This window comes from Cynocephalus volans, chromosome 2 (genome assembly GCF_027409185.1).
Source record: "Cynocephalus volans isolate mCynVol1 chromosome 2, mCynVol1.pri, whole genome shotgun sequence".
Taxonomy (NCBI): domain Eukaryota; kingdom Metazoa; phylum Chordata; class Mammalia; order Dermoptera; family Cynocephalidae; genus Cynocephalus; species Cynocephalus volans.
In genome coordinates, this window is record NC_084461.1 from 208,629,495 (window position 1) to 208,766,590 (window position 137,096).

General features: G+C 56.2%; 5 protein-coding genes and 1 non-coding gene across 10 annotated transcripts; 4 read left to right on the plus strand and 2 right to left on the minus strand.

Annotated features, from left to right (window-relative positions):
• Window positions 1-612: 612 nt before the first annotated feature.
• DGCR8 (DGCR8 microprocessor complex subunit) lies at window positions 613-36,007 on the plus strand. The gene is made up of 14 exons (XM_063087092.1): window positions 613-755; window positions 5,263-6,263; window positions 6,735-6,894; window positions 8,163-8,305; window positions 8,470-8,752; window positions 9,969-10,166; window positions 10,427-10,528; window positions 11,315-11,413; window positions 13,332-13,414; window positions 29,805-29,905; window positions 30,225-30,331; window positions 31,360-31,487; window positions 33,008-33,121; window positions 34,131-36,007. Exons 2-14 carry the CDS (start codon window positions 5,544-5,546, stop codon window positions 34,212-34,214), a joined length of 2,322 nt encoding a protein of 773 aa, XP_062943162.1. The 5' UTR covers window positions 613-755; window positions 5,263-5,543; the 3' UTR covers window positions 34,215-36,007.
• Window positions 36,008-36,253: 246 nt separating this feature from the next.
• TRMT2A (tRNA methyltransferase 2 homolog A) lies at window positions 36,254-41,602 on the minus strand. 3 transcript variants are annotated; one of them, XR_010022640.1, is made up of 13 exons: window positions 41,305-41,602; window positions 40,534-41,090; window positions 40,169-40,277; window positions 39,728-39,909; window positions 39,398-39,512; window positions 39,189-39,304; window positions 39,001-39,112; window positions 37,984-38,106; window positions 37,721-37,796; window positions 37,323-37,439; window positions 37,137-37,233; window positions 36,625-37,040; window positions 36,254-36,324 (listed from the first exon to the last, which is right to left on the minus strand). XR_010022640.1 is itself a non-coding variant. In XM_063086949.1 (12 exons), the coding sequence occupies exons 1-12, from the start codon at window positions 41,326-41,328 to the stop codon at window positions 36,737-36,739; spliced, it is 1,932 nt and encodes a 643-aa protein (XP_062943019.1). In that variant the 5' UTR covers window positions 41,329-41,602; the 3' UTR covers window positions 36,543-36,736. The 3 variants fall into 3 exon arrangements, 2 of the variants coding, with proteins under 2 accessions (XP_062943019.1, XP_062943020.1); XM_063086949.1 differs by lacking the exon at window positions 36,254-36,324 and having other exon boundaries at window positions 36,543-37,040; XM_063086950.1 differs by lacking the exons at window positions 36,254-36,324; window positions 37,137-37,233 and having other exon boundaries at window positions 36,922-37,040.
• A 295-nt stretch (window positions 41,603-41,897) lies between these two features.
• On the plus strand, window positions 41,898-49,947 carry RANBP1 (RAN binding protein 1). Of its 2 annotated transcripts, none has more exons than XM_063086951.1 (6): window positions 41,898-42,051; window positions 43,408-43,544; window positions 45,387-45,544; window positions 47,919-48,047; window positions 48,997-49,062; window positions 49,721-49,947. In XM_063086951.1, exons 1-6 carry the CDS (start codon window positions 42,037-42,039, stop codon window positions 49,819-49,821), a joined length of 606 nt encoding a protein of 201 aa, XP_062943021.1. In that variant the 5' UTR covers window positions 41,898-42,036; the 3' UTR covers window positions 49,822-49,947. The 2 variants fall into 2 exon arrangements, with proteins under 2 accessions (XP_062943021.1, XP_062943022.1); XM_063086952.1 differs by having other exon boundaries at window positions 49,724-49,947.
• On the plus strand, window positions 49,096-49,221 carry LOC134371405 (small nucleolar RNA SNORA77). Its single transcript, XR_010022830.1, has one exon. It is a non-coding gene; the product is annotated as a small nucleolar RNA SNORA77 (small nucleolar RNA).
• Window positions 49,948-54,677: 4,730 nt separating the features above from the next.
• ZDHHC8 (zinc finger DHHC-type palmitoyltransferase 8) lies at window positions 54,678-69,850 on the plus strand. Of its 2 annotated transcripts, none has more exons than XM_063087370.1 (11): window positions 54,678-54,810; window positions 61,596-61,717; window positions 61,899-62,056; window positions 62,143-62,315; window positions 62,544-62,646; window positions 63,080-63,171; window positions 63,332-63,473; window positions 63,686-63,806; window positions 63,889-63,998; window positions 65,304-66,304; window positions 69,571-69,850. In XM_063087370.1, the coding sequence occupies exons 1-11, from the start codon at window positions 54,707-54,709 to the stop codon at window positions 69,779-69,781; spliced, it is 2,337 nt and encodes a 778-aa protein (XP_062943440.1). In that variant the 5' UTR covers window positions 54,678-54,706; the 3' UTR covers window positions 69,782-69,850. The 2 variants fall into 2 exon arrangements, with proteins under 2 accessions (XP_062943440.1, XP_062943441.1); XM_063087371.1 differs by lacking the exon at window positions 69,571-69,850 and adding an exon at window positions 67,766-69,026.
• A 1,063-nt stretch (window positions 69,851-70,913) lies between these two features.
• CCDC188 (coiled-coil domain containing 188) lies at window positions 70,914-73,548 on the minus strand. The gene is made up of 9 exons (XM_063088161.1): window positions 73,045-73,548; window positions 72,784-72,891; window positions 72,597-72,701; window positions 72,415-72,471; window positions 72,251-72,310; window positions 72,058-72,122; window positions 71,835-71,892; window positions 71,461-71,510; window positions 70,914-71,378 (listed from the first exon to the last, which is right to left on the minus strand). Exons 1-9 carry the CDS (start codon window positions 73,546-73,548, stop codon window positions 71,192-71,194), a joined length of 1,194 nt encoding a protein of 397 aa, XP_062944231.1. The 3' UTR covers window positions 70,914-71,191.
• Between the last annotated feature and the right edge of the window lie 63,548 nt (window positions 73,549-137,096).

A 137,096-nucleotide genomic window follows, 5' to 3' on the forward strand; every position in this document is an offset into this window, starting at 1 on the left:
TTTTTGTGACCGGTAAGGGGAACGCAACCCTTGGCTTGGTGTCTCCCGCACCGCGCTCAGCCAGTGAGCGCACCGGCCATCCCTATATAGGATCCGAACCCGCGGCGGGAGCGCCGCTGCGCTCCCAGCGCTGCACTCTCCCGAGTGAGCCACGGGGTCGGCCCTACTTGCCTTTTTTTTTTTTTTTAAATGACTTACAAAGGAATGCTTTTAATTGGAAACGAAGCAGCGCCTATGTCTGCACGGCCTCCTCCACGCTGTCTACCTCGGAAGGGGCCCGTTTGCGGTTCTGCTCCCGACGTCCCCCGCGCTCCCGTTCCCGGCGTCCCCCGCGCTTCCCGCGCTCCCATGTTCCCGGCATTCCCCGCGCGCCGCGTTCCCGGCGCTCCCCGCGCCGCCGCCCTCAGCTCAGCGAACTCCACCCGGGCCGCGACCGTTAGCGCGGCCGCGGCCTGCGCGCCTGGACCCGCCTGCGGGGCCGCGCTATTGGGCCTTGCGCCACGGCCGCGCGCGCCACGGGCTGCCGATTGGCGGCCTCCACAGCCCGCTCGGCAGCTCCCCCAATGCGGGGCGGCCGCGCGCCGGGATTGGCCGTGAGCCCCGAAGGCCCGCCCTCCGCTCGCCCGGCGCGGCAGGAGGGTCCCGCCGACCGGTGAGCCTGGATGGCCTTTCCAGATGGCGGTGGTGGCCGGGTGGTGAGCGTCTACCTGCTGTGGTCGGGCTGCGGGCGGCTCGGGCAGGCCGCGGCGCCGCAGGTAGGTGCGGGGCGCGAGGGGCGCCCCGCAGGCGGGCGGGCGGGCGCTGCGGCCTGCGCGAGGGCACGCCCTTCCTTCCCGCCTTCCTCCCTGGCCGAGGCCTGGGCCCGGGCCCGGGTGGGGGGCGCGAGGCGGGGTGGGCCACGCGGAGTCCCGGCCTTTGTGAGGCAACATGGCTGCGGGCAGCGGAGGGCGCTGGGCGGGGGCTCCGCCGGGGCCAGGGCCGAGGCCGGAGCTAGGGGGCGGGCCCGGGCCCAGGCGTCGCCGACGCTCGTCGCTGTCCGTCTGGATAAAGAGGCTCCTCGGCCGGTGGGCCCGAAGCCGTAACATCGCCTTCAGGCGGGAAAGGTGTGGACAGGGACAGTGCTCGCCCAGAACTCTGCCTACTTTAACACAGTCTGGGAAATCCGAGAAGTCTCCTAAGTCGTTTTCTCCACCAAATTTTTATGGATTGATTGTCACTTAGATAATCGGGATATGGTTTTATTGTAACAATGAGCATGGTAGAAATAAATGGAAGGTGGCAACCTGTTGACAGCGATACTTGTCAAGTCTCATCCGGTGGACTTGGGTTGCTCATGGTAGGAATTTGATTTGCAGTTTTGCATGCTCGCATGTGCTTGGTTACCTGATGCACGGCAGTCCAGTCTAGGGCTGTCCACTGTTCGAGGCCAACCACTAGGCGAGGACCCACTGTCTGCTGTCTATAGACTGGGCTCTCTCAGTCGTGGAGCGGCCGTTCCAGGCGGGCACTTATCAAAGGGAGTGAATGGTCAGTCGGGTGCCGAGTGCCGCCTGTAAGTACAGGATGTGAGGCCCCTTGGAGGTTGACAAAAGGAATGAATGAGGTCATTTTGCCACTGGGTTGGGCAGGAGGCTGCAGTGGGAGAGGCTTGACCGAAAGGCAGCAGCCGCAGCACTGGACCATCACAGCCTGCACTTCGATTCCAGCCCAGCAAGTGGACTTCAACGAAGGGTGCCCTCCAAGTGTGTTGGTTTTACTCTTCTGTCAGGGTTCCAGGGGAGTCTGCTGCTTGCTCACCAAGGCAAGGTTTGCTCCCATGTGTTCAATCAGCTGAAGCAGTAGTGAGGCCAAAGGGCGGGAGAGCCCCACTTTGAGCCATTATGGCTAGGTGGAGCACTTGCTAGGGGTTTTATAGTCTCACTTTGACCTTGGGGTGGGAATTCTTAGCTTCTCTTGTCATAGTTCCCTTCCATTGTTATCTCATCCAGTCTCCTGGTTTTAATGCTAGTTTTCCTTGACATCTTCCATGTCTCCATCTCCAACCCTGACCTCCTTTCTGCGCTCTAGCCTTGCATTTCTAGCTACCTTTTCCACATCTTCATGTGTTACTTTGATGCCAGGTAGCTGTGTCCAGACCAAACTCCAATCTCCACCCATGCCCAAACATTCCTCATTGCCTTTCTAAGGTCACCTTGATTTCTCTCTTACACCTTTGTGCAACCCTCAGGAAGCCCTTTCAGCGTACCTTCTATTTCCAGCAACGGACCATTTTTCAACACCTCTAACTTAATGTCTTGGTCCAAGATACCTGGTGAGCCTCTTAATTCTTCTCTTTGCTCTCATCCTTGATCCCCACCCCCATCTATCCACCTGTAGTTTTTCTGGACACAGTTATTCTTTTAAACTGTAAAGTGATAGAAAACCGAGGCTGTATGGACTCAAGCCAGCTTGCCTGGGTGGTAAAACAGCTCCAGTACTTCTAGCTGTGTGACCACGAGCAAGTTGTTTAACCTCTCTGTGCTTAACCTTTCTCTCACACTGCTTTGCTTAGACAGGGCCTGGCTGAGGGTTGACTGCCACTGTTCTCCTTGGATCAAGCAGTGTCACTTTTTGGACCCTCCATCCAATGGTCCGTCTCTCAAGATAAGAGCCAAAGTCCTGGCAGCAGCCTAGGAGGCCTAGCCTTGGCCCCGATTGCCCTCACTGACCTGGCCTAATGTCACTCCCCCTTGGCACACTGCTCTAGCTGGCCACACCACATTCCTGCCCCAGGACCTTTGCTTTTCCTCTTAGTATTGCCTGGAATGTTCCCTCCTCCCTCCCCTGTTATTCACCTGGCTCACTCTGCCTTCAGGTGGATGCTGGCTTGAGGCCTTCTCTGACCACCTTTCCCAAAGCTGCCGCCCCTTCCTCAACCCTTCACTTGTTTTGTTTTAGCTTGAGCACTTCTCAGCCTGTGACTCGGTACATGCTTTCTTAGTTGTTACTTGGCTGTCTCCCCTGCTAAAACGTGAGCTCTGTAGGGCAGGGGTTTTGTCTGTCTTGTGTCTGCAGCACCTAGAACGGTGTGTGCATGCCACTTGGAAGGTTTTCAGCAAACACTTGTTGAGTGAATAGAGAAAGTTTACAGAGGAAGAGTGAAAAGCACCCCCAAGCTCTGGGGCTGAGCAGGTTTCCTGCTCTCCCAAGAGTGTACACTCCCTTTCTGTGGCTCCTGGACCCTATGCCATGTGCCTCTTTAAGGCTACCCTTCAGCAGCTATTATCTTTGCCTTTCTATGCTGGCTGCTTTTTAGCCTTTAACATGATCCCTCCAATTCTATTTCACTTTTGCTTTTTCTGCCCCAGGATGGCGGATTGACTCAGTAGGGTCTCTGCAGACTTGCCAGGTTCTGAGATGTCTGGTCCTGGTCTTAATTGTGGTCTGTAGCACTGGGCATGCTGACCTGTTCTTCTCTGAAATGGTCTTTATTGGTTGCCAGGAGACTGGCACCCACTTGGTGTTCCTTGTTCCTGCCTGGCTGCGGCCTCCTTAGCGTTTACTGCACTTCTGTTTGCCATTCTCTGTGTGCTGTATTTCCTTGATCCTAAGCACCTTTGATGGACACGGCTTTGGGGAGGTATTGTGTTAAATTCCCATTGAATTCAGAAATGTCAGGACATCTTAGCATCTAGGAAATAGAGTGACAGTGCAGTGGCTCTTGCCCTTCCAGCTGCATCCAGGCTGTGGGGACCTTATCTCTTGTTCGTGGTAGTGCCTCCTTCAGAGTAGACCGTCAGTGAATATTTGTTAAGTGAATTAATTAAACTTAAGTCTCCAGTTTTTATGTTGTGTCCCTTTCATTATGTTGTGTCCCTTTCAAAGTACAACCACCATGCTCTGTCCCTTCACCATAAACTTCCTAAACGTGGTATTTGCTATCCCTTGTTCTTTTTGGGGTCTTCAGAGTATCGGTTTTGTCCATGCAACTGATCAAGCTATCACATGCAGGTGTGGGAGTGTGCATATCTGCCCTGGTGTGCACAGCATGTGCATGCATGTGTGTTTCTGTGCATGCATGTGTGTGTGTGTCTGTGTGTGCTTCTCCTGCTCTGATGGTCGCTCCTCCTCCTGTGGACCTCTGAGTTTTCTGGCTGCTCCCTTGGCCCTGCTTTCTCCACCTCATGTCATCTCTTTTTTTGTGCTGCCTCTGTAACGAAGCTTCCTAGAGTTGCATCCTTAACCCTCCCTCTCTGGGTGGCCACCCTCTTGTGGATTCAACAACTACCTCTTTCTTGATGCATTCTGGCCTTCTGTCTCTGGGCCAGTCATGGCTCCAGAGTTTTATGACACTGACATCTCCAGCCCTATTGTCAGGGCCTCTTTCAAACCTTTGTCCTCTGGCCTGGAGAAATCCCCACACATCAGGCATAGTCACCTGTGTCTGGCAGAGTTGTCAGTTTCCTTTCTCAAATAGGGACCTAATTGTGGCATTGAGAGTTGCTTCACTCTTGGTGGCTCCTTATTGCCCCTGTGATAGAGCCAGGTTTCAGGTGGCAGCCAGGACTCTGTGCCCTGGTTCCAGCTGTCTCCTATGGCTCCACCCTAAAACCCTGGCAGGTTCCCTTCCCCGCAGCCACCCACCCCTCTCCTCTACTGGGAACAGAACAATGCTGCCACCTCTGGTGACCTCAGCGTGCTGCATCACTGTCACTGTCCACGTGCCACATTGTGGGTCCAGGAGAGCCCTGGGGTCTCTGGGTAGCAGAGCACCTGGCCATACCTCTGAGGCCCCTAGTGCTGCAGAGTTGAGCTGAGGGTCTCATGCTCACCCTCTGACTGACCCAGCCCTTGCAGGTGAGTGGATTGATGTTGCTCTGATGGCCTGAGGAAGGCCATGCACTTTATGTGAGCTCTGTAAAGGGCATCTTACCACCGCATGCTTGCTTACCTGATAGAGTGAGTTAGCAGAATGCTGCGGTGAAGATCAGTGTAATTTTTTTTTTTAATCATTATTGAGCCTTAAGATTATATTGTTTTTGTGCTTTTGAAGTAAGAATTAAAGTGGACAGTTAATAAAATATTTAAGTTTGGACTTAAATTATGATTTAGGTTCTGAAGGAAAAAGCAAAGTTGGTTTGTTCTGATGCCTAAAAGGTTATCATAGGCAGTATTATTTTAAGCTCTTTACTATGCTGTTAATAACGCTTGACTCTTAACATGGTACCAGGGAAGCGGAAGGTTTCTGTCATTTCGTGACGATATTTTTAAATTTCTTTGCAGGTGGAAGAAGAAAGGTGCCACTTTGGCATGAAGACAGACTCCCTTAGTCGTCAGTCATTTAAGCTGAGTGCATTGTGATTTCCAATAATTGAGGCAGTGGTTCTAAAAGCTGTCTACATTAATGAAAAGAGCAATGTGGCCAGCTTGACTAAGCCGCCAGCGTGTGCAGTGCGGGCAGGACGGCACCTGGGTCTCGACGGACTTGTGCATGTTAGCTGTATAGATTTATGTAAGGTTTTTTAAAACTCTGGTCTTTTAAAATAGTCTTAACCGCTTTTAATATGGAGACATATGAGAGTCCCTCTCCTCTCCCGCGTGAGCCCGCAGGAGAAGTGATGATGGAGAACCGAGCTTGCCCTTTCCAAGCGCTGCCCCGTGAACAGTCTCCACCACCTCCCCTGCAAACGTCCAGTGATGCAGAGGTAATGGACGTTGGCTCTGGTGGTGATGGACAGTCCGAACCCCCTGCTGAGGACCCGTTCAACTTCTACGGAGCTTCTCTTCTCTCCAAAGGATCCTTCTCTAAGGGCCGCCTCCTCATAGACCCGAACTGTAGTGGCCACAGCCCACGCACCGCCCGGCACGCACCTGCGGTCCGGAAGTTCTCCCCTGACCTTAAGTTGCTTAAGGATGTAAAGATTAGCGTGAGCTTTACCGAGAGCTGCAGGAGTAAGGACAGGAAGGTGCTGTACACAGGAGTGGAGCGCGACGCTCGGGCAGAATGCGGTCTGCTCCTTAGTCCTGTCAGTGGAGACGTGCATGCTTGTCCTTTTGGCGGGAGTGTTGGTAATGGGGTAGGCATAGGGGGTGAGAGTGCTGATAAGAAGGATGAGGAGAATGAGCTGGATCAGGAAAAGAGAGTGGAGTATGCAGTGCTCGATGAGTTAGAAGATTTTACTGACAATTTGGAGCTAGATGAAGAAGGAGCAGGCGGGTTCACGGCTAAAGCAATCGTTCAAAGAGACAGAGTGGATGAAGAGGCCTTGAATTTCTCCTATGAGGTATGTTGGTGACCCCTCTTTTGGAAGGCTCTTAGTGAAACTCAGAAAGAGTTTTGGGGATTGCAGCATCTTTTGAAAGCAGGGAAATTAAAAAAAAAAACTAAAACAAAACCCCATATGAGGGGAAATAAGGTTAATGTGGAGAAGAGAAAGATGTAAGGAGTCTAAATTCTTAAAGTTTCTTAATGAAAAGTTTGGCCAACAGGTTGGCCTTGCACCCTTTATCCAACCTGTGTCGGCAGGTGCTGCTGAGAAGGCTCCTTGGTAGTGGGTGCACTGGACCAGGTGTGTTGGTTTCAGTTGTCAGTTTTATCCCATTTGTTTTTCAGATGATCATGCATCATAAAGGCATACCCAGAGCCCTCCTTGAGTGCCTCCTTTCTGTGTCCGTTCTCACTAATGCTGTTAGCTTGCCTGTGGTGCAGGAGTGTGGACGCTGGGATTATGGTATCTGAACAGTGTGTTTTGCAGGATGACTTTGACAACGATGTGGATGCTCTGCTGGAGGAAGGCCTTTGTGCTCCCAAAAAGAGGCGAATGGAGGAAAAATATGGAGGAGACAGTGACCATCCGTCTGACGGAGAGACAAGCGTGCAGCCAATGATGACCAAGATTAAAACAGTGCTCAAAAGTAAGTGGTGGGAAAATAAAATTAAAAAAAAAAAAAAAAAGTAAGTGGTGGGTTAGAGAGTATGAGTGTTTCCACAGCAGCAGAGTGGTTGCGTTTTTAACAAAAATGCTTTGGGAGCCCGCTGGTGCCGGGCAGTGGGCTGTGTAGAGGCTTGTGTTTGAGTACAGGACAGTCATGTCTGATGAAAGGTAAGCAGACAGGACACAGAGATGCACCCAGACATATGACCCAAGTACAGACCCAGGAGAGTGCTATGGAAACCATAGTGTGGCAGGTGTTCTGCAGAGGAATGAGAGGGGACTTTTGATGGGGTCAGGAGTGGACCCTTGAGGAAGGGACATTGGTCTGTGCCAGGAGACAATGCACCTGGGGGTGTGGAGGCTTAGGACAAAGGTTGGTGCTCAGTGAGGTAGCAGCTGATGACCATGGTCCAGGCTCTGATTCTATACTAGATGTTGTGGGAAGCCCCCAGAAGCAGGCATTGTTACCCAGCTATTGTTTAAAAGCATGGCTCCTAGACACAGCATGGTGTGTGTACTGCAGGTGGGCAGGGTGGAAGCCCCTTGGGTAGAGGTGGAGGTATTTCAGAGGTGCAGGCAGTGTGACTTGCACTTAGATTTGGAGATACAGGGGAGAACAGTCAGGAGGTACCCAGAGCTGTGCTTATGAGGCTCTGTTGATGCAGTGTGGGTGTGGGAAGCGTCGGGGTTGGCTTTTGTCTTTACTGGGTTGGAGGCACCTGTGAGCATCCTCATGGAGATGTTGGCTTGGTAGAGGGGCTGAAGAGATGCATGGGGATTCGGGCACACAGGTGAGACTGTGGGCTGAGGGCTAGGATGTAGAAGGCGGGCTGCCTGTAGAGCAAGGAAGGGGTTGGGAGTAGTGTTTTATAAGCTGCTGACTGTGTGGCTCAGTTGCAGTAAAGACTTGTCACCTGGTCACCAGGAATAGTGGCTGCCAGACATGCAGTATGTTAGCAAAGCTTTCCCAGCCCCTTGGGTGCTCTGACCATGGCCGAGCAGGCGGGAGAGGAATCTCGTGTCCAGGGCACTCGTGCTGATTTGACACATAAGTTCTCACCTTGCTGTCCTAGGCCTGGGGTACAGCAGTGAGTGAGGTGGACAGGAACTGAGAGTCTCTGGGAAGACCAGATGAACATAAAAGACCAGATATGCACAAACACGGAGCAGTTTCATGTGTGGGAAGTGCCATGGCGACAGTTCTAAGTCTTTTAAAGTGATTGCAGGATGTTCTCGTCTCCCATGTAGGTCGTGGCCGCCCACCTACGGAGCCGCTGCCCGACGGGTGGATCATGACATTCCATAACTCCGGAGTCCCCGTGTACCTACACAGAGAGTCTCGGGTGGTCACCTGGTCCAGGCCATACTTCTTGGGCACGGGAAGCATACGGGTAGGGGAGGCATCAGTCTTGAATTTAGGCTTATAAGTTCTAAGACTGAAACATGCACATCTGCACACGTTGCACTGTAGCCAAACAGAGGCTGGTGAAAGGCATCAGATTTTCAGAACTTCAGGTCATCCTTGTGACTCATGTTGCAATTTCACTATCCACAGAAACATGACCCTCCTCTGAGTAGCATCCCCTGTCTGCATTACAAGAAAATGAAGGACAATGAGGAACGGGAGCAAAGCAATGAGCTCACCTCTGGTGGGGAGGTGTCCCCTGTCAAGCCCCTGAGCCGATCTGCAGAACTGGAGTTCCCCCTGGAAGAGCCTGACTCCATGGGTGCTGACTCGGGGCCCCTGGATGAGAAGGACCCTCTTGGGGCTGAGGCAGCCCCTGGGGCCCTGGGGCAGGTGAAGGCCAAAGTCGAGGTGTGCAAAGATGAATCAGTTGGTAAGTTCCCCAAGGGAGCTTTCTTCCCTCCTCACTGCCTAGGACCCGTCTGCACGGGTGCTGCTGCATTCTACATCCTTCCTGGGTCTTGTTCATCCTTCCTAGTTCCTAGTTGTGTCTGAGTGTCTGCTCCCACATGGCTGGGAAGACCAGTCTCCCTGTCCTTGTGAGAATCTGCCTGGGCTCTGCAGGACCTACACAGCCTTTTTCTCTGGTTGCTTGTACACTCTTTCCTGACGTATTGCTGTTTTGGTAGGATATGCTCATGTGGTGGTGCTTTGATTTATCCTGATGAGCCTCAGAGTGCGCCTCTTTTGTCCGTGGACTCATTGTTGGGAAACTGCCACTATTCCATGGGCAGTTCCCTCTTCTTAAATCCCACAATTGCTTTTTGGGTACATCCTGGAGTTTACCATTCTCTTTTCTGTGTCTTTTAGCTTAGTTCTACTCATTCAAGTCTTAGCTCTCTCTTCACTGGTGGCAGACCTCTTTCAGTTCACCTGCTGAGTCACTTTCAAAGAGGACTTTCCATTTTCAGGATTTCTGCTTGCCTGGATGTTGCTGCCCAGCCTGTCTCATGGTTCTATTGAGTGTGAGGTGCCCTAGAAGAGCTGTGTGGGGTGGGAGCTGCTGCTGAGGAAGGGGAGGTGGCCTGGGAAGAGTCGTGACAAGTGTAAAGGCCCCAAGGCAGGGCGCTGCCTGGGTGTGTGTTACTGAGTACAGAGGCAGCAGGGGCAGCCAGAGGGAAGAGAGTGAGGTGGTCAGAGCAGTGCTGGGCAGCCAGGAGCACATGGAGCATAAACCGTTGTTGGCAGTCAGGAGAAAGGCCCGAAGGCCACCTGAGTTTTTTGTTTTGTTTTTGGCATAGCTGGCTGGTACAGGGATCTGGACACTTGACCTTGGTGTTATACGATTTTTTTTTTTAAGCTTTCTTTTTTCCTATTAACTTTTATATTGTTCTTGCCCCAAGTAAAGTAAGAGGACACCCCAGAAATTTGTCCATAAGGGACCTGCCGGTATAACTTGAGCTGGCAAAGTGAGGGGACCTGATTCTTTGCTTTCCTTGCCCTTTGAAAGGGACAGAAACGGAAAGGGTTGTCTTGTGGCCTGGGTCCATCTGATGGTCAGTCCATCGCTGTCCTGTGCACTGGGCTAAGGGAATATGTCTCCTACATTGGAATTTTAGTAATTGGGTTCTTTGGTAAATCTTGGGCAGATCTTGAGGAATTTCGGAACTACCTGGAGAAGCGTTTTGACTTTGAGCAAGTTACTGTGAAAAAATTTAGGACTTGGGCTGAGCGGCGGCAGTTCAACAGAGAAATGAAACGGAAACAGGCCGAGTCTGAGAGGCCCATCCTGCCGGCCAATCAGAAGCTCATCACTTTATCCGTGCAAGATGCCCCCACCAAGAAAGGTAAATTAGGCTGTACATTTTAAACATCAGCAGACTGGTTATGTTGTTATTTTTAATTTGATATGCTTAGAGCATATGTTTTGTGAGTGAGTTGCATTTTTTTTTAAAGCTTTCGTTTATCCTGTGAATGCAGAGGCCTGCCACATTCACTGTGGTGAGCCCCTAACTGATGACTCGGTAACACACATGGTGCCAGGCCTAGGAGTGCTATTTTGCGGCAGCTCCTCATGCTGCTGCTGAGACGGTCCTTCTTGTCACAGAGTTTGTCATTAACCCCAACGGGAAATCCGAGGTCTGCATCCTGCACGAGTACATGCAGCGCGTCCTCAAGGTCCGCCCCGTGTATAATTTCTTTGAGTGTGGTAAGTTTGACCGCTCCGCATTTCAGTCCTAGACTCAGACATACACATATCACTTTGGTCAGTGCTGGGGAGGTGGGAGCTGACTGTTAGCCCTGCTGTACTGGGACAGAAGTGAAGGGAAGGGCCAAGAGAAGCGTGTTGCAGATGGGGGTTCATTTTCACGGAGATGTGCCCTATCTGAGGGTGAATGGCTCTGCTTTCTCCTTCAAGTTTGTCAACCCCCCTACCTCCCACCTTGCCTTCCTCTTGTCCCATCTTGTCTGCCGTGCTGCCTCCTGATCCTGTTTCTTGCGGACAACCTTGTTGTGAGGAAGGCCTACCTGCTGTGCGCTGGGTCCTTTCCCTGGTCTCCCGGTGCCCCCAGGTAGATGAAGGGTCCTTAGGCCTACACTTTGTGCTAGCTCTGTCTTCCATGGGCACCCTCATCACACCTTGTGAGACCAGTTTATCTTCTCCTTGGAAGCCGAAGCCTAGGGGTCACTCATCTTTTAGGGTGTTGTTTCTTTGGCTCACTAGACCTTGTGCTTCCTCACCCCTAACAGTTCTGTGTCCGTCTTTCATAGACCTTGGTCCCTGTTGCAACCCTGTCTCCACACCTCAGGGAGCCCCCAGGTCTCTGTGGGCAGGCATGGACTGGCTCTCTGTAGGGGCAGCCCGACTGCACCTTGTCTGTTGGTGTGTGCAGACTGTGTGTCTGTTTGCATGCACATGCCCACATGCGTAAATGTGCGCATGCTTTTAATGTCTTGGCAAGTGTGTTTTAAAACAAGTAATTTTAATTTTAAGAGAACCCAAGTGAGCCTTTTGGTGCCTCGGTGACCATTGATGGTGTGACTTATGGATCTGGAACTGCAAGCAGCAAAAAACTTGCGAAGAATAAAGCTGGTAATGTGCTTGCTTGGGTGTCACAGAGACACATGCTGCCTGCCATGCCTTGTCCCTTGGTTAGGGAGGGGCTGAGCATTGGTGGCAGATTGGGGGGTGTGGGTGGGGCACATTCATTTTACTTATGTAATCATCTATTTTGATTTTTAAAAGTATGTGTTCATAGGAAAAAACTCAATCAGAAAGTAAAATGTCAGACTTAGGAAGTAGAAAGCCCGTCTCTGCCGAGCGACAGCTGGGCCCATGTCTCCCATCCTTGTCCTGGCTGCACACGGATTTGGAGTGTGCTCAGAGCTGACTGGGCATGTTGGGTGCACACTGTGGAGTGGGTTTGTTTTTAAACTGAACACAATGTGGGCGTGCTAGGAGAGAGAAGAGGTGGGCCAGCATGTTGTCAGCACTCTTCTTGAGTGATTATGACATTTGTGAGGACTATTTCCTTAGTCCTCAGACTCCATATTTTGGACTAACCACTCCTTGCACACATCGCAGCACATCTCTGGGAAAGCTTGTGTTTTCTCATTAGAACCCACTGCTCTTCTGGACCATGTCCTTGGTGTTCACTTTCATGGCCAGCACTGGTAGTAGGTGACATTCTTTCACAAAAGCCATTTGCCCCAGCAGCAGGCACCTCTTCTGAGGACTCTGGACCACATTGCAAGGTGGTATTGGGTGTACCCCAAGACCTTGCACCCATAGATTTATTGAGGTTTCTACCATACCACATTGTCTTCCAGAGAAAGTCTGCCCTTTACAAAACAGGAAGTGTGTCAGTTTTGTCACAGTCTCACTAGGTCTTAGGGGCAGTAAAAGTGATTTTTGCTCACGGGAACCAGAGTGTCCCTTGGTGTTGCTTTCTTTTGATGGGGAATGCTGAGGACGATTAGACACCTTTCTGCATTGTATTTACTCTCTGTCCCTTTCTCTGCAGGGCTGTCCTGGGCTCACATACTCTGCCTCATTCACCAGGAAGGCCTGCTGTTTGTTTTATTTTTTAAACTTTTTTGTGGCTGGCCTAGGCATTGGTGTTATCAGCACCATGCTCTAACCAACTGAGCTAACCAGCCAGCCCCTACTGTCCGTTTTAGAGAGGTCTGCCTAAAAGACTTTGTCAGCTCAACAAATGGGGAGGTTACTGAGGTTTTGAGCTGATAACCTGCAGTGTGGGGTGTAGAATGGAGGTGGAGATGTCCTGAAGTGTGGCCCTGCTGCTGTTCCCTCTGTGGACTCACCCGCTTTCTTCCCTGCGTGCTGGAATCCACTTCCTCTTCCCAGATTCCAGCTTTTCTCTAGACATGTTCACTGGGATGTCTTGCTGGCACTTAGAGCTCAGCAGGGTCAGACTGAGCCATCAGCCTACTGGCTGTTGTACGCATCTCTCCTCCAACACTAGTGGCAGTGGCAGCCCTGTTCAGATGGGTGCCTGTGCTCTCAGCCTTGAGCCATAACCCATGCTCTACCCAGTGGACGCTCCCTCTGGAGTGCCCATTGGATCTGAATGCTTCTCCCTGCCCTCAACAGCCACTGCTTCTGTCCCCTGGTCTGGATGCCTGTAACAGCCTGCTCTCAGGCCTCCTTACCACGTCCAAGTGCTGCTGAGCTGCTTTCTCACATACCACCAAAGCCATTCTTCTAAAGCGTAGCTCTAAGCTCCTCCCTTGCCTGCTGCCAGGACTTTAGGGTGGAATTGTATGCATGCAGTGTGGCTTCCTGCAGCCTGCCTTGCTGTCTCCTTTCCTCAGGATGTGCTTTTTCTTCCACCCTCTCCTGACTCTGCCTCTCAAGTGCTGCCACTCCCCAGGGCCCTAGCTCACCCCCTGAGCCATGGGGACAGACGGCAAGTCTGCCTTCCCCTTCACCCTGAGTCGGGGAAGAGGGCTGCACCCAAGCCTCACCCTCAGGCTTTTTCTTTTCTTAGCCCGAGCCACACTGGAAATCCTTATCCCTGACTTTGTTAAACAGACCTCTGAGGAGAAGCCCAAAGACAGCGAAGAACTTGAGGTGAGTGTCATGGGCCTGTTGGTGTGTGCAGGGGTTGTCCCCAGGCTGTTGCACCCTCTATGCCCTGTGCTGAGGATTTATTCATCCAGCCTCCAGGTTATTCTGCTTGTTTGTATTTCATAAAAGAGGAAATTGCTTGTCTTTGTACATGCAGGGGAAGAAATATCCTTTTTGTTGAGGGTTTTTGTCCCGTGTTTAGCGTTGTTGAGTGTGCACTATAAATGTAGATCTGTGGTGGGAATGAACCTTTGAGTCTACAAGATTTAGATTGTTCTTTGTATCAAGAACCATTTAAAACTAGCTCTAAACCTTTCGGGCTAAACCTGATTCTAGGGTTTCTTGAACGCTGAAGGGTGCATTCTTTTTTATAACAGCTTTATTGAGATAATTTACACAGCATAACATTCAACCTTTTAAACTATACAACTCCGTCGATATTTGTATATTTGGAGTAGTATAACCATCACAACTACCTAATTTTAGAATATTTTCATCGCCTTGAAAAGAAACCTCATACTCAGCGGTCACTCTCAGTTCTCCCCAGCCTCTGGCAACCACTAATCTGCTTTCTATTTCTATATATTTGCCAAGTCTGGACATTTCATATAAGTGGGATCATACAATACATGGTCCTTTGTGACTGGCTTCCTTCAGTTCATATGCTCTTAGCTGTGGGTTTTTATCAGATTGAGGAAGTTTCCTTCTATTCCTGGTTGGCTGAGAGTTTTTATCAGGAATGGATGTTGGATTTTATCAAATGCCTCTTCTGTTGAGGTGATCATATGGTTTTGTCTTTCATTTTACTAATATGATATGTTAACTAAAGATATGTTATATTGACTTTTGTTGACTCTTAAACCAACCTTGCATTCCTGGGTTAAATCCTACTTGGTTATGTCATATAGTGATTTTTATATGTTGCTGGGTTTGGTTTGCTAGTATTTTGTTAAGGATTTCTGCATCTGTATTAATAAGGGATATTGGTCTGTAGTTTTCTTTACTTGTGATGTCTTTGTCTAGTGTATCAGGGTAATACTGGCTTCATAAAATAAGTTGAAAAGTATTCCTTCCTCTTTTATTGTGTGTAATAGTTTTTGAAGTTTTGATATAAATTTTTCTAATGGTTGATAGAATTCACCCAGTGAAAACTTGGGCCTAGGCTTTTCTTTGTTTGGAGTTATTTAATTACCAATTCAATCATACTTGTTTTCTATTTCTTCTTGAGCCAGTTTTGGTATTTTGTGTCTTTCTAGGAATTTTTCCATTTGATCTAGGTTATCTAATTCATTAGCATATATTTGTTCATTGTGTTCCATAAGGTTGTGATGGTCCCTGCTTTTCTTCCTTGATTTTGGTAATTTGAGTATTCTTTGTTGTTTTTTCCCCCCTTGGTCAGTGTAGTTTTATCAGTGTTGTTGATCTTTTCAAAGATCCATCTTTTAGTTTTGTTGATTTTTTTTTTTTTTTTAATTCTCTATTTCATTTATTTTTATTCCAGTCTTTATTATTTCCTTTCTTCTGCCAGCTTTGGGTTTAGTTTGTTCTTTTTTTTTTTTTTCTAGTGTCTTCAGGTTAGTTTATTGATTTGAGATCTTTTTAAATATAGGGTTTATAGCTATAAATTTTCTTCTGTGTACTACTTTAGCTACATCCCATAAAAGTATTTTCTAGTTTTTCTTGTGATTTCTTCTTTGAACCATTGGTTATTTGAGGAGTGTGTTGCTTAATTTTCACACATTTCTGTAGTTCCCAAGTTTTCTTTATTGATTTCTAATTTAATTCCATTGTGGTTGGAAAACATAGATTGTATGATTTTAGTTCTTTTAAATTTATTGAGGCTTGTTTTAAGATAACATATGATCTATCCTGGAGAATGCTGCATGTGCATTTGAGGAGAATTTATGTATATTGTTATTGGGTGGAGTGTTCTAGATGTCTGTTAGGTCCAGTTGGTTTATGTTGTCTGTTGTTCTATTTTCTTGTTGATCTTCTGCCTAGTTATTCTATCTGTTATTGAGAGTGGGATATTGAAATCTCCCAACATTACTGTCAGATCATTTATTTGTCACTTCAATTATGTCAGTTTTTGCTGCATGAATTTTGGGGTTGTTGTCAGAAATGTATGTGTTTATAATAATGTCATCTTGATGGATGGATCCTTTTCTTATTATAAAATATCTTTCTTTATTTCCAGTAACAATTTTTGCCTTAGTCTCTTTTGATTACTATTTGCATGATATATCTTTCCATCCTTATGCTTTCAACCTATACGTATCTTTGAATGTAAAATGTCTCTTGTATACAACATATAGCTGGATATATTTTTTAATCCATTCTCTGCCTTTTGATTGGAGCGTTTAGTCAGTTTACATTTAACATAATTACTGATGAGGTAGAACTTATGTATGCCATTTTGCTATTTGTTTTCTATGTCTACTGTCTTTTTTGTTCTTTAATCACTTCATGACTGCCTTTTGTGTTAAATAGTACTTTCTAATGTGCCATTGTAATTCTCTTATTTCTTTTATTGTATATTTTTTGAGATATTTTCTTAGTGGTTACCCTGAGGAATTCCAATAACAACTTAAAACAGTCTAGTCAGATTAATAACTACTTTCAATTGCATACAGAAATTTTGCTCTTACATAGTTGTTTTCCTGTTTCCCCCTCTGCTGTCATTGTCACAAATTACATCTGTATATATTATGTGTCTATCAATATATATTTGTAATTATTGCTCTATGTAATTGTCTTTTAATTCAGGAGAAAAAGAGGAGTTACAAACAATACATTTATACTGTCTTTTATTTACTGATATGGTTACCTTTTATAGTGCTCTTAATTCTTTGTATGGATTCAAGTTACTGTGTGTATTAGTTCATTTCTGTTGCTTATAACAAAATATCTGGAACTAGGTAATTTGTTGCCTGTGAAATTTATTGCTTACAGTTTCGGAGGCTGGGAAGTCCAAAGTCCAGGGAGCACATCTGGTGAGGGTCTTCTTTGGTAGTGGCTTTACAGCAATGCTGGGGTCTCACACGGCAGAAAATGGTGTATCAGAGAGAGAGAACTTCTCATGTGCTCTTCTTTTAAAGCCCTCAGAACCACACCCATGACCACCATTAAACCATTAACTTAACCCTCTTCAAGGCCCCACCTTTCAATTACCATAATAGGATTTCTCACCCTCTTAACACTGTCGCAGTGGGGACCAAACCTTCAACAACTTAAGCTTGGGGGGACACAGTTCAGTATTTCTTGTGGTTCAGGTCTCCTGGCAGTGAATTCTCTTTTCAGTATTTCTTGTGGGTCAGGTCTACTGGCAGTGAATTCTCTTTTCAATATTTCTTGTGTGTCAGGTCTACTGGCAGTGAATTCTCTATTTTTATTTGGAATATTTTAATTTTTCCATTATTTTTGAAACATAGTTTTGTTTCAGAAATTCTTGCTTGACAGTCTTTTTCTTGTTAGTGGGAGTATGTTGTCCCACTGCCTTCTGGCAGCTATGGTTTTTGATGAGAAATTGGCTGTTGATCTTATTGAGGCATGCTTGTATGTGCTGAGTTGCTTCTCTTGCTGCTTTCAAGATTCTTTATCTTTGGCTTTCAACATATGTGTCTGGATGTACATTTCTTTGAGTTCATTCTAGAACTTCTTGGATGTGTAGATTAATGTTTTTCATCAAACTTGGGAAGTTTTGGCTAGTGTTTTCTCAAATATTCTTTTTGCCTTTTTATTACTCTCCTCTTTCTGGGTACTCTCATTAATGTAAATTGTTATACTTAATGGTATCCCACAGGTCTATGAGGCTCTATCCTTTTTTCTTCATTCTTTTTTCTTTCTGTTCCCCAGACTGGATAATCTCAATTGACCTATCTTCAAGTTGCTGATCTTTCTTCTGCCTGCTTGAATCTGCTGGTGAATCCCTCTAATGAATATTACATAATTTCTGTCTCTATTTGGTGAGACATTATTCTTATACTTCTCTTTAATTCTTTAGACATGTCTTTTAGTTCTCTGAGCATGCTTATTATGGGTGATTTAAAGTCTTTATCTGGCAAGTTCAGCTTCCTTGGCGATAGTTTGTATTAACTGCTTTTGCCCCATGTATGTATGGCCTGTCTGCACCTTCCTATTTCTTTATATGTCTCATAATCTTTTTACTGAGACCTGGATATTTAAAATAATATGTGGCAACTCTGGAAATTAGATTACCATCCCTCCCCAAAGTTTATGCTATTTGTTGTTGCTCTCTGTTTACTGACCGTATTAGTTTACTAGGGCTGCTATATCAAAGTATCACAAATTGGGTGGCTTGAACAGAAACTTATTGTCTCACAGTTCTGGAAGCTAGAAGTCCAAAATCTAGGTGTCAGAGGTTGGTTCCTTTTGAGGGCTGTGAGAGAAGGCCTTTGTCCTTGGTTTGGGGGTAGCTGTCTTTATGTTCATACCTTTCTCCCTGCATGTTTGTCTCCAAATTTCTCTTTTTTATAAGGGCACCAGTAATATTGGTTTAGGATCCACCCTAATGACCTCATTTTAACTTGATTATCTCTGTAAAGACCCTGTCTCCAAATACAGTCACATTCTGAGGTACTAGGGGTTAGGATACTTCAACATGTGAATTGTGGGGGGACATAATTCAACACATAATAGTGATTCTCCTGGATGAATTTTGTGAAGTCTGTATTCTTTGGCTACTGAATTCACAGTCCTGTTAGCTTAGTGGTCAGCTGATGATTAGACAGAGATTTCCTTCAATCCCTGAACCAGTAAGTCTCCCAGCCTTTGCAGGGGGGGCGTGTGTGCTTGTTGGGGCTCACCTGCATTGCTCCATGGTAAGTAGCTCTGCCTTAGCCTTTCCTTTCCACCTGCACAGAGACTCCAGGTTGACCATAGGGGAGAGATTAGGGCCTTCTCATGGTCTCTCCTGGGCATGTGCATGGCCATCTAGATGTCCCCTGTGGACATCTTATCCTCCACCTTTTTCTAAGGTTTTTGGCCAGCCTCTTGTTTGCCCAACTGGTATCACAGCCTCAGGCAACTGCAGTGTGAAACAGTTACCAATGATTATTTTTTATCAGTACCACTGGGGGACTGAGCTATTTTCACTGAGTGAGCTTTGAGATAGGTCAAATAAAGACAAGTCCTACCATGCTGCTTTTCCAGAGAGCTACCAGTAGGCCAAATACTAGGGTACTTCAAAAAGTTTACGGAAAGATTCATAGTATCTTTTAATTATATTTTTCCACAGACTTTTTGAAGTACCCTCATAGTGACAATTCTTGGGGGAGGGGAGGGCAGGGGGCAGTCTTGGGGACCCATTCTGCCTTCTTCAGTGGCTATCACAGGGCTGGGGAGAAGGGATGGGAATAGGGCAAGTTATTTTTTTAATTTTTTTAAATTTATTTAATTTATTTTATTTTTTTTATTTTTTGATTTTTTTTCTTAATTTTATTTTGTCGATATATAATGTGGTTGATTATTGTGGCCCATTATGGAAACCTCCCTCCCTCCTCCCTCTCCCCCCTCTCTCCCATCAATGTCCTTTCTGTTTGCTAGTCGTATCAACTTCAAGTAATTGTAGTTGTTATGTCTTCTTCCCCCCCCCCCAGTTTGTGTGTGTGTGTGTGTGTGTGTGTGTGTGTGTGTGTGTGAGAATTTATTTATTTATTTTTAGCTCCCACCAATAAGTGAGAACATGTGGTATTTCTCTTTCTGTGCCTGACTTCTTTCACTTAATATAATTCTCTCAAGGTCCATCCATGTTGTTGCAAATGGCAGTATTTCATTCGTTTTTATAGCTCAGTAGTATTCCATTGTGTAGATATACCACATTTTCCGTATCCACTCATCCGATGATGGACATTTGGGCTGGTTCCAACTCTTGGCTATTGTAAAGAGTGCTGCGATGAACATTGGGGAACAGGTATACCTTCGACTCGATGATTTCCATTCCTCTGGGTATATTCCCAGCAGTGGGATAGCTGGGTCATATGGCAGATCTATCTGCAATTGTTTGAGGAACCTCCATACCATTTTCCATAGAGGCTGCACCATTTTGCAGTCCCACCAACAATGTATGAGAGTTCCTTTTTCTCTGCAACCTCGCCAGCATTTATCGTTCAGAGTCTTTTGGATTTTAGCCATCCTAACTGGGGTGAGATGGTATCTCAGTGTAGTTTTTGATTTGCATTTCCCGGATGCTGAGTAATGTTGAGCATTTTTTCATATGTCTGTTGGCCATTTGTATATCTTCCTTAGAGAAATGCCTGCTTAGCTCTTTTGCCCATTTTTTAATTGGGTTGCTTGTTTTTTTCTTGTAAAGTTGTTTGAGTTCCTTGTATATTCTGGATATTAATCCTTTGTCAGATGTATATTTTGCAAATATTTTCTCAGGGCAAGTTAAAATACCACAAAGCTTGTTATTCTTACCAAGATTCAGCTGTTATTCTTGAATAAGTGATCCTCAGATCATTGAAAGCCTTTGTTTAATTTCTGGAGTTCTGAAAAAGTTAATTTTGACAACTTCTGTCAGCGTTGCTTTATGGAGGAGCAGATTTTGGAGGTCCTTATTCCGTCATTCCACAAGTGCTTCAGGGTACATATTTAAAAACTTTCCAATCTTGGGAACTGATACTATTATAAAATATGGCAAAATGTCCATAGTAGTATTAAAATACCCTCAAGTTTCTAAGTGTTTCTGTGCTTTATGTAACTTACTTTGTTGGGGACGGGCCACAGACAGATCACAGGCCACACTCAGAGTAGTCTCAAAGTACTGGCTTCTCTAGAAAAAGTCACATTTCAACTTTATTTCTGGATGACCCAACTGTAGGAAAGATGGCTCTCAGGGAGGCTTCCAAGGCACTTTGGAAAACCACTTGCCTAGACTGCCCCCTGCAGCCTGTTAAGATCCTGAGAATGGGTTGTTACAGAGGAGGGTGTGTGGGCTGTATAGATGTCACATCACCATCCTTCCTGCATGGTGGCCCTGCCTGTCCTTTGGTATGGGGTGGCAGAAATATGAATGAGTGACTGGGTTCTGGTGCTGGTAGACAGTCTGGCTGGGAGTCAGATTCTCAGCATGTACTGTGGGGTGAGGAAAGCATAAAGCTTTCCAGAAATCACATTGGAAAGGAGCCTGAGAAAGGAGGTTTCCCCAGGTGGAGAAAGGTGTGTGGGAGGGGTACCACGTGGATAGCTTCAACTGAGCTTGGAAATCCCCACTAAAAGATTTCCCTTGTGTGGGGTTTTGTCCTACAATAATCCTCCAATTCTCTGACACCAGCTGGGTGTATAACTATTTAGTTCTGACACTGTCTACCTTCAGTGAGTGTCCGATCTCACGGTAAAGAGCTCAGTCCCACAAGTTGCTAGCTGCAAATGGGCCCTGGCTACCCATACTTCTGCCCATGTGACTACAAATTTGGGGGCTCCCGCCAACCCCTCCTCAGGCTTGTTTTATTTGCTAGAACAACTTACAGAACTCCGGAAAGCATTTTACTTATGATGCTTATTTATTGTAAAGGACACAAAGGAACAGCCAGATGAAGAGGTATATAGGGTGAGCTCCTGAGCACAGGAGCCTCTGTTCCCGTGGCCTGGGGTATGGTACCCTCCCAGCTTGTGGATGCATTCACCGACCAGGAAGTTCTTCAGATCTCCTTCAAGAGATATTATGGAGTTACTGCAAAAAGTTCCTGGAAAAAATAGAATTAAAAAGATAATTTGAATGTTTCCATGAGCTGTATGAAGTACCTGGATAAGCCGATCTCCAGCCACCTCCCTCTCCCTGGAGGTTGGGGGTGGGGCAGAAGGTTCCCACCCACTTATTGCATGTTTGAGTGTTGTGGGGACCAGTCCCCATTCTGAATCTATCTAGGGATCCCACCCTGAGCCACCTCATTAGCATAAGCTTAGATGTGGGGTGATTGTGAATAACAAGACAATCAGGAAATCTTCAGAGTTTTAGGAACTCTGCGGGGAATTGGAGACAATGACCAGATCATGTTTTTTATTATACCACACCTTGATATAGGGATACCTTCTGTATGTGCCCAAGATGTTCTTGAGAAATTTTTTTACCCTTCAATCTTAATTGTATATATGCGTATCTGTGGTTTTCCCATTTTAAAATCTGTCAGATGACAAAATTGCTTTTCCTTGGATGGTGGTGGGGCAGCAGGGTGGTGATAAAAGCAGCATCTGCCTGACTGATGGGGGTGGTCCTCTCTTGCTCCTGAAAAGTTGCCCGGGATCTGGCAGTTTCTGTTTGTGGGACCCTGTGAGGCTCTCTAGCTTGGGGTGGTCCTCTCTTCCCTGGGACAGCCCCCTGGGGGGTGGTGAGATATCAGGGTGTGCTGGGTGGGACCTGGGGCTTTGGGATTTTGTTGAGGGTTTGTCCCTATGAGGTGTAGTGGCCACAGGACCCACTGGGAGGGCTCTGAGTCTCTGTACCACCTCAGGGAAGGAGAAGCGGGGTACAAAGTGTGTGAGTTGCCTGATTAAAAAGGAAGAAAAGATGAACAAAACTGGCACTATTTCCTTTTCACCAAACGTGGTGATCACTTAGTAATTTTTGGCTTTTAGGTAGCTGTGGGTAGGTTGGTTCATGGCTATTTGAGAATTTAGGCATTAGTGACCAGGTGTTTTGTAGTTTTTTTCAATTTATTTTTTAATTTACATAGAGTTAAATTCACTTTTTGGTACAGCTGTATAAGTTTTTTTTTTTTTTTTTTTTTAAAGATGACCGGTAAGGGGATCTTAACCCTTGACTTGGTGTTGTCAGCACCACGCTCAGCCAGTGAGCAACCGGCCATCCCTATATGGGATCCGAACCCGTGGCCTTGGTGTTATCAGCACCGCACTCTCCCGAGTGAGCCACGGGTCGGCCCCGACAGCTGTATAAGTTTTGAGAAGTCCATAGAGTCATGTAACCAATACTGTAATCAAGGTACAGATCATTTCCATCACACCCCTACATTCTCTCAGGCTGCCTGTTTGTAGTCAGAACTTCTCCCACTTGTTTCCCCTGGCAGGACTGAACTGTCCCTGTAGTTTTCAGCACACAGATCCTGTTCATTTATACTGAAGTATTTTATATGTTTGTGCTACTGTGAGTAGTACTTTAGTTTCAATTCTGATTGTTCATTGCCAGCATATAGAGATATAGTTTATTGGTTGTATATTGACCTTGGTACTGTGTCAAAGGACAAAATTGCAACGAATTTATTTATTTACTTGTGTGTGTGTGTGTGTGTGTGTGTGTGTGTGTGTGTGTGTGTGTGTGTGCGTGCGCGTGCGCGCGCGCGCGCACATGTGGGCCTGGCTGGTATGGGGATCCAAACCCTTGACCTTGATGTTATCAGTACCACGCTCTTCCAAGTGAGCTAACTGGCCAGCCCTACAACAAATTTAGTTAAAGATCTTAATTGGCTTTATTATGATTCTAGAATGGGGCAACATGTCATTCTATAATATAGAATAAGTGTTTCAATAAGCCAAACAGAAGAGATTAGTTTTATAGACAAGAAAGGCAGAAGAAAACAGAAATAAAACAAAAGTGGACTAATCATTTCAAAGTTACTTTCCTTGTAAGGTGGGTAGAGGGAGAGAAAACAATAGAAAAATAACTGATTATTTAACATCAGGTTATTTTAGGCTCTCTGAGGATGGAGCTAAGGTAAAATAGCCTCTGAACTGGAAAGGAACTTGGAGACTGGAAAACAAAAGCAGGCACCTCCATACAGTTTAACAGAGTGTATTAATGGGTGACTTATGTACAGGAAGGATTGGACGGACAGTGATCCAGATACTTGCACAGGTGCACTCTGCAACGTCTGGAGGATAGCTGGGGTTTATAAAGGCACTTGGGGACAAAAAGATAGAAGTGGCCCAAAAGGAAGCAGTTCTACAAGAAATGTACTGATGTGGTTAACCTCCAGATGTTCTATGACCAGTGAGCTTTTAACTTAAGAGTACCACTGGTTAACAGGAAAGCCATGGTCTTTATCTTAAGTTAGCCTAGCTTTTTAGTCATTTTCTTAACCAGGCTTGTCTTGCTTTAGGTTAATGGATAAATTTCTAATAAAGAGTTTATGAAGGGGGTCATAGAAAGGACAAGTAAAGCTAAAAGGGGCCGAAAGGTGGAGTTTGATATGGCTTACATTCCCATAAGGCTGTCTTTTTTGTGTAAGGATTAAAAGAGGGAACTTCATTATCATGCCTATTAAAGATTTAAATTGGCCTTTTTGGGAAATGGGTTCACTCTCTCCTGATTGCTCAGAAGGTCAGACCACAACTTAGGTTAGGTTTGGTGAAGTGGAACTTAGCAGAGGTTATTCCACCTTGATTTTTAGTCTGGTTTTTTGGGGCTAGTATAGGAACTTAATCCAAAACAGTAGCTGGCTATAATTTTGTTTAACATCTATCACTTCACTAAACTCATTTATTAGTAGTAGTTCTAGTAGTTTTTCTGTAGATTTCTTTGGATTTTCTACATACATAATCACGTTGACTATGATTAAAGATGGTTTGATTTTTGTCTTTCCAATCTGGATGCTTTTTATTTCATGTTCTTGCCTAACTGCCTTGGCTAGAATTTCCAGGACAGTGTTAAATAGAAGTGGTGAGAGTGGACATCTTATTCCTGATCTTAGGGGAAAGCATCCAGTCTCACCATTGAGTAAGATGTTAGATGTGGGTTTTTCATAATGCCCCTTATCAGGTTGAGAAAGGCCTCCTCTATTCTTGGTTTTTAAGTGTTTTTATCATGAAAGGGTGTTGGATTTTTATCAAATGCCCTTTCTGTATCTATTGACCTCATCATCTGGTTTTCTTTAATTTGTTAATGTAGTTAATTATGTTGATATCTCAAAAAATGCATTCTTGGGATAAGTCCTACTTGAGCATGGTACACACACACACTTTTTTTCTTTTTTCTTTTTTCTCTTTGGTGGCTGGCTGGTTCTGTTATGAGCACTCTCCCAAGTGAGCCACTGGCCAGCCCTATATTTCTTTATATGTGCTAATGATATCAATTTGCTAATATAGGCCTAATTTGTTTTATTGTGCTTCACTTTATTGCACTTTTTTGTAGATACTATATTTTTCACAAGTTGAATGTTATAGCAGCCCTGCATCAAGCAAGTCATAGGTGCCATTTTTCCAACAGCATATGTTTGCTTCATATCTCTGTGTCACATTTTGGTAATTCTCGCAATATTTCAAATTTTTTCATTATTTTTATATCTATTATGATGATCTGTAGTCAGCGAAGTGATCTTTGATGTTACTGTTGTTAATTGTTTTGGGGTGTCACTAGCCTAGCCCATAGAAGATGGTGAACTTAATTGATAGATGTTGTGTGTGTTCTGATTACTCCACTAACCGGTCCTTGTCCCCATCTCTATCCCTCTTCTCAGGCCTTCCTTTTCCCTGAGATAAAACAATTTTGAATCAGGCTAATTAATAATAATGCTGCGATGGCCTCTAAGTGTTCAGGTGAAATGAAGAGTCACAGGTCTCTCTCACTTGAATTCAAAAGCTAGAAATGATTAAGCTTAGTGAGGAAAGCATGCTGAAAGCCAAGATAGGCTGAAAACTAGCCCTCTTGCACCAAACAGCCAAGTTGTAAATGCAAAGGAAAAGTTCATGAAGGAAATTAAAAGTGCTACTCCAGTGAACACAAATGTTAAGAAAGCAAAAAGGCCTTACTGCTGGTAGGAAGAAAGTTTTAGTGGTCTGAATATATGCTCAAACCAGCCACAACATTTCCCTGAGTCAAAACTTAATCCAGAGCAACGCCCTAACTCTCTTCTATTCTGTGAAGGCTGAGAGAGATGAGGAAGCTACAGAAGAAAAGTGTGAAGCCAGCAGAAGCTGGTTCATGAGGTTAAGGAAAGAGGCCGTCTCCCTAACATACAAGCGCAAGGTGAAGCAGCAAGTGCAGATGTAGAAGCTGCAGCAAGTTGTACATGAGATCCCAGCTAAGGTCATTGATGAAAGTGGCTACATTAAACACCAGATTGTCAATGTACACGAAACAGCCTTCTGTTGGTGGGCTGCCATCTAGGGCTTCAGTAGCTAGAGAGAAATCAATGCCTGGATTCCAAGCTTCAAAGGACAGGCTGAGACTCTTGTTAGGGGCTAATGCAGCTGGTGACTTTTAGTTGAAGCCAGTACCCATTTACCATTCCAAAAATCCTAAGGCCCTTAAAAATTAAGCTAAAAATCTCGGCCTGTGCTCTATAAATGGAACAACAAAGCTTGGATGACAGCACATCTGTTTACAGCATGGTTTACTGAAATTTTTGTGTTTCTTTTGTGGTTTTTTTTGGTGGCTGGCCAGTGTAGGAATCTGAACCCTTGACCTTAGTGTTATTAACACTACAGTCTAACCAACTGAACTAACCAGCCAGCCCAATTTTTTTTAAAAATTTTATTTTGTCGATATACATTGTAGCTGATTACCAGCCAGCCCAATTTACTGAATATTTTAAGCCCACTGTTGAGACATACTGATCAGAAAAAAAGATTCATTTCACAATATTACTGTTCATTGACAATGTACCTGGTCACCCAAGAGCTCTGATGGAGATGTACAAGGAGATTAATGTTGTTTTCATGCCTTTTAACCATAATGTTTATTCTACAGCTCATGGATCAAGGAGTAATTTCAACTTTCTAGTATTATTTAGAAATACATTTTGTAAAGCTATAGCAAAGTAAATTGAAAACCTGGAAAGGATTCTCCATTCTAGATGTCATTAAGAACATTCATGATTCATGGGAGGAAGTCAAAATAGCATTAATAGGAGTTTGGAAGAAGTTGATTTCAACCATTGTGGATGACTTGTAGAGGTTCAAGACTTCAGTGGAGGAAGTAACTGCAGATGTGGTGGAAATAGCAAGAGAACTAGAATGAGAAGTGGAGCCTGAAGATGAGACTGAATTGCTGCAATCTCACCATAAAACTTGAACAGATGAATTACTTCTTATGGATGAGTAAAGAAATTGGTTTCTTGAGATGGAGTCTACTTCTGGTGAAGATACTGTGAACACTGTTGAAATGACAACATGGAATTTAGAATATTACATATACTTACTTAATAAAGCAGTGAAAGGATTTGAGAGAATTGACTCCAATTTTGAAAGAAGTTCTGCTGTGCTAACAAACAGCATCACATGCTACAGAGAAATCTTCTGTGAAAGGAAGTCAGTCGATGCAGCAAACTTCACTTGTTTTATTAAGAAATTGCCATAGCCATCCCAGCCTTCAGCAACCAGCACCTTGAGAGTCAGCAGCTATCAACATTGAGGCACGATCCTCCACCAGCAAAAAGATTTAAGACTCATTGAAGTCTCAGATGATCATTAGCATTTTTTAGCAATAGAGTAATTTTTAATTAAGGTATAGACATTGGTTTTTAGACATGCTGTTGCATGCTCAGTAGACTATAGTATAGTGTAAACATAACTTTTGTATGCACCGAGAAACCAAAAAAATTGTGACTCACCAATTGCAATATTTGCTTTACTGGGTGGTCTGGAACTGAACTCCGAGATATGCCGTATATTCTGTTTAGAACTTTTGCTTTTGTGTTCTTGAGAGATTAGTGTATAGGTTTTTTTTGTACTGTTTTTTTGCCTGGTGTTAATATCACAGGACCATTGGAGTCATAAAATAAGTTGAGATGTGTCCTTATTCTTGAGTTTTTGGAAGGTGCATAGAATCTGTGTCATTTCTTCCTTAAATGTTTGGTAGTCATCACCAGTGAAGCCATCTCGGCCTGGAGTTTTCCTAGTGGGAATGTTTTTAGCTACAGATTCAATTCGTTGAATAGATATAGGGGTATTCAGGCTATTCACATAGTTTGTGTTTTTCAAGGCATCAGTCCATTTTACTAGATAGTAATTTATGGATGTTTGGTCTTTTGTTGTGCTCCCTTGTGGTCCTTTAACGTCTGCTAGGCACTGATCACTCAGGTTTCTCTTGTGCTGTTTGTTAGAAGGAACAGTGACTTCAGCCATTTGTCTGCTCTCATGAGCTGGAGCCTCTATGCTTCCCTGGCAGGTTAACTGTCAGCAACGCGTGTGGCCTGCAGCAACTTGGTGCAGGTTGTCGTAGCATAGGTCTCTTGCTAGAGACTGTTTGATGTCTTTGTGCTTCTGAGCATGTGTTCTCCAGCCATGTGTGTGGTGGCCTAGGCTCTGCTTGGGAGGATCCTGGAGCTGCAGGGTATGCAGGTCGTTCTGCCTGCTCAACCCTGTCACCAGGCCCACAGCCCAGGTGCTGACCGCTGGTTAGAAAGCAGGTCCTGGGCCAACCCCATGGCGCACTTGGGAGTGTGCGGCGCTGGGAGCGCAGCAGTGCTCCCGCGCGGGTTCGGATCCTATATAAGGATGGCCGGTGTGCTCACTGGCTGAGCGCGGTGCGGCCGGTCACAAAAAGACAAAAAAAAAAAGAAAGCAGGTCCTTACAGGCCAAGAGAGCCAGACATTACTGATTGGCTGGCTGCCTTGCCTCCTTGAGGATGGTTCCAGGGCCTGACATCTTGGTGCATGACTTTCCCTGGAAACAGATCCACACTGATGCAGGGACTTGAGAACAGAGATATCTTATCGGGACCTTTTTGAAGACAATAGCCAAGCCATGCCAGGAGGATTTTCTGCTTGCCAGCCTTGGCAGTCCTCTTCAGAGACAGCACCTTTCTTCCTTCTTTCCTCCATGCAGTCAGCAGTGTCAACCTCCTTGCTGGAGCAGGGCGACGGCAGAGGAGCCTGCCGCACCACCTGGTCTACAGGGCCAGTCTTGTCATTGTGGCACAACTGTGAGACCCGCAAAGCAAGGTGTTTGAATGGTTTGATTCTAAACTTTCTTGTGTGCCCCAGGCCCTGGGTGTTTCTCACCCTTAGCTCCAGATCTCTTCTGTAGGAGAAATCTAGAACAGGGCTGGTGGGGGAAGCTCTGTGAGGGGTGTGGGCTCAGTGTGGACCCCCTCTGGCTGGAGGACCCCACTATGTCATGTCTGACATAGCTCTTCATTCATGTTTGCTTGTCAACTGGGAAAAGTTAATCTTTGCTCAGAATCTCAAGGGGACCCTGTTCTGGGTTGCATTATGTTCTCCAAAAGGATACATTGAAGTGTTAATCTCCAGTACCTCAGAATGTGACCTTATTTGAAAACAGGGTTGTTGCACATGTTATTAGTTAAATTAACATGAGGTCATAAGTGCAGTAGAATGGTTGGGACCCTAATCCCAATATAACTGGTATCCTTATAAGAAGAGGGGAGAAAGGCAGGGAAGAGGGAAGGTCATGTGAAGATGGGAGCAATACTGCCAGAAGCCAAGGGATGCCCAGGGCCTCCAGAGCTGGAAGAGGCAAGGAAGCGTCCTCTCTCCCCATGGCCTCCAGAGGGAGCATAGCCCTGCCCACACCTCCATAGTAGACTTCTGGCTTTCAGAGTTGTGGGAGAATAAACTTCTATTGTTTAAGGCTACCCAGTTTGTGGACTTTGTGACAGCAGCCCCAGAAGACTAACACAGCCTCACCAGAGAGGTGGGCTGTGCTCCAGAGTGGGCTGGACAGCATCTTCCATTCATCCAGGAGGAGTTCTCCCCTTCTGCCAAAGGCCATGTCAGGGGAAGGTGCGGCTGGGCACTTGCAGGCCACCTCCTGTGGGCTCTGTCCCTGTGGTCTGTGTGCCGCTCAGTCTCCTGCACCTGTGGCTGTCTCTTTCTGGCTGCAGCCTCCCTGTGCCTTGCTGTGCAGAATTACCCTTTTTCCCTTCGAGTGGTTCACTTGACTCCATTAACCCTTCTTGTCCTTTCTGTTCTTTGCTCAAAGTGATGGTTGCAGAGCCAGGATGCTGACACTGTTGGAAGCAAGCCTGGCCAGGCCATTCCTGAGCATATCTCGGTGGGGCTTCAGCCTGGGAGAGCTTGGCCTTTCACAAGTGCAGCTTTCCTGTCTGGCTTACCTTCTTTCTGCTGTAATCTCAATTATGATGATCATGAAGATTCTCCCTGAAGGAAGTTTATCTTTAGGTATCTGACAAGTTGTCCCTTGATGATCAGAATCAGATTCAGAAGAGGCGTCCCAGGCCAGCTGGCCATGCACCCAGAGTCCCCTTGGGCGCCAGGCTGTCCATTGTACCGTGCTCAGGGAGCAGGGCACGGGGCCATGGAGATGGGCCGCCAGACAGTAGGTGCAGAGCGTCTTCCACTTCTGGTGGGTTTCCAGCAGAGTTGTGGGGCTGTGATGTGTTCAGGAGAAGGAACAAGAAAAGATGCTAAGTGTCTGGGGGAAGCAAACAGCAGAGTCCTAGCTCTGAAAGGCTGGTGGGCCCAGTCAGGACTCATGAGCATCTGCTTTGTGTTGTAGTATTTTAACCACATCAGTATCGAGGACTCACGGGTCTACGAGCTGACCAGCAAGGCTGGGCTGTTGTCTCCATATCAGATCCTCCACGAGTGCCTTAAAAGGTAGGGTGGGAGGGCGCCTCCCTCATGCGTCAGGCTGTGGAAGCTCCTGTCTGGGCATCCCGCATCCTCACTGGTATCTGTCCCAAGGCAGAGGCATTGCCACTTTTCCCTGGGTACACAGAAGTCCCTCGGCCCAGGCTGTTGGTCAGAGCCCTGTGGGACCGAATTCCTTCCTCTTCAGCTGAGAAGCAGCTGGGGGAGATGGTTGGCCTTTTCCTCAGAGAGCCTTTCAAGGGCTTTTGCAAGCAGTCCTCCCCAGAAGCTGTCCTTTGCTCCTCCTCAGTTGACGCCATCTTGTTGTCTTTGTTTTCTCTTGAAGAAACCATGGAATGGGTGACACATCCATCAAGTTCGAAGTGGTTCCTGGTAAAAACCAGAAGAGTGAATACGTCATGGCGTGTGGCAAGCACACAGTGCGCGGGTGGTGTAAGGACCCTCCTCCCCTGCTTCCTGATGACTGCTGGGGATAACGCCCCTCAGTGTGGCCTCCTGCCTCTGTGCTTGGTCCCCAGCCATTGCCCAGCCGTGTGCATTGGACGCCACACATTCCACCTGAGGCAGGACTGGTGGCCGTCCTGCCTGCGCCTCCTCTATCTAACTCCCATTCCTCTAGCCACTGCTGTCTTGATCCTGCCGACCCCTGTGGCCGGAGGAGGGGCCGGTTTCCCAGAGCAGCAGGCAGAGCCTCCTGCCACCTGCCCCTCTGCATTTTGGACTTTGTGGGCACCACCTGTGCTCTTTTGTATCTGAAGTAATCACTTTTTATTTTTTATTGTTTTCTTTTATCATGTTATTTAAGTGGTTTGAAATAACCACTTTTTAAAATCTAACTTTATTTTAAAAAGAAAACTTCGTGTAACTATTGTAAACACAACGTACAATTGACCCTGAGAAATCACAGAACCACATTTAGACCTGGGTATGCCCAAGTGCCTCCAGGCTTTCTCTGCAGCCCCAAAGGCATCCTTGCAGTGCTCCTGAGTAGGCTAGGCAGGCGCCAGCCACTAGGCTGAGCTGCTGGGAAGCATGGCCAGCCTGGGACCTGCCGTACTTCTTCCTGGAAAGCTCTCCTCCAGGAGGCTTCTGGTGGAGCCTCTCTCCCCATGGCACCTGTGGCTGCGTTGCTCTGTGTCCATGTGTCTGAAGTGTGGGGTGATGGCAGGAAGGAGGCCTTCTGGCTGTGTGGCTTTGGGCACATGCCCTTACCTCCTGGAGCCTCTGATGGCCACTCTGCACAGCTGCAGCTGGGTCCTGATCTCAAGGCCATGAAGCACAGGTGCCCAGAGTAGTGGCAGAATGCTGCCACCCACTGTAGAATGTGCCCCAACTGGACTTCAGGGTGCCCAGTGGGAGGGCAGGGGAGTAGCAGGAGCACTCCTGTCTAGGCGAGGTGGCCATATGAACGCTGGATGTTTGTGACTCCCCCTCTCCGTGTTTGCTTTTCCTCTTCATAGGTAAGAATAAGAGAGTTGGAAAACAATTAGCCTCTCAGAAAATCCTTCAGCTGCTGCACCCACATGTCAAGAACTGGGGGTCTTTACTGCGCATGTATGGCCGTGAGAGCAGCAAGATGGTCAAACAGGTAACTGGATGCTTCGTCAGGTTGTAGGGCAGCTTTGCTGCTGCTTCTCCCACCCTGGAGCTCAGGTCTGGGTTCCTGCTGTCAGAGGGCAGGGTTGATCAGCCTCTGCTTTTGCTCCCGGCTGCCTCTCTCCTATACCATCTGTGACCTTGTGGGCAGGGGTGGGGTCACCCAAGCTGCTTCTCCTTCTGGAGCCTGCTAGGAGTGGTCGGTGAAGTATGTGTGATTGGGGGCATGTCCTGGGCCTGGCTTCATGGCTTGTGGGGAGTTGGCCATAGTGCGAGGCAGGGCCATGGGCAGGGCCTCCCCAGGGCAGTGCACCCTTGTGTAGTCGAGGACCTCCAGCAGCTTGAAGGCTAGTGAACATGCCAGGGCAGCTCTCCTTGGCTCCCAGTGCCAGTTTCCCTTTAACTGAAGAGCACGTGTGTGCTGTCTGCTCTGTCTTTGCTCTCTTTGCCAACATCTTAAAATGTAAATCAAACCTAAGGGGTGGAGGGAAGTGCTGAGAGGTGAGTGTTGAAGTTTTTCATTTTCCCTGTAATATTTATAGAAACTCTCTGGGTTATTGGTATCCCAGTCAGTGGGGGGTGATAGGTATGGAGGGGTGGGGGCTACAGGTTAGGTGACCCTGAGGACTGTGCTGTGGGCCCGCGGGTCAAGCTAGTGGCCAGGAGCAAGGCAGCTGCCTTCAAGTCCCAAGCTGGTGACCTTGGTGCCATCTCTGAAGAGGTCCTTGCTTTGGGCAGGACAAGGCAGGGTGAGGGAGGCCACATGGGACACCAGGCACATCAGTGAACTTCAGGATATGTTTTTGGAAAACAGCTTGAATTGTAGGTAAATCTTGCTTTGGCCTTTGCTGTGTACAGTCTTGGGCTAATACTGAGGGAGAGAAAGCAAGCCTTGCTTGGGCCCATGGGTGGGAAACATCTCTAAACTGGAGGAGTCGTCCCAGCCCAGGCACAGCCACAGCACAGGGAGAGCTCTGGCATCCCAAGGTAGAGCAGGTGCTCTCAGGGATGGTCTCTTAAGACATGAAGGGGCTGAGGACAGCCTGATACTGCTGTGCATATTATGGGATGTGCAGAGATCAGTGTCTGGGGGCAATGGGCTAGGCTGGGCTGTGTTCATCCAGCAGCGTGCTGTACACACCAGAGCTATGCTGTGGTCACTCTACTCTGAGGGCCCTGGGCACAGAAAGCACCCGACCTCTCTCTTCTCTGCCCAAGGCAGGAGGAGGCGTGGCTTTCTGCCCACTCAGAAGGTGGCAGAAATGGGGAGGTGTGGCCAGAAAGTGGGCCAGGGAGCTGTGGACTGCCCCATGCTGTCAGCAGGCCAGGTGTGGTCAGGGGCCGGCAGTCAGTGTGCAGTTGTGTGGCCATAGTTCCTGGCTACCATGTGCCTGCCATGCTCTGGGTGTTCCTGCCTCATGGGGTCACAGGGGCACACTGCTGCTGGGCTGTGGGCAGGCTGTGGGCCCTGCAGCCTGGACAGTCCTGAGAGTGAGGCCCTGTGCTCCCCAGGAGACCTCGGACAAGAGTGTGATTGAGCTGCAGCAGTACGCCAAGAAGAACAAGCCCAATCTGCACATCCTGAGCAAGCTTCAGGAGGAGATGAAGAGGCTGGCTGAGGAGAGGGTGAGCACTGTCCCGTGCCCACTGTCCCTCTGTCTCCTAAGGAAAGGGGCACCTATGGCAGCTGTGGAGGGACATGAGACCCCAGGAATCTGCCCCTGACACCCTGGAAATGCCTGGATCCTCCTTCCAGATGAGGCTGACCTTTCCTTGAGATTCAACATGTGTGATACTTGTACAAAATCAGTTTGCTTTCAGTTAAATTAAGAGAGGTGGCAGGCCAGACTATATGAAGGGCACAGCTCCTGTGGGCTGACTGGGTCCTGGTTCTGTGCCAGGAGTTTGAGGGACAGGAAGGGATCATGCACTAGGAAACTCACAAGGTTCCCAGAACAACTGAACCTGGGTAGGGCTTGGTCCCTGTGAAGATTCCTAAAGCTGTTTTGAGTGTCCCACCCCAAGAGGGGTTTGTCAGAATAACAGTGGTGTGCCCTGTCCCCAGGTACTGTCCATGTGGCCATTCATGACTCCACCTGGGCCTTCTGGGCTAGGAGCGCTTTTAGCTGTGGCATTAGCCAAGACCTGTATACAAACCCTGAGAACTAGGTGTCTGCTGCCATGGTCTCCCAGTCCAGGAGATGCCTTGTTCTGCTCTCAGGTGGGGGTGGGCCTTGTCTACCTGGAGCTAGCAGAATTGCCGAGCCTGCCCCTGGTCCGGAGACAGGCTGTGGAGAAGGAGCTGACTGAGCCCTAGGGCAAGCAAAGGCTGGAGTGGGAGGAAACACCCACCTAGGGGCGTGAATACCGGCTTGTCGCTGTGACCTCATCTGAGTTCTTCTTGTCTGGGCATGTGTCCTGATTCCCAGGGAAGTGGCAGCACATGATTCTCTGCGATGGCATTCCAGGGAGACCCACTCCTCAGGCCTTTCTTCCCCCTCCCAGCCGGGCATCATAAGAACTGCTGCCCAGGGCCTCCTGGCACTGGTCTGCTGGGGTCACCCTCCACCCTATCCCCCTCCTGAGCCTCTTGCTGAGTCCACCTTGCTGGTAACAGACCTTTGTTGTTTTCTAGGAGGAGACTCGGAAGAAGCCCAAGATGTCGATTGTAGCGTCTGCCCAGCCTGGTGGCGAGCCCCTGTGCACTGTGGATGTGTGAGGGAGGTGGCAGGGGCCAGGGCTTGGTGGCGCTGCCAGGGAGACCACCAGTCACACATCGCTCACTGCAGCGTTGGGCCTCCAGCCTATGGCCCTCATCTGTGGCCAGCATGTCCTAGGGCCCAGGGACAGCCATGGCCATGCAGCACACACAAGAGTAGTTCTCCCTTGGAAGCTGCTCCCAGGTCTGAATGGATGTGTTTGAAGATCAACTCCAAGTGACTGCACAGGTAGAAGCTGATATCTTAGACAGCTGTAGACCTTATTTGTATGTACCTGCTACAGACTGTTTTTATGAAGGTTTTCATGAATTTTAGTACAGAATGCGCCCTGACAACAAATGATATTTGGATGACAGATGAGATGAGAAAGGACGGCCGAGGCTTGTGGCTATGGCTGACCCACAATGCCAGGTGGCCCCTGTGCCCAGGGTTCCTGCAGAGCTACTGCAGGGACCTGGTCAGACGGTGCACATGGCAACCCCATCCCCTACCTGCCTTCCATGTTTTCCTTTTTTCTCTGAAAAATTTATAACAGAAAGGAGTATCTCAGACCTTTTTGGTTTAAAATAAACACAATTTTAGGATCAGCACTATTTTTCAGAGATTGCAGGCAAACCATTGAGGTGGTCACTCATCATCCTTGACATGATGCCAGTGAGGCCATCCAGCCAGCCTCCTGGTGTGTCACCTGCCTGCTGCTGGACTGAGATCCACTTTTCTGACCAAGTCTTAACACCCTAACAGCACACCTCCCCGGACACAGAGGCCCCGCCTTCGCTGGCCGCTGGCAAATTTTTTACAGAGATTTTTGCACAGTCAAGTCCATCTGTCCACCCATCAATTTTTAAAGCTTTTATGATATTTTAGCATTTGGAAAGAAACTTTTACAGTGAGAGTAGAAGGTAGGTTTGGAATCATGCACTTAGCAAGTGGACTCCTTTAGGGCCTTCAGTGCAGTTTATTCTTGATCCAGAGCTGGCCGAATGCCTGGTGGCAGCTGCCCTGCCTCCCAGTGAAAACAGCTTCCCTGAATTTCAAGGGCAGCTGCCCGGTGCCCAGCTGGCTCTTCAACCAGCACCTATGGACAGGTGCGGGAGTAGAGGTGTGTTCATACTTGAGTCCCATGGCACTGGCTGTGCTAAGGCCCCTGGTGTTAGCGGCCAAATGCCGGCCCAGTCCCTAGCACCCGTTCAAGGTGCTGTGTGCTCATGGTGCACCCTTAGATGCAGCATTAGGTTGCACCCTCACGTTCTGTGGCATCTTTCCCCCACCATGCCCCTGTGGATGGTGTTGATGGCGCTTATGATCAGCAAGACAGAATATCAGCCTGTGGGCCACCCACAGCAGCACAGCCCTTCACCACCTGTGACTGAGGTTGGCTTCTGTGTTGACCTTTAAAAAAGAAAACCCCAAATCAAGTTGCTATAATTAGACATTTGCTTTGGTCTTGCCTCCTGTCTGCAGCCGTGAATAATCACTTGACCGTGACTGTTCTCCTTAAAACATCCAGAGGCGCCATCGTGAACCAAAGCTTTGTGCACATGTGTTACCCTAGAGGCCGATGAGCCTTGCTGCGGCCTTGCTGGTCTCAGGCGCCGCCACAGCTGGTGCTGCCGTCCCCCTTGGGTCTCTGGCATCCTCCCTCCGTCCACTATGTGTGGGTGCGAGTCCTGTGTATACACAGTCGTGTTGCAGGGCGCAGGGGGCCTGTGCTGATGCTGCTTCTGTGCGCCAGGTCACGGCTGTAAGGGTGAGCCTCATTGAACGCATAAAGCAAACTGTCCAAAAGTCATGGTTGTTTCTTTCTTCTGACTATAGGAAGCTGGGGGCTTGTGTACCCTCACCTGGTCAGAGCTGTTCCTATAGGAGCCAAACAGCACTCCAGCATGGCCCTAGGTCCTTCCTTGGTCACTGCATGGAGGTGGCTTCCCTCCTGAGCTGAGGGCAGGTTGCCCATGGGAATGAGGTTTGGGAAGGACCTTCTCTCAGGTGCAGGGACAGTGTCCGAGCTGTTCATGGTGGGTAAGGTAGGCAGGGCCAGCCTGTCACCCTGTGCTCTCCAACTGGCATGTCCAGTTAGTGCTTGGTCCTGAGACTTGTGTCTCTGCCCTTCTTTGGATTTAAGAATAGAGCTCAATATTTTATTAAAAAGCAAGTTCTCTGCACTCCCTCCCCCAACTTTGGAGACCTGCCCCAGCACCACCCCCCACCCCGGCTGGGCAGATTACTGGCTGTACCCAGGCCTGGCAGGAAGGATACCAGCATGGGCCTGAGGGTCCCTGCTGGCCCTGCCCCTGTTACAGTTCTAGCTTATCACAAAAACATCCTTAGTTCAGCAAGTGTTTATTCTGGCCCTTTCCAGAACAGACTTGGGAGGTTGAGGGGGGAGAACAGGCCCCAGAAGCTCACCTGCCCTGGCCAGAGCTTGTGGCCCCCAACAACAGGTGGGTCCTGGTGGGGCAGCTGGGTCTTGCACCCTCTGGCTGCTTGCCTCTGAGCAACCTGGGATGTGGCAGGGCTGTCAGGAGCCCTTGGCTTCTGCACCCATGATGGCCCCTGCTGTGGAAGGGTTGGCTTCTGCTGCTCCTGGGACATATGACAAGAGGGAGGCCCCAGTTTCCTGTGAGGTATCATCTGGAGGTCCTGGTGGGGGCTGGGCTGGAGGGTCTTGGTGCCCTAAGACCCTTGTGCCATTTGGGTGCTCCACCCTCTCGAATAGGATGAGCATCTCGCAGTGTGGGGTCTGCGGGAACAGGTCCACAGCCACAGCCTTGACTGGCCGGAAGGGGATGCCCTTCACCCGGTTAGATGGGGCCCTGCAGAGGCTGTGGTGGGAAGGAAAGCAGCGCCAGGGTTAGTTCCATAGGACTGGCCAGGGGCTCCTGGGCTCTGGTCCACCCAGGCCCCTGCCCAACACTCACTCTACAAAGTTGCCCATGGCTGCCCGGGGGTTGCATGAAACATACAGGAGCCGCTTGAGGTTCTCGGCTCGGCGGACAGCCAGGATCACCTTGGAATCTAAGGAAGCACAGACAGGCTGGGTTCCCAAGGCCCAAGACCCCACAGCCTGATGTGCCACCCCACCCCCCCCCGAACAGGCCACTCACGCAGGCCGGCGCGGGGTGGGTCCAGGATAGCCACAAGCTCCTGGGAGGCCAGTCTGCTCACCAAGGTGGGCACAAGGTCCTCAGCCCTCCCACAGTGGAACTCAACGTTGCTCAGTTCTGGAGAGAGTAGTGTGGCCCTGTCAGTGGACTCTAGACACCCTCCAAGCACAAGACCAGCCTTGGGAGAGAGGGTAGAGGCACTTGGGAACCCACTGGGCAAGCTTGCTCGCCCTTCCCACTGGGCAGCCCTAGGACTTGGGCACACAGGAGGTACACAGGGAGCCCTTCTGTGCCCCCTGCCCCCAAAGGGCCCTCGGAGGCAAGGGGTGGATTCCAGGTGCAACGGCTGAGGTATGTAATGGGTGACGGCTGCCCCTGGCTGACCAGCAGGCTCTCACCGTTGGCATGGGCATTCACCCAGGCATCTTCCACAGCTTCCTGGCACAACTCAATCCCGATGACTCTCTTTACCTTCTAAAATGGAAAAAGACACAGACAGTGGCTTCCTGCCCCAAAAACTTCTTTGGGGGTGAAAAGCGTGAGGCACTGTGGGCAGTGGAAGAGGCTCTGGGACAGGATGGTGGTCACCCTCTGAACCTTCAAGCTGGGAGTAGGTGGGGGCAATGGGGGGGCATCCTTGGCAGGGGGCAAGAGGGCTCACCCGGGCCAGGGCCAGGCCAATGGTGCCGGTGCCACAGCATACGTCCAGCACTGTACTTTCCTCGTCCAGCTGGGCCCAGTCCTGGATGACTGTGTAGAGCACCTCGGCTGCAGGCGTGTTCACCTGCAGGGTGCACCAGTGGTGCCAGGATGTCAGCGGCTCCACTGCCCAAGTACAGGCCTCCCCTCCAGCAGCCCCAGAGGCCCAAAGGCAGGCTCCAACATTCCCACATCGCTTGGGTTCCTGGCTCATTCCTTCCACAAGATTTCCTGGGCCCAGGTAGTTCACCCCCCAGCTATAGTGCCTACCATCTTCCCTGTGCCCACCTTGGGCTGCCCCTCAAGCCACACAATGCCAATGACCTCACCCAGTCTCCTGGCTTTAAAAACCAACTCCATGCCAACACCCCTCCACCCACCATAAGGAACTTCTTTCCTGAGCGGCAGAGACATAGGGCCCCCACAACCCCATCAGGCTTCTCACACTCCAAGGGACCCCAGAGGGGCCTGCCCTCCCCACAACAGCAGAGGGCTCCTCTGCCTCCCACCAGGATGCCTGAAGTCATGCTGACTGCCAGCCCCATGTTTGGCCTCTAGCAGGTTGATCCTGCCAGGCCTGTCTCCAAAAGAGGGTCCTCACCTCCAATTCCCCACATCTGCAAGGGTTTCTCCCCATAGCCTCCCTGCAGGAGCCAAAGTGAGCCTGAAATGGTGTCCCCTGGCCCAAAGGCCACCAAAGCCTCCCTCCTGCCAAGCCCTGAGCAGTGTCCTCTCATGGTGGTAAAGTGTGCCATGCACTGGGGGCTGTTCCTCAAACTCCATGTGACAAGAGGAGTTGTTGCTAAGTGTATCTCAGTGACAAATAATTTTTTACCTCAACCTTTGCTCGTAGCTCCCCTGCCTGGATTCCCTCCCAGATGTCTGCAAGGCCATGTCGCCATCCTAGCCCACTCTGTTCCCACCACGTCCTGATGTTCCATCAGGGCTCCCATGTGTCCCACCTGGGACTTAGGGCTACCTGGAAGAAGGCATGAGGGGAGATCCGGAAGGTCAGCCCAAGCAGGTCCTCTTGGATGCATCGGTCCCCAGCCACATGCTCCAGGGGCAGGCCCTCCTGGCTGGGAGTCTTTCTGTGGGCGAAGGGGCAGATCCGTCAGCGTCACTAGCCCCTACAGGGATCCACCCTGCCCTACCCAGGCTCCTCACCGCTGTCCTTCCTCCACAAAGTAGAGGCAGGTCACCCCGCTTGTCCTGCCTGGCCCCACCATGAAGTACTGCGCCAAGGAGGTCTTCAACCCTGCCAGCTCCTCAGGGCTGAGTTTCTAGAGTAGGTGGTAGAAATGGCCCTATCAGGCTGTGCCCAGGCCCAACTCAGGCCAGATACCCTCCCCTTGCAATAACACCCTGCCTGAGACCTGGGGATGGAAGTAGGCAATGGCCATGGCCTGGCTGCGGCGGCTGGTGCGTACAGTCAGCTGCTTCCAGTGACCCGAATATGTCTCTGGGTCATATGCTGAGTACGGAGTGGACCTGTGGGAGCCACAAGCCACCCTGAGTTTTTGACGTCTGCTGACCAGAATTGGGGGAGCAGCTTTCCTGCTCTCCCTTCTGGCTATGCCCTCCCACCTTGCCACAGTCATAGACAGCAGGCACCCCAGAACCCTCTCTCAATCTGTGGCAGGACCCATACTCTCTACTCCAAGACCACCTCAGGAATTCCCAGGAGCCCACTCATAGGTCCTCACCGGATGAAGTCCTGGAAGGCCTTCGCCACTCTCTTGGTGGCCTCAGGGATGTGCACGGTGTCAAAGGGGGCTGCCACAGCACATGTCCCACCCTTGTATTTGCCAAGCCGGCAGCCGACGGTATTGTCCTCCCCATCCACCCCAATGCCGACCAGAAATTCACACTTATTACGGTACTCTGTCTGTGGAGAATGGGAGAAGTGGAAAGAGACAGGACCTTACCCTGGCTGTCAAGCACTTGTGAGTGTCTGGAAGGGACACCACAGTGAGTGAGAAACCCCAATGTCCCCACAGAGACTGGCAGTCAAAAAGCAAGAGACAAGAATCGTGACAAGTTATCAGGAAGAAACACAAAGCAGAGAAGTAGATGTGAGAGATGAACAAAAGGAAAGTTTTTAAGAATGCAGAATGGGGGTCTGTGGCTGCCCAGTCCAGCCTGACCTGCTGGGGCGAAGGCCTGACCCCCTCCAGCAGGCAGCAGGCCTTGTTGTGCTTGTGCCTCTGTGTGAGCAGCCAGGGCAGCAGGGCGCGGTTGGTGCTCCCAATTTCTCTGGAGGACAAAGAAGATCCATGGCTGGTCTGCCCACTGCCTCCCAGCCATGCCTGGCTACTCCCCAAATGCCCAGGCGCCTGGGCCCCTTCCTTGAAACTTCACTGTCCCCCCTGGTAACACAGGGTCTTACTGTCTAGCTCCCTGAGAGACCTCACGGACCCTGTGATGGGTGTCCTGCATAGTGCATGGGGCAGGCTGAGCATGCAGCAGAGTAGCGCTTCCGTGCTGACGGGTGCCCTATGCCCACACTCACTTGGCAAGCTTCTGCAGCACCTGCTCGCACTCCAGCCGCTTCCGCTCAAGCTGCTCAGCATAAGGCACTGTCCAAAGAGGGGTCACCACATCGGCGATTCGTGTCGCCGGCGTCTCACCCTCACCCTCGTGCTGCCTCCTCCTCGCCATGGGGTCGGCCTTGGGCCGGGCCAGGCGAACGCTGAGCGCGTGGCCTTTCCAGAGGGCACCATGCAGCACGCGCAGGGCCTTGTCCCGCTCAGCAGCACTACGGAATGTCACGAAGGCGCAGGGTGGGTGCCCAAAGAGTTTGGTTTTGTGAGGCTGCAGGCCAAAGCGGCCCAGGAAGCGTCGGACATCACTAAAGCTGGCGTGGCGAGGCACATTCTGCAGTTCCAGCTTGAAGATCTCCGAGGTGAACAGGTCATCCCTGATGTAGCTGTAGAGCCCAGGTTGAGGCCTGGGCCCTTCAGCTGCCGCAGCGTCCTTTTCCTCCTCCTTCTCCTGGGGTGCTGGGGCTGCAGGGCTGCCCAGAGCGCTGTTGCTTTCCTGGCTACAGCCTTCCATGGGCTCCAGGCCCTGTGTGAGGATAGGCACGGGCTGAACACTGAACCCCGGAGCCTGAACCAACCCCTACAGATTCCCTGGTCCCATACTCAGCCCCTCCCCCCACCAGATCCCCCTTTCTATTCTCTTGACCCATCCCCATCTCCTTCCCTCCCCACCTCACCTGTCTTCTCCCACGGGCTTCCTACCCCACCCTATCTCCTCCCCGCGTCTTCCTTCACTTTACTTCGTTGTCGAGAGAGTCACTCATCGTTCGGGCCGTCTGCCGCCTATACCGGGGGCTCCCACGAGGACCGCCTCACCGTCTAGCCCCGGGCCTGTCACACGGGAGGTGTTCACAAAGCAGGTGCGACGCTGCAAGGCCTGCCCCCGGCTCCGTCCCAAACGGGGCAGGACTGGAATCCCTGGTGCTCAGGTCCGGGTCTCAGGCATGGGACTGCACCACCCGCCCGCCATGAGCCCGTGACGGCCACTCGCCTCGCCAGCTGCTTTTTAGTCCTCCGGAGCGTGCCGTCGAGGCCACGCGTCTCTATGGTTCCGGATTCCGGTGACGTCATCGCCACGCGCCGGTTCAGACCCCCAGCCACTTTCGCCAGCGCCAGGGGCGCGCGCGGTCAGGAGACGGAGGTACGCGCGGGGGCCGCCGGAAATGCGCCCTCCCCTGGCTGACGGGCGGGCCGGGCATGCGCCGCGGGCGTTTTGGCGGGAAGTGCGGGGCGGGCCGGACAATGAGAATGTACGCCGCCTGAGCCAATAAAGCTGCGCTGGTTTTGAATCTGAGCGCGTTTCCCGCCGCCGGGGTCAGGGGTCGGGGTTCGGGTCGCGGGGCGGAGGGAAGAGCGGGCGGTCGGGAGGCGCCGGCGCCAGACGCGGAGGGAAAGAGCTACGACTAGTCGCCGAGAGGCCGCGGACCCAGCGACGACCAAGCCAGCCGAGCTGCCGCCGCCGCCGCGCCCCCATGGCGGCCGCCAAGGTGAGGCCGGGCCCAGGCGGGGACTAGGCGGGCGGGCGGGTGGGAGCCAGGGGGCCGGGGCCGCTATCGGCGGCCACGTGGGAGGCCCGAGCCGCCGTCGCCAACCCCCGCCGACCTGAGGGCTTGGCGCCTGCGGGGCCTCCGTGGTGCGGCTGCGACGCGCTGGGCTTGGGGTCTCGAGGCCTGCGCGGTCGAGCGCACCGGGTCCGGGGGCTGCGGATCGCCTGCGTGACCTTGGAGTGTGCGGGGGGCAGCCATCGCCGCGCGGGGTGGTCCCATTCGCGGGGTACCGGGGCGGACGGCCGGTTTCCTCCGGCACGGCCCACTTGCGGGCTTCCCACTAGGACAGTGCATCCCTCCGTCCCGTCACCCACGCATCACTTCATTCATTCGGTGTTCATGTCTGGAACCAGCGATCTCTGTGACGGAAACTAGCGTTCCTCGGGAAAGGGGACGGTCCTGGACGCGCCGACCCCCGGCGGGGGCGGCTTTGTTGGCCGCTGGTGTCTGGTGTGGTGCAGGCCCCGGCGGATCCCCAGTGCTGTGGAATCAGGGAAGAGCAGCGAAAGGCCTGTGTGTTTTTTTCCGGCTTGAATCTGGTAGTGGAGTCTCGGGGTTTCTCCTGGACGTCTGGCTCACCAAGGCACGTAGTTTATGAGACTTAAACCTAAAGTGTGATTATTTGTGCCTCATACGTCTCTAAATGTATCAGAATCTGATACTTATTTGTATGACTTCTCTTATCAACATATGAACTTATTTTCCTAAGCCATGATAAAGTTGCTGAAAGAACTGAATTTCATGTAAATACTAGCAATTCTCGTAGCAACTTTTTTTCCCTCTAGTAAGCAAGAGCAGGTATTTCCCAACTAGTAGAAACTCTAAGGGTTGCTTTTTACTTTAAGGGTAACACTCTTAAGGTTCTCCTGGACCCATCGTTGCGTTCTTTAATCTTCACACAGTAGGTGTCATTATTTGCATTTTACAGATGAGGAAGCTGAGGCTCAAAGAGATGACCAATTTCTCCTAGGCCACTAGGCAAGTGGTGGCCACGTTTTAGGAGCCTCAGTCAGTGTCTGTGCACAGACCTGATTGATGTTTGTGAATTGGGGTGTGTGTGTGTGCCGAAATCCAGTGTCTCGCAAGCTCACACCATGATTCTTTGGAGTTGGATGTAAATGCAAACATTTCCTAGTGTGAAAGGCTGTAGGCTTAACATCTTGGTTTGAGATGAGGCTTGTCCTTGTTTCCAAAGGCCACTCACTATTGGAGATGCCCACTGCAGGCACTGATGAGCTCTGGTTGCAGGCCAGGCCATGGGTTTCCAGAGTCACCTCTTCACAACTCTCTCCACAGGACACTCATGAGGACCATGATACCTCCACCGAGAATGCAGATGAGTCCAACCACGACCCCCAGTTTGAGCCAATAGTTTCTCTTCCTGAGCAAGAAATTAAAACGCTGGAGGAAGATGAAGAGGAACTTTTTAAAATGTGAGTGGGTTGATGTTGCCCCAGAAATAGGTATCTTTAGTGTAGGATTGAAGTTATAATTTTTATGGGTGTGAAGGTCTTGTGGCTGTTCCAACAGGCCCTTTGGAATTGTGTGGTGACTAATCCCACATGGAAATTCAACCCATTCATTTGTCAAATCTTCACTGGGTGCCCCTGCTGCCCTGTGGCCAGTTGTGTGGCAGGTGTACTGTCACTGCTGCTGTGTCCATTGGGCACATCTCCCCAGCAGACCTTCCTTGCCACCCTCTCTCCTAGAATTCACAGGTCACTTCATTTGGTTGAGCAGAGGGAGTCTTAGCCATTTTTGCAGCATTGACTTCTTTGCTGTCTGAAATTTGTGAATCCTTGACTCACTGTTTTTAGTGCACAAAATAATGCCTGGAATTACAAATGAAAACATGTAAATGAAACACGGTGGTTTATTATTCAAAGTTACTATGTGAAAATTACTGTAAAGTTTGGATTCCCTTACTTGACAGCCACAAAAAAAAAAAAAAAAAATCACTGTAAAGGTGCGTTTTAATTCCTTCAGTGAGGAACTGCAGCAGCAGGTGTGGTTTTGAATTGTGTTGTATGACAGTATCACTTGTGGAGCACTTGTGGAGACTGGTATGTGGTCTGTGTTCAGAATCACAGGAAATGCTAAGTTCAGTTACACTTCAGTGAAGCATACGCTATAAATAAGATTGTAGTTTTTTCTTGTTCAAGTTCATGGAAACCCCCCCCCCCCCTTCAAGTTGATTCAAGATGCCAGGGTAAGGTTTGGTAACTCTGGGATGGGGAAGGAAGCAGAGACAATCACCAACACCATGAGCCCTCCCTCCAAGGACGGGGGCTGGGGAGGGAGGCCTGGGAAAGAACTACACGTGCCCCATTGGTCCCAGAGGGTGGTGGGCACCCTGGACCACCACAGAATCATCAGATTTCTGCTCTGCCCAGGTGGTGCTGCTGCCACCTCCCTGCCCACATGGGATGGGAATTGCTCCTGGTGTCCTGGGCATGGGCCTACCCTGAGGCAAGTGAGGCCAGCAGGTTGGGCCTTTGCATCTGGGCCCTTGGGCTCCATGGTAAAGCTCTAGGCACCATCCTGTTAGGAAACCTAGTGAGGATGCAGTCCCTTTTGACAAAATGGAATTTGGGGGAGAGAGCAGAGTCTTCTGTGAGAGAGGGGCAGGCAGAGTTGGGTGCAGGGGGAGGTTCCAATCTGAGTCCTAAGGGCAGGACTGCTGGGCTCACTGCTGGGTCCCAGGTGCTGCTGGGCAGCCAGGTGGGGTGTTGGCCCAGGGCCTGGTTGCCTGAGTAGAGGCCTATGGTTTCCTCTCTGGGTTGGGGGCTGGGGGAAGCACATGGGGCATCTTGCAGTTCAGGGAAGGATTCGGCCTGTGTAGGGTGAGGGTCCTCCGCCTCCATCTGCTCCTACCTGTCTCCGTGGCCATTCAGGGCTAAGGAGTGTTTCTGTATGGGGACTGTGGGATACTCAGTGCACTCGGGACTTCTTCACCTACTTTGGGCCTTTTGTCTTTTGATTCAAGAAATGTTGGGGGGAATGTTATGACCATAGACATAATTTTTTTTTTTTTTGGTTGTGAAGTAAAAGTGATCTGGAATTTGCAGGGCTCTGTGTCCTTCTGGGTGATGTTTTGACTACTAGTTCTTGAAGTAGAAGAAGAGAAAAGGCGTTTGCTGAGATGTCAGGTCCAGCAGTGCAGAATTGTGCCTTGTTTAGTGCACAGAAAACAAATATTCTTTCCAAGCAAACGTTTGGTGTGTATGTTCCCCTCTCTGCACATCTGTGTTCTTACGTGATGGATTTTCTTGCAGGCGGGCGAAGCTATTCCGATTTGCGTCAGAGAACGATCTCCCAGAATGGAAGGAACGAGGCACCGGCGATGTCAAGCTCCTGAAGCATAAGGAGAAAGGGACCATCCGCCTCCTCATGAGGAGGGACAAGACCCTGAAAATATGCGCCAACCACTACAGTAGGTGGTCTCTTGGGTGTGTTTTCACTCTGAGCCCTAAAACTCTGCATCAGGTTGGCATATGGAGTGCACGTTTGTGGTGTGTTTGTTGAATTTAAAATGAGAAATGCATATTTCAAATGTGTCTCTGAACTCAGAGCAGGCCTGCAGCGAAGCTTGTAGAACACGGGAGTGTGGAGTCCAGCCAGACAGGCCCCAACAGGGTGAACGAAGAGCCCCAGGCTGGGCTCGGGACGTGGATGGAGTGAGTGCTTGAGGACAGGTGAGAGAGAGACAGAGAGGGTCTGGGCAGTGTGAGGGCGAGTGTGTGGATGTGTGTGGTGTGTGGGCAGAGAGTGGGTGTGTGGAGTGTGTGGGCAGAGTGTGTGGGTGTGGGTGGTATCTGGGCAGAGTGTGTGTGGTGTCTGGGCAGTGTAGGGCATGTGTGCAAGAGGCACCTGGGCAGCAGCCGTCCCACCCTTTGTTGTGTTTTACCCGAGGTTGTCCCCTGAGGAATACGTGGAAGGGGAATGGGCTGGGAAGAAGGTGGCCACCACGTCTTCAGGCACCTGTGAAGCTGCACGGGGAGCAGGTGGAGGCCTTGGCCACCCTGTGATGGGCTTGGGAAAGGCCCTCGAGGCCTGGCCTGGATAGAAGTGGCAGTAGGTTGTCCCCAACACTGCTGGCTGCCTGCAGTTGTGCCATCCATCTTGTGTCGCTCCTTTTGGGTGGTGTGTTCAGAAGCACAGGCATTCTGGGTGTCCTTTGGTGAACCTCCTAGTGCCGTGTCTGCATTTGCTTAGAGTAATGTGTGTCTGGTGGGGCAGGGCCCTTCATCTGGGGCACAACGGGTACCTGTTGGTGGGAAGCGGAGTGGAGCAGCCCTTGAGGGTGATGCAGGCTGGGTAATTGTGCAGAGGCTCTAGAAGGGACCCCTCCTTGTACCAGTCACCTCTGGCCGTGTTCCACGAGCTGGCTTCACAGTCTCCCTGCCTTCCCTGACCCCCTGTCTGCTCCTGGGTAAAGCTTGTGCTCTGGCCTGGTCCTCATTCTTGTCCCCAAGCCCAGTTTGAATCATTTCCTTGACTTTCTTCTGTGACACCTGTGCTTCTCCCAGTCTCATCAGGTAGCTAGGTTGTTTCTATGACAGTCGGCCCAGGGCATCTGGGCAGAGCTGTCTGCATGACCAGCAGTCCCTGGTACCCATCATGGGCCCTTGGTGGATGCAGAGGGTGGCGGCGGCTGGAGGACGGGCATCCCAGCTGAGAGTAGGCTGACCATGTGGGGTGTGGGGGAGGTGTGGATGTGAGTGGCATGCAGGAAGCATGTTGACCACTGTGGAGTTGCAGTGGAAGAGATTCCCAAGCCCTCAGTTCTGATGGTGACATGGGAGTGGCCTGGGAGTGGTGTGGCTAGGGCTGGGCAATGGGCCTGTCCTGCGTCCCCAGAGATCTCCGCCAGGGGCACAGGGGGTTCCTGGCTGGGCATGGACAGCAGGGATGCTCCTGTTCTTCGGGGAGTCATTCTGGTGAGTTATCATCTGTAAGGTCATCTCCAAACGAGCAGGCTGTCTTTTGGGGCAGCTCCCTCATTGGCACAGGGACCTGTCTTCCCTCCCCTCCCTTCCCCCCGGGTCTACATGTAGCCTTAGGAGTTTGGGATAAGCGTGTTTGTTCCAGGCTATGGCTCTGTCTTCCATGACATATAAGTATCTGTCATAGAGCTCCAGGTGTCTGCCACTGGTGGCCTTGTGCCCTGGTGGTCTACCTGGATAGGAGAAAGTGGAGAGTGGTTGCAGGCCTGACTGTGTACCCTCCTGGTGACCACCTCACTTCTTGGCTTATTCCCCTCCACTGACCGCACCTTCCCATTGGCCGGGCCCCCCCAGTGGCATGGACGAGTGTGGACACAGCTATGTGTTGGTGCCCTTAGGAAGGCTGAGCTCACTTGGCCTTATGCCTTAACATCTGACCTGCGGCCTCAGGACTACACAGCCAGGGTCAAGACCAAAGGGCTAGGCGTGAGCAGCTGCACTTAGATCAGGGCTGGGGCCTGCTTTGCTCTTGTCTGCTTTTCTGGAGGTGGGAGTCCGTGTTGAGTGGTCCTGAGTAGGAGGCTCAGGAAACCCACGCTGAGATGTCCTCATGGTCAGGGAGCAGGCCACCCTGTTCCCAGATTTAGGACAGTCTTGGTTTTAAGTGAATATGGGGCATTTCTGAAGAGGTTTGGATAAAATCCAGACCCTGTGGGACTATGTCTAGGCCCGATTCTTAGCCCAAACATTCCATGTGTTGCTTGAAGTGGGTACCTTGGGTCAGTGAGTGGGACGCTGTGTGGCTGAGGGGTGGGTGAGCCCAGGCCCCACAGTCCATCCTCACAGCTTTCTCTCCTGCAGTCACACCGATGATGGAGCTGAAGCCGAATGCGGGCAGTGACCGTGCCTGGGTCTGGAACACCCACGCCGACTTTGCCGATGAGTGCCCCAAGCCGGAGCTGCTCGCCATCCGCTTCCTAAATGCTGAGAGTAAGCAGAAGGCGGGCGGCCGGCCCTCGCTGACTTTGACTTGCCTGTTTGAGAGCACAGCAGTTTAGTTGCAAACAAATGCTGGTGCTTCTGGGGGAGAATTGACAGTAACTGGGAGGTGTGCGGTGGGAACTGTTTCTTCCCTGCTGTCTGGGGGCCATATCCAGACTAAAGCCATGAATAGTGCCCTTCCTCTCAAACATGGAGGTGTCTGTGCCGAGTAGCTGCTGAATAAGATGTCCATGGAGCAGTTTCATGCCTGGCACTTTAGTTTCCTGTCAAGTTCTGGTGTCCATCGGTGTTGAGGAGCCTGAGACTAACCCCAGGGGTTCCTCCCAGTGCTGTTCCTTCTGCCAGGCTTCTGGCTCGCTGAGGTCAGGAGCAGTAACATCCCCTCATGGTTGCCTGTCACCAGCAGGGGCCTTGCAGAGATCCACAGGCCCAAGCTGACCACTCCCCTGTTTGGAGATCTTTCCACTCTGGATTGTCAGAAGCTGTACCCAGTGGCTCCTGGAGGAGTTGGTGGGTGCTGTGGCCCAGTGCTCCAATAGCTAGCTGACTGGTGCTAAGTGAACATCTCCCTTGCTCTGGGAGTGGGACCATCCCAGCAGACCTTCCCACATGAGTGGAGAGTGGAGCCCCTGACCAGGAGGCCCCTGCCCCTTGGTTGCTCAAGGGCCTGCAATCTCTACTGCTCTGCCCAAGATGTTATAAAATCAGATAAAGGGAAACAGCTCAGCACAGTCACCAGCCTCAGGAGGGACTCAGTTAAAGGTTATCACACAATCCTGGCGAAAGTCCTGGGCCCATGTCAGGATGGCCCAGCCTGTCCTTAGATCAAAAATTGCCGGGCCACAGGCCTTCTGTAACTCCCAGCTCTTTAGACCTGCCAGGACGTGTCCCCTTCCCTGCTTTGGGCTCTGAGGTTGTTATCTCTTTTTTCCTGCAGATGCACAGAAATTCAAAACAAAGTTTGAAGAATGCAGGAAAGAGGTTGAAGAGAGAGAAAAGAAAGGTGACATGGTGCCCATAGGTGGGGGGCTCCCTTGCAGACTCACTCTGCACCCGACTGTATCCCCAGGCGGGTGCTTTTTTCGTCTGCCAGAGAAACATTTCGGGATGCTGTGGCTGCCTTGACCTGTCAAGGACAATGCAGCTGCCCGGGGACACAGGGTGCTTCCTGGGGAGCCCTGAGCACATGCTCACAGGTGCTGGTCTCACATCCGGTCCGTGCAGGTGGCCGAGTCGTGACACTCTGACAGGAACCCACCAGAGGCTAACGGTGCTTCAAGATGGTCTTCGTTTTCTCTGTCAGAGGACTCGGTCACTGCTACTCCAGGGCTGGATGATGGCTGCGGTAGCAAGTGACCAGACGTCACTGAGCAGCCCCACTGAGGTCTAGACAGTGTAAATGTGTGTTTATTTGGCCTCCTTTGGTCACTGGGTTATGAGAAGACAAGCTCACCCAGAGGTGGTCTTGGCCTGTTGGGAGTTTGTCCCCAGGGTGGGTTGAGGCTGGCCCAGCTGGCTGCTGTGCACTGGAGCCTCTGGAACCCAGGCTGGGGAGAGCAGTGGGTGGTGCTTGGGATGAGGCAGCTCTGGGCCTGGCGAGGGCAGTGTGGTCCATTGAGCTGTGCTGGCCTCTCTTCTTACTGTGTTCTCTTGTGTTTTAGCAGGATTGGGCAAAAATGATAATGCTGAAAAAGTGGCTGAAAAGCTAGAAGCTCTTTCAGTGAAGGAGGAGACCAAGGAGGAAGCGGAGGAGAAGCAATAAATTGTCTTATTTTATTTCCTTTTTCTTTCTTTTTCTTTTTTAAATTTTGTCTAGCCCCTCCTGTTCGGTTTGTTTTTATTCTGTTTTGTTTTTACAAGGGACTTTATATAAAGAACTGAATTCCAACATTCAGCTTGTTTTTTTTTTTTCTTCTAAGTTTTTGCCCTGTTGAAGACAGCTCCAAAAAATCCATTCCCCAGTCATGAAAATGTACTGTGCTAACTTTCTTTTCCATAGTGGAAACACTTATTTATAGTCATCAAAAAGTGAATAAAAAACCACATTTGGAACCTGGATCAGACGGCAGGACTGCGTGTGTGTGGGCCCCGTGCTGAGTGGTGCTGGCTTCCTGCTGGCTGCTGGGCTGCTTGCCTCCAGTGCCTGTCCAGATCTCTGTGGTGATGGGAGGCGTTCGCCTTACCACAGCCTGGTTCCTGGGGAGACTCATGCTGGCATTGCCAGGGTTGTGCACGTCTTGCTCTGGGCTTTGGGGAAGTTGTGCTACTGCTGACCATTGCGGTTGTGGTGTGTCTGAGCCAGTGCTTGTGGGGTAGCTGGTCAGGGGTGCTTGGTGCGGGCAGCAGTGTAGGCTCTGCCGAGGGTCTGGGTGGGGCTGGTGCTTGGGGCTGAGGTGTGCTCTTCCTTTGGCTGTCACTTTGCCCTATGGTGAGAGTAGGTAGGCTTTGTGCATGTGTGTTTGGGGGAGAGGAAGGAAGCCCACCAGAGTACCTTGGCTTTGGTACTGGGAGGCAGTAGTGAGCTGTGCGGGTCTCCAGGCTTTGGCCTAAGCCACCTTTGGTGTGCCTTTGTTAGCAGAGCAGCCAGGATGGCCCTCAGCCCTGGTGGAGGGAAAGGCTGGTGTAGTACGGGGCTGAGCCCCGTAGCCCTTCAGTTGGGAACCCTGCCAGATGTCCCCCTCCACCGTCCTTGGAGAAAACTCCACTTGGGCTCTTGATCTCCTGAACTTGAAGTCTAAACTCAGCTATGTTGGAATTGTGGACATCTGCAGTAGTTTTAAATAGATGTTTTCAAAGATGTTATTTGGGGGGATGCCTTGTAAAGTGGGGAGTTTTCAGTGTACGGGAGAGGTTTAAGAGCATGTGGTCCTGGCTCTCGTAATGTGTGTCTTGGGGACACTGGGAGAGACCAGGAGGGCTCTGAGGAGCTTTGCTGGCCCATCCCTCCAGTGGATAAACAGCAAGTATGACCCTGGAGTGGCAATGAGGGACTTGGTCACTGTGGCTGTTTGCCATTAACACCTACCAGAGGTGCTTTACAGTGTGGCACCTGCCTGCCATGGTCACTACTTGCTCTCTGACCATCAGCCTGTGTCTCCTACCTACCAGCCAGGCTCAGGCCCTGTTCTGACTTACCCCACATGTCCCTCCCGTCTGATGACCGTATGTCTGGTTTAAACACTAGTTGGTCCCACCAGGGGATTCATTTCCAAAGGCAGCTGTTCTTTTTATTTTTCCTCAAAAAGATGACAGGTAGGGGGATCGTAACCCTTGACTTGGTGTTGTCAGCACCATGCTCACACGGTGAGCTAACCGGCCATCCCTATATGGGATCTGAACCCGTGGCCTTGGTGTTATCAGCACCACTCTCCCGAGTGAGCCACGGGCTGGCCTGGCAGCTGCTCTTGTTTTAAAAGCCCAGCTGAAGACTGCTGACCATCTTGTGTCCTGTCAGCCTGAGGCATGGTCGCTGCTGTAGGATTTGTTGGTAGTGCACTGGTGCTCTTTCCACCCAAGGAAGAGATGAAGCTTGTGCATGGGGTGAGGTCCTGTTGCATAGGAATTGTGACCTTGCAAAGCACAGGGGGCACCTCACTGTGCTGCCCTGTAAGCCCCACTCTCCAGGCCAGTGGGCATGGGTGTCAGTTGGATGGGCTGATGCATATGAAAGGCAGGGTCCCCCGCAGGCTTGACCTTCAAGGGAAGCCCTTGGCTATGACAGTCACACTTCTTTCAGCAGAGAATGCGTGTCTAACATTCTGTCTTTGGGTTCTAATAAAACTCCAGGCACACTGCCTTCATCTTGGCACAGGAGAAGTGTCTCCAAGGAGGATTCCCTGACAGTGGGAAGGCCCCTGGGCGTGGTTGGAGGACAGTGCCCTCCTGACTCAGATGTGTTGCAGAGCACATTCAAGGCAGAATGTGCTGCAGAAAGGGAGCCGTGCAGGGGACAGAGTGTGTCCAGGTTTTGGCCCCACTGGACCACAGGGTTGGCTGAGCAAGGATATCAGCGGGGGTGCTTGTGTGAGCCACCCAGACTGGTGTGTTCTCAGGTGGGCTCCTTTTGGCAGAGAGGTCATGGTAAGCCAGAATGGGGTCCCAGTGGGCACTGGCCATGTGGGAAATGCACGATGTGCAGCCTTAAATCCCAGGCCTGTTTGCTGGGCTGCAGATTGGGGAGGCTCCTGCTTTCTGCTGAGGTTTCCTTTTCCCTGAGGCCTTAGCTCTCCTTGTGGGGAGGACTCCAGGGCTCAGCAGCAACGTTGGTGAGTGGGGACTGCCTCAGCATCCTGGTGCTGCTCCCACCAGCTGCTAGCCCACTGTTGCCTTATATGGCCCTGTTTGGGGAGGTGAGTGCCATGACCTCACTGGTAGTCTTCTGTAGCTAGGTCTGTGCTACCTGGGACCCCTCTCTGCCCAGGCATCTGCATTAAAGAGAAGGGATCCCACCAAGTATACATGAGTGCTGTTTCTTCCCATGACCAGCGTTTGGCATTTTTCTCCATGGCTCTCAGCCCAGCAGAGAAAGATGACTCCATCCTGACACCCTTCACTGAGCACAGGCATGGAATCAGACCTGGACCCTGAGGGGCTCCATGCTGTGGAGCTCCTCCTCCTGCTGGGAGAGCTGCTCCTGATGCGGGGTCTGGGGCTTCCATGTCCTGGGCTGCAGAATGGCAGGAGCAAGGGCCAGTCTGTGGATGAGGCACCACTGGGCCGGAGTGCAGTGTTCCCAGCCTGGGGGGCCACTCAGGGCCACCAGGGAGCTGAGGTGAGGAGGTGTCTGCCCCAACTGCACTCCACTGTTTGCTCACCACTGTGTCCTGAGACACCTTCACTGTCTGAGCCCCCACCAACTGCTGGGGAACCCTCACACTGGGCTTCCTGCAGTGGGGCATCCCACAGAGCAGAGGTTACAAATAGGGTTGTTTGGGAGAAAGCCCATCACCATTTCTGCTGTTAGGTAGCTAGCAGCATTAAGGGACCCGGCCTGGTCTTGGTCCCTGCCCCCATTCCAGGCTCCTTGCTCTAACAACCCACAGCCCTGGCCAGCCTTCCCTGAGGAGCTGGGGCTGGGTGCTTCACAAAGCAAGGAGAGGCCTCCAGGCCAAGGAACCTCAGGCCTATGGCAGGGCGGCAGGGAGGAGGTGTGCTCAGCCGCACCAAATTCTGGCTGTAGAGCAGATTCCTAGGGCCAGGGAGGGTGAGGACCTCACTACAGATCCCCCCTGGGGAGAGCGTTGGACCCCCTACAGATCCCCACCCGGGGAGGATGAGACTTCCACAGATCCCTACCTGGGGAGGGTGAGGCCCCCCTGAGATCTCTACCTGGGGAGGGTGAGGGATCCCTTACAGAACCCTACCTGGGAGGATGAGACCCCCCACAGATCCCTACTTGGGGAGGGTGAGGCCCCCCCAAATCCCTACCAGGGAGGGTGAGGGGCCCCCTAGAGATCCCCACCTAGGGAGGGTTCTAATGGGTCTGGGTTTCAGAGAAGAGTGTGCTGGGGGCATATTGAAGTGGCCAGGAACAGAGACTCTGGCTGGGGAGGCTGTGGAGCTTGATCCAGGTCCCTGCCTGCCCTGCCAGACCAGCACAGCTGCCCGCCCAGCAACGCCCACATCTAGGGCGGTCCTCAGCGGCTGGTCCACCTTAAGCAGCAGCAGCATTAGGGCACTGGCGGGTGGGATTTCCTGCAGGAGATAGGCCTGCACGCCTGGCCTATCCTGGGCAGGGGCAGGGTGCCGGTTCTTCCCAAGGGGCATCCCTCCTCACGGAGAGTGAGGGCCTCCCCCGGCACCCGTGGGTCTCCCACTGACACGTGATCCCAAGCCTGAAGCTTGGGCCAGGTCACAGAGGGACTGGCGCCCCCTGCCCTCCTTACCCTGCCCACAGGCTGAGCTTGGTCCAGCCTAGTGGCCCAAGGGCTGTGAGTGGGCAGGGGATAAACAACCATGATGCCCCTGCAGTGTCACGACCCCTCCCACCCTCGTGAATGCCGGGGGTGGGGATCCAGATGAGAGGGGTCTGGCCCTGTCCAGGAATAGCATGGAGTAGGGGCCATCAGCCTACCCCCAGAAAACCCTTAAGGTGTTGGAAAAGCAGCTGTTTAAGAAAAGGGGCGGGGGAGGTAAAGGTCTGTGCAAATAGAGGCCCAGGAGAGGACTCCCCCCACCTGCGGCCCCATGCCACAGCACGGGGGCCTGCAGGCTGGGTGCAGGAGGGCCTGGTCATCACGGTGTTGCCCACTCTGGGGGCAAGACCTGCAGGGTCATGCTGGCTGCTTGGCCCGAGAGAGCCGCAGGCACCTGCGTGGCTGGGACTCTGAGGCTAGGAGTGACCCCGCCCCTCAGAGGGCCCGGAGAGCCGGGGCGGACCCCGAGGATGGGTCTGCCGGCCGGACGCCCCGCCCCGCCCCGCCCCGCCGCGGCCTCCGCCGCCCGGTCCACCTTAAGGGGCGCGCTGACATCAGCGCGCCGCCGCCGCCGCCGCCCGTGGGGTGGGATTTCCTCCTCCGCCGCCGCCGCCGCCGCCGCCGCCGCCGCGGGTCCTGCGCCGCGTCCTGCCCGCCCGCCCGACCCCGGCCCGACCCGGCCGGCCCCGCCCGCCCGGCCCCGGGGAGGGATGCGGCGGCGCGGCGCCCAGGATGCCCCGCAGCCCCGGGACGCGCCTCAAACCCGCCAAGTACATCCCGGTGGCCACGGCCGCCGCGCTGCTGGTCGGCTCCAGCACCCTCTTCTTCGTGTTCACGTGAGTCGCGCTGCGTCTGGGGCACGAGCGGCAGAGCCCGGCACAGCCCCGGGGAAAGGGGCAAGGCCTGTGGGCGGGGCAGGGGGCAGGGGTGGGGTGGGCTGAGCGGGCGGCTGGCTGCGGGCATCTGAGATTGAAGCCTGGAGTGCATCATCCTGGGGCACCAGGGACGGGTGAGTGCTGCGTGTGGAGACGCAAGCACTGGCTGAGCCCGGACAGGGGAGTGTGCCAGGTTGTCCAGGGTGTGGCTGCAGCCCTGCCCTACCCACAGGGCGCATGAGGGTTCTGGGCCGCCCAGAACCACTAACCCTCGCTGCAGGCAGCCGTGGGCGCCACTTGGGTCCTCTCCAGGCAGCCTGCCCCGGGCCAGAGCCAAGTTGTTCCCGCGTAGGTGTGGCCTGGCCTGGTTGCCACGTGCCTGCTCACAACTGCTGGTGACCCTGGCTGGGTGGGCCCTCTGCCCTCCCTTGACCTCTCTCTCAGGAAGGTCTGGGGGTCTTTGCAGGCTAGGCCCCACCCAGGGACTGACGTTAGCACAGCACCTCCGCAGGCTGGCCCTGGAGGGCACTGGGACCCTCCAAGCCAGGCCTCCAGTCTGGGCCCTCCAGCCTCAACTTCACCTAAGACACAGGCTGGCTCGCAGACCAGAGTGGTGTGCTGATGACACGGCCTTCCACTGTGGTGGTTGCAGGGTCACCACAGGGCTCCTTCAGGCACGAGGAGGGGGTGGGTGCTCCAGGCTTGTCGGGATCTTCAGCCATCTACCCCCTTCTACAGTCAGTGGCCATGACACAGCCCAGGTGGCCAGAGCAATGGCCACCTATTCCTGTTCCGAGGTGGGACAGCCCCTGAGTGTGTGAGTGAGCCTGGAGTGGGGTGGGCGGGGTGGGCCTGGTGCCCTCTCACCTTTGCAGAGCAGGGGTGACAACTGTGTGCGTGGTGAGTCCCAATTGGGCACCTATGAAGACGGAGGGCCCCTACCTGGAGGCTGGGGCTGGGTGGGCGCCGCGGGCTGCCAAGGATATGTTTAAAAAAGGCCTGTGTGGATGGGCTTATTTCTGGCTCGAGCAAGCCGGTGTGTTCTTTCACTCAGATGCTGCTGGTTGTGGGACAGAGAGAGGTAGGTGGTGGGTGGCCTGGGATGCCTGGCCTGGGAGGATAATCCTGCCGGGCTTCTGGAGGGGTGGGGCCCAGCACAGTCGTGGTCCCCCAGGAGCCTCAGTGGGGGTGTCTGTCTCAGTTTCTCACTACCCCAATTTATTGTTCTTTCTTGTGACTTTAAAAGTAATACATGTTCTCTAAGGAGAACTTGTGAAATGCAGAAAAAATTTTTTTTTAAGAAATTAAAACCAACTGCCTGCCTCCAGAGACTCTGCACCCCATCACCTCTGCTCCTCGGAGGGCTCCTCTGCAGCCCCTGGCCACGCCATAGCCAAGCTTGTTGGCTCACTCATGTGCGATTTCAGAGGGCCCCTTAGATGGTGTGACTGGGAACTTGACAGGTCCCAGGTGCTGGGCGCTGTGGCTGTTTCCGCTTGGCTGAGCACCAGTTCTTTCTTCCTCTGTTCTCAAAGGTAGGGTTCTGGGTCCAGGGACACCAGTGCTCTCAAAGTGTGGGGATTCCTCTAGGGCCAGTGTGGGCTACTTCTGTGCCCTCCCTACATGTGGCCTGCTGTGACTTTGGCAGGCCCTCTGTGTGGGAGAAGGTGCCGTGTGTATCCCTGTGGCAGGGCGGGGGCTCATGGGTGCTAACCTGGGTCCCCTGTGCTGCAGTAGTCATCTAGCAAGACTCTGGAGCCCCACTTGCCCCTCGGGGCAGATCTCCCCCACACCCCGACCCTGATGTAGTCAGGGACCCTGGCCCAACCCACCCCATCTCTGCTGAGCTCCTTCAAAGTGACTCAGTTCCTGAGGAGGGCCTCTGCTAGGCAGCCGTGCAGATTCTGGGTAGGCAGAGTTCTAGACCGATTGGGGTGGCCATGCCAGGCCGGTCCCCTATTCTGCCAGGCCTTTTGTCCCCCTAGTGCCCACCCTTCCACCCTGTCTCTGGGCCCAGGCCCGGGCACAGGCCCACTGCAGCCTCAGACACATGCCCGGGAAGGGGAGTGGGCTACTTCTGCACCCTTCCCACTCTGTCCTTGGAGCCTACACAGGGTTCCTGTTTTCTGTTTGCTCTTTGGACTTTACTGGATGCTGAGTGGCCCCAGGTTTCCTCTTTGCACTCAGTAAACATGAGTTGCCCCCTGCAGGGCAGGTTTATTCATGCACCAGTGGGTAGTGGTTCCTGGTGTCACTCAGGGTGGGGAGCCGGAGGCCTAGAGGACCAGGGACTTCCTCCCTCAGCCAGCTCACCAAGGAGGTGGCACCAGCAGGACATTCAAGCATCTCTCCAGGAGAGGCTGGGGCATGGGAAGGATGCCTACATGTGGGGGCGTACCCCCTCTGTGGATGATGTGTGTCCCAGGACAGGTTCTCAGAGGCTTTACTTCTCCAGGAAGCATTTCTGGGTTCATGGTAGGGTTTGTGTGCCCCTGATCTGGTTCAGGTGCTAGGAGGGGTCTGAAGACCCCCAGGCTAGGCCTCGGCCCCCACCCCACCCCTGCCTCCCCCTAGAGCCACTTTGCGGAATGACAGAAACTCTGTGAACGCTGGAGGGCTAGGGCTGCTTGGCAGGCCGCCAATGCCTGGGGCTGGGCTGGACTCTTTTGTCTCTCTGTCTGGGGCATTTGGGATGGCACAGCTGGTCCCCAGATGGGCCCGAGGCCTCTCCATACTTGGAGGCCCAGCATAGGACAGTGGGCAGTCCAGGCCCGGAACCAGGACTGCAGTAGGCCTGGAGCCACTGACTGGGGCCCTCATGGGGTGTGGGGCTTGGGGTGGAAACTTGGTGTGCTGGGACTTGCTGCATGTGGCCTGGGGTACCCCTGGCCTCCCAAGCCTCAGTTTCCCAATCTTCCCAGGTGTCTATAGGGATCAGAGAGTGGGGTGCAGATGCTGTGCCATCCTGACTGGGGCAGAGTGGCTGGTGACCTGCTGGTCCTGGGTACCCCTGTGGGCGAGTGCCACTCTCAAACACTGTTAATGAAGAACCTGATTTAAATGAAAACGTCTGAGTTAAAATTTTCCATTCCACATTTAGCTGTGGCAGACATTCTGCCCCTAAGCCACCCCCCCTTTGCTGGGTGGTGTCTCCCTGCTGGCCCAGGCGGGACTCAGTCTGGACCCGTGTGGGGCCCACAGTGGTGGTGGTGGCACATGTCCTGGCCTCTGGCCCTGATGCTCAAGAAGTGGGGGCAGGACCTGGAGGAGGGCTTGGGGCCTCAGAGCTGGGTCCCCCCCAGGCCCGCACTCAGCCCGCAGTGTGTCCTGTGTCCCATCCACTGAAGGCTGGACATCCCATCTATGGCCCAGGGGCCTGTAGCCTGCCTGTCTCTTTCTGGCCCTCTGGCAAGCTCAGGACTTGTGGTGAGACCCCATGGAACCAGCCAGGGTGAGGCAGGCCTGGTATGCACCATCAGACCTGGTGGGGGGGGTGTCGTCCCCGCAGGAAGAGAAGCCCCCCCCGCCCCTGAGCCTAGGATGGACACAAGCATGGAGTTAGCACTACTACCTACTGGGCCTTGTCCATGAGCACTCCTGTGTGTCCTCATGCGTCCTGTGTCCCTGCGTATCCTCCTGAGTCCTTGTACATCCTTGTATGTCCTCACATGTCGTTGTGTGTCCTCATGCTTGCACTGTTCAGAGGGGAGCAGAGGGAAGCCCAGGGAGGTTGCCTGAGGCCCACAGTGAAGGGCAGCCGAGCCAGGGTTGGATGTGGCTGGGGATGGTGGGAGGAGGGGCATCTGCACACGTGTGTGTTCATGTGTGCACGTGCATACATCTCTGTGCGTGAATGAATGTGCAGGTGTGTCTGTGTGGCCATGTGTATGTGTGTTAACATATGTGTGCCAGTGTGCCCACAAGTGTGTATGTCTGTGCATGCAAGTGTTTGTGCATGTATGTGTCTTGCATGTGGATGTGTTTGTGTGTGTGTGTGCATGTGTGCCTCAGAGCATATTTGCTTGTGTGCACACGTGTCCTTGCATGTTCACGCATGTGTCTGTGCACGTGCCTGGCATGTGCCCTTCCTCTTCTCCCCTACTTAGCCCACATGTTTCCTGAGTTCTGGGCCCTGCCAGATGGGCCAGTGAGTCAGTCCCCATTATGTGGGGTCCAGGCCTGAGGGTCCCTGAGGCAGTACCTTGGGGGAGGACAAGAAGGATGAGTGCCTGGTCCTGGGCCTGAGTGAAGTCTGGGGGGCTGGAGATGGTGGGTGGGGGACAGTGGCTCAGGACCCAGTCAGAAAACCTGTGCCCCACACTCCCCCCGGCCTTCCTGACATCCGGCCAAAGCCCCGCACTGGTCTTCACACGCACATGGGCAGATGGTGTTCACGCCACACAGAGGCCGCCCAGCATCTCCATGTATGCATTGCCCAGTCACTGTGCAAGTTTTCACATGTGGCCCTGTGGCTGCGTGGCTGCTGCCCCACCCACCCCCAGGCATCTCATGGCCGCTATCCAGCCCACCTGGCCTTGGGGGGAAATCGAGGCTCAGGGGGACACAGCAGTACAGCCTGCCTGGGCTGGCGGGGAGCTCTGGTCAGCACAGGGTTTGGCCGCCCTGCCCGCTAGGCAAGCGCAGTCCTGAGCCCTGCTAGAATCAGACCAGACTGGCCCCAGGGCCTCCAGTCCCAGCTCCTTGTCTGTAAAATGGGGAGGACAGAAGCTGTCCCTTCCTCACAGCTGGGGGGTCCAGCACACAGTTCACTGTGTGGGGTGAGTGGCAGCAGACACAACGACAGAGCCCGTGCGCCAGGCGCTCCTGCCCTGAGACCGCACCGTGTCTGCATGTTTGTCCACCCCACCCTCAGCTGGCTCGGGACCCCTTGGCCTCCCTTGGTCCCTTCCTTTTTCAGAGCATGCCAGCTCCACAGGCTCTGCTGATACCGTCTTGAAATTCTTAATTATTTTAACAAGGGGCCCACATTTTCATTTTGCAGATTACATAGCCAGCCCTTCCCAGAAGGTGCGTGAGGGGCTTGCTCATGCCCCAGCAGGGTCCGCAGGACCCCACTTCTCCCTGGGGTGCTGGGCTAGTCTTCTTGGGGACATCTCTCACCTTATTGGAGAGCCTTCCCGCTGTCATTTGGGCCTGTGCCCCCTGCCTTGCTGGGCTGACCACGCCATAGGGGCCCTCTGTCACCTTGCTCAGTGGTATTGGGTGGGAGGCCACGAGCATGTTTTGAGTGCCATCTGTATGCCAGCCAGGGATGGAGAGTAGAAGGAAGGAGTCTGCTGGTGAGCACTCCAGCCTCCAGGGCAGGGAGGTGGGGGAAGGCCTTCCGGCAGAGGGAACCGTGTGGCTGCAGCTCCTGTCCCCGCGCCGAGCAGCCTCCTCCATAGGCTGGTTCCTGGAGAAGAGGATGGGGTAACTTGTGGCTCCCAGCCCCACCAAGGGTGTTGCTGTGGGAAGTACAATCTTTAAATAGCCTCTCGCTTTCCACTAAAAATAGCGAGGTTCTGCTGCCATGGAGGTGGTTGCTGGGGCGGCGGGGCTGGCTCCTGGCCAAGGCAGGCGTGTGTGCAGCAACGTGGCTGGTGTGTGCTAGGGTGGTCCCGCCCAACCTGCTGCTGGCCACCATTGCTCCATCCTCCTGCTCAGGGCTGCTGTGGGGGCATCCCCACTGGTTCCACAGAGGGCCTGGGTGCAGGGAGGGGAGTGAATCCCCTGTGTAGCCCATCCCTTGTCACAGCAGCTGGGTGCAGGGGGTACAGTAGGAGAGACAGGGAGCATGAGGCCAGTGGGGCTTCTCTGGAGCTGAGTGGGTGGATTCAGGAGCCTGCTGCTGGGTCCCCATGGAGGGGACTCTGGTCAGGCTGAGGCTGAGGAAGGTGCTCTTCAGGGAGGTGTGCAGGACACTTCCGGGGAGGCTGTGGAGGGGGAGCCAGGGGTCCTGGAAGGCTTCCCGGAAGAGGGGGTGGCCTTGGAGTCAAGTGCTGAAGGGTGGTGAGAGATGGTGAGGTTCATTGTGCATTTCCAGAGTCAGCAAGTGTTCGGTGACAAGCAAACTAAAAAGAAGGGGCTGCCCGATGGGAATGTGCCCCTCAGGGAGGAGCCGGGGTGATGCCCCCCATGCATTTACTGACCCAAGATTGGGGCTCCCATTAACCCAGAATCTCCCTGGGGAGGGGCCCCGCTGGGATGGGGTGGTCTAGGTGAGGCCCAGGGCTGGGCACTAGCCTCTGTCCGTTGTAGCACATGGGCTTTGTAGGTTCCTTTCCTGTCTTAGGCTCCCACCTCCACTCTGCACCTCCTCCCCCACCCATCAGGGCAGAGGAGCCCAGTAAAGAGGCCGGTCTGGGATGGGAGGATGAGCATGGCTTGGCTCGGGGTCACCACTCCTAAATGTGTGACCCCAGGCCTATGGAGCCTCAGTTTCTTCAATCATGAGTTGTGTTCCAAACAGCCACCCTAGGGATTTGCAGGGTTGGAGCTGGCATTGGGGAGCCTGCACTCTGCATGACATGCACAGCCTCTGACATTGAGCACAGGAGCGAGGGCCGGGCAGAGGTCTCCTGGCTGCGTGCAGTAGCCTCTCTGTCACCATGCTGTGCACCAACGGTGGCCTCGCAGGCCCAACCTGCACACACGTGGCTGCGCCTCGTAGCTCTTCCCCCCTCATCCCCTCCCCACCTAGCCGCCACTCCCCCTGACCCAGCTTTCTGCCCTACTGTCCACTGCAGGTGCCCGTGGTTGACGCGAGCTGTGTCCCCAGCTGTTCCCGTCTACAATGGCATCATCTTCCTCTTTGTCCTGGCCAATTTCAGCATGGCCACCTTCATGGACCCTGGCGTCTTCCCCCGAGGTAGGGCCCTGTGCTGGGGCAGCTCATTTGCTCACTTTTGCTAGAGTGTAAGTGGCTGACTTGGGAGAGACTTGGGGGTTTGCAGTGGGTGGGCTGGGCAGAGATTGGAGAGGGGCTCTTCTGCTAGAGAAGTCACCTTCCTCTCCCTACCCCCCATCCCTGCCTGGCTCCTGGTCTGCAGCGGACGAGGACGAGGACAAGGAGGACGACTTCCGGGCCCCACTGTACAAGAACGTGGATGTGCGAGGCATCCAGGTCCGCATGAAGTGGTGCGCCACGTGCCACTTCTACCGCCCACCACGCTGCTCCCACTGCAGTGTCTGCGACAACTGCGTAGAGGTGACCACCCACTGCCCCGTGCCCCCCTCCCAGCCCCGCGCCAAGTCCCCACCCGCCCTACGCCCTGACGCGCTGCTCCTGCCCAGGACTTTGACCACCACTGCCCCTGGGTCAACAACTGCATCGGGCGTCGCAACTACCGCTACTTCTTCCTGTTTCTGCTGTCGCTCAGTGCGCACATGGTGGGCGTCGTGGCCTTCGGCCTGGTGTACGTGCTGAACCATGCTGAGGGGCTGGGAGCTGCCCACACCGCCATCACGTATCCTTGGTCCCCGAGTGTCCTGCACAAAAACAGTGCAAGCGGGGACACGTTTCACAGGGGAAATTGAGGCTCTGGAGGGTTGGTCAGCTGCCCAGGGATCCCCAGTGGGTGGGTCACCATCCTTAAGTGGGCAGGAAGGATGTTTGTTCACAGACACCTGCTCTGTGCCACTCTTGATGGGGTCTATTGTGTCCTTGCCTGTGGCTGTTGACCTTAACGGGCTAGTATGGCTGTCATGTGTGTGGCTGGCCTCTTCTTCATCCCCGTCATTGGCCTCACTGGCTTCCACGTGGTGTTGGTCACTCGGGGGCGTACCACCAATGAGCAGGTGCAGACCCCATCAGGGACGGGGTGTTCCTTATAGGCTGAGAGGGCTGCATGAGGACTGGAGGGGTTGGGGCAGGGCTGTGGGAACCCTTGCCCAAGGTGGCTGGTCTAGCTGGTTGGGAGGAGGCTGTACCTCTCAGACCCCCAGGTGGGGCTCAGGAAACGGGGCCACTCTATCCTGTCCCCCTGCACACTCCCTGCCCATGGCACTGCAGCCACCAGTGATCGGGGCCTGGAAATTCCACAGCTTCCTTCAGGGATGACGTGAGTCAGGCTAGGGTGACATGAGTGAGGGGCCCCCTAGGCTGACTCTGCCCATGCCACCTCTCACAAGGACCAGCTTCTGAAGAATCCCAGATGCCCCTGCCTGTCCCTCTGCCCACTCTGGCCTGGACTGGGGTGGCCAGGCTGGCTGAGGAGTCCCATGTCCACAGGTGACGGGGAAGTTCCGCGGGGGTGTGAACCCCTTCACCCGAGGCTGCTATGGGAACGTGGAGCACGTGCTATGCAGCCCCCTGGCGCCCCGGTGAGGCCCAGCCCAGGCAGGGTGGCGAGGGGGCCTCTGCTGGGTGTGGGGTGGGCAGCCCCAGACCCTCAGCCTGCTCCACTTCTGCTCTTGCCAGGTGGGGCCAGCCCTGCCCTTGTGTGTTCACACCTGGCCACTGACCCCTCTGCCCCTGGTGCAGGTATGTGGTGGAGCCGCCCCGGCTGCCGCTCGCAGTGAGCGTGAAGCCGCCCTTCCTCCGGCCTGAGCTCCTGGAGCGAGCTGCACCACTCAAGGTCAAGCTTAGTGACAACGGGCTGAAAGCTGGCCTGGGCCACAGCAAGGTGGGGGTCTGGGGTGGGATGGAGGATGGGTGGGAGTCATACCCTTGGAGGGGAAAGCAGGCAGGTTGGAGGGGGCCTAGAAGAGGTGGAAGAGATAAGGATTGGGTGGATTCTGGGGAGAGATTTAGGTTCCAGGGCTCTAGGAAGAAATCCCCAGGTAAGCCCCACCCCTCATCCAAGCCACACCCACCACTGACCCCACCCCCTCCCAGTCAAAGGGCAGCCTGGACCGGCTGGATGAGAAGCCACTGGACCTGGGGCCACCACTGCCCCCCAAGATAGAGGCTGGCACATTCAGCAGTGACCTGCAGACCCCTCGCCCAAGTAGTGCTGGTGAGGTGGGACAGCCAAATGGGGGGAGGGACATGGACGGTCCCCCATCTGACCCCCATCTGACAGTGGTCTGTCTCCCCAGAGAGTGCCTTGTCGGTGCAGAGGGCCAGCCCCCCAACACCTGCCATGTACAAGTTCCGGCCAGCCTTTCCCACGGGTCCCAAGGTGCCCTTCTGTGGGCCTAGTGAGCAGGTGAGGAGGCCTGGTCCTGGCCCCTGGGTCTCACCCCTGGGATGCCACACCTCTAGCTCTGCCCCAGGAGGCCCCATGCCCAAGGCAGCCACACATGAGCTCGGGACCACTGGAGAGGAGCAGGTTGGGGTGTCCTGGGTGTCACTGGGGCAGGCAGTCCTGGCCTGGTGTCTCTGTCCCTTGGCCGGCATTGCCCATGGGTGGTGGGTGGCTGACCCCAGGAGCAGTATGTGCTGGAATGCCCGGAATTCCACCATCAGTCACTCTGTAAGGCCCACGGGAAGGCTTCAGAAGAATTTGAGATTTGTTTGAGGAAGCACATTTATTTTCCCTGAGTTGTATAAGTATTCTACGTTCATTGTGGAGCAGTCCGTGGGCTGTGTCCCTCCTTCATGGCTACCCCAAGAGGCAGGCCTGTGGCTGGGCCCTGTGTGCCTAGACCAGCCCCACTCCTGCGGACCCTTTCCCTTTAAGATAGAAGTCCTGCTCCACCTGCCGCTTGGGGGCCACTGGGTGAGGCAGTGAGCCTGGAACTCCCTGGCAGAAAGTCAGCCTGGTGGGCATGCAGTGGCCCTGGCCTGCAGGAGGAGAGTCAGCCCTGCTTGGAAATGGGGGCCTCTAGGTGCTCTCCCCACATCCTTGCTGGGACTGTCCTGGATACCATGGAGGATTTGGACTGGTTAGCTGAGAGTACTGAGGCCACATTTGACCCTACTCCCTTTGGGTTTTGAGGTTCCTGGGCTCTTGTTCCCATCCCCAGCCCATATGCCTCAATCACAGAGGCTGGAAGAGGCCCCTCCTCCCTGTGTCTGCCCCAAGTGGGTGGGCCCCTTGGGTTGGGTGGGCTCTGAGGGCACAGCCCTGGGTGTCTGCAGCAGCCGGCTCTGGCCTTCACTCTAGACCCCTACCCGTCCGCTGTGGGGAGCTGGGGGACATGGCCCTGGGTCACTGTGTGGTTACAGCTATCCTGCGAGTGGCCTATGTGGCTGCCTCCTCCCCACGTGGGTAGTGCACACAGCAGCTGGCCCCATGCAGTCTTCCCTCAGAGACCCCGTCTGGGGCCGCTGTGTGGCTCTTCTCTGTCCCAGCTTCCTTCCATGGTGGGTACAGGAGAGATGGGCTTGGTCAGGGGATTTGGAGCAACTTGTACTGTGTGTCTGTTGCACCTGCTGCCACGATTGATGTCACCGGGATTGCACCTTCTACGTGGGCAGAGTGCCTGGTGTCTACAGGCAAGGGTGGTTGAACCCTGGCTGGGCAGGGGGTGGTGGTGAGCAGTGGTGAGCATGCCCTCTCTCCCTGCAGCTCCCGGGCCCTGACTCCCTGACCCTGGGGGATGACAGCATCCACAGCCTGGACTTTGTTTCCGAGCCCAGCCTGGACCTTCCTGACTACGGGCCCAGCGGCCTGCACACGGCCTACCCGCCATCCCCACCACTCAGCGCCACTGATGCCTTCTCGGGTGCTTTGCGCTCCCTGAGCCTCAAGGCTGCAAGTCGGCGGGGTGGGGACCATGTGGCTCTGCAGCCCCTGCGCTCTGAGGGTGGGCCCCCCACACCCCACCGTAGCATCTTTGCCCCCCACGCGCTGCCCAACCGCAATGGCAGCCTGTCCTATGACAGCTTGCTTAACCCTGGCCCACCCAGTGGCCATGCGTGCCCTGCTCATCCCTCAGTCGGTGTGGCTGGTTACCACTCACCCTACCTGCACCCCGGGGCAGCCGGCGACCCACCTCGGCCCCCGCCCCGCAGCTTCAGCCCTGTGCTGGGCCCCCGGCCTCGGGAGCCCTCTCCCGTGCGCTATGACAACCTGTCCAGGACCATCATGGCCTCCATCCAGGAGCGCAAAGACAGGGAGGAACGTGAGCGGCTGCTACGCTCCCAGGCCGACTCACTCTTTGGGGACTCGGGCGTCTACGATGCGCCCAGCTCCTACAGCCTGCAGCAGGCCAGCGTGCTGTCCGAGGGCCCCCGAGGCCCCGCGCTGCGCTACGGCTCCAGGGATGACCTCGTGGCCGGGTCCGGCTTCGGTGGTGCCCGCAACCCTGCTCTACAAACGTCGCTGTCCTCACTGTCCAGCATGGTGAGCCGGGCACCGCGGACGTCCTCCTCCTCCCTGCAGACCGACCAAGCCAACAACAACGCCCCAGGGCCCCGGCCTGGCAGTGGCTCACACAGGTCACCAGTGCGCCAGGGCCTGCCCTCCCCGCCTGGTACTCCCCGTTCACCCCCCTATGCAGGCCCCAAAGCCGTCGCCTTCATCCACACAGACCTCCCGGAACCGCCACCCTCGCTGGCTGTGCAGAGGTGGGTGTCTGGAGGTGGGGGTGGGCTTCCCGGTGCAGGGCAACCATCTGGCTGCCTGTGGGGCACCTCTTGGCCGGCCACTCATGGGTCATCCCAGAAGCCTGTGGTTGTCTCCAGAGACAGAGCAGGGAGGGTGGGCCTCATCCTGCCTTGAAGGCCCCTGGTCAGCCTGTGTGAGGGCAGCCCAGCTCCGAGGACACCCTGACATGCTCTGGGGACGGGAGCAGGAGGATTCGTGCCCTAAGCCCCACGTCTCATTCTCTGAGAGCCTGCACAGGCCTAGCACATGGAAGGGCCCTGGGGCTTCTTCCTCTTGAGCTGGCACCACATGGCACTGAGGGCTTCCTTTTGGCATGGGTCCTGACCTTCCTGGGTCAGGCTGTCACTGTCCACTTGGGGCTCTCCCTGGGCCTTCCTAGCTGCATCTCCAGGATGCTGAGGCTGAGGCATGTCACCTTGCAGCAAAACATGCTGCCCTGGGTGCCAGCGCCCTGGCCCTCAGTGGGGCACATAGTCCCAGAAAGTAGAGGCTTCCCTGCTCATAGATGGGGAGGGCAGGCTGGGTCCAGGCCCCCAGCGGGTTGGTAACTGAGGACACTGGGCCAGCTGCCTCACAGGCCTTGGCTCCTGAGCCAGGTGCAACATGGCACCCTCACAGCCCCACCCCATCCAGGTCCTGGTGGCCCTCAGCACAGGCTTCGTTGTTTCCTGTTGGCAGATGAGGCCCAGGGGGTCCCTGTCCGGGCCACTCCACCACAAAGGGACTGGGAGCCCAGCTGCGGGTGGTCTAGCCCTGAGCAAGGCTTCCCCTCCCCACATGCTGTCCAGAGCCTGTTCAGTTTTCATGGAGTCAGGGAGGAGCTGCCTTTGTGGATGTGAGACATGGGAGACCCAGAGACCCAGAGGGTGGCAGCTGTGCAGTGAGGCAGGGACAGCAGCCAGGGGATGAAGGAGCTTCTGCCCTTGGGAATGTTTAAATACTATTGGTCGGTGCTGTCGTTCGGAGGGCAGCCCCTTGTTTTCCTAGGAAGGGGTGGGGAGGGGGCCAGACAGGGTCCACACCAGGTTTTCCAGCTTGGGGCACCAGGACAAGATAGGGCAGGGCCCAGGGGCTTGATCCAGTGTCTGCCTGCCTACCCTGTGCTTTCTGTGGTCAGTGCCAGCTGGGAGGGACCGAGGGACCCAGGAGGGTGGTGGCAGTTACAACCATGTCTGTCTGTCCGTCCTGTGACAGCACAGCCCCTCCACAGGCAAGTTCTGCACCCCCACCCACTTTCAGTGTGAGACCCACCAAGCTCAGAAGGCAGGGGCTGACCAGAGTCCCATGAAACCGAGCTGCACCAGCCCAGGGCTCCAGTACACGTCTATGTTGTCTGTCCTGTCACCGCTGCTGCCATCCTCTGTCGCCGCGTGGTCCCGTGTTCACCGTGTGCGTGCGTGTATGTGCTTATTTTGATGCAGGGACCACCCTCAGCTGAAGACCCCCCCAAGTAAGCTTAATGGGCAGTCCCCAGGCCTGGCCCGGCTGGGGCCAGCTACCGGCCCCCTGGGGCCCTCCGCCAGCCCTGCCCGGCACACACTGGTTAAGAAGGTGTCCGGCGTGGGTGGGACTACGTACGAGATCTCGGTGTGAGGACTGACCGCCACCCATCTGCCATGGCACCACGGGGACCAGGACCCCACAGCAGCTCCCCCAACCCCCACCGACTTCTCTGCCCCAGGGAGAGGAGGCCGCCCAAGGCTGGTTGTGGATTCGTCAGCGGGGAAGAGAGCCATGCCTCCACAGCTTGTCCCCATGCCCTCTGCCTGTCCATCCACTCATCTGTTTACTGGGAAGACGGGACCTTGGACGAGGCTGGGCAGGGGCTGCCAGGCTGTGGGTCTGTGTGTCCATGGCCCTGCTCTCATGGGCTGAGCAGTGAGGGGGGCCCAGACTGCATCTGTGAGGCCTCCTCTCAGCTAGGCTCAGCTGCCGCCTTGTCACCCACATTCCACCAGGTTGTCACCAGGCCAGCTCCCAGCAATCCTACAGCCTCACCACTCCCCATACAGATGTGGCCCAGAAATGGACAGAGGCACCCAGGGCCCCTGGCCATCCTCCCAATGAGACCTGCAGGCTCCTGGACAGAGGGCCCCCACCCAGCTGCTCCTAATGCGTTGCCTTTCATGGACCCCTCTGGAAGCTTTTAACTTGGCAAGGCCGATGCTTCTGCAGGGAGTCCAGCCCCGGCCTGTTTGGGGTTGTGATGGATGGGTGGACAGACAGACGGACAGACAGACAGCTGTGGCAGGGGTCCTGGCTCCATGTGTCCCGTCTTGCCTGGCCAGTGGGCCCGTGTCCCTGTCTGTGTTCTGAGCTGCCATGCCACGTCTGATGTGTTAGCACTCGGGCCGCTGCTGTCCCTTTCATTGAAGCCTTAACCTCTGCTTTATGCTCTTGTGGGAGGCGACGGGGGGCAGGTGGGAGCCGGATGCTGCCACAGGGGGCCGGTGAGACCCGGAGCCTCCTCCCCAGCCCTCAGGCCCTCCCTGCCAAACTGGAGAACCCCTACCCCAGGCATGCAAAGTCCCTGGCCCTGGCCCTAGCCGGGCCAGTGCCGTGGGCACCGCGTGGAAAGCACATTGGGGAGGGGGTCACTGCTTCCCCTGGCGTCAGGGACCTGAGAGTAAGCACACGACAGTGTCTGCTTGCGTTGTGTCTGTTTTATGTTTTTATATCTACATCTATATATCTATACTTTTATTAAAAAAAGAAAAAGAGTCATTTTGATTCTTTCCTTGGGCAAGGCCAAGGCTGTTGCTGCAGGGACCTCGGGGGCGTATGAGACGTGGGGAGGGCAGGCTCAGGTAGCTGGTGGGCACGGGGTTGATGCGTTCCTTGTGGACATTTCTGCTGACTTAAGCCAAGTCAGAGGCCTGGGAAGTGGGGCTTGCCAATGGGTCTTTGGCTGGCAAGCGTGACAGTGTCTTACTCCAGGTCTGCATCATATCTAGTAGTAACAGGGTGTTTGGGGAAAGGCTGGGGCTGCAGCCGCAGCAAGGGATTGGAGGAGATGGAATGGGGGTACCCATGGGGGCTGCTGCACTTGCTGGCACTTATTCCTGCTTGCCAGATGCCAGGGACTGGGTGGGGGAGTATCAGGGCTGAGACAGCCTGGCAGGGGCTGGCCCAGTGTGGGAGGCATGCGGGGCTCAGGGACCTGCAGCTCTGCCCCATGCTGACATCCACCTTCTGCTTCTCTCTCACGGGACACCACGGCCCGCAGGGGGTGGATCAACACCTGCAGCCGTGGATGGGGCCGGCGTGGCCAGCCCAGGGTGCCCCCAGGCCTGCACCTGTGCCACCTGGGCCACCCCGAGGATCACCCGCCTCTGCGGGACCCCTGGAGTCCGACCGCTGGGGCGCCCCCCCGGGGGGCCATGTGCCACCTGCACTCAGCCGCGTCCAGCCTTTTCCCCAGTCTCTCGGGGCCCTAGCAGGATGCCAAGTAGGCAGTTCTGGGGCCTGGGACAGCCAAGAGAGGAGGCAGGAGACCCTGCAGTGGGTCTGAGTGTGGGCTGGGGGTCCCTTTTCCACCAGCCACATCTTGACTGACTCCTGACCTGCCAGGGCCCCTGACCCTGTGTCCATGTGACCTCAGGGAGTCCCCCACCTGCTGTGGGGGGTCCAACACCCCATGGGGGCAACCAGCACGACCTTCATCCTGGCCTCCCTGCCCAACTAAGCACTTTAGACTAAGCCACTTCCTCCTGGGGGAGCCCCGGCCTCTTGGGTTGGGCTGGGGTGGGGGTCTCAGGTTGCCTCTGCAGGTCACTGCACTCCCCCCACCCTGCCCCCAGCACATGAACAGATGCCTTAACTTCCTGGAGCGCCAGCCTGGTGAGCTGTTGACCCTGGCCTGCCCGCCTGCCTGCCGAGTTACCATTGACAGCTCTATCCTGGCCCATCTGAGCTGTCTGTACCCAGAGATCATGCACCTGGGAGCTCAGAGGGCCCCGCCGTCCCTGGGCGGGAATGCCTCAGGGGCAGGACAGGGTTGAGCCCCTGTCAGCTCTTCTCCTGTGCAGGGTGCACCCTGGGCAATGGCTCTATTTCTCCCATTTTGGGATGAGAAAGCCACAAAGCTACTATTCTCTGTTGTTCTAAAGGGTAGCCCCCCAACCAGTTTAATTCCCCAAATAAAAGTTTTGGTGTTTACCTCCACAGTTTTGTCCACCAATGTGATCCCCTTGTCTGAGCCTTGGGTAGTGCCAGGAGGCTGGACCGGCCGTGGAAGCTGGGTTGGGAAGGGACAGGAGTGGGAGTAGGGTGGGGGGTAGTGGACAGCAGAGCGGGGACGGGGGGTATGTGAGGGGCATGAGGTCAGTGGGCCAGCAAATTCAGGGCTGAGAAACTGCCCTCTGAAGTCCCTGGGAGGGCCTGGCCCAGGGGTTGAGGCCCAAGGATCCCTGGTCCTCATTGCAGTTACCTTTCAGTAGAGACCCACCTGCGGCACCCTCAGGGCTCAGAGCCCCTACAGAGGGACTGCCCTCTGGCGGCAGATGGGGTGTTGGGCGTGGGAGCCAACCCTGATGCTGGGGGTGGAGGCTGAAGTGGGGGCTCCCCCCTGAGGGACCCCCACTGCCAGATCCACCGGGCACCTCAGGAATTGCAGAAACCTCCACCCCCCAGTTCATGGAAACAAGCTCACACGCCATGTGTGTCACAACTATATGTCCAGCTGCAGGCCCAGCCCTCAGGACAGACCCCGCCTCCACCCTTCTCCGCAGCTCTTGGCGGGGACGGTGCACGGCAGTGTTGTGGGCAGGGGCCGGCGTGGCCACTGGGCACCCGGGGCAGCGCCGGCCGCCTGAACTCCTCCTCGCTGGGGCCGCTGGGCCTCCGGCCTAGAAGGGCAGGAAGTCATCCACCTCGAGGCGCAGGAAGGGGCCGAGCAGGGCCCGGAGCTTCCAGACGGCGGCGCGGCTCAGCAGGGGCGGCACCAGCCCCTCGAAGGGTGCGGGGTCCACCACGTACACGTAGGCGGCGGTGCAGGCCAGCAGGGTGCCCAGCAGCAGCCTCAGGGCCAGCAGCCTGCGGGCGGTGGCGGTCAGGGGCAGGGGGCGCCCGCAGGGATAGTCCCGGGGGACTGGGCTCTGCCCGCGCAGTGACCTACCAGAGCTGGCCTTTGAGGCCCTCGGAACATCCCAGCTGTGACCGCCCTTTCTGTCAGGAAGGGGGCTGGGTCAGAGCCTGCCCCGAGGGCCAAGGTGAGGGCGGGGATCCCTGGCTCTGGGGGACCCATGAGGGACAGGCATTTTAATGCTTGTCAACCCAGCCAAGGCCCCGCCCCTGCCCCTCCCGCCACAGGCTCCTGCAACCACTGTCCCCGGATGATATGGTCAGCTGGCTCCTTGGCGGCTCCTGCCTGAAGCTCATTTCTCTCCTTCCCCCCACTTCTCTCCTGCCCCCCACTTCTCTTCCCCCTCCTCCTGTCCTGGGAAAGGCCTGGTCTCCAGACTGAGAGAGAGGAGTGGGACAAGGGCTCACCGCTGAGCACGCCAGCTGCTGCTCCTTCCTGGCCTGGGCGCGGCACTGGGCCCGCTCCCTGGGGGACCACACTGTCAGGACCATGAACCGTCCCCAGTCTGGCACCACCCCCTGGTTTGGTGCTGTGGGACTGGGGGGTCAGGGAGTGGTCCACCCCATCCTGACCAGGATACTTCCCCATCCTGGCTCAGCTGGGCTCCCAGGTCCCTGCCCCACACGTCACCCTAGAATCTCCAGCTGGATGTCCTCCATCTGATCCAGCACACCCCGGATGTCCTTCTTGAGGTTCTGGGGGTCAGAGGAGGTAAAGCGGGTCCTCCACCCCAACCACCCTGCTACCCTCCCCTGCCTCTCATCCCCACCTGTCTGTGCCCCTGTCCCCTCATCTCCCCGGGTATTGCCCCTTGGAGACCTACCAGGAGCCCCGTGGCCTGGTTGTTCAGCGCCATGTGTACCTCGGCCACACCATCCCACACCTGGGAGAGAAGAGGCTGGGTCACACCAAGGGGGCAGGGTCTACCAGGTGAGTCCCCTAGCACCCAGGGAGGAGGATGGGTCCCACCCTGGGTCAGGCAGGGACCTCAGTGATGGCCATCTTCTTCCTTTCAAAGGACAGTCGGATCTGCTGCAGCTCGTTCTAGGGGAGGGACACAGTGTGGGTGTGGGCAGGGCTGGTAGGCTAGTCAGCCCCCACCCAAGCCCCACCTGGGACTGCTACATGAAGGCCCCCTTCCCCTTCCCAGCCCCATTCCCCAGCCCCACCTGGGACCGCTGCACAAAGGCCTCCTGCCCCCTGCACAGCTCCCACTGCAGCATCTGCAGAGGTGTCCTCTCCTCCAGGGGCTGGGGATTGGGCGGCTCAGGAGGCTGTGGGAGAGCCCCCAGGTCAGCCCCAAGGCCATGGGCAGTGTGTGTGGCTGCTTGTATCACAGGGTCTTGCTGCACTTACCCAGGCCAGGGCTGTGCAGCTCGAGTGCTCAGGACACAGGGGCAGGAACTGCTGCCCTGGCCCCAGGAGGGCCCCCAGCTGATCCCGAAGGTCCTGGTTCTGCCTTTTCTGGAGGTTGGGGGCAGAGAGATGGGACGGCCTGTCATGGCTGCTTCTCAGGCAGGTGGGCTGGGGCAGGGACTGCGAGGAGGACAAAGGGGCATGGGGCCTGGGCACCCCAGGGCAGCTTGGTGCCCACCCCACAGTCAGTGCCACACTCACCAGGCTGTGGTTCTCCTGCTCCAGCTGAAGAAAGGACTGTTCTGCAGACCCCAGTGGCCCACACTGAAGCTGCGGGGGGGCTGCCCTGGGCGAGGCTGGGGCCCCTCCCCCTAGTGGCAGGGATGGGCACCCCCCCTGCCTGGGCACAACCTGCTCTTGCCCTGTATGCAGAGACCAGCTCCACCCCAGCCCCGCCTCCGACTCTCCTTGTCTTTGCCCTGCTGGGTCTCTCGCTCTCTGTTGTGTCGTCTCTCCCTCTTTGCTCGAGAGGAAGATCCTGGGTGCCTCACCCCCAACCCTGGGCCCCCCACCCCCTGTCCCCGAGGCTGGGAAAGTCCTCTCAGTGTCGGCTGAGTGAGCGGAGGTGAGGGGGACCAAGCAGGGCCACCTTACAAATCCCTGGCAGGGCTGATCCAGGCATCCTCCGTGGTTGCTTGAGGCTGGAGCTGGGGGACACTGGGGGTGGGAGTGGCCGCAGGGGCCCAGGGTTTTCGGCCCCTCCATCCCTCCCTGTGACCCCTTCCTGACCCCAGGTCCAGGCTCTGGCCTGGCCCGACCTGCCACCCTCTTTCTGAGGACACTTTATGTGTCAGGTTGGCTCACGGGTCTGTGCCAGGCAGCTGTCACAAAGGCCTGGGTGCAGCCAGGGAGGTCACAATGGGCCGGACTGTAGACTGAGCCAGGGCTGCAGGGCCCCTCCCGTCATGTCACTGTTTCTGAAGTTCTTCCATCTGGTTGCCTCCCTCTGCCTCTTCCCCACCCCACCCACCGCTTTAGCTGTTTTCTTAAAATGTAAAACAGATAAGACATTCACATAGTTCCAAAAAAAAATCAAACAGCCGAAAAAGTGTCCAATGCAAACCTCTCTCCCGCCTCCGCTTCCTGTTCTCCCTGGCCACGAGCCTCTTCTTTAAGATCCTTCCAGGGGTGGGCTGCCCGTCCCCTGCACAGCCAAGCATCTCCCCCACCCCCCATCCCAGAAGAGATCATCCTACAGCCTGGCTTTTTTTAAAACCTAATGTTTTTCTAAGGGTTTGTTATAAAATTCTTTTTTAGACACTTATGGAACATTATGCCAGGTCCTGTAAGTAGCATTATTATCCACTTTTTCTAGGTGGGGAAACTGAGGCACAAAGCCCTTTAGTCACTCGCTGAAGGCCACACTGCTGCTAAGTGGTGGGAACAGGTTGAGGCTTGCTTTTCACCACTCTGGAGGGCTCTTTAACCACTGCCCCTGAGTCCCTGTGTCCATGTCATCCTCTTTGTGGGTTCCTGCCTCTTTCTGTGGAAGCACGTCCTCAGTGAGCATCCTCAGAGAGCTGGCTCAGAGCAAACTGGAGTCCGTGTGTCATACAAAGGGCCACAAATCCCTCCTCTCCCAGTATCCTTCTCCTTTGCAGTGTGACTCTGCCCTCTTCCCATCAAGAGACAGGTCCCTCTCTTTGTCCCTGCACTCAGTACAGCCTCAGCGTTCACTTTGGCCAATGGGCTGTTACTGACATGCTGTGAGCAGGGGGTTGAAAAACGTTTGTGTAGGGGCCTTGACCTCTCTCTTGCAGCTCTGGGGACCTTACTCTGTGGGGGAGGCCTGGGCCAGGCTATACAGGATGAGAGGTCATCAGAGGCTTCTGTCGTCCCAGCCTGTCCCCAGCTGTCCAGAGATGGGTGGACAAGTGCAGAGAGGCCCCGGAAGAACCAGTCCACAGGGGCAGCCAAGCCGCTGACCCACATACTGCCAAGCCACAGGCCACATCGGGGTGGTTTTCTCTGCTAAGTTTTGGAGTGGCCCGTCCTGTGGGAATAGATAACGTAACGCCTGGCAGGTCTAGAAGCATCGTACTCTGACCTCACGCTTGCTGGACATGGGCTGGGGAGAGTCAGGTCTGAGGGTGTTTTCCCATGGGCGGGCGAGGCCGGGCCTCGCAGTGGTCAGCACTGCTGAGCAGGTGGGCTGCTGTGGCTCCAGATTTTGTGACGACTGAGGGTGTTTTGTCACTCACTGCACTGGGCACTTGGTAGGCATGTTCCATCTTGAGACTTTGGATTTCTTTGATAAAACTTCTCTGCTCTTTTGGGAACTCCCAGCAGCAGATGTTGGGCCCTTTGATTGACCTTATATTTCTTTCCTTTTTCTACCTGCCTTTGTGATTTGTAGATAGATTTCCGTGAATCCTGACACTTACTTTCTCTCTTGCTACATACATGTTTTTTAAAAAATTTATTTTGGATTTCAGCAGGCATGTTTTTGGTTTCCAAGATGTCTCTATCACTCCTTGAGTTCTTTCTATTCTTTCTTCAGAGCATCCTGTTCTGTTTTAGGGATAAAGTGGGTTTGGCGGGGGAGAGGGTCTTTCATTTCCTATATTTTCTCTCCCTTTGTGGTTGTTTTTTCCTTTTTGTCTGGTCTTGGGACTTCCCACTGGACACTGTCCTCAAATGTCTGGCTTTTCCTTCTTTTCTCTCCTTGTGTATAAGGGAGGCAGGAAAGAGCCGACTGGCGCATTCTCTCCTGTTAACTTTCAGAAGCTGGGGCGGTCAGGCCCTGGAAGGAAGGACTCCTGCCCCCGGGCAATGTCTCCTGCTGCAGTGCCCAGGTCTGCAGTGGGGAAGAGATGGGGGCGGTATTTGCCCGGACAGTTCCCTTTATACCTGCTGTCCTGCCGTAATTATTAACAGAGCATTGTCTCTCTCACAACAGTGTTGTGTGATCGCCACCAGCCAGCCCCCAGCCAACCCTGTTTTTCTGCCCTTAACTTTGTTCCCATCCACACTGTCCTAAGTCAGCCCCACTTCCCATCTGTAGAAGTTTGTCAAAGTCCCTTGTCTGCAGATGGCCTCTCTCCTGTTGTCTTTGCCATGTGGGATGGATACATGGCACGTGCCAGTGGGGGCCTTCATCCACAGAGGAGGTGGCTCAGGTCATGCCCAGCTGGACACATGTGGCCCCTCCATGTTTCCAGGGAGGAGGTGGCATCTGTGCAGTCCATAGCCACAGGCTCTGGCTGGGGATGAACGCAATAGACACAAGGTCTGGAGCCTGTGTCAGCTGCCTCCTGAACTGCCCAGCCGGCAGGACACGAGGGATGTGGGAGCCTCCAGGGCCCTCTCCGGCATCTGTCCTGTTCATCACTGTCTGGAATTTCATGGGTCTCAGCATGTGCTTACTCACTACCCCATGGGGGAAACTCGAGATGGGGGCCAAGGAAGGCGTCTGGGAGGACCCCAGAGGTGAGGTGGCCATGGACTGGGGCTGGGAGCCGTGCAGGTCTGCGTCTGCTGTCTATGTCCCCAGCTGGCTGGGTGCCCAGCAGGTGGCCAGATGTTCACTGGGAGAGAAGGGGTCTTCATGGAGGCTGGCGACTCCCATAACGATGACCACAATGGCAGTCATACAGGCGAACTATTGGGCTGGGTCCTCAGGTCCCATCGTGGGCACCAAGGCTGGGCTACAATCCCCGAGGGGCTGAAAAGGAGCATGTGGGGCACCGTGGATTCCCATGACCCTGGTGCACCTCCTTTCTCGGCCTCGGGACCCCACGCTGCCTGATGCACTCACACCTTTACCCAGGCTGTATCTTGTCTGGAAGGCTTGCTGGTCTCTGAGAGCCAGCTCTGAAGAGCCCCCCTTCCTGAAACCTTCCTTACCCTTTCCTGTTGTCCTTGCAATGTGGCCCTGAGTTCCAGGATGCATGCGGGATGGGGACACTCTCGGAGGAAAGAGGGAGCCCTGGATCCATTGCCGTGGAGACTTCCCACTCACAGGGTCAGATATGCGAATGTATGCCAAGCCCTGCAAATCGGGGTCCTGGGTTGGGGCCATGTGGAGGGTCTGTGTTGAGTCCCGGCTCTGCGATGTCTGTATAGGAGGGGCTGAGTCTGCATCAAGCCAGGGCACCAGCAGAAGCTGGAACTCCTGGTCACGTGGGTGGAAAGTCTGGCCAGTTGGAGTGTGTTGGGGGGTGCATTGTGGCCCCTGTTGCCAGGCAGCGTGCCTCCCTGGATGCTGGTTGCCTTGGAAGCCGCTTCCTGCCCGTGTTGCCATGACACCCAGATGGCCTCGGAAAGCCTGGAGCCCTGAGGAGGGGCCACCCCCACCCCCCTTGCGCCTCTTCAGCTCATGCCTAGCGGATGGGCTGGGGGAGAGGAGGAGAGGCGTGGGACTGGCCAGCAGTGTGGAGACCCGGGCTGGGGGCCAAGGACAGGGGCTGGATGGAAGAGGTCCTGTCTGTAATCACTGTGGCCCTGATGTCCAACCCTGAGCTCATCTGAAAAGCTTGGAAACGGGCCCTGAGAGGATGGTACATGGGGTCACTGGGTCAGCCACAGCCCTTGGGGGACCCCTCTCTCTACCCGCTAATCCAGATTCTTGGTCCAGACCCACCTGGGCTGCCCATCAGGGGCCTCTCCTTCTCCAGCCCTCTGAGCCACTCTGTATGAAGGGTCGTGGGGTCCACTAGCCCTTGAAGAAATGTCCCTTGGGCTCTGCCAGCTTCCCTGGAGCATCCCTGGCGTGGGCATTACCGTCTTTCCACTGGAGCTTCAGTTCACCCCCCTTCACCTCCAAGCCAGGGCATGGGGCATGGCCTGGGGGTGCATGTACTGTGCTCTGCCTTGTAAGAGGTGCAGAGGGGCCTTGAGGGGAGTCTGGGGTTTCCCAGGTGCCCTTAGTCTCATAGTAGGAGGACAGGTCTGCTGGGGCTGTCTGAGATGGGGTGGCCTGCAGAGTGACCACTACATGCCAGGGCCAGAGGGCAAGGGCTGCTGGTCCTCATCTCCCAGCAAGTAGACACATGCCACTGAGTGCTGAGCGGCCTCCTCTCCCTTTCCCTCCTCAGCCTGTGGGACAGCCGTGTGTTGACAGAGAGTGGGCTGGGTCTTGGGAATGAGGTGTGGGTGGAGTCCGCTGGGGGCCAGGCTGGTGAGGTCCTCCCGGGGCATTCCCATATCAGAGGCTGAGGCTAGGGCGGGAGGGCACACCCCTGCGTCTGCCCTGTTCCCGCCAGTGCAGGCGTTCCCAGGGTGTGGGTGGTGGCAGGCCATTTGTCTCCCCCTCCCAGGTGACTCTCTGGACACCCACAGCTCACATTTTTTATTTAAGAATCAGAGAGATAATAAGAATGTCACGGAAAATCCTTTCATGGACGACACAGCCCCAATAAATTACCATCAGCCCAAGCTGTCAAGGGCCCCAAGGCTTGGGGAGGTGGCTGTGCTAGCACTGCTGTGGTCCCGGCGCTCCAGGGTCACCGGTGGATGGTGACCTGGATGTGCCCACCCCTGCCTGGGCCCAGAGGCAGCCCCTACCCCCAGGATCCCACCCAGCTAGGTTTAGTCCTTCTCTGTCCCCCCATGCCCACCTGCCACTTGCAGCTGGACAGTGGTGGAGCACCTGATGGTCAGTGCCAGGGTCACCTCACCAGGTCCTTGCTGGGGCCAGAATCTGGGATTCCTGCCTGCCCTGCCCTCTGCCCATTGCCCTGCTTTGGAAGCAGGAAACACGGTGCTGGGCCATGAGCTCCTGAGGCCTGTCTCTGTGCCCCGGGAACAGACCCCTAAGGTTGAGTGAGAGACTGGGGCGCAGGTGAGGGGCAGAACCCCGAGTGGCCCCAGGCGGCCTTGCAGCTCTTAGACAGGCCCCTCCCTCTCGCGCCCGGGCGACGGCGCGGGCAGGAAGGGGTGCAGTTCCCAGTTTCACCACCAGATGGCGCCACAACTCTGCATACCCGCCGCAGGTTTTGTGGGGGCCCGGTGCCCAGGGCAGGAGCCAGCCCTGAAGTCAGAACTTCCTGGGCTGATTCGAAGGCGCCCTGCCCCCTGCTATTCATACTGAAAAAACTATCCTGGGAGTTCCCCCAGAACTGTCCAGGGGCCCCTTGCCTGCTCTCTTCCAAGCTCCTGGGCTCCCATTTGGGGGCCTTCCCCAGCCGGGAAGCCTCTGGGCAGGCCTGGGCTGGCCCTATGTTGTCCCTTTTGTCACAGGTAGCCGTAGCTAGGGGGTCCCAGGGCCACACGAGCAGGCCTGTCCAGGGTCGTGACTGCCCCTGGCCAGTGTAGGACTAGCTGCTGTGGCCTGGGGTCAGTGAGGCCTTGGCTAGAGTGGCCCAGATGCCTGGGGCTGCTCTCTGTGGGCAGCCAGCTGAGGGCTGAGAGGAAAAACGGGAACTGAGTGATGGTGGTGCCCAGGCTCGAGGCAAGCCTGGGCATCCCGGACCCTGGAGGAGGCCTGCATGGGGTCAGGGTCAGGATGGGACCACCTGCAGGGTCTCCAAGAAGCAAATCACATGTAAGAGTCATCTGGGGGCCGGGGAGGGGAAGGGAGGAGTGGGGAGGTGAGAGCCCCTACCTGCCCCCTTGCTTTGGCCTCCAAAATGGGGTGTGCTCTGCCCCAGGAGATGCCACCGTGGGCCTTGGTCTGGGGTAGAGGGCCACCGGGAGGCTGGGCATGGCTGCTGTTTGGGAGTGAACACACGGTGCCCAGCCCTGAAGCCATTTCTGCCCCACCCTGCTTCATTCTTCTCCAGGTGGACACACAAGGTGTTTACTTGTGTGCTGAGGCGAGAGCCTTGGGGAGGGGGTCTCATTGCTGGCTCCCTGGAGTCCCGAGTCCTCCCTGCCCCTTCTAGACCTGGGTCTGGACCACCAAGGCCTTCACCCTCTTGGCCCTGGGTGACTCAGCCTTTGCTGAGGCCCTCAGGCCTCTGGGCAGCCCTGCGGCCCGACAAACCCCAGGGGTCTGGGCTCTATCCTGGCAAGGCGGGAGCTGGGAGCTGGGTGCCGAGGTGGCTGTCCAGGGCCTGGTCCGGTTGGCTGGAGGGTGGAAGAGGGGCTGGACCTGAGGAGTGGGCAGGGTCTGGACATGGGCTGGGGGCTCTGGATGGGAGGATGAGGCTCTCTCAACCCTGGGCTTTGGGGCCTGAGCCCGGCCTCCCTCGTCCCAGGCAGGCCTTCGCCTGTAGCCACAGGTCCTGCGGTGCTTGGAGGATGTGGTGAGGGGTGTGGAGGCCTCTCTCACCCCAGCCCAGCTCTGCTGCCTTACTGCGGGGGTTTTAAGCCCCACCAGAGCCTCCAGGCAAGCCTCTGGGTAGCAGGGCCTCATGGGGGAATGAGGGGAGCTGGGGGAATGGGAGGGATGGGGGTATAAAGAGGTGGCAGGTGCACAGCTGTGGGGTGTGGCATCCAGTCCCTTCCCAGTGCTGGCTGTGGTCCTTCCCAGCCCGCCCCACTCCAGTCCCCACAGCCAGCTCCGCTAGAGGGCGCTGCCCAGAGACCACCTGCCTCCCTGGGAGAAGCTTCCACCTACAGAGCCAGCATTCCAGGCTCCTGGTGACCCCTCAGCTTGTTGCCCGTGACTCTAAGTCTGCCCAGAAATCCATGGCAGGCCTCACCCTTCCCACCCCCAGGGAGCAGGTCCTCCGTCTGTCCTCCTGACAGCACCTTCCCCCCTGCCCCAGCCTCCGGGTTCTGACCAGTGATTGATGGACATTCCTAGGCCAGTGTTTCTCGCCCAGCAGGTATCAAGTCCCGGCCACTCTCAGAAGAGTTTTCTCTTGCGAATAGTCTCACGATCGGGTCCCTTGTTTTGAAGTCGACTCTGCTGGGGGCAGTCTGTGAATACTTGTAGCAAACTCAACCCATAGTGTGGGGCCTTCAGCTTCCCCACCACCCAAATGGCCCCCAGCCAGTTGGTGAGAGATATGGGAACTCACCTTCTCGCTAACTGACACCGTCAAACCTACCAACTAACCAGCTTGCAAACTTACAGACCATTCAAATAGTGGGTCGCCAGCTCCCCAACTTCCGCTGGCCACCCGACCTGGCAGCTCCCATGGGTGGAGCAGTGCTGCTCCAGGACCCTGTGCCCGGCGGTGCCTCACCTTGACCTGTGCCTCTACTTTTCTCCCCCAGAGCCTCTTGCTGCCTGACCTTGAGACACCATGGCATTTCTGGGCACCAGCCCAGCCAGGTATGCAGGGGGCTCCCTGGGGTCAGCTTTGATCAACATGAGGGGGCAGGTTGGTAAATCCTCTTCCCTTCTTACCAGGCTTACTGCCCCCTCCTGCATCCCTCCCTCAATCAGGCCCCCCCACCTTCTCCCTTCCTCTGGTACTCTGGGGTCACATTCCCCAAAAGCTGCTGCTGTCCGGCCTGTGCCTCAGGCCCGGTTTTCTGGGGAGCCTGGGCTAAGACACCCACCAGCCCTCCTACCATCCACCCACACTGTCATCCAATTAGCCAGCAAGGCAGCTAGTCATTGGGCAACCCGACCACCCCCGCACACCATGCGGCCGACCGCCTCTCGAGCCAACTGCTGCCCGCTCAGGGCTGCGCAGGAGAGCCAGCGGGCACCTCCCGGGAGGTAGTGTGAGGCATTCTTCTTAATAAGGCCCGCGTTGACGATAAAGGGCAATATCAACTCTCCACTGATGCTCCGCGAGCCAGCTCGCCATATAAGGGAGACATTTAATTCATCTTAGGAACTGGGCGCAAGTTATAAAAATGGTAATTTCTTGGAGATTCAATTACATGTTTTCATTGTTACCCTCGGTAATCAAGGAAACGATTTTTAAAGAAAGGCTGTGGGATGATACCAGTCTGGGGGGGAGGATCGGAGCCAGGTGGGTGGTTTGGGGACGAGGAGAAGGACACTGTCTGCTGGGGGCAGACATAGCAAGTGGGACTGAACTGCCTGGCACACCCCATCCCGCTCTGCCCTCTCTGGCCTCAGTCTTCCCACCTGCTGATGGACCCATCTCTGGGATCCTGCCAGCCTGGAAGGAGGGTCTGCATTTGGGGTGAAGGGTGCTGAAGTAACATGTGACTCCTGGGTCTCGTGCCTGCCAAGGGTGGGGTAACCCTGCCCCTTCCCCATCCAGAGCCCTGAGCTGGGTATCGTCCATCTCGTGAGGCCTCTGTGGGGAACAGACAGGGGCTTCTCGTGGGGTTTGGGCCTGATTTTTTCCCCAAGTGATGTCTTGGCTCTAAATAACATCTCCAGGATTAATGGTGCTGGCAGCCAACAGCACCAGGTGATTGGAAAAAGGGTTTTATGGCCCCGCGGGTGAAATTGAACTTGCATCTGACGTGTATTTCCAAGATGGGATTTTCCTCCCTGGCAAATGCGGCACGTTTCACACTAATTATAATGGCAGCTCCCCACCACTCATCAGCCACGGCAGGGCTGGGTGGTTGGGTGGGCACCCTGCGGGGCATGAGGCTGAGCTTGCATGCCCTGGGGTCGGGGCTGGGGTCACCTCTAACCCCCTAATCTCAACAGACCTGAGTCCTCCCCCAGTCAGGGGCTGGGCAAGGGGAGAGGAAGGAACCCCCAAGGAAAGAATGAGCCACCCCAGGGTGGAGGCTGGAAGGAGGCTCTAGGCTGAGGGCGGGAGGCCTGCCTGGTCCCTGCCCAGGGAACTGCAGACCCCTCGCTCAGCAGGGCTCAGGGAAGAGGTCTGGCCCATCCTATAGCAAGGGAGCTGGGCAGCTGAACTTGGATCTGGTTTTCCCCACCGAAAGCCCTTCTACCTCAGGCTGTGCACTGCCCTGACTCACATGTTTGCAGCCCAGCCCAGCACCTGGTGGCACTGAAGGGTGGCCAGGAGCAGGCCCCGCCTCCGTGGACCCTCACAGTACCACCCTGCTCCAGTGGATTTGAGCCTCAGGGTTCTTGTCCTTAGCACAGGGCCATGGGGCCATGAGGCCACCTCCTGGGGTGGCTGGGGGAGGTGCTCCTGGGCTGGAGTCTGAGGAGGGAAGACGAGGCCTCCACACAGCAGACAGGTCATTGTCCCAGGGTCACTGACCACCAGCACTAACAGTCATCCCCTACTGGGTGCAGCTGCCTTCATTCATTTCTTAGGTGAGGACATAGGCTCAGAGAGATGCAGCGTTTGTCTGGGGTCACACAGCAGGTGAGCAAGAGAGTGAGCAAGTGAGGGCCTTGGGACAACCTGCCAGGGGCTGGGTTGTGACCCTGTGGAGGAACGAAGGGATCAGTGGGTCAGGGCCTGGCCAACAGTTGGAGGATGGGCCAGGGAAGGGAGAATTGACAACCCTGCAGCCCCTGCCCTAGGGGACTGGAGAGGGTGCACCCCAGAGGTCCTGGGGAAGGGCCATCTCACCCTTCTGTCTCCCACCAGGCCCTGCAAAGTGGCCCCGTCTGCCACTAGTGAACCTGACAGGCAGGGGAATAGTGCCCGGCATCCTGAAATGGGACTTTTCAGAGTAATTACCTTTGATTCACTTGCAGTAAATTCTCGGCTATTTTTTCCCATTCCAATAATTGAACTTATTTATTTTTAACTAAGATTAAATGTTCTCTGTGAGTTCAAGATATACTGATGATCCTGTCAGGCTTGGTCAGGGCTCTCCTCTTCCTGCTTCTAGGAACAGCTCACAGGGTAAGGGAAGGGGTCAAGTGGTTCTGGGGGAGCAAAGAAGTTGCTTGTTTGGGAAACTATGGGTCTTGGAAAATCAGTTTTGATTGTGACCTCTGTCACTGTGAACATGACCATCATTCTCATGACCACTATCACCACCATCACCACCACCATCATCACCACCACTATCACCACCATCACCACCACCATCACCACCACCATCACTGCCACCATCACCACCACCATCACCACCGCCATCATCACCACCACCATCACCACCGCCATCATCACCGCCACCATCACCATCACCACCATCACTGCCACCATCACCACCACCATCATCACCGCCACCATCACCATCATCACCACCACCATCATCACCGCCACCATCACCATCACCATCATCACCACCACCATCATCACCGCCACCATCACCATCACCATCATCACCACCACCATCACCACCGCCACCATCACCATCACCATCATCACCACCACCATCATCACCGCCATCATCACCATCACCATCATCACCACCACCATCACCATCACCACCATCACTGCCACCATCACCGCCACCATCACCACCACCATCATCACCACCACCATCACCACAACCATCATCACTGCCACCATCACCATCATCACCACCACCATCACCACCACCATCATCACCACCACCATCACCATCACCATCATCACCACCACCATCACCATCACCATCATCATCACCACCACCACCATCACCATCATCACCACCACCATCATCACCACCACCATCATCACCACCACCATTATCACCACCACCATTATCACCACCACCACATCACTATCATCACTATCATCACCATCATCTCCACCATCATCACCACCACCATCATCACCACCACCACATCACTATCACCATCATCACCATCATCTCCACCATCACCACCACCACCACCATCACCACCACCACCACCATCGCCACCACCACTGTCCCCACCACCAGCATCACCAGCATCACCAGCATCCCCTCCACCACCACCACCACCACCATCATCACCACTACCACAACTATCATCACTATGATCACTGTGACTGTGTCCATCATTACTACCATCACCACCCCATCATTACTACCATCACCACCCCTGTCAGCACCATGTTGACAAGCTCACACTGAGTTTAAGGCCAGCCATTGCTTGGCACTAATTACTCCAACATAGGATCCTCCGTACTCATCTGATTGCAATCAAGGGAATGTCTGACATGGCTGTTTGTGGGGGTGGACATTGTGGAGAGGGAAGAGGGACAGACTAGGGCAGATCTTAAAGGACATGGGCCCTTGAGTGTACACAGTGCATTAACACTCTCCCCAGTGCCCCCTCCTGTCTCAGCACTGGCCCAAGTTCTGTTGTTGGCCAGGCTGGGACAGAGGAAGCCACAAGGGGTAGGAGAAGCACAGAGGTGCCTTAATCCTTCTGCCTATCCACACACACATCCACCCAGGCTGGAGTGTAGCCTCCAGGGTCTCCCCAGAGCCAGGGGGCACCCAGAGGAGATGCCCAGTCATCCTCCCCTCCAGACTCCAGCCAGTGCTTGAGGAGCCAAGGGGACAGCTTGGGGTCAGGGCCAGGTGCTCAGCAGGAGGGGCGTGTGAGCATGGGTTGCACAGAACCCACCACTAGGTGAGGCGGTCAGGACCTGCTGCACTGGTCTCCGGCCCCTGAGTCTTGGATTGCTCCTCTGTGTGATGGGGATGATGCAGTGCCCACTGCACAGCAGACAATGAGGGCAGAGCAACAGGACACCCACACAGGATCGCAGGGTGCTGCCAGGTCAAAGGGGCAGTGGACCGTGGTGCCACTGGGGTGGCCTTACTGTGTTGTCTTGCTGAGAATTGTGGGAAGTAAGTCAGGAACCTAGGCCCACTGTGGTGCTAGGCCACTGTGGTCACATAATGTCACCCCCTGGGCTCCCCAGCCCCAGCCAGATGCCCACGATCCCATTCCATTCTCACAGAACTGGCCCGTGTGTACACAGTGGAGCATCTCCTGGCAGCTCCTCCAGCGTGGCTGGTCATAGAGCTGAAGCCAGGGACCCTGGGAATGCTGGGGACTGCAGTGGGGCTGGGTGGGGCAGCAAGGCCTATGAAGCCACATAGGTCTGGAGCCAGCGGCCGGGCCTGATCTAGGACAGCAGGGCCATTGGGGGGCACCTCTTATGTGTCAGGCACTTTGCGGTCTCCCCAATGTAATCTTCCCAGTAGGCCTCGGGGCCGGGGCGGGCCGCAACCTGGGGGCCTCATAAAGGACTCTCATTGGCCCGCCATATGGCCAGCACATGTGGGCAGGGTACAGGTGTTGGGGAGTGGGACATGCCCCTGGTCTGGCATCTGGGGGCCCGGTGGGGATAGCTGAGAGAGGGTTTGGCCATCAAGACCTGCCCAGAACCCTCTGCCTGCGGCCCCAAGATGCGTTGATGGGGATCAGCCCTGCTCGGCAGTGCCAGTGAGGGCAGCAGCTCCCCCGTACCGGGTGGTCCTGCACCTGCCTCATCCTGGGCAGGGAGAGAATATTCAGAGGTGTGTTAAAACTCTCTCGTGTCTGGGAAATATTATTAACAATTAAAAATCCTAAATCTTGGTGACATTCCCGATGGCCAGATAATTAATACAAGAGCAGATAATAATACTTAATAGTTTTCAAAGTAATTGTGATAAAGAGAAAGTTAAATGAAAACCCATCAAAGTTGCTGATGCTCTGCACAGTGCGGGCACCTTGGTGCTGGGGGGCAGCCGAGTCATCTGGGCTGAGTCACTGGACCTCCGGGCCCACTTGCATGCCAGGGACAGGTGGGATGGGAACACTGGGAACATGAAGACCCCACACCCATGCACAGAAGGGCAGGGGTCTTTCTCAGTACTGGGCCAAGTGGGTGGAGCCTTCCCCTTTTCCTGCTCCTTGGGGTTTGTGGGGTGGCCATAGTGTTGGCTCAGTGGGTTGGCCCATGAGTCTCTGTCCCATCCCTACAACTGTCCCAGACTTCTGGGCTAGTGGGCTGGGGTGTCCTCTGTCCCCATGGGGCAGTCCCTGGTTCTCCTATTGCCCCAGCCCCTCCAGGCCCTGGGTGTACCTCTCCACTGTCAGACTTTCTTTGCCATGCTCCTGGGATCTGCCCCAAGGAGGCTCCACCCCCCAATTCTTACTAAGTGTGAGTGGCTGCCCGGTGCTGCCCTCATTCTCTGGGCTTGCAGCCTCACATGTTTATTGATATGAAGCCTTCACCTGCAGGGGGAGGAAGAGGGTGATTCTAGGCCAAGGAGGTCTGGTACCCACCCTGAGTCCACGAAGTCTGCCAGCTTTGGACAATGGCTCAGAGGCTGCTAGGAACCCTGGTGGGAGCAGAATCTTGGGGCCTGCTGCCCCTCATGTGAGCTGGTTTATCTGATCCTTGTTCCTGGCCCTGCCTGGCCTGATTCCCAGCTGACACTGCCATGCGGCCCCCTTGCCTCATCCTCTGAGCAGGACCATCCTGAGTCATCACAGCTTCCAGAGCCCTTAAAGCCACCTTGTCCCCATCTGGGGCTGAGCCCTCCATGAGGCCCAGAGTGAACTGGCTGGTCTAGGACACTGAGGATGAAGGACCTATATTTTGCATCCCACAGATGCTGGGCTCATGCACAAAGACCCAGAAGGGACCAGGGCCAGTCAGCCACGTAACCTCCGCAGGGTCCCTTGGGTGGGGGTTGGGCTGACTCAGGAGATTCCCTTCCCAGCTGATCCCACCTTGAGGCTGGCAGGGTTGGAGTAGAGATCCCGGGAGGCACTTTGTGCTGAGCCAGGGCTGCCTATCTCCTCCCAGAAGGGACAGGCGGGGGTGGACAGCAGAGACAGAGCAGGCCCTGAGGGCAGAAGGCCACAGCCACGACCATCCTTACTTGGAGACATTTGCTGTGAGGAGTAGCTCTCCCATGGGGATCAGAGCTGCTCTCAGGGCACGGGGCTCAGCCAGGGGCTGGGGTGGAGTTGGGGGTCCCCAGGCCCATGACAGCAAAGTCTCTGAGCCCCTGCTAGGGCCTGAGTGCCCCTGGGGTTGGTGCTGCCTCAGCACCCAGGTCCTACCCACCTGCAGCCTGGCAGTCCCTCCCCCAGGGCTCACCCCTCCCATTCATCCTCGGGAATTCAGGGTGAGACCAAGTGATTTAGGGGTCTGCCTAGTTAAGCCTCCTCATTAATAGTGCATTTCTGCTAATGACCTTCTGTTTTGTGTCATTAAATGTATCCCCTGGCTGGTGGGTGGAGGGAGGCAGCTAGCGGTGGTTGGGGAGGCCTGGGGTGCCCAGGAGTGAGGGACCTAGGAATTAGGGTAGGAGGAGGGGGCACTTGTGCATGAGACAGGGCTGGCTCCCGACCTGGGGGCCAGTACAGGGTCTCCAGCTCCTGGTAGCATCATGAGAAGCTCAAGGGAAGGGGCAGGGTGGTGGACCCAGTCCCCACCACGCCTCTATAGGTAGCCGAGAGGAGTCCGCCACCGGGCATGGTCACAAAACTTCTAAGACTTAATTAAAATCAATCTCCAATTACTCAAATGCCGTTGATTCAGGTCTGGACCGATGGGGAAAATATGATCATCGTTATGGGAAATGTCGATATTAGAGCATTGAGCATTTGCTTTGACACAGGGCAGACTGGGACCCACCGAGTCACAAAGCCCTTGCTCTGGGCTCTCACTCAAGACCCATGTCCAGATCCTTCCGGAGGGAGGTCCATGGGGTCAGGTGATGGCTCTGCCCCTTGCCAAACGGATTTCCTTGAACTGTGGCCTCCTGGTTGAGCACCAGGGGCCTCACAGAAAGGGGCTGAACTGTGACCCTGCAGGGCTGCTGGGAGGCTGGACAGTCTCCCTGAAGTGAGCCTCCTGGGGCAGGCTGCAGCGAGTGCCCCATGGAGACCACCCACCATGTGTGGCTGGGCCTCTCTGTGTTGCAGGGGGAGCCTTGGCTGGCAGGCCTGAGTCTCACCAGGGGCCCACAGCTCCTGCCCAATCACCCCCAGTAAGCAGGTGCAGGAGGGAAGGGCCCCATGGCAGGTTACAAACCCCTCTTACTCACGTGGACTTTGAGGTCTGGACTCAGCCCAGGGGCCCATTGGGCAGCAGGCATCAGCACCTCTCTGTGTGAGGCATTCCCTGAGGTCAGACCCCTCAGTTCAGCCTCAGCAGGGGCATGAGGATGGAAAGCAGGACGTATCAACAGCGTTAGAGCATCCCAGAGGAGGGAGGTCATGCTGTGCTGGGACTGCAGAGAAGTGCTTTAGATCAGAGCACCTGAGGCCCTAGTCTGGCCGTCCCTGTCCTGGGGCCCAGGGGCAGCTGTAGCTGCGAGGCCCCAAGGGCAGGTCCAGGGCAGAGGGAAACCCTGGGAGAAGTTAGCATGGGGAGGACCATTTGCGGGCCATATTGTACTTGTCTGTTTTTCTTCTTCAAAAGAAATATAAAGACCTCAACTTACCTGCCGTCTCTCATAAATGCAACAAATACTAAAACCTCATGTGATTTTTGCTCATGGCTGTGGAGGGAGGAAGGCCCAGCAAGGGTGAGAGGAGGACGGCAGGTAGGGGATCAGGCTGCGGGAGAGGGGCTAATGGCAGAGGTGTGGGAGGGTCTGGCGCTGGTTGGTGGCTGGAGTCGACTGTAGGTCGTGCCCACTGGCTTTGGTGTCCCTGTCTTGTCTCCTGTGACCTCTGTCCTTCACTCCTGGGTCTGAGCCCTTGTGCCTGTGGGGGGCAGGGGGAAGGAAGGATGCTGAGGGTGGCGAGGATCTGTGCCCAGTGTGGGAGTCAGACTTCTCCAGGGTGGGGCAGAAGGAGATAGCTGAAGGGGAGTGGGGAGGGGGCTTTGTCAGAGCCAGGCATTGGGCTGTGACAGGTCTCCAGGGCTGCTGGGGCCTAGCAGGCATTCCTGGGATGCACCCATTCAGGGGGCTCAGCCTTAACAAGGGCCCCCAGGTGTCCCAGGTGTCCCCAGCCCCGGCCTCCAGGGGCTCAGCACACAAAGCCCAGCCCAGAGAGGCCCAGCCCAAGGCCGCCGTGGCCAGTGAGGTCAGGGTGCAAGGCCTGGGTGGCCTCTGGGGATGTGTGGGTTAACGGTGTGAGGAGCCCTGTCGCAGCAGGCCCAGCTCGGCCAACCCTTTGCCCCTGGACTGAAGTCTTTCTGAGCAGGACCATACACAGTGTGCTGAGTCTTTTGTTACTTTAATTAATGCCCAGCTTCCTGACGCCTAATTAAACTGGAATCGCTCCATGTCCAATAGTCAAGTGTCCCATTAGATACAAGTTAATGCAACTATCGCAGCAGTAGTGAAATGAGGCTGTTGCTGTCCCTGGGGAGGGACACAGACCATCTTGGAGAATGGCACTGCCCTTGAGCCTGGAGGGAGCTGGACACCCTTGGCCCCAGGGCCTCAGCTCCCCCACTCATCCGAAGAGAGCCTGGTTTCTCCCTGCTGACGTTTTCTGACTCCATGAGAAACTCATGCCAGTGTAAGAAAAACTGGAAAACGCAGAAAAATTAGAGAAAAGAAAGTGAGGACCCTTCCACCCCAGAAATGAGTGTTGATCTCCCTGTGTCATCCTCCTGTGAGCCTGCCTTGGGGGCTCCATTGGGGGCTGGAGGTTGCTGTCCGTGGCCTGCAGTGGAGGCCGGGGTGGGGCCCTGGGGAGGGCACAGAGCCCCATCTTGAGGAGCCTCCTGGTTCCTCAGGAACCATCAGTTCCTGTATGGAGGGCAGTGGTGGGAGCTGGCTGGGGACAGGGGCAGGATGGGGATGCCTGGACGACACCCTGCACCTGTTAAACTCTGGGAGTGCCCAGGACACCACCTAGGGCTAGGCTGTCACCCACTGTCCAGGGCAGCCTCGGGGAGGGGCTGTACTAGTGGCCCAAGGGCCATGCCTGCTTGGTCTTGGTTCAATCCCCAGAGGACCTGGGTGGGTGAGGAGTACACAGAACAGACAGTGAGGGAGGCCAGCCTGGGAAGGCTTTTCCCCACGGTTCAGGGTGCCGACCGTCCTCTGCACTGGGCTCCCGTGCCAGCCCACTAGGCCCCCGAGGCAGGACTGGCCATGGCCTGCAGCCCAGCTCAGGGTGGCATTGCCCATGCCAGCCAGTGGGTGAGGCCCACTCTGCCCTGGAGCCATGGAGCCAGGAGTGGGCCGCTGCGGGGGCACAGGCACAGGCGAGGCAGGTCTCCGGTTCTGCTGGGCCTGCTGCTCTCTTTCTAGTTTGTTTACTGTCCGGCCCCCACCGCCAAGGGGCCAGGGCCACATCCACATTGCCCCTTGCTGCACCCCAGTGTCCAGCTCAGTGCCCATGAGGGGCTGGGTATCTTAGGAGATGGCAGAAGACCCCAGTGCTGCCCTCCTCCAGGAATCCCCCACAGCTCGTGCCTGCGGGAGATGAGGGGTCTTCTCCCCCATCCCTGAGTGGGAGGATGTGGCCAAATTCCCACTGTGGGTTGGGTTATTCTCTGTGCCCCTCATTTGGCAGGTGCTGCTGTTTGCACAGAGAGTGAATCCAGGGCAGGTTTGTTTAGTGAGATTGCATATGCTGGAACCCACCTGAGGGACAGGCCAGGCACGGGACGGGGGGCGCACACAGAGCATCTTACTCTGCCGCCAGAGCAGCTCTGTTCACAGTCCGGAGGTGACAGTGCTGCACACCTGCCTGCAGGGCTGGGTGGGCATGCCTCTGGCCAAGGGGCGAGGGGGCTGATCCCAGCTGCCCTGCTCTTAGGCCCTGCAGCCCAGAGCAGGGCAGGGGGGCTGTGTCCACCCTGTGGGGGCTGGGTCCCACACGGCCCCTCTTTGCACAGGTGCTGCCCTGCCACCCAGGACCCTTCTTGGGCTCTGAGAAACCCATGGAGGGGGTCCCACCCCACTGAGGGTCAGGAGCAGCAACCCCTCTCCCTCCAGGGAGGGAGCCTGAACAGGGTCTTGTCTTGCTTGGGGATAGTGGGGGCCAGGGAAGAGTGGGAGATGCCAAGTGTAGACAGCAGATGTAGACACACTCTAGGGGACTTCCTGGAAGTGTGGAGAGGGGGCAGCCTGTTGACAAGAACACGGCCCTCACATCAGGGGCACCAGTTTCATGTCCTTGTTCTACCATTCATGAGCCGGGTGACCTCGGGCAGGTGGTTCTCCCTCTCTGAGCCAGTGGGGTGGGACAAGAGAAATCTGCCCTGCAGCGTGAAGATGAGTGGCATGCTGGCTGTGAGCAGAGCAGGGGGGCATTTGGGGGGGTGGGGCATCTGGGCAGGTTGAGGAGAAGGGGCTGCAGGACTTTGCCTGCAAAGCCCAAATCCCACTTCAGCACCAAGACTCCACCTTGGCAAGGGTCCCTGAGCTCCACTTTGCAAGGGGCCAGTCCTAGGTTTATGCATACTTTATCCACTCAGGAATGGGGGGCGGCTGGAGCGTTTTTATTGCACTTCTGTATCAGACAGGTAGACCCCAACAAAATCTTGGGTCACTGCCCTGTTCACTCGGGTCACTTTAGCTGGTCCTATTCCTGGGGGGATGTTGGCACCTGTGGGATCCTGGGTGGGGTTGGGGTGGGCTCTGCTCCTTTGCCCCCCACTGCTCAGCAGTTTGTACTAAGCCTGCCCTGCAAGGACTCAACAGACCACTGAAGGTAGCCACATGTTCCTCCACACAATTGGTCTTTGTCCCTCCTTGGACCCAGGTAGGCCTGGGACAGCTTTGACCATCAACTCTGGGTAGACGTGGTGCCGTGCTGGGCCCCACGGCTTCAGAGCCTGGCAGCTTCCACTTCCTGCACTTGGCCCTGAGCTGCCATGCAAGGAGTCTAATCACCAGAGAGCCGACATGACAGGGAGGGCCCCCAAGCCTTCCCTGCAGTCTGCTCATCAAGGCCAGGCACTCCAGTGCAGCTATGCTGGGTACCACCTAGATGCCACACAGAGCAGAAGAGTTGCCCTGCTGAGCCCTGCCCAGGTTCCAGACCCACAGACTGAGCATATAAGAGAGACCAGGCTGCTTTGTTATGCAACAGCAGATGACCAGGCAACTGCTCCCCTGCCATCCCCTCAGAGCCTATGGGGAGGCAACTCTGGTCCAAGGACTGAAAACTTGTACCCAGGGGCCTGGTGCTGTGCGAGGACCTCAGCCAGGTTGGCCTGGGGGATCCAATGGAGGTTAGGTTCAGGGTCTGACTCAGGGCTTCCTTTAAAACCAGAGTCTGGATCCTACCTGGTGCCAGTGGCACAGAGGAGGTTGACTGAAGTTTCTCACACTTACCTATGCCACAAAGCCTAACTCCATACAGCCCCTGCAATCCCCCTTTAGGGAACCACTGCACCCACGCCTTCATAAGCTATAGCACCAACCACTTGGATGGTGTTTGTAGTTTTATATGTTTTTTTAAAAAGCCCTTGCAAGGTTTAATTGACCCCAGCCTGGGGAAGCCACTAGTTCTCAGGACAGGTGTGGGTTGGGTTCTTCTCTGTGTCCCCAAGTCTTGCTGGGCATACACAGAGCACACAGATGAGCATGTGGACAAGGGGCAGGGGCTGGCAGCGCATGGGGGCTTGATGCACACCCTTCACCTCCCATTGCTTCAACAGCAGCCGAGGAGAAAACAAGGACTTTACGGCTGTCACAAATATTTCATCCTGCACATTTTACAGCTCATGACTGCTGTGAACACTGGGCTCCTGTTGGAGCTAGAAGATTCATAAAATGCATGTGAATTTTTATGTTCAATTTTCTGGGTTCCCTGCTTGGGGCCCCTGAGCTGCCCAATGTAGCAGCCGCCCTCTAGGCCCCGCCCAGCCCACGCTCAGAGGAGAGGCCCACCCCGCACCTGGCCCTGCATCCTCATGATAGAACCGCCTCTGACCAGGTTCCTCATCCATCCCACCCCTCACCTGTGAGGAAGGGGAGGGCCCCTCAGTCTACCTGAAGCCCTTCCCTACATGAGGCTCCCCGTGAGGCTAGAGCTACCTCTGTGGTTACCTCTGGGGCTGGGTACTGGGGATCCAGTGCTTTGGCGGACTGTGCACCCCCCAGGGCCTGTCACTCAGGTTCAGCCTCCCTGTGCCTCCATTTCCTCTTTGGGAAAATGGGCTTGTGACCGTAACACCTCACAGGCAGCTGAGAAATGCCCGTTGAGAGCTTGGCATGCAGTTGCCAGGACCTGGGATTGGGGCCAGGGCGGCTGGGGCAGGCCCAGGGCTGCAGGCAGGGGCCGCTCAGGGTCTGGCCATGCGGGGGAGCGGCCAGCGTGGCTGGGCACCGTGGGGAGCAGCTCATCAGTTGCGGCCTCACGTCCCCTCATTACGGCGCCTGCAGACGATGTTCTCTGATTAGTCTGCTGAATTATGAATTAGGTTCCGGGTCCCTGTGCAGCTGTTCCCCGGCTTGTCATCCCCACCACTTTATTTCCCCATCTGCTTATAAAACTAGGAGCTCCGTCCTGCAATAAACACTTCAAACGCTTTTTTTAGGGGCTAATTAATTGTGTTGCATTTCTTCGACACAGCATGCTGGCTGGACCTGCCCTGAATTCCCGATGTGGGTAGGGCTCCCACTCAAGTGCCTGGGGAGGGGGCTGCGAGAGGCAAAGGCAGCCTCCCACCCCCTGCGGCAGTCTGGGCTGTCTTGGGAATGAACCAGTCACGTCAGGTTCTCCCCAGGGCTCTCTTCGGCTCCCTTTGTGAGCAGGCTCCCCGCCAGGTCACTGGACATCCCCCCAACTCACCTGTGACACATCCCAAGTCAAGTTCAGGTCCCCCTGTTGCTGTGGTCCCCTCCCTCCCCAGCATCCCGCCTTCACCAGCCTCCCTCACATCAGTCCTCCTGCCTCCCTGCCTTGGCCTGGCTGAGTGTCTTCTGTCATCTTCCACACGAAGAGCTTCTCCTGTCCTGAGACCCCCGCGGCACTTTTAGGTGAGCCCATCTGTCTGCGGAGCGACCCGTCTCTTCAGTGACCTTTGGGAGCCCCGACTCTGCTCTGCACCCCGAAGCTGCCCTCTGTCTGAGGAGACCCAGAGAACATCGTGGAGGAGGTTTCAAACAATGACATTAATAAGAAAACAAAATCACAATTATCAAGTTACAAAACAGAGAGCTCCGAGATAATTAAGTTACGGCAGCCATTCGACTGCTCCCAATGCCAGGAAAGTGGCGTTTTATTAAGTTGATTCTTAAAGTGGGCTCTGCATCATGTCAGTGAGAGTTTCTGGTGTTCAACCCGGGGGTCCCCGATCCAGCCCCCAGAGGCGGGGGGGGCCTGCCCTCCAGTCCTCATGGCCTTATCCTCAGATGGGGTCTCTGCCTGTCCCTGAGCTGGAGCCCACTGTGGAGGACCCCGGCCCCCAGCCAGGCCCACAGCGATGGGGCATGGCTGAATCTGAGGGGAGCTTAGCTGCTGGCCTCCAGCCAGGGCTGTGCACTGTGGGGCTCCCCCGCAAGCCCTGGAGGGTCTCGTCCTCCAGCAGCGCCCTGATGCTGGGTGCACCATGGAGAGCCGTGGGGCGGGACTTTGCCCCTCACCCCACCTGTCCAGGGCTGAGGGTGCCTGAGACACTTGCTGACCACTGTCTTAGTGTCCCCCAAAGCGGATTCTGACGCGGGACTGAGGGTGGGAACTGGTTTAGGAGGTGACTCCAAGGGCAGAAGCAGGGGCAGGGCAGAGCAAGAGGTTACACGGGTGCACCGGGGGGAGGCTTGCTGCTGGCTCCAGGGCTCAGTCCTGCCAGGGAGCCCCCAGGAACTCCATGGAGCGCATACCTCCATGTGGGGTGTGGGAGCCAGTGTTTGCTCCATTGCAGTGCCCACCTGTGACTGCATGTGCTCATGTGACCTTTGGGTGGCCAAGGAGCGAGGGGGCCCAGACAGTGCCTACCACACCAGGAACCCAGAGGGAGAGGCAGGCAGAGCCTTGGACCACATGGGGTGCTCGCCTGTGAGTGGAGGGTGGTCCTGGTTGGGGAGCCTGTGGGGGCCCAGAAAGGAACTCTGTCCTTGTAGGAGAGGGCAGCCCGGCACCCTCACCAGCAACCCTGCCTGGGGACCTGGAATTGTGCTGCCCCTGAGGCAGGCCCCACTGAGCCTGCAGGAGCCCCTCTTGGAAAAGATGGAGGCATGTGTCCTCAGTTGGCAGGATGCCGCTCAGAACATTTTTATGGCTGTTAATTGTTATGCTTCCATTTAATTCTGGGTGTCATTCCACGTCAGCCAAGCCCGACAGGCTGGGATTTATGCCTCCAAATTATGGGGCTCAGGCTGTTCAGAGGTAAAACAATTACCCATCAATCAGTCACCAACCAGTTTGTGCTGGGGCTGGCAGCCCTGTTAGCGGGAGTGGGTGGCTGTGGCCCCAGCAAGACCCCTAGGGTTAGGGACAACTTTGAGGGCAGGGCAGGATGGGTGGAGGTTCCACCCCAGTGGGCCTTGTCCCTGCATCAGGGCTCAGCTCTCTGGGGAGGTGGCCCCTTCAGCCTGGAGACTGCCCTCAGACCCAGCTGGCTCCACTGCTTGGGGCCTTGGCCTCCCATGTGCATGGTGTGACCCTTGGTGGGTGTGACCCTGGATAGGCTGAGGGTGACCCATTTGAAGCTGCAGAGTCAGCAAGAGGGCAGGGCCATGTGTGTCCCCTGTGCTGGGGGGCCACGACCAGCTACAGTCACTTGGTTGGAGGGTTAAGTTTTCCTGCCTCACAGACACCCCCAGCCCAGAGAGATAAGGACAGGTGTTGACCCACTCCACAGAGAGGGAAGCCTTGGCTCTCAGAGGAAACACAGCCCAGGGGACCCAAGGCCCGCCTTGATCCTTGCACATGCGGTGCACATGGGACCCTGCCGAGCCAGGAGGGTGAGCCATGAGTTCAGCCACTGCCCAGGAACAGTCTTGGACAGAGGTTCTGTGCCTCTGAGTCAGTATTCCTTCTGTGACCTCTAAGTGCTGGCTCCAGTGTGTGGAGGAGGAAGACTGGGGTGCTTTGTTTGGGGGTGGGCTGCACACATGTCCCAGGCCATGCCCTGGAGAGCTCTTCCTGGGGAGGTAGAATGGGCAATGTCCTGGGAGCTCAGCAGCGCCTGGAGGGCAAGTGAGGTGCGGCAGGTACACATGGGGTGGAACAGGTACATGTGAGGTGGGGCAGGTGAGGTGAGATGGGTGTAGGTGAGGTGGGGTAGGTACAGGTGAGGTGGGGCAGGTGAGGTGGGGTAAGTAGAGGTGAGGTGGGGCAGGTGAGGTGAAGTGGGGCAGGTGAGGTGAGATGGGTGTAGGTGAGGTGGAGTAAGTACAAGTGAGGTGGGGCAGGTGAGGTGGGGTAAGTAGAGGTGAGGTGGGGCAGGTGAGATGGGATTGGTACAGGTGAGGTGGGGCAGATGAGGTGGCGTAAGTCGAGGTGAAGTGGGGCAGGTGAGGTGGGGTTGGTACAGGTGAGGTGGTGTAAGTAGAGATGAGGTGGGGTAGGTACAGGTGGAGTGGGGCAGGTGGAGTGGAGCAGAGCGGATGGTGGCAGAGCTCAGGAGGGCATAGACAGGTGGGATGGGGGTGAGGGAACCTGTGCTCTCAGAGCCTACCCTGCCCAGCCCCGATCCCAGCGTGTTTGGAGTCTAGTGTTTGGAGTCTAGACCCCATCCCCTCCCTGCGCCTCTTAGGGACTATGGGGCTGGAAGGCAGTAGGGCCTGACTAAACACCACCCTGTCATGGCTGTCTCCCTGATGCGTGGCTGGCTGCTCGTGGGGGCAGGTGGACGAGCCTGGTGGCTGGGATCTCCTCCCTGAGATGTCCCCTCTTTCTGGTGGCTTTTCCCCAGCTGCCCTGGGTGCTTATTCCACCCTTGCCCAGTGTCTCTCCTGGGTCTCCCTCAGCCTGGCGCGGTGGCAGCTGGGGCTGAGGGAGGCCCCTTTGTCGCTGGGCCAGGCCGGGTTTCCTGGGCAAGCATGTGGAGGGCTGTCCTCACCCACCCAAGCCCAGGGCTCCACAGCCTCACCCCATCCCTGCTGCAGCAGGACCCTTGCATGGGGAAGGGTGGGTGGCCGTGCGGAGCCCCCTGGCTCTCCTCCAGGAGGCTGGCTGGCAGGGGCAGGAGCTCGCTCTCTCAGGGTAGTGTGGGCAGATCAGCCCAGGACCCCCTCAGCAGCCCCCACTGCTCATGCCCATCCTGGGCTGTCTGACACCTGGCGGGGCCGCTGGGCCTCTCCCTGCCACGCTTGGGTGGCCCTGCTGGCATTTGGAGCCTGGGGAGCTGCTGACAGTGCTTGTTCTGCCTGTGGAGGAAGCGCTGCCAGCCTGTTTGGAAATGTCAGGCTGGTGGGCGGCGGGCACTGCCCAGCTCCCCATGCCCCACCTCCTGCTGGATGATGCTGGCCATGGGCTGCAGCCCCAGTGATAGAGCCAGGCTGGGAGCCAGGACCCTCTCCAGATCCAAGAGATGTTGCTGAGCGGTGAGGGCTCAGCGGGGCTCCCAGGTTGCTCGGGGAAGGGGCAGCGTGGGCCAGCCCTGGCGTTTGACGCTGATGGACGAGGGTCCTGTACTTGCCACCGTTACAGCCTTGGTGGGCTGGTCGATGCAGAAGAGCGATGGTGCACTCGGGACCGTGGAGTGTCCAAGTGAGGTTTATCGGCATCAGCTGATTTCCCCGGGGGCCCCTTGCTGGCAGCGGCTACCACGCTCCCCGAGATCTAACTGTATCAGGCTGGAAGGGCAGTGTGGGGGCCGGGCAGTATGAGGGATGGACTCTGGCTGGCTGGGCCTGGGCGGAGCCCTGAGGCGGGTACACGGTGGGTGCCCAAGGAGGCTGGGGGAGGCCGGTGGGAGGGTCTGTGCTGGAAGGAGGGCTCAAGGGAGGGGACACAATCTCCAGGGTGGGGGCTATAGGCTGGAGGTCACTGGGTGACACAGTGATGGGCCAACAGAGGCATCTGGAAGACGGAAGTAGGTGGGATGGGGGGACCTGGGCCTGGGGTGCCAGGAGAAGCCCCCTGGCTTAGAATTTGGCCTCCCCTTCTCACCCACTTGTGTAAGAACTGGCTCTTGCAGCCCAGCCCTGTCGTCCCCTCTTGCCTGAACTACCAGGCTCTGGGTTCTTTGGCCTCCTCCGTGGCCACCACCTTCCTGTGCTGTGGCTACCCACAGCAGATTCCCTCCCAGCCGCTCCCCTGACCTAACACCTGTGAGGTCTCCCAAGCTGCCGCTGTCCCAGGCATTGACCCTGATGGAGAAAGGCCCTTCCTTCGCATGTGGCTCTCAAATAGTTCTCATCATGGTGCCAGTTTAATGACAATGAGCAGCACCCAATCCAATTGTCATTATGACATAGCCTCTTATGGCTTCTGCAGTAGCTGAAGAGGTGAGTGTTTAGTTGCTGCTGCCAAGGAGAGGGAGCCGCCGCCGGGAGCCTGCTGCGGTGCGAGGCGGGGGCAGGGAGCCCCAAGAATGAGGCTCCTCCTCTCTGTGATGGGGGTGTTGGCTCCACAGTCCACACTGGAGGTGGAGGGGGACAAAGAGTGGGCCTGTGAATAGCACGAGACCTGCAGATGGGGTGGACACTGTGGCCCCGTGGACAGTGAGTGGTCTGCCTGCTTCCCAAGCTCCATCACCTGAGCCCTGCTCCTCCCCCGGGGCTTCACTGGGCTGCCACACCTCTCCCACTGGCTTCCTCTCCCCACCTCTCTCGGTCTCTCTCTCTCTCTTCTCCTCGTTTCAATCTCTCGTTCCTCTGGGCATTGCTTCCTGGAGTCACCAGCAAAGGAGACAATGTCCCCTTCCCTGGATTTACCTCACCACCCTAGAGCTAAACCTGCCTGTTCCCAGCCCTCAGGCCACATGAGATTGTCCAAACACATTGCAACCACGCTGACCTGGGCTCAGTCCTGGCTCAGTATGCTTCCTGTGCACCCTGGCCCTGTCTATACCTCAGTTTACCCATCTGCCACATGAGACTGAGGGCACCTGCCTCGTGTGGGGGTCAGGCTGGCATGGTGATGTCCGATGGCTGAGCATTCTTGGCTCAGCTGTGCCCGTGTCTACCCTGTGTGTCTCTGGGCACGTTCCCCCCTCCCCCCCACCCCCTGGCCAAGCCTGGTCTGCAAACAGGGCACCTGCACTCCCCGACAGGTGCCCCTGCCGTGCTGCTCCTGCCTGCCTGAGGGTGTGCAGGGGTGTAAATGGTCTCAGCAAAGTCCACCTACCTCCCAAGCTGGTCTGAGGCAATGTCCACCCACCTCCCAAGATGGTCCCGGCTCTGCCCAAAGTCAGACTTGAGTGTCCCCCAGGGCGGTGACTCTGGCTCAGAGCCCAGCTCAGTGTGGTCTCCAGGGGCTACCAGGGACCAGGCCTGGGCCACAGTCCACAGCTGAGTCCTGACCCCTCTGTGCAGGGCCTCTGGGAAGCCCCCCGGCCCCAAGAGGGCTCAGGGTTGGCAAGGCAAGGACAGGTGGCCCTTTTGAAGTCCCTGGTGGGGAAGCCTGCCCAGGGCGCTTGGTGCACAGTGGGGACAGATGGCTCTTGGTAGGACATGTGCCCCCATCCTATGCTGCCAGCTGCCTTGAGCTGGGCATGGAGTAGGGCTTCTGGCAAATGCAGAGGGGCCGGGGCTGGTGGGGGCCAGGGCACCGGACAGTCTCCAGCCCACGGTGGGGCTCAGGCTGGACCCACCTGGCCACTTCTCCCCACACTGCTGCCATGGGGGCCCAGGGGTGCAGGTACCCCTCCTGCTGGCTCAGCCTTAGCTTTTCATTGTTCTTTGTTGTTACAAAAGGAAGCACATTCCCATAGAATATCGAACAGCAAATCAGAAAATGATAAAGAGAAACTAGAAGGTGCATCCCACCACCTGCCCCTCTCAGGTGGATTCCCGACTGTCTCGGACCCCACAAGACCCTTGCCTCTGGGCTGCACGCAGTTAACATGACCTTGTATCCTCCACCTTCACACCCCAGCATTAGAGACTCATTAGAGACAGCATTAGAAATCCGCTTTCAGTGGCCACCTGAGTTCCTGGTGTGAGGATCTATCATTCACAGAACCATTTCTTCCCCCTTTAGACATGTGGGCTGTTTACAACTTCTCACTGTTATAAATGAGGCTGTAAGAAAGTCCCAGAATGCTATGCATTTCTAGTTTCTTCCTTAGGGTCAGTTCCTGGTGGCAGCTCATGGGGCCACAGTACCCATCTGGTGTCCACAGCCTCGCCACCACCACCACTCGAGGCACAAAGCTGTGCTCACCACCTTCTGCGCTGCCTCCTGCCATGCTGGGCCCCACCCGCAAACCAGCCCCACCCGTGCCCTCGCTAGCCTGGCTTTTCCCTGGAGCCCACACGGGGCAGGTGAAGGGATGTCCTTTGCCTTCATGTCAGATGCCATCACAGGCCTGGGGTGCATTGGGGTTGGGCCCTGGGTTCAAATCCTGCCTTTGCCACTTCCTGGGCCTCTGTATCCTCATCTGTCTGGGGGCTGGCAATGCCATGCTGGCATTTCCTGAGTAAGCCTGTAAGATGAGTCCCCCAGGGCATGGCCCAGAGCTGTGGCCAGTTAAAGGGGGCCTGGGGTCCCCCACAGTCCCCCGTGGGCCCCAAGAACCCCACAGCCCCCCTAGCTCCCTATGAACCTCATAGCCCACCACAGCCACCATGAACATCAGAGTCCCCCACAGTACCCCATGAACCCCACAGCCCCCCATGATCCCCAGCCCCTCATGAACCCCACAGCCTCCCATGGCCCTCATGAACCTCACAGTCCCCCACAGCCCCTCATAAACCCCAAGCCCCCTCGATCTCCCATGAACCCCATGGTCCCCCATGGTCCCCAATGAACCTTACAGTCCCTCACAGTTCCCCATGAGTCCCATAGTCTCCCATGACCCCCATGAACCCCACGGCTCCCCACGAACCCCACAACCCCCCATGGTCCCCATGAACCCCGCAGCCCCCAAGAACCCCCAAATCTCCCATGGCCCCAATGAACCTCATGATCACCATGGTTCCCCAGGACCCCCATAAACCCCACAGTCTCCCATGGCCCCCTTGAACCCCACGGTACCCCACAGCCCCCATAAACCCTACATTCCCCATGAACCCCCATGAACCCCACAGCCCTCCACAGCCCCCATGATCCTCACAGTCCCCCATGACCCCCCATAAATCCCACAGCCCAGATTGGGGGTTGCCTCTCCCATTCAGGCTGGGTATCGGGGGTGGGCTGGGTGAGGCTGCATCTCCCAACCTGGGTCAGTGGAGCCACAGGCAGTCCTGCATGTCCCATGGGAACTACTGTGCTGTTTGAGTGAGGCTGAATTCGTGACTGTGCCCACTGACATGGATGAATGAAGGCTGGCTGGGAGGACTGCCCGTCCATCTATCCTCCATGGTAGCCCCTCTAGACCCAGGGCAGAGCTGGGGAGGAGTCCCCAGGGAAACACCAGGTTAAACAAGGTTGTGTCCCTTGTGGGTCTTCTCAGGGCCCTTAGCATCTCAGATGCAGGTAAGTCTAGGAGATGGCCAGGTGGCCTGGGTATGGATGCCACCAGCCTGGGGCTGCCATCTTCCCACTCTGCAAAGGGCCCTATGCAGGGTGTTGAGGGTGGGTGTAGGCTGCCTGGGTTCCTGCGGCTGGGGAAAAAGTGGGAGGTGGGGGTCTCTGTGCCCAGTGCCACCTCTGAGCTGGGGCCACAATTCAGTCATTTTATGTGCCCACTAGACAGTGCTCACAGGTGGTTTCCAATCAATGGTGCATTCATTAAAGGAAAAGCTTTCTGACCATTATGTGGGGTCGCTCGTTCTGTGGGTGGGACCTCAAGTCAGACAGCCCTGTCCTCTGAGGTGTGACCAGGATCAGTAATCCAGGTGTGACCAGGACCCAGGATGAAAGTGTGAACAGAACTCACCCTCTATGATCCAGATGTGACAGGGACCGTGATTCCCTCCTGGCTCTAAGCAGAGCAGAGTTGCCGGCAGGCGGGGGCTTCAGCCTTCAGCCTCCAGCCTCGCAGGGTCTCATAGCGGGCATTGTTTTCATTCTGTTTGCACGGATGCCTTCTATTCGCCACCTTCGATGCTTGTTTTCCATTTCCAGTGGTGCTGTAAGATTTCCTTTCAAAATATAATCACTTAAGTAAAAAAATCCATTTGAAGAGAACCCTCAAGTAAACAATACTGAAGCAGGTGGGTGGATGCAGGAAGGAGCTGGGTGTGGGCCTCGGGCGGCAGCCCGGCGCCACAGGGACTGAGGGCCAGCCGGGGACGATGGAGCGGGAGAAGACGTGGGGAGAGGGGTGGGGGCGGGACCCTCCAGGTGGGACCCTCCCCAGGAACACACTCAGCCTGCCCTGGCTTCTGCTGGTTGGATCCCCTTGGCAATGGCTGAGCCTGTCTAGCCCTGGGGTCCCAGAGAACCCCTGGTCTCACAGCCACTTGTGGCCTTGAACCTGTGTCCAGCTGTGCTTTTTATTTACTTGTTAATCTTCCAGCATACTTATTCACTAGAAAAGTGACGGGAACAGCGCATTTTGGGGGAAGTCTGGGGCTTCCTGTGCCAGCGGGGGCGTCCTGTCTCAGGCTGCTACAGGTGGTGGTTTTGTCCAGGGACTGTGCAGCCAGACCCACCTCAGTTGGGGGCTTCCACCCACAGACCACATGGGGGTGGCAAAGACCAGCTGTAATAGGCCAGCTCCCCAGACACGTCCTCCTTGCAGAGGATAAACTGAGGCACAGGGCATTGCCTCTTGCCCAAGGCTGTACAGCTGGGTGGGGCCAGGCCCTGACCTCTCTGCTCCTTCACAAGGCTGGCGCGACCATGCCCAGTGCAGGTGTGTGCATGTCCAGTTGGCAGGTGCCCTGGAGGACAGGCTTTCCTTCAACCTCCGATCCATGCGCCTGAGTGTTGGGACTTGGAGGAGGTTGCCCTGTTCTCCTTTCCTGATGAGTGGAGGTCCTGTGACAGGGATGGAAGGATGGCTGGCCCCTGGCTGCAGACATTGCTTGTGGCTGGAAGTGTTATCGTCCACATAGGCAGCGTCCAGAATGGGCACTCTCTGGGGGCTGGACACCCCGAGATGGGCTGTAAGGATGGACAGGGGTGGCTCAGAGCCCCAGGTGCTGGAGGCTGCAGGCCTGGCTTCTAGTTCTGATGCAGCCACGCTGCGGTGAGTATGGCTCAGGGCGACTCTGCTCATGCCCAGCATGTGCCTGCTGTCACCTCCACTGTGGGTTTGGTATGGAGCTGTCAGAGGGCTGGCTGGCGAGACTTGGAGCAAGAGGGAAGTGGTGGGGAGATGGGAGTCCTGGCCCCCTGCCATCGGAAGCTCTGGCTCCTCCCTGAGCCACAGCAGTGGGCCCCACCAGGAACAGGACTGGCCCTTCTGCGGGGGGCTTATCAACTGGTCAGGGCCTTTCAGGACCTTAGTGATGCTCACAGGAAGTAGGATGGGGAGCCCTGAGCCCATAGCCCCTGGATGTCACTTGGCCCCAGAGCAGGCCTGCTGCCTCTCACTGCACAGATGAGGAAACTGAGGCAGGCTCCCAAGTGCCCAAGTGCCCGGCTCAGGTCTCACCAAGAGCAGGTGATAGATCCGGAAACAACCCCAGGCTCATCTGTTCCTTGTGCAGGGAGCCCCAGCCTTCTTCTCTCTCCCTTCCCCTGGGGGGATGACTCCCACCGCTGACATGACAGTGAGGTCACTACCACCCACCTCCCTCCACCACACCTGGGCCACGCCTGTCCCAGACCTGATGGGCCTATGAACCTTGACCGCTAAAAATCTTGTACTTGCCTGCCCCTCCCCCACCCCATGACAAGCCCAGTACTGGCCACTGACTTAGAGCACCCGCACGCGAAAGAACACAGCAGCTGCCAGGGCCCATCCCCAGCGGGGATGGTCAATGTTGCCTCTTCCAGCTTTTCTGCCCACAGGGGCTGTGTCCACAGCTTGTTACTGGGCAGCCCAAGGCCCCGTTACTCAGCTGCTCACTCCTGTGCTGGACGAATCCTAGGAGCTTGACGTGCAGGTCGTGGCCAGGGCATAAACCACTCTAGGACAGACCTTTAAACACCATACTCAAGCAAGTGCTGCCACCTGGTTGAGGTCGATTCCTAGCAGTAGAATCTCAGGGAGCCGACCTTGGACCCCATCTGCCTGCCCACCCCCAGAAGACAGGAACCTTTCTGGAAGGTCGTAGATGCTGCTGCTTGTTGAATCAGACTCCCTGCCTTGGTCTGGGAGAGCTGCCTGACAAGCAGCTGCAATGCTCGAGTCTTCTTGGGAGGTTTTGGAGATGCTGCAGGCAGAAGACAGGGTCACAGGATGGGGAAGGCCACCAGCAGGCACACAGGGGCTGATCTAAGCCCCGCAGGGAGCTGGTGTGAGGATTAATAGAGGGCATGTGTTGTACTAAAGAGCATGAAGCAGCTTGTGTTCCCCACCCCATCCACGCCCCTCTAACAGCTCTTGCAGGGTTCACACCTGCACGGGTCCTCTGGGGCAGGTGCACCCCTGGGTCCCCCTCCCTGATGCTCTGCCTGAGGCTGTGCTGGGCTCCTCGAGACCCAGCCTGTCCACCCTGGGACCGCCCCTCCCATCTTGACCATGTAGCCCCTGAGCACCTACAGCATCCTGGGCCCCTGCACGTGCATTTTTTCCTGCTTCAAATGAAACAGACATGGCCGTCCCGGCCAGGTGTGGGGGAACAGGGCTCCCATAAGTGCTGGGAGGGGGTGTCTAGGGCCTGTGTGCCAGACTGGGGGTCACACCTGTGCCTTGTGGGTTTCTAGCACTGAATGTTTCTCAGGAGGGCTGGGCACTGGCAGGGCCCTGTCACCTTCCCAGGAGGCAGGGGTGGGTGTTGGGAAGCCCTCTGCTGGCTCTTAGCTCAGCCACCTCTCACATGACAGATCTGGGTCAGGAATGCCCTTCCCTGGCAACCAGCCTCAGCATGGGTGCCGGCCAGGCAGGTGTTCTGGAGCTGCCTACCACCAGCCTCCTCTGCCTGTCCCCAGGGCAAACTTCCTCTTCCCTGCCCCAGATATCCTGTCCTCTTCTGAGGACTGAGGACACCTACTGTGCACCGGATTTTCACTTAAACCTCAGGGCGGCCCAACCCAGGTGGGGAACCTCAGCCAGATGGCAGGGGCTTGATGGAGGGGAGGGGAGGGCAGAGCCCACCATTGACCCCAGGCTCCCTGGTCATCCACACCCTATGCTCATCTTCCTCCCCATCACTCCAGCCCTGACCCTCCCAGCCCCACCCCATGCCCAGTCCCCACCCAGGCCTGCTATCCACTGCCCTGCCCTGCACATGAGTGGATGCATGACAATGCCTGCTGTCACCACCATGTGTCCACGTGTCCCAGCCAGCCCAGGGGACAGTGGACCTCAGTGGGACCTCAATGACAGAGAGCTCTGGCCCATTTGCTTATTTAATGCATACAAACCTATTCCTGCAAATGCCTCATGCCCGCTGGGGCAGCAGGCAGCAGGGTCTGTGGGCCAGCAGGAAGTGCTACTGGTTGTCTCGAGGGCCTCTGTCAGCCACCTCAGTCTCCCCCGCCTCCTGAAGGTCCCTGGGTCTGCCCTCCTCTCCAGGTCCCTGACGTTGCTCCATTGGCCTCACCTGGATCATGGCTGCTTCCTCCACACTGGCCTCCAGGTTGATCATGCAAGGATTAGAGTCAGAAATGAAGAGCACCAAAAACAGGTTGCTCCCAGGACTAGGGGTCAGAAGACCCCCCCTGGCCACTGCTTGCGGCTGGGGCCATCAGGTTGGTCAGCGTGTGTGGGGAAAATAGGATAATTTAGTCAGGCTCCCTCAGCTCAGGTCTGGTTGAGGGTAGAGCAGCACATTTCTTGTAAACAAGTTGTTTGTGCTGAATAAAGACTATTCCTTCTTCAACCAAGGCTCCAAGGACATTTTTGTTTGGTTACCTAGCTCGTAGATCTGCATGTGAAGGGTTTATGAACGGGTTCGAGGGGTCTGTGGGCACCAGAGACCCAGCCCTAGCTCTACAGCGTTCCACCCCTGTCATGCACACAGTGGGGTGCTGAGGGCTGTCTGAGGCTGTGCGATGCCCAGGAGGAGGAGGCATGGGCATGCCCAGCTAGGCCTTGCACAATGTGTCCTCCCCGGCCTGCCCCCTCTGTTCCCCCCATCCCCCCAAAAGCTCACACGGACTCAGTCCATGGATTTGGACCTGTGCACTTGGTGAGTCCTGGTGAGGGCAGAGTGCAGGCACTGCCCCAGCCACATGGGGAGAGGCTGGGCAGGCATAAGGGTCCTTTCTGGGAGTGGGGGGATGCTGCTACCAGGCAGCAAGAATGAGGTGCTGAAGGGGGCATTCAGGCAGCAGCCTCAGGCAGGGAGAGCCCCTGTGCCTGGCTTTTCCTGGATGCTAGGCAGCCCAGGAAATGTTGCCCAGCCTGTGTCCTCCTGCTTGGTGGGCTGATGGGCTGTGCCATGGGTCAGGCTCAGGCTCAGAGCCTGTTGTCCAGGATCATGGATGGGAAGTGGCCTCTCAGAGGAGCCCAGGACACCCTGCAGACAATATTGATGTGGTTTCCACCCAAATGCCAGGTATTAATTCCAGCCTCTGTTGGAAACACAGAAATCGATGCCTACAGAACAGGGACAACAGCCCCTTGGGAAGTGCAGTATGGTGTCTGATCCCCAGGAGGTGATTACGGGCAGGAGGGCCTGGCAGGTGAACAAAACTCTTGACGTGTAGATTTGGCTCTGCGCCGCCTCCTCCCCTCAGGGACCTCAGCGCCCTCCCCTGCAAAAGAGTACAGGTCCAAATGTGTCCTCCCCCAGCTCTGGTGTCCTGCTGCATCCCCCTGACTTTGGTACCTTGGAAGCTCATAAATGACTGTCAAGGGGATGAATGAGTGAGTGGCAGAACTAGTCAGTGAACTACTGCCCAGGGAAGCCATGAGTGCAGGGGCAGCAAATGGCGCTGGGGCGCACGGCCCTCTGGAGCTCACCTTGTCAAGGCCCCACAGCCCTACAGGCAGGGCAGCCAGAGGCCAGAGCAACCCTGCCCCTTCTCTCAGGCGGCTGGTCCCCAGCCTTGGTTTCTCCACCCATGCAACACTCTTGATTTCCGGGTCCCACCATGTCCCGTGTCTCTCAGGCTCCTGGTTAGGAGGAGGGGCTCCTGCCTACACCCATGACCCAATGCCCTGGCACTGGGTGGCACCTTCTTGCCAAGCTCTGTGGGCAGTGAGCACTTGCTCCTGGCCTATTGGGCACTGCACACAGGAGGTGCCCAATACTTGCTGGGGCAGCAGCTAAGGGCCTCCTGCTGGTGTCCTGGGCCCATGTCCCACCCACAGCTTCCAGACTGGGGAGCTTGGACAAGGCTCTTGGCCTCCCTAGGACCCTGCAGCCCCCACTCTAGACCTAGGGCTCTCACCCCTCTGCCTGCATGGGGAGCTGGCACCTCTGCTAGAGGAGGTGGGAGGCCCAGGGCAGGCTCTGGCCTGCACGTCTGTCCTCGGTCAGCCAGACTCCCCTCTGCTCCCTGTCCCTCCCAGTTCCTACCTCCCCTATCTCCCCTATCCAGGGCTACGGCTGCTGGATAAGCATCTTGAGGGTGGGAAGCTGGGGCCGAGAGGTCGTATCCTGGCTGGAGTCCCCCAGCTTGTAGGTCTGTGAGTTTGGCCTAAGCCAGGCAAGGGTTTTAACTTCTCTGAGCCTCAGTTTCCTTGTCTGTAAAACGGGGGCATGGCATCTCCTTGTGAACACACAGCAGCACCAGGATTGCAGACTCCGCCCTCCCCCCAGCCCCTGCACTCCCTGGGCAGGGTGGGGTACGGCCATCTCCCAGTGGCTTCTAAAGCCCCCCCATCCTGCCCAGGCCCCTTTGCCACCCATCCTGAGACCTCCTGGCCCCACATGGGCACCCGGCATCGTTGTGGGGCTGTCAAGAGCAGTACTGGGTCTGCGGGACGATGCTACCTCATCCCCACCCATCCAGCGGGGCTGGTGGCCCCACAGCTCAGAACGCTGTGTCTCCTGCTGCCGACCCCAGGCCAAGAGGTGCAGATTACACTCCCTTTGCTGTCCTGGGCTGGAGGAGGCACACGTGTGACTGGGGCCTGTGGGCCTGGTCGAGGCAGGATGGGGAGGTGGGAGGAGGGTGAGTTTGGGGCCAGCTGCACCCTCCCTAGAGGGACTCAGCTCCTGGCATGCTTTCCTCTGTGGCCTCTCCCCTGGGAGCAGCTGCCAGCCTCTGGCCAGGTGGGGACCCCCCCACAGTGGCCCTTTCTCCCCAGACTGCAGGCCTGGGGTGTAGGCTGCTCTGGCCAGGCCCTGACTGGCTTCTCAGGCTTCCCATTGTCCTTTCTTGTGGGCACATAGCACATTCAGTTTAACTACAAGCTGATACCCTCTCATTGCGGGCAGTGTGACAAATCCGGAAAAGGCAGAAACGCCAAACGGGCAGGAGCCTGTGGTGACCCTGACAGCTAGGCAACTTTCCACAGAGCGGCTCTGGGCAGGGGTGGGGGGCTCTTGGGTTGGATACTTGATTAGGCACCTGCGGGATGCCCCCTCAGTGGGGGGCTGAGAACCAGGGCTACAATCTGGGGGCCACACCCTCCTGCTGTGCGTGGGAGGTCCCTCTGCCTGCGAGCCCTTCCCTCCCACTTCCAGAAGGCCTGTCCTTGACCCTCCCTCTGCCCATAGGTCCCCAGGGCCTCCCAGTGTGCCCTGCAATGGGGTCCCACCTTGAAGGCCATTTTGGCCGTGGGGTCATCATTGGTGCCAGCTGCTCCATCCTCAGGACCCCTTTTCCTCCCAGCCCCTGCCAAGGGAGTCCCAGAATCCACTGCTTTTTAGAGGAATTCCTAAACATGGTTGCATTTAATCTGGAAGGAGGAGATGTGTGGTGCATGAGCAACAGTGTGTTCACAGAGGTGGGTCAGCCAGCAGTGGAGCCGGTGGTGCTCTCTCCCTCCAGGACAGGAGGAGGACGGAAGGGAAGGACCAGGCCTTGGGCCTTGGGTGAGGTTGAACCCAGTTACAGAGCAGCAGATCTGCTAAACTCTGACCTCCCCAGATTTCGTTCTGCATTAAAAGTTGATTCAAGATCAGGGAAGTGAAGGGAAGGCCCATGCCCCTGTGAAACATTAGTGGTTCTCAGAGGCTACGAGGGACACGACCTCCCCCTCCAGGAAGCCTCCCACAGGCAGCTCTAGACCTCCAGCTCTGGCTTCCTCCATGCTGATCTGCCCCTCGCTTGCTCCAGACCCTGAACTGGTCAGGACCCTTCCAGTCTTGAACGGGCTTGTGTTTGCACCAAGAGCCCCATCCTGCCCCTGCTCCTTGGGGGTTCCTTTCAGTCCTTGCCCCCACCTCTGCCCAACCTGCCCAGGCTCCGTTGCCTCCTCCTCCTGTCTTAGGGGCTGTGGGCTGGCCTGGCTGGACCACCAGCCTCGGGAGGGTGGGGAGGGGGCCTGTTGGTAAGAGCCCACTGCACAAAACCGCCCCGAGCATCTCGGGACATCTTGCAGAAGAGGCGATCGAGGCTGTGGAGGCAATGGTGCCTGTGCAGGTAACCCGGCTGTCCAGACCACCTGCTGACTCACACCTGTAGCTGTGTCTCCAGGGAAGCTGGACTTTTCCAGGGGCAGGCCCTCGGGTGGTGGAATTTCAGGCACGTGGCCAGGCCCTTCTCTGACCCTCGGAAGGAGAGCAGGGAGCCATGGGGCAGGGATGGGCTTACCCAGGGTGGCCTGTGGACAACACCATGGTGACAGCCTGGTGTTGCCTTCAGAAAGAACAGATAGATCTGTCCCATCTCTCTCTCATGGCACCCTGTGGGGCTGGGAGCACCCAAGGCTCGGGCTCTCTGCTCACTCGCTCCCACTGTCAACTCCAACCCCCATGGGACTCTCTCACCACGTGCTGAGCTCAGTGCTGCACACTTGGTGTCCTTGGCCTCGAAAACTCTTCCCTGTGAACGTGTGTTCCATGTCCCCCTAGCCTTGTGGAGGCTGCCTCAGCCTCAGCCTCAGCAGAGACTCCTGAAATGAGTTTCTTGGTGCTGTGCGGGCCAGGGGCGTTTGCCCTGCCAGCACCCTGATGGCCTGGAGCCTCCATCCCCCTGTCCCACGGCCTCTGGGCCCATTGGCGGTGGGTGGGGGAGACTTATGTCCTTTGCCTGTGCTCCAGTGTATGGGGGCTCCTGGAGTGGACACTCTGCCTCGTCGCCCAGTGTGAGGAGGGCTCTGTCCAGAGCTGAGACCAGGGTCTGCCCAGGTGCCCTTTGTGAATCCAGCCCACCTATCCCCAAACTCCCCCTGGGGCTTTCACGGAAAGTGGATTCCAGAGGGGGAGCTTCAGCTGGGGAAAATGACCCTTGGATGGTCTTGGCTTCTCAGAAACACACCTCGAGGCTCCATGAAACAAGCAAACAGCCCCCAGCAAACAACACAAGGATGTTCCTGAGTGAGCAAAACCTGGCCCAGGTGCCCATGAGCTCAGACGACCTGGTCCTACATCTGTGCCCAGGCAGGCTGTCCCTGGGGGTCTTGGGGGGCGGCCCCGGGCTAGGTGGGGCAGGGTAGGTGCTGGGCCAGGAGGCCTGTGGGTGGCCGCTCTCTGGCTGCTTGGCCTCCATTCATCAGCCCGCGGCCCCACTCTCCACCACCCCCCTAGCCTTTGAAGCTGCAATAAATATTGATTTGGGCAAATCGATGCGTTTCCGAGGACCTGGGTCAATAGCAAAGTTACAAGGATCAGGGCAAAGTCATCCATGTGTCCAACTCCAGCCTCGAAGAAGAGCCTGGCAAGAGCTAAAAAAGGACTGGCCATGTTCAGGGTGCCAGTGCCACTGGTCAGAGCCACCCGATGGGACGGGGAGGGGAGAGGCTTGGTAGACATTGGCCCCTCGTCCTCACCCAGCCATGGCCTACAGGGTAGACTGGCAGCATCCGTTTGGCCACCTGTCCCCACACCCGCCTGGTCCTGCCCGGTGCTGGCTGCCCCAGCTGCAGTGCTGCCTCTCCCCACCCTGCCCAGGCATCAGCCCACGGGCATTTATCACTTTCCCACAGAGCACTTGGCACCGGGACCTGAGCAGGCCTGCATGTGGGGACTGTGGGTCCAGGCCAGAGCAGAGGACCCTAACAAGATGACCTCCTTTGGGGCTCTCTCTATGGCCCCTGCCCCAAGGTCACCTTGGCCTCTCCCCTCCATCTGTCTCAACCCCAAATCTCTGACTGTCCATGGGGTCTGTGAAGACTTTGTCACCCTGGTTGTCCCCCTGTCTTGGCCCTTTTGCACAAGCTTCTGCCTCTGCCTGGAGCTCTTGTCCTCCCTTCTCAGTTGACCGTCCACTATTCATCCCCCAACCCTGCCATCCTTCCTCTGAGCTCCCCACCTGCCTGGAACTGCCCTCCCCAGAGGGCGAGGCTGGGCCTGGGTCCCTGGGAGGCATTGTCCACCCTCCGAGTCCTTGTAAGGGGCAGCAGGGTGGGAAGTAGCTCCGGGACCACCCTCTGGGCCAGTGGGCGTCCGGGACGAGCCCTGCCCCCCTTCTCAGTCCCTCCCTCCCCCCTGGATCACTTCTCACGGCTCCAGCCCTATTCGCCTCTCTTCTCCTCCAACTTCAGGGCTGGGTCTGGTGTGCTCCAGCGGGGTGACTTTATTTATGAGAATTTGGGAAATGCAGATGTGATGTTTCCAACTAATAGCCCCAAATCACTCGTGCTGCCCCATTAGTGGGGAAACCGACCTGTGTACATTACACACTACCTAAGTGGGAGCCGAGGCAGCGGTTTTATGACCCCATAAAACTTTGGGAGTTTATTGCTATTGAACAAACATGTAATCCGATGCTTCAAGTTCGATATATGTAGCCAGCGGCATCCAGAGCCAGCTGTGGCTGCAGCTCCCACGGCTGGGCTGAGCTGCTGAGACATCCAGGGGCTTTGGAGCCGATTGGCGATTGATCGGCTGCAGGACAGGAGCAGGATTTATGGTGGCCACGTGGGGCTGGTCTTTCTGCATACAGAACAGCCCAGAGGACAGCAAAGGGGAGGAGCAGCCACCTGGGACTGGCAAGGTCAGGGGGTTGCTGCAAAGAGAGGGTGTGCTCCCAGGGAGAGGTGGCCCCACCAGAGCTACTTGCAGGGAGGGGTGACGGGACAGGATCGGGGAGGGGTCAATGGCTAAGCCTTACCCACCAGAGGCCCTCACCCCTTCCCCCATTCATGCACCTGTCCACCCACCCACTCATCCACCCAACCATCCCTTCACCCACCCATCCATCCATCTGTCCACTTGCCCACCCACCTGCCCATCTATCCACTCATCTATCCATCCTCTTTCCATTCATGCACCTGTCCACCCACCCATTCATGCACCCAACCATCCCTTCGCCCACCCATTCATCCATCTATCCCCTGCCCACCCACCTGCCCATCTATCCAACCATTCATCCATCCTCTTTCCATTTGTCCACCTGTTCTCCCACTCATTCGTCCACCCAGGCATCCCTCCACCCACCCACCTGTTCATCTCTCCATCCCTCCATCCATCCCTCCTCCATCCACCCACCTGTTCACTCACCCCCTCATCCACCCACCTATCTCCCATCTACTTGTGTGTCTGTTTACCTATCCATTCACCTTCCATACTCCTGCCCACCTGGCCATCCATCCTTCCCCCTCAGAGCTGCCCCTCATCCAGGGACAGGGCTGTCCCAGTCCCAGAGATCACCCGAGCCTGGGAAAGCCAAGGTGACTCACATCATGCTATGGAAGATGCTGGCGTTATTGCCCATAACGATTACTGGCATCATTATTAAGATCGGGACACCCCAAATACTCTTGCCCTGGGCTTCATTCCCCAAGGAATCCCTTTCTCATGTCTATTTTTATATATTTAGTTTAAATAAAAGAGACCCTTGTGGCTGATGGTAGTTTATTTATTTCCTCAACTCTTGATCTGTGCACACGTTCCTTCCAAGTTCACACGTGACTCTCCGAGCCTGTCTATCCTGCATTTTCACTGCGCGCTGGCTTCATGCCGTTGAATCGCATCATAGGCGTCTGCTTAGGTGCTATTCCATGGTGTGGCTCTTCCAGCATCGACCTAAACATTTCCCCATTGTTGGACAGAGGAGCTCGTCCCACCGTTTTTGCAGGTGTGACTATGCTGTGGCCGACACTGAGCCCACGCAGATACATCTGTCCCCTGAGTATTTAATCAGCATAGATTCCAAGAAGGGGCATCCTGGGGCTAAAGGTCAAACATGTCGTGACTCAGGACATATCTTGCCCTATGACCTCCGAAAACCTGGCCCACTGATCCACGGTGGAGGAGGGACTTCTGTTGTACCCAGCCCAAGGGCCTGGGCGTTCTCCCCGTGGGTCCGGCAGGTACCCTGATCTGTGTGGCTCACGTTGTCAGGGGCGTAGCCACCTGGGTGGGCTCCTCTGCAGTTTTCTCGCTTCCTCCTTGGTGTTTTTGCTTCAGATCAGCTTGTGCTGTGTTAACGGTATTAATTTTTTGTCACGTTAATGTCAAAAAATTTACCTGACTCATTGCTTATCTTTTAGGTTGATGTTTCCTTTTGAGTCCCCTGAGAGTTTAGCTTCTACATGGTCAAAGTGTACTTGTCTTTATTTTTAGAAAGTGCTTTCCCACGAGGGATTCGGTAAATATTTGCCTCTTTTGACCTCCTGTTTCTTTCAATGGCGTAAGTTCTTTTCTGTCTGCACCACCTGATTGCCTGACCCATACCTGTGGGCCCCACACTCTGATCAAGAGGGCACCCTAGGTCCCTCGCTCCTTCCTTCTTTCCTTCTTCTGGCATGAACTTTTCTCAATAGCCTTAAGGCTGCAGCTGCTGAGGGGACTGAGACCTGACCCTGGCCTTGGTAACTCACAGAAACGTCAGCACAGATGTGCAAAGCACAGAAAGTGGATCTGTGAGTCAGAGCTGAGGAAGGGGACGGCGGGGTGGAGGAGAGAGTGGCCGGGTGAGCTGCGGACATCAAAAAGCCATTGGAGTGATGATTGACAGGGGGCGGGCAGGACTTGGTTGGGTCATTGAGGGGTGGACGGTGCTCTGGGGAAGGCACTGTGTCAGGTGTTCAGGACACCCGGTGCAGGGGGTGAGATAGGACAGGGAGGGGAGGAGGCAGCGAGCCTCCCTCCTGTGCCCGCAGTAGCGACGGGCCCTGCTCAGTGGCCCATGTGGGAACAGGGGTAAAACCTTTGTGGTCTCAGCTCCTGACCACTGGTGGGGGGATGGGAACTGGCCTTTGAGAGAGGGGAGCAACCGGGATTGATGACCAAGGCTTGGGCGTGGTCTTTAGGGAGCTATTGCTTTAGAGAGCTTCGCTTAGGCCTGTGCAGAGGGGATGGGGTGGCCAGGGAGGGGGCCAGGTGCCCAGGCCTGGATGGAGTGCTCGGTGGCAGCAGAGACACACCGAGGCGGCAGGGACATCGCCTGGCTCCCCTGCTCCTGCTGTGCTGGCACCAGGGCCTGTCTGCCGGCTTCTCGGGAGGAGGCCCCACCTTTGTCTGTGCACTTGGAGACGTAACTGTGTGGGCTCCAGCCCGGCTCATCCTGGGTGGGAATCCCAGCTCTGCCACTCAGGTGAGATGCCAGCTGTGCCCCTGCCCAACTCGGAGCCTCAGTTTCTTCACCTGTAAAGTGGGATGACCAGTCAGTGAGGAAATATGTGTGGCGTGCCTAGTACAGTGCCTGGTACATAGGAGGCCCTCCTGGAATGTTCTGGAAATGTTTCTGTTCAAGGGTTTCCTAGGCCTGAATTCTCGGCCTCTGACCACATGCTGTGGCCCCTTAGCAGGTCCTGGGCAGCTCCAGGCGTCTGTGTGGATCTGGCTGCTTCAGGCCTCTGGTGTGCCCCAAGGGTGGACACCCCCCCTGTGAGGATGGTCAGGCCTTTGGGGCTGATAGAAGCAAGTCGATGCTCTGTGAAGCGGGTGGCGGGCTCGCTCCTCCAGGGCTGCGGCCGTCCTCCTGGCATGAGCATCTCATCACCTCCCGCAGTCGCTTCCTGCTCCTGCAGAAGACACCAGACGCAGCAGCCGGCCATGGCATTTCTTGCCCTGAGCAGCGGCACCCAAGGCCTTGCCAGTCCCAAACGTCCTCCTGAGTCACAACTCATCTCTGGCAGCAGCCTAGGATCACTGTGGTGGTGTTTCCTGTCACAGCCAACCTTGGCAGGGGCTGTGGGGGATGGGGGGCCCTGCCAGGTGGACACAGAGCATTGGAGGCCCCATTCCTGCCCTTGGCAATGAGAGGGTCCCATGGGGTGCTCACCTGTCGGGAAGCCTGAGAGATGAGCTCACCCAGACCCAGCATGTTCACCCCCAGCCGACAGGCCAGCGAGAGGGTGGCCACTGCGAGACAGGCAGTTCCCACAGACAGAGCCGATGGAATGTGGGCCGGGTCCCCAGGGTGAGCACCCGTCCTGGGCACGTGGCTGGGACAAGAGGGAGTCTAACAGTGACAGACTGCTTCTGTCCTTGGTCACCCACCCGCCTGCTCAGTCAGGTGGAGAGACAGGCTTGGCTTGACACAGAGAAAAAAAGGACTCAGAATCAAGCTACAAAGTCCCATGTATCCGTGTCTGGTTGGATGATGGCTCAGATGCCAGAGTTGGCCACATGAACAGAGGTCGAGGCCCAGTGGGAGGGAGGGGATGGGTCTGCTTTGTTCAGGGTTGGCTGGGCCGAGAGGAGCCTGAAGCTGTGGCAGGAGCAGGTACCAGCTGGTCAGTGTGGCACTGTGAATAGCAATCAAAACTGGACATGGGCCGAGTGGCAGCCTGGCCTGCAGGGTATAGGAGGTGAGCTATGGGTCTGGGATGGCCCACGTCCTGCAGGCAGTGTTGAGAGGCAGAGGGTCAGAGTAGTGTCTTGCAGAGTCTGATCTGCTGTGACACAGGACTGGGACAACCTGCTGGTTGTAACCGTCCCTTGGAGGTGTGAGATGGTGAATCAGAAAGGCCCCAGGACCAGTGCACTTAGATGGAGCCGGGTAGCAGAGCAGGGCAGGGCGACCATCTGGAGGGGTTTTGGGGAGGCTGGGGAGGCCCTGGAGTCCCCAGCCTGAGACTGGGGTGTCCCTCGCACTGGCCCAGCTTCTTTCGTGAAGCACCCACATCATTATGGCTGAAATGTGACCCCATTAGCTCTGGGGAGGGGCAGGTGCCACATGCAGAGGATTAATGGTCAGAGACAGGAGGGGCCGCGCCACTTGCAGGCTTGTGGAGTTAATTATCAGCCTCGATTAGCACTCGACCTGTGGCCGGCACCCAGTGCCTGACAACTCATTACTGCTAATTGCAGGGATTTGGTGGCTCCTCTGGCCCTCTGTCACCTCGGTCACAGCCCCTGCCCTGCAGAGGTCTATGGAGTGGAAGTGGGGAGGGGCATGGGGAGGTTGGAGGGGAGTCAGCCTGCGCCTCCTCATGGGCCTCCTGTAGCCCTGGGCGTCCGCTTTGCTGGGCCAGGCCGGGCTCTCCACTCTGCGTTCACCTCAGGCCGGCCAGGCTGGAGTTGCTGGGATTCTCGGTCCCCCTGTCTTGCCATGAGTCCCGTGGCTTTGGGTGGGCCCCTGGCAGAGGCTTGCAAGGGTGGGTGTATCTCTGCCCAGGGCAGGTCTCAGCCCCCACTGCGCCCACCACGGTCTTGCTGCCTTGGGACTTTAGCCCCCCTTTGCCCAAACTCCACTTCCTGCCGGGGACACCCCAAGGCCTGTAGAGTATGGAGGAGGGTCGTGGGACTCAGTCACTCAACAAACCCTCCCCTGGTTATGCAGGGCTTGGTGTCAAGGGTGGGGGGCTGACCTGGACCCTCCAAGACATCAAATTGTTCACCTCATCCGTTTTCATTGGGACCAGTGCCTCGCTGGAGGTGTGGGGCCGCGAGCACCCCCAGAGTGGCCTGGGCAGGTCCCGCCTCTCCGAGCTGCACCCAGGCTGTGGAGCTGGCCTCGGTGCTCTTGCAAGCACGGCTGGGTCTGCCTCTTCCACCAGTGGTAACCAGGGTCGCCTCCACAGTCATCCTGGTTGTGGCTGAGGGTGTGAGGACTGTCCCGCTGTGTCCCCCTGGGCGTCCCTAACCCTTGCTTGCCACCAGTGCTCCTTGGACACCCTTGTCCCTGCAGAATCCACTGTGGTCTCCCCCATGAGCAGTCGGGCTCCATGATTCAGCTGGAGCAGTGCCTGGGACTGTCCACCTGGAGCAGGTTTAAACGCGGCCCTTGAAACCTGGTGGCCCCGCAGAAGTCGGCCTGTGTGCGTCCAGTCTGTCGCCCTCACTGCGGCCTCCATGAAGTCTTGACGGCTGGGCGGACCTCTCCTCATCGTGGGGACCGAATGCACCAAGCTCCGCTGCGTCTCTGCTGAATTATGGATTTAATAGCAGAGGACACGTGGGGCCGCCCAGGATGCTCCGTGCCGGCTTGGGGACCAGGGGGCCAGGGCCGGGACTGCCATGGTCCCCGCCCCCGCCCCGCTCCCTGTGGGTGCTGCCAGCGGCGACGAGATTTATCTTCCCGGGCTTTACGAGGTAGTGAGGAGAGAAGGCTGAGAGGCAGACGCTGAATAATTGATGGCCTCGCTGGCTCGGGAGCCGCCGACGCTGACTGTGGAGAACTGGGAAACCAGCCCGGGGACAGTTACGCTGGACCGGAGGGCCCCGACTCAGGGCACGGGGTCACAGGCGTCTCAGGACCAGTGTTGGAGGCTCTGGCCTCCAGGTCGTGTCAGGACGTCTGGGATCCCCAGGAGCTGAGCCCAGGGCTGGCTCACCCCACCCCGCACTCAGGCACCTGGGCCACCCCTGGCCCGTCAGCTGCATCCACTGCCCCATCTGCCCCCGTGGGCTGGACGTGGTCCCCACGGGCCTCTGCGCTCAGCCCCTGAGCCTGGGGAGATGGGAGGGCAGGGGCCATGCGGGGACTGGGGCGGGCAGCTGCAGGGCCCCTCAGCCACCCCCTTTCCCGACAGCCTCGGCCTCCCTCCGAGGTCCCCCACCTGCCGGGCGCAACTGGCCTCTGCCGCTGGGCTCTTTCTTCTCCATCTCCCCTGCCACACCCCACACGTCCTACCAGGAGACCACTGCCCCCAGGATACAGGGAGGCTAGGGACAGGGAGGAGTGCCCCCAGGAGCCAGGCTGAACTTGGTGGCCAGGACTTGTGGACAGGTGAGATGGCTCCTCCCAGGCAAACGGCTCTCTGTCAGGAAGCCCTGAGCCCAGGAGCCGCTTCCTGTACTGTGAAGGGGCCACACCACGGTGCTCGCAGACTTGCCTCCCTCCCAAAGCCAGCCAGGCTCTTTACAGTGAGGCACGTGTGTAGCTCACGTTCGTGGAGTGAAACTTGGCCATCCTCCCACTGGCCTGGGGTGGGAAGGGTCACTCAGGCAGGTTCCCTGGCCAGGGCCAGGGAAGGTGGGGCTCAGAGGCCTCCCTGGGAACTGCTGCCAGGACGCACTGGCTCCAGGGCCCACCCCGCAGGTGCCCCAGGCTCTGCTGCACTGAGCAGCCTCGGGCTCAGGCTTGGGCCCGGCCTCAGTGTTCCTTTTGGCTGGGTCTGTGTTCTGGGCCCCTGGACGGGGTCTGGCCTCTGAGGCTTTCCCCATCGCTGGAATAGATGTGATAACAAACAATCACACATGGAGCTTCCCAAGAACCACGCCCTGGGCTTCTGAGAGGGTCACGGACGTGGAGACTGAGTCACAAGGACATGAGGTGACCTGAGCTGCCACGTTGGCTCTGCACCTTCTCCCATGGGCAATCCTGGATGTCCACGACCCCCACGTCCCTTCCTGGCCTAGCACCATGGCCTTTGGTCCTCGTGCTCTGTGGCCTGGCCCTGTCCTCTCTGCGTTGTCCCCAGCAGTGGCAGGAGCCCACACTCGAGAAGCGTTTACCAGCAGTGGGGGCCAGCCGAGGCGGATCATCCCCCTGGGTTTGTTTTCAATTAACACTTGTTTAGTGCAGGTTTTCCTCCCTCAAATCTCCCTTCACGCAGGCAGGCACCCTCTTGGCCCGGCATAATCTGCTGAGCCCTTGCTCAAACAGAAGCAGCTTTGCCGCTTTCTAAACACAACTAATCCAATTTGGGCTTTGGGGATTAGAGGTGGGCAGCACCGGGCAGGGCCGCGCCTCCATCGCCCCCAGCTCCAAGCAGGAGGAGCTGGGCTGGGGCCATCTCAGGGCCTTGGGGCCTTGGGGTGGGGTACTGGGCCAGGACATCACGGGGTCCCCTCCCCATCACACTGTGGGCCCCCTGGCTGGGGAGTGAGGGAAGTGGCCAGGAGACAACCGAAAATGTGGGTCACAGAGGCAGAGCAGGCCTCGCCCTGATGGGCCTGTCCCCACCCAGCTGAGCCAAGGTGACCCAGCCTCCTCTGTCCCCATCCCTCGACCCTCCACTGTCTCCTCAGCAGCTGGCCCTGGACAACCTGCAGTCTCCCCTCAGGGAGACCAGGCCCAGTGTCCTGTTTCCTAAAGGACTAGCCAGGTCCCCGGAATGGGGCAGGTGCACTGTGCGGCACCTGGGTCCCTGGGGGCCAGGGCTGACCCTCCTCAGCCTGAAACCCCAGCTGTACCCCCCTCACCAGCACTCGTGTGACCTCACTGTCCCCAGCCCACCCTGCCATACCCAGGAGGAAACAGGGCTTCACAGACCCCTTGCCCTCTGACCAGGCTCTGACCATGGCCTGCGAGAGGCCATCGTGCTGGGTTTTGCCGGCCTGAGGCAGAAACCGCAAAACGACCCAGAACACACACGGCCCCCAGTTGACAGATTCAATTCAATTCCACAAATATTGACCACGAGTCTAATCCACTCGTCCTCCAGCTCCGGCTCATTCCTCTGAGGGGCCCAGTGCCGCAGTCACGGATCCCACTTAATCTCGGCCCCGCAATGTCACTGGTTCACCAGGAGGGAGCTGAGCTCACTAGGCCTGCAGGGGTGCCCAGAGCTGGGGTCTGACCTCTGCACCCAGGTCAGCCACCCACCGCCATGCAATGTGCCTAAGAGCTTGGGGGGTGGTCTCGGGCCAGCCTGGGTGGGCTTGGCCTTGGGGTGGGGGGCTCAGAGTCTACTATGTCTGGCAGGTTGGGGCCCACACCTGTGTCCTGTGGCCACGACAGGGAGGGTCCTGGGGCTCACCAAGACCCCTGGGTAGCTTGGCCAGCCCAGCCTGACCAGAGTCCAGGCCTGTGTGGGGCATCCTCAGCGTGCCCTGGTGGCTGGACAAGGGCAGGGATGAAGCCACTCTGTGTGAGGGCCCCTTATTCCTCTGCAGGACAGGCCTAGATGCCTGGGACGTACAGCAGGTGCTCAGCATGTGCTCCAATCTCCTCCTGATCCTTCCTGGGGCAGCTCCTCTCTGCTCTGAGGGCTCCCCCTTTCCTTCATCCACCCGCTCAACTCTGCCTCTCAGAGGCTTTGCCCAGGACCCCCGGGCCTCTGTGTGGCTCAGGGGAGGGTCTCTGGGAAGCATCAGGGCCCTGGACGTGCAGTCCAGCAACTCTGCTGGGCCACGCGGGAGACCTTCACGCCTGTGGGGACTCAGGGTGACCCAGGTCGGGGCCACTTATAGGGACAGAGTCTGAACTGAATCCATAGGAGCCGGGAGGCTTGGTTCCTGGTCAGAGACGGGACAGACTACCACGTCTTTCCTCAGTGGCCCTCCCTGGGTGGTACCTCCAAAGCACCCTGAGCAGAGGGAGGCGCACAAACTCGCCTCTCAAGCCCTTTCCTCTCAGCTGAGGCTGCGGCCAGCCACGCACACCTTAGAGAGCATGAGCGGGCTGCAGTGTCCCCGACAGGCAGGGCCTGGGACTGGGGGTTCTTGGAGTGGGCTGGGAATGTGCACATGTGGGGAGGGACACTGGCTGATGTCGGCCCTGAGCTGAAGTCCCAGAACAGCCCCTGCCCACCAGACCCTCGCCTCAGCTGTCCTGACCTAGCAGCTAATCTCTGCTGGGCACAGCAGCTCCATGGTGACTCCAGCACGGGAACATTTATCAGAAATGGAACTGATGGATTAAGGTAGAACCAGGCGAATTGATTTTTTTTCCCCAGGCACTTAAATGCTGCTCTCAATCAGGCAATCAACTCCCAGGGTAGGGTGGCTGCGGGGACAGAAGCGGGAGACAAGGGAATGATCATGATGAAGGGTGAGGGGTGGCTGTGGGGACAGGTGGGATGAGCTGGGTGGCCATGGGGACAGGTTTGGAGTTGCAGTCCAGATCAGCCCAGCCCAGCCCCTGGCAAGGGGGTCTCATTTGCAGAAGTCCCACTTTCTCCAGCTGGCCGGGGACCAGGGGCTTACCTCCTCCCACTACCAGCTTTATGACACCAGGCTATTCTTGTCCCCTCTGAGCCTCTGTGGCCGTGGTGTGACCCCAGGGTGTGAGGGAGCCAGTGACTCATTCACTCACTCCCTCATTCATTCATGCACTCGATGAACACTGCAGCAAAGGGAAGCTGAGGTCACAGGAAGGCATAGGCAGGGTTGGTGACAGGGTGTTTGTGTGGACTGGGTGTGTGGGGAGGCAGCCTCAGTCTCTCTGCTCGGGAGGTCTGGTCTCAGTGTGTGCAGCATGTTCCCAGTGCACACTCCTACCCACACTGCAGAGCCCACCCCGGCCTGTCCACCCCACTCTGCAATGTGGTTTTTTCACTGTCCCTCTTCTGCATATGACCTCAGGTATGGACTGAGTTGAGCAGGGGGGTCACGCCTTTGTTCTGGCTGCTGAAGCCTGTGAATGTGGCTGGAGACCCCATGTGCCCTGTGTCAGCCCCGTGTGGCCCATGCACAGCACCTCCTGAGCAGCCAGAGAGTGGGCTCCTCTGTGCCCTTCCTCCTGCCTGGCCGCATGGCTGGGCGATATTAGCAGGCCCTGGGTGAGGAAGGGCAGGTGAGCCAGCGCTGGGCCTGGTCTTGCTGTCACGGGCCCAGGTTCAACCTGATCCATTGCAGTGGGCAAGTCCACAGGGGTCCTGGTTGGAGACAGACCTTTCAGAGCCTGGGAGAGAAGTTCTCCAGTGCCCTGCAGTGGGGGCTGCTGGGGGATGTTAGCACAATCAGTCTTGGGGTCTCTGGAGATGAACTTCATCACTGGATAGCCCCTGATACACACCACTCCTCTCTGAAAAAGCGTTGGCACAAATAAAACCCTGGCGTGACGGCTGGGATTTTGAGGCCCAGACTGGTCCCCTTCTAGGAAGTTCCTGGTCTGGCCTGGGGAGCAGGCGATCTCAGTGCTTGTCAGGTGTGTGCCTGAGCCTCAGTTTCCCCCTGCATCTGGCAACCTGCCCAGCAGGGCTGGTGTAGGGGTGTGGTATAGCAGCAAAGGTCCCCTTCTTCCCCTGGACTGAACACCCAGGCTGCAGACCCTGGCCCAGGCTGAGACAGGGCCCCTGTGGACTACCTGGCTAGGTAGTCTCAGGCAGCCCATCCCACCTATCAGCAGGGGTGGCTCAGTTGGATGACGGCCCCTGACTATTCCTACTGGGCCCAGGTGGGAGCTGGCCCAGCTGTGAGGCCACATTTTCAAACTCCAGACCCCTGGCCCGGCAGCTCCAGGCTCTGAGCTCTGGGTGCCTGCAGCAGGGTGGCCATTGGCAGTGGGGGTGTTTAGACCTGGCCTCGCCCTAACTGTACCACCTACCGGGATAGCAACCTCTGCAAACCTTGCTTCCTCTCCCACGAAACAAATGTGGCCCAGGACTGTGGTAGCTCCCGGTCTGCAGAACCCCACCAGGCCCCAGGACAAGCCGGAAGACAGGCTCAGCAGCAGGGCACTCCTGTCCCTGCGGTAGAGCCCGCCTGGTGTCTGGTGGTGTCTGGCTCGCTGGGCTGGGCAGCGCCTCCTACTCTCAGAGCCTGGCCAGGCCCCCTCCCCAGGCCAGCCCCTCCCCACAGCAGGCATCAGCTGACAACCAGGAGGTAAGGACAGGCCCAGGCCGTCTCCCACTGCCATGGGGACCACAGGTGGCTGAGTCACGCCGTGCAGTCTCGCTTCCCTCTGTCCTCACAGCACCGCACACCTGTGACCACCCCAGTGAGCACTGTCATGGCTGCGGACCCCCACTTGCTCCTTCAGCCCACTCTTGGGGACCTGGACTGCCAGGTAATGAGGGCAGCCTGTGGGGGCCCAAGGCAGCCATGCCAGCTAAACTCTCTGCCCCACTGACTGGGCCCACCTCCACCCTCCCCAGCCCTTGGGATCTGGGCACCCCTCCCCTCTAGTGTTCTGTGAGTGTGGGTAGTCCTGGGGTGCTGTCCCGGGACCCCCAAATCCTCTCTTCAGGAAAGCTGGGGCTTCCTGATGGAAGGCCCTGCCTTGTCTTGGCCGTGTGTGTGAGCCCGGGCTTTAGCCTGGGGGCGGGGCAGCCCCCATGGGCAGCTGGGCTCAGACCCAGCCCCATGCACTGGGGTGGCCAGGGCCATGCCGGGCAGGGCTCAGGGCACAGGGAAGGGCCTAAAGTTGCAGGTGGGCTGTGGTGGGAGGCTCTGGATGCAGAGCAAACACAGCATGAACTTGGTAAATAATCCTTGTTTGCTCGGCACTGATCGCTGTTGGCTGCTCAGTCCTAGCAGGGGGCCCGCAGGTGCAGGGGGGCGGGCAGGGGCTCAGACCTGGGCAGGGGCTGGGGCCATGGGCACTGCAGTTGGCTTGTCTAGATGCCCCTTTCCCTGGGCCACCTGTCCCCACTGTGCCTTCTCTGGAGACTCATTCTGGAGTGGGGTGAGGGGGGTGTGGAGCTGTCCAGTCCTGTCCCTGCCCGCCCTGAGGGCTCAGCTGCCCAGCAGGCTCCTGTCTAGTGCGTACAGGGGCTGGGCAGCTCCTGGCTGAGGGGGAAACCCTCATGGCTGGCCCTTGACCTGTGGTCAGGGCCTCCAGGGAGCTGGCCAGCTTGAGCCCCGGCCAGCCCATCCCTCCTATGACAGAGCCTGGCCTTGACAACCCCACAGCTGCCATCACCCTCAAAGTCACATCAGGCTGGCAGCTAAAAGCACAGAAGGTCAGGAGGACCGTGGTTGCACCTCTTGTGACACCGCCCAAGGGCGGGGCCTGAAGCCCCATCTTTCCCCCTGCTTTAACCAGCCTCTCCCCAAACACAAACCTGAGACCCCTTGGGCAGGGCCCTCCCCACCTCTCCCCAGACAGAGGTGGAGGGTGGCTGTGGACACTGATGAGCTGCCATCTCTCTCTTCTGCCTGGACCATCATGCACTGGGAATGCACTGTGTGCAGCCCGCAACCCACAGTGGTCCCAGGGAGGCCCACCTCTGTCTCGTTCCCAGCCCCTGGGCCCCAGGGATCAACCTTGAATCTGGATGCTCAGTCTTGCCAGCCAGGGGCCAGAGGGGCAGGAGAGGGGGCTCCCGAAAGGGGGCTTCATGAGGGTAGTGCTGGTCCAGCTGCCTATTCCACCCAGGTTGGCCCCCACCATCTGACGCTGGGCCCGGCTTGCTCCAGGAATCCTCTCCTAATGGATTGCCTCTGCATCACGTGTTTTCCAGGCTTTGGAAATCTCAGGGATGAGTGTCATGTGGGGAGGGGCCTTCACTCCCTGTTGCCTTATTTCTGTTCCTCCTGGCTCTCCCAGCCCACCCCCCCCGCCCCACTCCCCTGGGACCCATCCTGTGGCCTTCCCAGCCTGTGTCCTGCCATCCTTCCCCACCAACAATGACTCTGGCCCAGACAGACTCCCCACAAGCTCCTACTGCCACGTGGCTGCCTGCCCCATCCCCACCCCCTGTCCTCCTGGGGTCCCAGTGAGGCACCCAGATGACCCAGCCCATACTGCCAGTCTCTGCAGCTGCCAAGTAGGTGGGCAGCTGAGCAGACACACCTGCCCTCTGAAGTCACGCCCACCCACTCGCTGGTCAGCCCAGGGCTTCTCTGGGTGAGGGGCAGATTTTGTGTTGCTGAGATGCAGGGGAGGGCCCAGAGCAGCTGGGAGCCTGCAGCTGGGGGCCTGCAGCTGCCACCTGACATGTGGGAGGGGGCATTTGGCAACAGCCCCAGGCGGAACACCACCTCTGAATGTCAGCGAGGGGTTTGGGCCATGTTTTTGTGAGAAATAAAAGACCAAATGTGCTTGTGTGAGTGAGTGTGGGAATTGTGAGTGTGAATGAGAGTTGAGTGTGAATGAGATTTGAGTGTGAAAGGGCACATGTGTGAGTGTGAGCCTGTCCGTGTGTGAGTGTGTTAGAGTGTGTGCACATACGTGAGTGGGCATGGGGATGCATGCTAGCTAAGCACGAGTGTGTAGATGTGCAAATGTGTTCTGTGTGGGTGAGTGTGCATGTGAGTCAGCGTGTGTTAATATGTGTGACTGCACACTTGAGTGGGTGTGCACACGCGAGTGAGTGTGCATGTGCATGTGTGTGTACGTGTGAGTGCACGTGTGAGTGTGCGTATGTGTGCGTGACTGTGAGTGCACATGAGAGTGAGTGTGTGCACATGAGTGTGCAGGTGAGTGTGAGTGTACGGGTGGTCCAGGTTTTATACCCACATGGCTTTTGCTCCCCAGGAATCAACTTTGACAGCAGGGTGGGACAAAGGGCTGGCCAAAGCCGGGGACAGTGTTAAGGCCAGGAATCCCTGGTTCCTCACATTGGGTGATAGCCCAGGAGCCCGGGGCTCTCAGAGTGGAGTCCTTGGCCAGGTGGTGTTGGCGGGATGGTCACTACCAGCCTGGAGCTGGGCATGGGTTCTGGGGCTGGAGGACGCCCGTCACACACCCCTGGCCCCAGTGAGCCTGGCCTTCCTCTCGGCCTCATGATAACCTGCAGCCCCGCAGGGAAAGTGCCAACAGGGTGGGGCTGCCCTGGGGCACCCTGACTGCACCCGTGGGGGAGGCTTCTGTGCTCTGCAGCCCCTGTGAATCCTGGCCTCCGCTGGCCGGTGTCCACTGGTAGCCACAGCATATGGGCACCATGCAGAGTCCTTGTAAATCAGGAGGAGAGAACAGCCTGACTGGGTGCGGGCGATCACACTCATGACACGTGTTCCTCACGCCCGTGGGCGTGTGCAGGGCGGCTTTACAGTTACATGAAGATTTCAGACCCGTGGTGCTGAGCCTGCGGCTGAGCAGTGAGGGGTGGTGGTGGGGGGATCAGGAGGGATGTCTGGGCTGGGAAAGTGGGGTGACTCTGACCTCAGGGGCTGCTGTGCCTAGCTGGGGTGATGGGGGGCTCCAAGCTGTCCTAACCATGTCCAGGGGACACACGGCCAAAGTCCTCTGTGCATTTGGCTTGTGTGTTTGATTCTGAAGCCACCTGGATGGCTGGCACAGCACTGTGTGCTCGGGGACCTTACTCGCCACCCAGACACCATCGCAGTCCCCACAGCCCCCTTGCTGTGCCCCACCGGCCCCCCAGCTCTCTCCAATTCGGATAGCCCCGCAGCACCTGCCCGCCACCTCCCCCACAGCTATCCCAGCACCTCCGGGTGGGTGTGGGAGGCCGGATGCAGCCAGTTCTGTTGCTGTTTTTGGAAAAGGGGGGTCGAGGCAGGGAGGGCCCGGCTCGCGTTCCAGTGGGGCGTCTGGCTGGGGGGTGTCTGCGCCTCGCCCCTGCACCTCCAGGTTCTTGGCTCCCCCATGCAGCCCTTCTCGCCTGGCAGGCCTGGCCCGTCCGCCGCCTCCTGCCCCGCCGCGGGTGTGATTTCGCGGTGGCGTTCTCCTCGCCAGCTTGTGTCGCACATAGGGGATGTTTCCATTTTTACAGCAGCAAGAAGCCGGTTCCAAGTGCCTCAGCCACAGTCAGAGCGCGGCGGCCCCTGGGGAGCTGCGCTGTGTCAGGAGCTTTGGGGGTGCGGCTGCTCTGCCAGCGACAGCCCTAGTCACTGTCACTCAGGGAGTGGCTGTAGCCTGGGGCAGGCAGGAGCCGTGAGGAAGGCTTTCCAGGGTAGGCTGTGGCCTCGGGCGGGAATCAGGACCGCTGTCTGGGTCCCCTGGTGCCCACCCCCAGAGACCTGGAGCAGCCCCCGGTCGGACAGATCTGTGATTCTGGGACAGACGCTTTGCCTGTGGGACACTAGCGTTGGGATGGGGTGTCTGACAGCCCCAGGCTGAGCCGGCATTAGCTCAGTTAGGGTTGAATCCCAACATTGTTCCTCCCAGCCACGCGGCCCCAGTAGGGATCCCCACCTGTGGCAGCCTGTCCCAGGGCTGCGTGACGACCAACAGGGGCGACTCTCCACATCTGCATGCTGGGCACGGGGCAAGGGTCGTGGCTCAGGGCGGCTCTGCTGCTATCGCCGTGACCTGACTCTACTCTGTTACCAAGTGTTACCTGTAGACTTGAGTGGCGTCTACAGGGGTGTGTGTGTGGGGGGGTGACACGGTGTCCTCTGTCACCCTTCCAACCTTGCTCGGGGCTGGTCACCCAGGATGTATGGACCACTGAAGCTCCTCAAAGACTGTTGGAAAGATTTTCTCAGAAAGAAATATTTGCTACCCGGGGTACAGAACAGGTCCATGAGCCTGACATCCAAAGGTCTCATTAAACCAGTGTGAACTTGACTCTGCCCCTGAGACTTGGAAGAAAGGACAGAAAGGGCAGCAATTCACACACACACAGCATATTATAAAGAAAATAATAAAAATTCTTAGGAAACAGGAAAAAGATTCCATTCTACCTGCCATCAAAATTGTGCACCTTGAAGGAACAGGGTGCTGTCTGGCTCAACGCATTGGTGCTGGGGGTGCATCACAGTACTGGGGGTCGGGGGCATTGTCAGCACTGCAGTCCTGTAGGAAAATGGGGGGGCTGGGCAAAGACAGGGTTTGCAGTGTGTCCTGGCCTACCAGGGAGGCAGGGTGGGTGCTGGACTGTGCTTCCACCTTGCCTTGTGGGCTGAACACTGGGACATGCCCACAGGCTCCAGACAAGGAGGAGAGAGTAAACTGAGGCATGCAGGGCCCAGGCCCTGGATGCATGGCTGGAGGCCTGATGAAGTGGCTTCTGATCAGCTGGAATCAGGATTGCTTTGGTCATTGATTTTTAAGACAAGAGGAGTGTGGAGGTGGCCATGACAGGACCCGTGAGCTCTCACACGTGGTGAGAAGGGTCCAGGGGCCTCACACGGGGACTGAGGCCTGGCTTGGGGGAGGGGGTGGCACTGGGACAAGGTCTGCCCAAGAGTCCACCAATGGCTGTGGAGCTGGGCCTGGGGGGAGCTGGGTGCAAATCCCACTTCCTCGTATTAGTCCGTTTTGTGTTGTTTTAATAGAATACCTGAGACTGGGTAATTTATAAAGAAAAGAAGTTTATTTGTCTCACAATTCTGGGACAGCTGCATTTTATGTGGGCCTCAGTCTGCTTCTATTCATGGAGGAAGGTGGCAGGCAGTTGGTGGATGAGAGATCACATGGTGAGAGAAGCGAGAGAAAGCGGGAGGGGAGGTGCCAGGATTCTTTAAACAACCAGCTCTCACGGGAACTAACAGAGCGAGATCTCACTCACCACCCCTCCACCCCACCAGGGAGGACACTACTCTATTCATGAGGGATCCTTCCGCCATGACCCAAACGTCTCTCAACACTGCCACATTGGGGGGATCAGATTTTGACATGAGCTTTGAGGGGGACAACACATCCAAACTTTATCACCCTCCATGGAGCAGCCGTGTGACCTGGGGCCACGTTGCCCTCTCTGCCTCAGTTCCCTCCTGGTGCCTGCTCCTCCCTGGGTCAGCTGTGGTGGGGCAGCCATGCCCCTCACTCCTGACTCTGCAGCCTCCGTGGGCTGCTGCATGCCCAGAACACAGTGCCTAGGCTGCCTCAGCCCTCCTGCGAGGGCCCCTGCTCCCCTGCTGATCCTTCCCCACCCCTGGGGGACATTCTTTTTTCATGAGGGGTGCCATTAGCACTGGATAACAAGATGCCAGGCAAGGGTTGAGGGACCAGCAGCTGGCCCTGCCACGTCATGGGTGCAGGTGACACGGGCATCACTCTTCATTTATAGGCAGGACAGGCAGAGGCAGGAAAGGAGGTGGAGCCTATAATGTCAAACCCCACACAAGGTGGCTGTTTGGGGGTGTCACAGCAGGGTCAGAGAGGGGAGCTGAGTAGTCCCTGCAGGGGCCATGCCATGTGCGATACCTGGATTTCCTGTCATTAAACCCACCTTCAGCCCCCCTCATCTTCATGGGAAGGGAGCAGCGTTTCCAAAGTGCCTGCCACGGGCCATGAATCCTCTGCAGGGTTTCTGGCCTTGTTGTGAGAAGGGGGGGGTCCCCTCTGAGGTTACATAGCCCACCCTCCAGAGGCCAGAGCCAGCAACTCCTGGCTCCTGCTCAAGGCCTGCAACCTCTGAGCCTCAGTTTCCCTTAATTAAATATGGCATAATCTCCACCTGGGGCAGGAGACAGCTCCCTCTCTACCCTCTCTAGTCTTCTAGACTCTGCCCATCCTTGTGTCCCTGTCACCTGCAGGTGAGTGGCTCATCTAGTGGTCTAGGACCCTGCTTCACTAATGGGCAGGGATGCTGCCCTTTAATGCCAGCGCCCTGTCCTGGGAGGTCCCTCCTTCAGATGCAGCAGGCTCTTGGCCCTGGAGTCTGTCCTGTCCTACCCTGAGTGACAGAAGCCATAACTCCAGTGAGTTCTTCCTCTGCCTGCATCTGATGCCCTGAGCTTGAATTTGCCTCCATCCTTTTTCAGCCCAACCAGTGTGCCTTACCCAGTGTGGGGGCCTGCCTCGGCCACTGCCCCCTTAGGAATTTGTTTCCAGGAGGCTCTGAATATATAATGCCACAGAGGGCACACGGACAGAGCCCCTTTGGGTGCCCATCTTCAGGGCAACCACCATGGTTTGGACCTCTCCACAATATGGGCACACACACACACATGTGCACACATGCTCACACATGCACACACACACATACATGCACATATGTGCTCACAGATGCACCTGCACATGCACACACACCCACACACATGCGTGCTCACAGGCACATGCACATGATGGGGCTGGTGGCAGAAGGCCAGATGGGACAGATTGTTCAGCTGGGGCCCAGGGCAGTCAGGCCTGGGGGTGCACTGAGACTCAAGCCTTCCCTGCACACTGGGGCATGGGATTTGCAATCTGAGTCAGGGATTCGAGTCTCATCTCAAGCCCTGGGGTGTTAGACAAGTCCCACCTGGTGCGGTGGGGTGCCTGCAACCCACGGTGCAGGAGCCAAGGAGGAGGTGGGCCAGGCCTGCAGGGACCCCACCTCATGTCCTGGCATGTATGGGGGGTGTGGGCTGGCTGAAGACATGGGAGCCCAGGAGGGGCAGAGGCTGGATTCTCCCACCTGTCGAGCCCAGGATGGGGCCCCCCACACTGCAGGGGCAGGTGCCCCTTCCACTGGGTCTGGTGTCCTCACCCCCTGCATGGGGACTGATCACCAAGACCAAGCTCTGAGAAGTTCCAGGAGCCCCGTGGGGTGCCAAGGGCAGGGAGCAGAAGCTTGACCCTCGACACCCAGCTGAGCTCATCCTCTGGCCCGTCCTGCCCACTCACACCCAATCTCCCGGCCGTCCCAGCTCTAGCCGAGGCCCCATCCTGTCCCTGACTCTGGCCCCAAGGGGTCAGCCTCATCCTCGGTCTCAGCCTGGAGTCCTGCCAGTCCAGTGCAGGGTTCCTGAGCTCCCACCCAGCAGCCTGGGGCAGGGCTGGGGGTCACAAGTCCACATCTCCCCCCTCCCTGCCCTGCCCTGCATGAGGACGTGAGCGGCCTTCACTACCTATCCCCCACTGCCTGTCTCCCTGATCCCCCACACTGTGCTCTGTGCCAGCCCCGCACCCCAGCCTCCAGCCCCCTGAATGCCCCCAGGTGTGTGGCTGTCCATCCCCTGCCTCCAGTCAGCCCCCAAGGCTTCTCTGGAGGTGACATCCAGTTGGTACCTGCCGCTGCTCCGCAGCCACTCCACCCTGCCTGTCACCATAGCAGAGACGAATTCTCCTGCCTGTCGGACCCAGGATGAGGAGGCCCCCGGGGAAATCCAGGCTGTGCAGCTTGGCCTGTGATCACTGTCCTCAGCCTGCCAATGTTCTTGACCTCTGACCGCCATTGTCCCTCCCATGGCTGATGTGCCCAGAGAGAGGGCAGGAGGGACCCACCCCAATAGTGCTGCTGGGGCTGTCTAGCATAGTCAACTGTCCAGCCCAGGCTGAGGCCACAATGACAGTGACCCCAGGCCCAGAGATCCACTGTGTCCCAGGTGGTCGCTGGGAGCTCCCTGACCCTCTGCAGCGAAGCTGAAGCCCAGGCCACCTCTGCACGAGGGAGGAGCTGGCCAGAGGGATGGGGCCCAGAAGATGCGGGGCCGCCTGTGCCCCTGCCCACCCCTGCGCCTGGCTGGTGGCATCGCCCGGGCAGCGCCTCATGACTTCCCTCTTTCCCACCCCCATAAGCACTTATGTGGGGTTGTCAGTGGGGCTGCCTGTCTTAAAACACAGGTTTTATCATTCAGGTATGACGAGGCCAACAGATTGGGAGATGACAGCCATTGAAAAGACAGTTCGTTCCTCTAAGTTCCCACGAGGAGGGAGCAGCCACGCCACGGGGACCACAGGGCCAGTCAGGAGGCAAAGGGAACGAGGTGGACGCGGTGTCTGTGGGAAGAAACAGGCAAGGCGGGACGCAGGTTTAGGACTGGCCAGTTTGAATAATTTCAGTGGGCTCTCGTGTAGGGGCTGTCCCTAGTCGTCAGGGCCAGGCCCCAGGTGATGAGGGCAGGGTGACAGTGGCCTGGGGTGTGAGAACAATATAAAGGAGGTGGTGGGGTGTGGGCTGTGGATGGGTTGGTTTGCACAGGAAAGTTATGCTCACAGGTGAGCCCTTTATTGCTCTAGGAACTGCCCAGCCCTCGGAGGGGCCATCCCTTCAAGGCAGCAAGGCCCCGAGATGTCAAAGCATCAGAAATACAGAAAATAAAAGGCACAGTGAACCCTGCTCCTGCTGGGAAGGCCCAGGAAGGGCTGGGGGTGGTGGGTGACAGTGCACCTAGCAGGTGCTGACAGCACAGTCTCCCTGTTTGCAGGGAAACCCCATTGCCCACCCCTGCTGCCTGTCACCAGCTAAAATCCTGCAGGCTCAGTGACCTGCCTGGGTGAGGGTGGGCCGGAGCCCCAAAAGGGGAGGCCTCTTGCCCCTGCCCAGGCCTGGTCCCTCCTGGCTGCTGTCTGGCCTGTTTCCACATGGTTTCTGGCTCTTGTGTCTTTTCATTATAATTTTTGTTTGGAGAAATTTAAAAAGTACAAGGAAGTACAGCAAAAACATGTAACCCTCTCCCACCACACACAGACATGCCATGCTGGCACAGCCTGTTCCTTCCAGGCTCCTCGGGTCCCCGACTCCCCCGCTGCCCAGACTGCAGTGAGAGCAGCCCCAGCCCAATCATGCCCACAGTACCTGGCTCTCACTTGGGTCTGGGGGTTTATTGTCCCGGGAGAGGAGGAGCTGTCCCCTCCAGAGGAGCCATCTGACAGGGATCTCTCTCACATCAGCATTTTCCTTTGTGGCTCTTGCTTCCTGTCTATGTCCTCCTGAGAATGTTTCATCTGCCCTGTTAGGCTCTGTGTCCCCATGCCTGGTCCTCAGAGAGGGCCCTCAGTACTGTGAGTAACCGCCTCCCTCCCAGCGTGCCCACTTCCCAGGTGAAGCTGTGCAGACAGGATTTCATTGCTTTGACCTGCGTGAGGGCACCTGCCATCCAGAAGGGCGATTTAAAACCTTTTCATCACAGCATGACTGATGCCTGCTCTTCCTTCAGTCGTCCAATTTTATGTGTCCCATTTTAGGCTCTTTTCCTCCCCCTCGTGTTTTGTTTTCTTTTGTCTTTCTTCTAACTAAAATGATCCATTTATTGAATTAAAGATTGTGTATTCAGGACATTCACTTGGTAGGTGATCCTGCATAGTAAACCTGGGATGAAACAAAGAGACCTATTTTTATATATTTAAAAAAATGTAATGGTGCACAGACTTATATCGGCTTTTTTTTGGGGGGGGTATTCTTTTATTCTTTAGTTGTGGTAAAATATCCATAACATAAAATTTACGATTTTAACCATTTCTAAGAGTGCAGTTCAGTGGCATTAATTACCTTCACAGTTGTGTGGCCACCACTGCCATCGTCCCCAGAACTTCTGCCTCTTCCCAAACTGTAACTCTGCACCCATTAAACACCTCCCCAGCCCCTGGCAGCCACCACTCCACTTTCCGTCTCTATGAATTGGGTGACTGTATATAAGTGGGATCATACAGCACTTGTCCTTTTGTGACTGGCCTATTTCGCCCCTCTGTTTTGTGCCTTTTGCCACATGGTATTTTGGCTTTCTATGCTCGGCAGCAGTGGGTGGTAAAGGGGATGTCCTGCTTTTAAATCTGAGGGCTCACTTCTCAGTTTTCAAAACACACTTTAATCTCTGGTTCTCCAATTTTCAGACATTTGCAATGAAACGACACTTGCTGCTTCCCTGGAAGAGGCGTCTCCGACGGCATCGGGATTAGTTGATCCCCTGGGCTCTGCACTCCCTCTACCCCATGGCTGACAAGAGAGGAAGTGCCGAGTTATTAGAACATTTGAGTTAATGCCACGGTCATGCACTCTTGTGGGCCTGAGAGCACCCAGGCTCTGGTGCGAACCCTTCACAGCCCAGGGAAGTGTTTCGGGATGGTGTGAGTGGGGACCTCGTGGGCTCTTAGGATGGCCTTGGGACAACAGGCATTGTGGTCAGGCTTGTACCTCCAGAGCCCCTCCAGGAAGGAAGGGGTTTCACTTCCTGCTTTGGTTTGAAAAATTCCAGGAAAGCACCTTGATTGGCCTGGCTCGGGTCACACGACTCTCCCTCCATCCAATCACTGTGGTCGGAAGGATGAGGCAATGTGATTGACCCAGCTTGGAACATGAGTCAGCCTCTGACGGCTGGGGCAGGGTCTGTCCCTTGGAGATAGGGGAGGGGATTCGGCCATCCCAATAGCACTGCCCCATGCAGAACTGTCAGCCCCACTTTGCAGAGGAGATGCGGGCTCCGAGATGAGAGTGGCCTGCCTGGCCCTGTGGCTGAAACAACTTGATGGGGATTTGAACTCAGGCTCTGTGATTCCACATGGAGACACTGAGGCCCAGAGCAGGAGCAGACTCACTGGCGTCACACAGCTAGCTGGTGGCATGACTGAGTGTTCCAACCCACACTGCACCACCTCCTCCAGGAAGCCTTCCTGGCTTGGTCAAGCCAGGTGTTGGTCACCACTCAATGTCACATTCTGGGGATGAGACGAGCCTACGTATGCACCTTTCTCCAGTGTCCAGGACAGGGCGTAGGACGAGTGCTTGGAGCTTTGTTACTGGATTCAGTCAACACCCCCAGATGAGCTCCTAGCCCATGTCCAGGAGGTTGTGGAGTTCATGGCTGTGGTCCGCCATCCTCTCTCCCTGCCTTTTACCCTCTCGCTGGCCCTCGCCCAGCCCAGCCACGCCGGCTCTCCTGGGCCCTGCTCATCTCTCAGCGCAGCGATCCCCCTCTGCCTTCTTCCCCCAGACTCCGACCCCACAACCTGGGCCAGACCTGCTCCTTCAGCTGTGACCACGACGCGTTTGCACATAGGATGGGCCTGGCTGTGCCTTTGCCGGTCAGTGGCCAGGCCCGGCACCCAGAGCCACCCGGAGCCCGCAGCCCATAGGACAGAGCCCTATCCTATGCTCCCCCTGCCCGCCCATGGCCCGGCGCCGCCTCATTACAGCCAACGCAGTGTCGATTTTGTAAATTATGAACATTTGTAAGTGTTTATGAAACCCTGGCATGATTTTGGCGTATGCAGCTGATGATTCAGGGGGGACATGTGGAAACAACAGCCTTATAAATGGGATCCCACCGAAACATCCCGTTACAGAGATTTATGCCGATCCTTAAATATCAGAGATTAATTTTTTGAAAACATCTATAAAATAAGAGATTTATACCTAAAACAATACTGTACACCATGAAAGGAAGGGATTAGAGTCAATTTATTCATGTATTAGTCAAAAACTCAATTTCATATATTGTGCAGAAAAATTAAAACCCTTTTTGCATTTTATTACAAATTATGCATTATCCATATATGGAGATAAATAATTGATAGCATTACAAACACTTAATCTAGAAAATATTTATTAGGAACAGACAACTCATTTTTTACATGTTTTGTTGAGAACAATATTGCACACTTAAAAAAATTAATGACTTTTTGCAAGAAAAAATGTCTACATCTTAATTCTTTTGTTTAGCATCACGTCCAAGCCAAGGATACACAGCTGGGCAGGGGACGTGGGCATAGGAGCTGTGATGTCCACTCCCTTGACCCTGGCTGCGGACAGGCAGAGGTCTCAGGGGACACAGTCTCTGACCAGCCCCTTGGCTCCAGCCCAGGAAGGTGCGTTTGGAGAGCGCCGACATATTGTTTTTCTCCTGCTGCCCGAACTCTCCTTGGCTTGTATTTTAAAAATTAGTGTTTCTGACAGTTTCTGAGAAAGCATCAAGTAATGGGATTTGTGGATGGATTCACAGATCCCAGAAATCAGCGCTGGTGGACTCTTCGCCCAGAGACTTAATGGAGCTCTTGAATTATCTGGGCCCCCAGCTCAGGTCCCAGGCTCCATGCGTGAAGGAAGGTGGGCATTGTGGGTGGTGTGGAGCTCAGCTGCGCCCAGGGCCAGGAGCCGTCCACCCCACGGCTGGCTCAGCCTGCCCGTCTCGCATAGTGGCCCTGCCAGGTCCCTGCAAATGTCTCCCAGCCCCGGGCTGGAACTCGTCATGGGTGGCGTTGCTGGGCCTGGGGCCTCTCTTGCCCCAGGCTGCACCCACCATCACCCCATCCCAGGCCTGTGTTGAGGGAGAAGAGAGACCCAGGCAGGGCTTTCAGCCACTGATGGCGCTTGGTCACGGTGTATCTATGTCACAGCTCTGGCCTCTGGCTGGGCCTCACCCACCCACCTCTGCCCTCTGTTCTCTGTCCCTGCTGTGTGTGGGGGTGGCTGGGCTGGCATGCGGTGGGACCCGATGGCAGTGCCTGGGCAAGTCTTGTAGCCCCTGTACCAGCCTGCCCTAGGGAGCACCAGGGATTGATTAAATAACTGTCATGTTTATTAAAAAATAAATTTGGTGCCTAACGGAAGTGCTGTTTCTATACATAGAAAAAAATGTTTAAAATAAAAACCAAAACAGTTTTCAAAGGCCCCACAGTATTAATTATTCATCTCTTGCTAATGAAAACATGCCTTTGTAAGCTGCATGGACCCCCTCCCTGCACATGGGTCTCAGCTTGGCCTGAGGGTGGGGCTAGAATGAGGAACCTGTGTGGCAGACCCTGTGGGCTGAGTTGAGTGGCCGTAAGCCTCAGTGTCCCTTGAGCAAAATGGGGGTGACCAGGGTACCTCCTCATGGCTACTTAGTGAGCACCTACTGTATGCTGCGACTTGGCCAGCAGGGGATGAAGGGGACAGCCTGGCCCGGGGGAGGAATGATGGGTGCTGGTCACCGGGTGGGGACTGGGGTGAGGCCACCCCCTCTGCAGTCAGGCCTGGGAAAGCGGGGTGGGGTCTGACCTGGAGGAGGGAGGAGGTGACAGGAGGGGCTGACTTGATGGCAGTGCCTCCTGAGGGAGAGAAACA

What these genes read in the sequence shown, in the direction of transcription:
- DGCR8 (XM_063087092.1), top strand. Translation starts at nt 5,544, where the DNA reads ATGGAGACATATGAGAGTCCCTCTCCTCTCCCGCGTGAGCCCGCAGGA. An exon ending in AAGACAGCGAAGAACTTGAG is followed by an intron (nt 13,415 to 29,804) that starts GTGAGTGTCATG and finishes TTTGTGTTGTAG; the next exon opens with TATTTTAACCACATCAGTAT. An exon ending in CTCCACGAGTGCCTTAAAAG is followed by an intron (nt 29,906 to 30,224) that starts GTAGGGTGGGAG and finishes TTTCTCTTGAAG; the next exon opens with AAACCATGGAATGGGTGACA.
- RANBP1 (XM_063086951.1), top strand. An exon ending in AATATGCGCCAACCACTACA is followed by an intron (nt 45,545 to 47,918) that starts GTAGGTGGTCTC and finishes TCTCTCCTGCAG; the next exon opens with TCACACCGATGATGGAGCTG. An exon ending in CCGCTTCCTAAATGCTGAGA is followed by an intron (nt 48,048 to 48,996) that starts GTAAGCAGAAGG and finishes TTTTTCCTGCAG; the next exon opens with ATGCACAGAAATTCAAAACA.
- ZDHHC8 (XM_063087370.1), top strand. Translation starts at nt 54,707, where the DNA reads ATGCCCCGCAGCCCCGGGACGCGCCTCAAACCCGCCAAGTACATCCCG. An exon ending in TCTGCGACAACTGCGTAGAG is followed by an intron (nt 62,057 to 62,142) that starts GTGACCACCCAC and finishes GCTCCTGCCCAG; the next exon opens with GACTTTGACCACCACTGCCC. An exon ending in CCCTCGCCCAAGTAGTGCTG is followed by an intron (nt 63,807 to 63,888) that starts GTGAGGTGGGAC and finishes CTGTCTCCCCAG; the next exon opens with AGAGTGCCTTGTCGGTGCAG.
- CCDC188 (XM_063088161.1), bottom strand. Translation starts at nt 73,548, where the DNA reads ATGGAGGGGCCGAAAACCCTGGGCCCCTGCGGCCACTCCCACCCCCAG. An exon ending in GCTGCACAGCCCTGGCCTGG is followed by an intron (nt 72,702 to 72,783) that starts GTAAGTGCAGCA and finishes GCTCTCCCACAG; the next exon opens with CCTCCTGAGCCGCCCAATCC. An exon ending in ACCAGGCCACGGGGCTCCTG is followed by an intron (nt 72,123 to 72,250) that starts GTAGGTCTCCAA and finishes TCTGACCCCCAG; the next exon opens with AACCTCAAGAAGGACATCCG.
- TRMT2A (XM_063086949.1), bottom strand. Translation starts at nt 41,328, where the DNA reads ATGAGTGACTCTCTCGACAACGAA. An exon ending in TCAGGCCTTCGCCCCAGCAG is followed by an intron (nt 39,910 to 40,168) that starts GTCAGGCTGGAC and finishes CATTCTCCACAG; the next exon opens with ACAGAGTACCGTAATAAGTG. An exon ending in GCCATGGGCAACTTTGTAGA is followed by an intron (nt 37,041 to 37,136) that starts GTGAGTGTTGGG and finishes TTCCCACCACAG; the next exon opens with CCTCTGCAGGGCCCCATCTA.